Below are 144,179 nucleotides of genomic sequence, written 5' to 3' on the forward strand. Positions count from 1 at the left end.
ATACTTTTTTTGTAGGTACTTGATAGAAATTCTGAATAAATATAAAATACTGAAATGTCATTTTGTCATTTCATATTGATTTCCATAGTAACGCACTTATATATTAATAATTTAGTTTCTAGGACCCCCTTAGCAACCAATAATAGTGTTTTACTTTATACGAATTTTTTCCGAAATAACTTTCCATTCAAAACAGAATTAACTGAAAATGAATTCAATTCTGCTTAAAAATGGCTAAAAGTATTAAAAGAATGCATTTTCATCGTGTTCTGATATATTCTAAAAGTTTCAAATGTCTATCTAGTCGGGAAGTTTTGATGGATGGATTATTCAGATTATTGCAAGATTTGTATTGGACTAACAAGAAAAAAAATATACTGGACAAATAAAAATACGAGGTAATAAAAACGTGGTAATAAAAATCACAGAACAGGAACCGTAGTCACCAAAAAGAATTACATGCAATGACAGGAAATGTAGAAACAATTATTTATCTACGGCCATTTCGTCATTTCGTCAGAAAGTAATAATATGCGTATTTTTGAAATTCTCAGAATCTACATCTCTATTTCAACTATTCACACTGTGTCGCTTAGTTTACTTAACTTTAAAAAAGATGTTGTCGAAACGGAATGTATATACCTACACTATATCGCGGTAATTATTGTTGTATTATAATATCGTGTTTATAATATCATATCACTTGCTTCAAAATTACTATATTGCTTACAAAGTATTGTATATATATATATATATATTATGTATTCGTACCTATGCAAATTAATGAAAATATTTCATTTATTACATTAATGACATTTTACAGATTTTGGATATTTAGGTAAGATAGCAACGATAACTAGAGGTGAGGTACGGTCGCACTAGCGTTGCAATGTGAGTAATACTTATATAATACCTATATAATATACAGCCTTGTCATAGGTTTCAATGCTCAATGTGTAGAAGATACTAACTAGATGAGTTGATGAATTTAGGATTAAGAAAGAAAGACATCAGTTGTTATAATATAGGTACCTTCTTCTTTTTTCACATAGGTAACGCACGAGAAATAAATATATATATATTTTAAATAACTATTATAAATCGATAGAATTATTTTTAATAATACATTAATACATAAAGTGCTGACAGTGCTGAAAGTTTGTACCATTTGTCTGCAATACCGATTTTTATTTTACACGTGTGTGTGGAGAAAATTTACAAATTCGTACCAGGACTTTGGATTCAAACTTATGTGCATTTTTATTGCGCAGGTGGCGCCATCTGTTACCCGTGTACACGTGAACTAGCAGAGGTACGAACCAAGGGTTGCGTCTCCGCTAAATATAAAAGAACTTTGTAGGGTTTTCACATTTTCCCTATACGCCACACGTATGAAGATAGTACTATTGCATATTTTCAGGTCGGGTAAACTCAAGATTAATTTTATATTAATTAATAGTATAAAAACAATATTAATTTGAATCACTAAATGAATATGTGGGAATTTTAATATTCATGGTTCATTTAGTCAGTATGAGTAGAGCGAAATTTTGAGACCCCCCACATCAAAAACTAAACAAAATTATAAATTCCAACTCCCGAAGTACAAACTAAAAATATAAATGTATAAACATGTTCTGTGTACATATTTTGTAATCAGATTATTTTAATTAAAATAATTATGTATTATTTAAGATAACGGTGACAGTATGTAGGTACATAGTTAATTTGTTGTGTGTAAGTGCGTATATTTGTTTGTGTGTTTATAATTAAAATTATAACATATTATTATCAGCTGATGTTAGCTGTTGCAGGGGAATGCTTTGAGTAATTTGTATACTCAATTCGTAAACAAATACGCTCGTTGTTGGTATCATTTAAAAATTGTATGACTGGTTTGAACTGTTTCGAGGCCCCCGTTGAAATTTCCTGACGAAGCGATTACGTTGCTGCACTCAGTATTTTACATAAATCTGTTTGTATCTAATTTCAATTGTACGCAGTGACGACTTCCTTAGACAGAATGCCTCCCCTAGGCAATGTTAAAATGCTGCCACATTCTTTTATACAGTACTTTTTATCATCCTTTCATGGCTTCAATATCTAAGAATAATGGGATACATTACCAATACCAACATATATAATACAACATATATAATTTAATATATCACTAATTAATATAATATTATTATGTTAATTAATGATATATTAAATTATATTATTATTAAATGATATCTCTGCCATATTGCGAGTCTACTGTTTCAGATAGGTACATTTAAACATACACCTGACAACTTCCAAAACTCGCGGGTGACTGGCAAACATATTTGGATAAATATTAAATTAGGTAAGTAAGTACCTACCTACCTATATTTTTTTCAAATATATTTGCAAATCTCCACGTATCATTGCTGTTCACCAAGAAAGTGACGTCCAACAACAACGAAAGTGAACTAGACATCGCGAGCCAGACAAAAAGTCCTGTTAAAACTTTTATAGTAGGTACCTAATAAATACATCTTGTTTCCTACCATTTCCGTTATTACTAAGTTTGTGTACTTATTTCTATATACCTAATGATTCTCCTCAATTTGCCGCCTTTTGGGTAACTGCCGCCCCCAAGCGATGCTCAATCTGCCTACCCCCACGGGACGTCACTGATTGTATGTATTCTTATAAATCTAATTGATATAAATATTGTGTCAATTTGACATATTATGAATGTTATATACCCAAATGTCTCTAAAACAACTTAAAGCAACGAGGAGCCTGCGAAGATAGGTTGTAGCTATAATTATGTAATGCGCCGATGCATTGTTGACTCGAATGATAATTCACAGTTGAATCGATAAGAAGTAGAAAGGACCTGACCATCGTTCAATTCAACTTACAAGTTGATTAACTTTATTAAAGTGTGTTCCTACTGATCAATTTAGTTTCAACTGTCAATCAACAGACAGTAAAGTCAGTGACGTCACGTGGGGGTAGGCAGATTGAGCGTCGCTTGGGGGCGGCAAATCAAGGAGTATCATTAAGTATATGTAGAAATAGCTACCTAAACTTAGTATGTAATAACGGAAATATCTTTCCATTAAAAAAATCAGCTCACTGGTTGGAAACAAAATGTATTAATTGACATAAAAGGTTTAACAGGACTGTAAATTTATCCGGGTTTGCGATGTCTGGCTTACTTCCGTTTACTTTACTTCTTTTTGTATCCAAAAATATTTTTGCCAGTCACTTGCAAGTTTTGAAGGTGAAGGTGTATTTTTAAATGCATCGTGGACTCGCAATATTGTCTATTGAAGCAGAGACGCCATTTAAATAAAAATAAATTTAGTGGTAATTATATTTTGTTAGCAAATATCCATACAACAAATTTCTTAGATATTGGAGTTATGAAACAATAAAATTATATAAAACACTGTATAAAAAATGGGGTGGATTTTGGCCCTGCCTGGGGGCGGCATTTTTTCTAGGAACGTCACTGAGTAAATTTGATTGACATTGTTGACACATGGGAAGTCAAACTTAAAAAATAGAAATGGCGGCAATGCAATTTTTAGTTAATATATATGTTTAGTGTTGGAGAAACCTGGTTTTATAGAGTGCGTGGTCGTGGAGTCGCCCTCCGACACCTTACAAAACGTGACGTGTGTTACTCCGCCAAGAGTTGGAGCGAGGGGCGAATCAAACGTGGAGATTTTTTTTAGTATTTGATGTCACAACTTACCTATGTAGGGTACATTAGATATTTCAGAATAAGCTTTAGAATGTATTTGTTTTAATATATCATTGGTTATTAATGTACCAAAACCAACATATCTTAAATTCATAAATAAATTGAACATTTACAGTGAATTTACTGTATTCATTGGATCCATAAATTAGATATCCATTATCGCGTTTTATATTAATTGACAACGGATTTCTAAACACGTGTATTAGTATTAAATAGTATCCAGTTGCTTCGATATTTTTATCTCTCGATTATCGTTGTGAATGAAGTGTAGGCAGGTACATATCTGTCGAAACATTAAAACATGTGGTAATTGGGTGGGGGAGGGTGGAATTAGTATATATGTAAAAACCAGTAACTTAGCATTACATATAAGTTATATCTAGTAATTATAAAGAAAACTATCTATGACTGTTTGACTTAACAAACTTAGGGTAGCTCGTCGCACAATGACGCCTTTCTTCCGTTTAGTGCACATTATTACAGTTGGAAAAATCCTCTCTTAAAATTGAAAAAAGCTCGGAGAACAAAAAAGCGCAGGCCATAAAAACAATTGCAGGAGACTTGTTAGGCAGTGCAGGGGTGTTTAACTCTTCCAGTTAGTGGGGAGGGGTCCCGCGGAGGAACCGGAGCACGGCTGATGAACATTTGCGAAAGGCGGTTCGTGAAAGAATGTTAACTAAATATGCATTAACACCGTTCTAACTGAAACATTAAAACTGGAAGGGTGATTTTAGGTAGTAAAATGAGCAACGTATCTAGAAATAATTCATTTCTGTTTATTAATATTGTCATTAGGTACACATTCCCAAAATTCTTTGGACTGACCGGGTGACAAATGTTGACGTTCTCAATAGAATGGGAAAGAACCGAGATGTTCTGCGTAGTATCAAAACCAGAAAACTATACTACCACATTAGGAGAGGACAAAAGTATAGTACATATTCCACAACTTGTCATCCACGAAAAGATTAATGATTAGTGTAGAACAGACGACGACACTTCATTTCATGACTTAAGAACCTCTGTGATTGGTGCAAGTGTAGTACTGTTCCGAGTAGCAGATGATAAAGCTAAGATCGCCCTGATGGTGGCCGACTTCCGTTAGGGAAGGTCACAATATGAAGAAGAACTATAGATATATATTTTTGTTTTGACCAAGACTTTCCATCCTTCTCGATCTTCCGCTTCTCTCAGGGCAGAATGGATGGTGCCCCCAGTCAGCTCTTTCACTTTTCTTACACAGCTTTGCCTTCCCTGGAGGCCACCCAAAACTACCAGTCTCTCCAGGTTGTCCGGTCCGCACCTGATAGTATGTCCAAAAAACTGCGGAATTCTTCTCAGGCATATTGTCGAGAGCCGTTCCTTTATCTTCAGTCTCTGGATGATTCACTGGTTTGTCCTGGGCTCCGTCCAAGAAATACGAAGCATTCGTCGCCAACACCACATCTCAAAGGCATTAATTGCCTTCCGTTCCCTTGCCTTCAGGGTCCACGACTCGACTCCGTATAGAAATATCGAGAACACTAATGTTTGCACAAGCATCATTTTTGTGGCAATCAAAATTCCCCGATCCTTCCATATAGTGGTAAGGCGTGCCATCGCATTTTTTGCAATCTGTGTGCGCCTTCTTATTTCCGCTTCGCATCCGCCCTTTCCACCGATGGTCGATCCCAGATATACAAACTCGTCGACTGTTTCGAGGTTTTTTCGAGGTAATATGTATAATTTTACTTACAATCTCAATGATTTTATTAAAATTATACAAATGAATGCCGATTATTTTTCGTAAACTTTTAGTTTGTGTGTATTTATTGATTACACGGTTTGTTGGAAATACAATGGAAAAGAATAATCCAAGTAAAACAAATCATTTAAGCTTGAAACACAAAAACTTCATTATATAAAAATTAAAGGTAAACTTAGCGGTTGTTGAAAATATACCTATGCCACATTTAGTCATTCTATACTTTGGTGGATTAAATTTTACGGTGCGATTGGTAAAATCATTTTTTTTTAAATTCCTACAAAAGTATACTTACTTCGCCATAAATAAACAAAAAACTTTTGAATTGCTATTACAATATTTACGATAAAAACATATTGTTTTTGATTGTTACACTTTATTTTTACAAGTTAATTAATTTTAATCCCGCCTGCACTGCAACCAAAGGGAATAGTTAAAATGCAGAATAATATGCAGATAGGTATAAGTGTATAAGTGAACCCGCCACCCCTCCCCATTATAAATCTCAACCCCTGCACTGAACTGTGGGTAGAATAGGTAAATGTGGTTGAGACATATCCATAATGTATTCTGAACATACTTGTGTACTCTGTCGCACTTAGAAGTAAGTTAAGACTTGTCATTTTATTAATGATACATTGAATATAATTCAAAGTAGAACTATCAGCGGCGATTTTATTTGACGCAAATTACGCAAGATATTTGTCACACAATTTAAAAACGGTCCTCGAAACTGTTCAAACCGGTCATTAAATTATACAAAATCATTAAAATAATGCATATTTTAGATACACAAGTTGAATATAAAATATTACATAAGGCATAATAAAATCCTTGCAACTAACATCAAATGGGCCCATAACATAACCACACAAACACATACGTATCTACTTGTAAACACTAATTAATAATAGTACGTGTGATAATTATTGACATTTTTATTAGAATGTGGTTCTAGGAAAGAGATACATTGGTGTTTTTACTAGATAGTTGTAGTTGACATTGGTAGTGGTAATTAATGGTTTTTATTTTTTCATTATCACGGTGGGGGGGGGGGGTTAGTATCAGTCAGTGCTTCAGGCCTCCAAGTCTCTCAACCATCCACTGTGAACTATCTACAATAAAGTCTATTTCGGAGATACTGAAGGAACACATTTTTTATTTCAGTATTTAGTAGGTAATTCATTATCATATAAAAATACATTATTTTGAAAATTTTTAAAAACATATCGGATCAGTTGAGATGTTCTCATCTTTTAAGTTATCGATCCGTCTACGAGTCGGTAAATTACTCTAACTATTACAAAGGCGACCAGCTTTGTAATAATTTAAACAAGGTAGTATAATAATCAATAGCTTGGGTTATAAATGGTGTACGCTCCTAACTGCGACATGTATAATATTATTATAGGCATGGCCACCACATCCTGAAGCGGGCACCCAGATTAGGGTGATTGGCGACCCCCCCTACCTATCTCTAAGGGTAAAGTCAGTGTGACGCGCTGCAATAGCGTTATCCAAATATTTTATTTCTAGCGATTTTTTTATATTTTTAATATGTACGAGTACATCCATATTTTGAATTATGGGGTTGTCAAGTATCGGCAGACAGTAAAAAATTGCATCGTATAATCACATAGTATTATTATTAATATCATTCAAGTAAAATAACGCTGCAGGCGACTTTTTATTACTATTAGAGCACATTTGTGATCTGTGTTTATCTCACTTATCAGGTTGGCTCGTCACACCGGGCCCTTTCTGAGCCCGGGCCCCCGGGCTAAAGCCCTGTCAGCTCCCCCCTTGTGGGGGCCATGATTATAGGTATCTGTAGAAAGTTGATAAATTATATTATTTTCTAAAATTACATTATGATATTGGTCACTTACGAAACGAAAATATTATGAAGCTTTGATTCAATGTTATAGGTACTCTGATGTTGTAGATATCATTTTTTTTCATCTGTAAAAAGATACTCGTATGATAAATTTAATAACACGATATTGTAGAAATCAGAAAAAGATATGAGGATAAAACATTTCATAAAAATCTTTCAAATAACATGTCGTTTTTACAATACACCAAAAAAATACATCATTTCGAAAAACTACAAAATGAATTCCAATAAAGTATGGAATATATTGAAAGCATATTTCGTTTGAAGAGAACGCGAAAAAAACTATATCTACTACGTACAGCCTTCGGATTTTTTCCGGAGCTTCGATTGTGTTTCTCATGATGGTTTTTTGTGCAAAAAAATTATAAACCATTTTCGTTTTTCGTTTTATCATATTATAATAAGTATATTATATAATTTATTTCAGGAAAACAAACAGTATCATTGATTATATTCTATAAAAATAGAAGTATAATAGAAGATATTGTAACCAGTAAAGTTTTAATACATAAATTATATCTAATAAGTATAGTAAAGACTAACAAGATAGAAAAAAAACATAAAGTAGTAAGGAAGTAGACAAAATAATTACAAGATAAAAAGAACTTTTTAAATACAACGTTTTTAAATTTTCCGTTGAATTATTATGCTCAATATGCCCAAAATTGTACTTGATATGAAGTAAATAAAAAACAAACAAACAAACAAATGTAGAATACTGAAATAATGTCATTTTGATTTCCATAGTAACGCACGTATATATTAATAATTTAGTTGCTAGAACCACCCCCTTAGTAACTAATAATAGTCTTTAGGATTTTTCTGAAATAACTTTCCATACAAAACAGAATTAACTGAAAATGAATTCAATTCTGCTTAAAGATGGCTAAAAGTATTAAAAGAATGCATTGGCATCGTGTTCTGATATATTCTAAAAGTTTCAAATGTCTAGCTAGTCGGGAAGTTAGTTAAAAATTGATTGCAAGATTTGTACTGGACAGACAACCACCGGACAAACAAGAATGCGAGCTAATAAAAACGTTGTAAAATAGAAAATGAATACAGAATAATCATAAACAAAAGGATAATATAGATATTATATCGGTGGTAGGTATTATTGATTTTAAAAATGCCAGTGTAAGAGATAACAGAGAAAAGAAAAAAGAAATAATAAGGGAAAAAATATATATATATAATATATATTATATACACCTATATTATGATGTATTATCACTTCCGGAGGAAAGGGAGAGAGCTTTATGTACTCCCTCTCTCCTTGTTTGCTGTTACGTTAAATGAATGGTGTTGTCTGTTTTTGTAAATTTCAGATAATAATAAAAACAAGGATGAAACGGCGATATTTAATTTGGACATAGATTATGAATTTTTACAGTGATAGATATTATATAAAGGGTACAAAAGTGATGGTGCGGTAACAGTGCCATTTGAATTGATCTTCCGAAGCGATGCAATAATCTAAAAATAGAACAGAGCGTCTTACGCCAATGAGCAACGAGTCAGATCATGTGACATATTATCTGCTCCGTCTTAACATATTGCGCATACGAAACAAACTTTAATATTATTATTAACAATGATAATCTCATAATAAGTCTCGTAGTCAACGATGCTCATATGTTTATGAGTTTGCACTATAATGATTCCGGCCTCTTCAGGGTTCCTTGGAATTTTATTCTTCGGGGATGACATCTTTTGGTGGTGTTAATATATATATTACAAAAACGTTTTTAAAAATCAAAATAATATGGTACTAAGCTGCAAACCACGGAACAGATTAATTAGATACAAAGGTATACAAAAGCCGTCTAGTGTCGAGCTCAAATATTACCAATATTGAATGCGCGATTTGTTTAAGTCCCTAGATTTACTAAAATTTTGATATAGCCTCACCCAGAAGGTAATCCACTTGTCTAATTTTTGTGTCGTTGAAATCCACTTTTGAAAGAAACTTTCTATATATTCAAAACTAGAATTAGCATTATTGTAATATCTTTTTCAATAATAAATTAGGGTTTTCTCGTAAAAATAATTTAAAATAAAGGGAGTTTTAAATTTTTTTAAAAAAAATAATAGCTCGCGTCGAATACAATATAGTTTATGTACACTTGGAATCAAATAACCACACATTATAAGTAGGTTAATAAATGGTATATACATACATACCTACAGCGTTAAAAGAAGCTTTTCAGTGATGTTTTTTCCCCGAAAAAAACGATCATGAGAAATGAACCCTCGAATATATTCGCATTTTAAAAAGTCAGATATTGAAAATAATGAAATTTATTCATCTCAAGCCATCAGTGGCACCTGTTACGAGACAGGGAGGGAGATAGGCCTCCGAACACGCGCCAGAAAGAGAGAGAAGACGAATTCAAAGTTCGTGATGGGAAGTCGTGATAGGTTATAAGTTTGCTTCAGTAAAACCTGTGTATTATAGTACATGTAGATATTACCTCCACATATATATGTTGTATTTTCTTATACATACATAATAATGTATTATGTTTGATACATTATGTATTTCTACATATATAATTAATAGTTGTCTTCAGGTACCTTCAGTTGAAAGTTTTCCTAATTTCCAATAGACAATAAGTAAACACAGATATTTTCAAAAGAATATTTTTATGCATTATACCTACATAAGCAGCGGTGATTTTCTTTGACGCAGATGACGTAATCGATTTGTCAGAAGTTTTAAAAGCGGACCTCGAAATAGTTCAAACCAGTCATACAATTATTAAAAATACACTATTAAAGAATGCGTATTTCTCAAAAATTGACTAAACAAAAATATTAGTCAAAGCATCCCGTCACTGTACGTAGATACATATTTGTTCACTGTTTATTGTCATATTTTGCATGTTTTGAATGTCTTGAGTAATGGTACAATCAAAGCAGAGGTCTGAAACGCAGAGCTCGCGAGTGATCGCGAGAGGAATCCCTATATTGCCAACGGTTTGTGCTGATTTTAAAATATATTTTTATTAATCAATTAATTATTGTTTATTGGTTTCCAGTGTCGCCTAGTTTATTAGTTCTTGATTGTTTCTAAGTTAAAAATAACAACGACATAGTTTTTTTATTCACGTGACTCAAAATTATTACATGCAACATAATATTGATGAAACCTGTCTGGGGAAGTGCCGGAGCATCGTATCCCACTACACCACCGGTGTAAAAGGCTGTCATACTTGCAAATAATCACAATCACGAGTGATAAGGTCCCGTCGAAGAAGAAGAAGAGGTAATGGATATTATTCTAGTACCTAACACACGACATGTGTAGAATACTATAAAACTGAAAAATTAAACTAAGACTAACAACGATTATTGCAGAAAGTGTTGGTTAATTTTTAAAATTGAAATAAACCCTGCGTCACCAAGCCTTCATAAATAATAGTCAAAAATATTTTTGAATTTATAAAATATCTAAAATTATAGCATAATTTTAGATATTTAATAAATAGAAGAATAATTTTAATCTATTGTTGTTTGGTTTAGGCAGGGCTTAATGAATTTAATAACAACTAACTAACAAAGTGTGAACTATTTTTGTCGGATCGCCCTTAGCACTATTATGGTTTGATACAGAATTTTTAAAAACTAATCAGCACCATCTGCAGTTTGTATTCTTAGTTCAATGAAAACAAATTAGTATTACTGACAGACTTTAGTGTGCACTATTTATGTCGGATCTTAACAACATACTTCCACTCTTCATCACTGGTACATAATTCGCTACATTAGCTACATAATTCGGACAAAAGGCCAATGTTTGTATGGCAGAGAATTAATTACATTAAAATCATTAAGTTCGTTGGACGTCTACATCACTAAACTTGCCAATGCTAGTGGATAAGGCTTTCAGGCTTCCAAATCATCACGATCACGAGAGATGAGATCCGAAGAGAAGGAAATGGATTTGCTTTTAGTAACATAATAAAGTCTAAATCACTAATTAATAATTACAAGATAAAAATAACTTTTTATATACCACGTTTTTAAATTTTCTGTTGAATCATATAAATTAGACAATTCTATGTATTAATAATTTAGGACAAATAAGACAACTGTCAACAAATCATTTTTTTGCTATTTTGCAACAAACGAACAAAATAAATATAGAATAGTGAAATGTCATTTTGATTTCCATAGTAACGCACGTATATATTAATAATTTAGTTGCTAAAACCACCCCCTTAGCAACCAATAATAGTGGATTGTATTACGGATTTATTCCGAAATAACTTTTCATACAAAACAGAATTAACTGAAAATTAATTCAATTCTACTGAAAGATGGCTAAAAGTATTAAAAGAATGCATTGGCATCGTGTTCTGATATTTTCTAAAAGTTTCAAATGTCTAGCTAGTCGGGAAGTTAGTTAAAAATCGATTGCAAGATTTGTACTGGATAAACAACCACCGGACAATCAAGACTACGAGCCTTTTTCTTAGCGTGGTAAAAATAAATTACAGTATGGTGTTTAGATCATTTCAATTATTCGTCTCTACAAGTTCAACGTAGAGATTGCAATACCGAATGAAAATACCAATACCGGTATTCCGGTATTACCCATTGAATACCAGTATTCGTAAAATAATTGAAAAAAATAACAAGAGTTTTTAAGTACCAATAAAATAATATGTGATAAACAAATAAACATAATACATTTAAAATATTAATATTTTATAGAATGTGTCATTGCTGGTCACCAATGAAGGGCCGTGGAAGTAAACTAGACATTGCGTAACCCGACAAAAATACAATCTTGTTAAGCCTTTTATGTTAATTGAAACATTTTGTTTACACTTTCGATATCGAATATATCAGTATTGGCTGATTTTTACAACCGGTATTCCAGTATTTTTCGATTTCAATCCCTAGTTCATCGTTCATCTGAATATACTGTTTTACGCACAGCCAAATAATATAATATAAAAGTTTTTCTTTTCTAATTTCGTCTTAAAACTTTTCGCGCTGCTCCATTCCGGTATCCGGAATTCGACTGCCATCTATCCGGAGTTTTTTTCCCTCCCGCCCCTCTTCGTGTAGCGTTATAGGCAGGCGTGTAGCCAGTGCTGGAAAAGCAAATAATCAAACGGAACGGAGGAGATCGCGGCCATTTATTTTCGCGAACTTGTTCACCATAATTTACTTTTATTTTTCTCCCCGTTCCTCTTTTAAACTAATACTTTTCGTTCTTGCTTTCGTTTTGTCCCTGTAATCGTTGCGGTTTTTTTCGCCATTTGCTCGCAGTGATGCCTATCTGTAATTAAATTATATTATTAAAATACAGTTAATACTGTAATAATACAATGCAAATCCACCATGAATTGGCAATTAACACTATAAAAGAATGTACGAATGATGTGTGTGACGAAAATATGCAATATAGGTGTAATTTTGTATTTTGCACACCACTCTCGGACATATCTATTATTAGTACCACCACCACCCATAGTAGGTATTCATTAATAGTGTGTTAATGCGATTGGGATTATTATTGAAAAAAACATATTTAAGGGGGACAGGCACGCCAGCAGAGAACCTAGCGGAAAAATTCGAAGCTTGCAATTTGAGATTTTTTTTGTTGATAATTTACAATTTTAACTGTATTAATTAATTAATATGTATCTGAAAACATTAAAAAGGTTTTTAATTTAAAGATAAACTTACAATTGTAATAAAATGTGAATTCGTTGCAGAGACACATCTTTATATTACATTATAGTTTATCGCCATAAAATATATATAAATAAAAAGTATTTCAAGTTATACACATTTATATTTTTATAAAAATCGATGTTTTTTAAAATATATATAAAAAATATTAAAACGATGAATTAGTCACAAATCTAAACGAAAAAAATCTAAAACTTAATTAACTAAATTTTAATAATAAATATGGCCATAAAATATAATGTAATAATAAGATTTGACCCTGCAACGAATTCACGTTTTATTACATTTTTTTACAATTGCCAGTTTATCTTTAAATTAAAAAAAAAAAATAAAAAATCTTTTTAGTGTTTTCAGATACATATTTATTAATTACTACAGTTGAAATTGTAAATTATCAAAAAAAAATCTCAAATTGCAAGCTTCGTATTTTTCCGTTAGGTGCCTCTTTTCGCCTCTGATAGTATAAGCATCCCCCTTAAGGCGATGTCTTTACCTACCAGAGGCATCTAGCGGAAAAATACGAAACTTACAATTGGAGACATTTTTTGATAATTTACAATTTAAATTGTATTAATTAATAAATATGTAGCTGAAAACATTAAAAAGAAACATATTTTTATTTTATGGTCACATTATTATTAAAATTTAGTTTACTAAAACTCATTCCGTACGTCCAACGCAACAGGTGTGTTGCCAATTAGTTGGCCATTATATACTATTAGCATGTTAATTTAATGTGGTAATTAAATAGTAAGTGAATGAGTTAAGTTTTCTATGTTGTAGGTACCTAAGAGATTTTTCACTTCTGAAACGTGTCTGAAATTCTTCATGTGTACTTATAACTTGAAATCCTTTTTATTTGTTATAGGCCTTCAAATTACGTAATCTGCCTTAAAGAAAATTGTCGCTGAATGTAGTGACCAAATGAAGGAAACACCGGAAAAGATAAGACAATTAATTTTATTGTATACTATAAAGAAAGTTGGAAAAACCTGATCTATAATTCTGCAGTAACTTTTCCAGAATGCCCATGATTCTCAGTCGTGAAAGTGGTGACGAGGAAGAATTGATAAAAAAAATATTGCACCGACTATCAAATAACTAGAAAATATAGGTTCGCATTCGTTTCAATCAAGAATGCGGCAATACCGCGAAACCGTTTCCCGTATTTAATTTACTCAAAAAATACTCTCCCCTAACACCCAGCGGCTCCTCACACCCCCTGCCCCGCGACGAGGCGGCGCTGTCCTAATTTCAATTTCAAAATACCCGCGCGGGTAAATATCCCGATCCCCTTCTCAAATTCACAGTCGCTCCCTCCCTCCGCCCCGCAACATGCAAAGAATCGAAGTTCCGACCATTTCCGGTATTCGGGGCCCGCGAGGGAAGGCTTCCGGTTGAGAAAAGCTGAAAATGGCGCTGATTTTTAGGCGGGAAATGTGACGCTGCGGAAACGGCCCGCGGCTGATATCACGTTGTTGTTACCATCACGTGACTGTGCTTATGAAACTTTCCCCAATCTCACTCATAAATATTGGTCATCGATACGTGTGTGATGTTTTCAATATTTGGACTGCGTTATGCATCTGTAGTAACTATAGAACTGTTGTGTAGATTTTTTCTCCATTTTTTTGTCATTGGTTTGACGACTTTTTATTATCGGTCACGTTGTCAGTCTAATGAATATTTAGAGTATGTCAATACCAGTCGTTAAAAACCCTTTTACGCCACGCCTGGTTTTATATTTTTTGTGCGACATAATAATTATATATCTTAGTATCTATCTCTATTATTTTTTTAGCTGCTTTAATTCTCATATTTTTGCACGTAATAATAACCATTAAAATAATAACCGAGGCAAAGAATTTTGACTATAACTAGAAGGTTCCAGAACATGTTTAGATTGGGTGAAAGAGTAGTCATAGAAAAAATAGTTACATGTCAATTGTACCTATGCAGTGTCCGTATCTTAGTTCACCATAACCTGTTGTGTCTGGAACAGATGACTGTATAGCATTTAGATCGCGTTGTTATTTATACTAAGTAACAAATGTACAGAATAAAATTATTTGTTGTAGAATACGTTTAAACACAGAAGTTTTAAAAAAGTAAAAAACACTAAACGTCCACAGAGACACCCTACAACCCGCTGGATAAACAAACTCATACAATTTCGGTAGATGTACGTGGCAGCAAAAAAATAGGATCCAAGAAGAGTGGAGGGAGCTAGAGCAGGTCTCATCTGATTATGATGATGATGACTACCAATATTGAATGAGCGTTTCGGTTACTATTGAACATAAGATATTCTCTAACGCGTGTTTAAGTTTATCGCATATTTCTTCAAACTCAAGAAATAAACCTTCTGATTGCCACATCCAAAAAATATCCCATTACTTATGTACTCCCTGGATGAAACTAAGCCACGGAGAAGTCTGCCTTCAGAAGGCCTTCATCCAACAGTGGATCGACTTCGGCTGATGAATATGTAGACACCCAGTATACGCCGCAAAAATCTGTTTTTTTACCACACTCAAAATATTCAAAATTCGATGTTGTCAAATTACGAATACGGTTGCAATGTACAAACATTTTTTTTTCAATCAATTTGTTGGCTACATCTGCTATAGAGGAATACAACTTACTGATCAATTATAGCAGTGGCGAAGGGTGACTTTTGGAAAGAGGTAGGCTGTGGAGATCTGATAAAAAGAGCACACTTGTCAGGTATACTTACGAGAATAGTACGATATTTACTACGAATGAATAGGTACCATAGACTATAGATACATCTAGACGCCACCCGTTGCATTGCTAAATGAAGCTACGTGCCGTGCGTTTGGTTTGTGGGCGAGCGTACGCATTCGCCTACAAATGTTCGAGACCATATACCATTTCGCTAGTGCTCGCCCAAAGTGCTCGCACTAGACGCTCAGAATTAAAATATAATTTTCAATTTTTTTACGTAATATAGTATTTTTAAGCGGTCAAAATGCAACCATTAGGTAAAGATATCCATAATTTAAGTTATTTTAAAGAAACACTAGGTCACTGATATTAAAATAAATAATAATATACAAATAAATTGTCACGAACATGTATCAACTTACCTATGAAACGTAATACCATCTTCTTGCTTATTAGTACGGCTACCATATTTTAATACAACACGAAGAACTACCTTTCCTACTTAATTAACTAAAAATATATACCACTGACTTTATGTTTAATACAAAAAATAGCAAATTTAGCAACACGAACTCGCAGATTATCGATGCTACATGAAGCGATTCACCACGATTTGCCAACGATACTTTTGGAAACTGACTCAAAAATATGTAGACCTTTTATCTTACTCTAGCGCGTGTCGCAGAGATTATAAGGGTGCCGAATACTTTCTCACTCGCACTCATGCATCGTTTTTGTTCAGGCCTTGATAGGTACAGACTAGTAAATGACAACGACACACTAATTCAATGAAACTTCAAAAACTCATTGACGACATAAAAATGAGCGATGTGTTTAAAAACCGTATCTTTCAAAACATGCATACCCATCAAAAATCATTGGATAAAATTTATTTTTATTTATAAAAACAATCTCTACTTACTTATTTATCAATATTAGATTAAACGCCAGTGAAATTATTTTTTTAATTATCTAATTATTAATGATTTTGGACAAAGTGCGCAGTCGTGACAACGTTATTATGCGCGAATTTTTTAGGCTCTGCGATAGGAGCTTACCTTATTTCGTACAAATCAGCAGACTTGCTGAGGTTACGAGACGTAAACTCCATACGAAAAAAATCAGAATTATTTCACACATAATCGGAGATTTATTTACGTCGAAACGTCGCGGCGTTTATTATTTATTTACGGCGCGCTGTGGTATATTTTTTAATTACTTTGCAGTTGTTTTGTAAACTGTGTAATACTGTAATACTTTCCTACATATTATACGACATCTCTCGTTGGCAAAATAAATTATTTTTATATAAAATAAAATAATGAAGTTATTAAGTATATAAATATGTCAATATGCAATTAAAAATATTTTTCTTAAGTAGGTAGGCTTTAAATAATCGCCTAGTATGGAGTCTTCGCCACTGAATTATAGTTATTGCGTGTTTTAATTTATGTTATGTATTTAATTAGAAAAAACATCTGCAAGCAGTTTCAATTCATAACTCATTCAACTTGATATGTATATTTTCGTTATAACTTATTTTTCATGACCACGTCATGTTAGACTATCCCATGCCTATAAAATATCGAAAGAAACTCTTACCTCGCGGAAAATTTGGCCGCGATATCGTATCGGAACTTTTTGATTATACCGGTACACTATTTGGAAATTTCCCATTTTTGGCGGCAGAACAAGATTTAAATACATATAAGGAAACTCATCAGCAATGTAGAGCTGGAAATTGAAACGGAATCAGACCCCTTAATTATTTAAAAATAGGAATTTCCTAAAAATGCAGGACTTTCACAAATAGCATTGTTTCTTTATTTAATATTTTAATTAAATATAATTTAGTCATTGTCACAATATTAAAGCTAGGTTTGATATAAAAATAAAATGATTTCAATTAGTTTCAAGTTATACACATTAATTGTAGCTTTTTTAATGATCAATTTTGAATAAAATATAAAATACATTAACACTATTATAAATTATTAAAAATAATTCTAAGAGAAACTTAATAAATTATAGTTTAATGATAAATATAACTATAAAATAATTTGTAGGTATTAATATCTAAGATTAAATCCGTTAACAGATTGACGTTTATAAAGTTTTTTTTTTTTTAAATTGAAAGTTTATCTTTGATTTAAAAAATATTCATATTTATTTTTAATGTTTCCAGATATTTTTGTATAATTATTAAAATACTCTAAAATGTTAATGATCAATTAATATTATAATATAATTGCATACTCCTAATGTAGTTGCTTTAGAGACGACTGTTTTGTTTCATTCCCACGTGTCGATTTTTATTAGCTCGTATTCTTGTTTGTCCGGTGGTTGTTTGTCCAGTACAAATCGATTTATAACTAACTTTCCGACTAGCTAGACATTTGAAACTTTTAGAATGTATCAGAACACGATGCAAATGCATTCTTTTAATACTTTTAGCAATCTTTAAGCAGAATTGAATCCATTTTCAGTTAATTCTGTTTTGTATGGAAAGTTATTTCAGAAAAATCCGTAAAAAGTAAAATACTATTATTGGTTGCTCCCCTGGTGGTCCTTGTAACTAAATTATTAATATATACGTGCATTACTATGGAAATCACAATGAAATGTCAAAATGACATTTCAGTATTCTGTATTTGTTTTTTTTTATTTACTTCATATCAAGTACAAGTTTGAGCATATTGAACATAATAATTCAACATAAAATTTAAAAAAGTTGTATATAAAAAGTTCTTTTTATCTTGTAATTATTTGTAGATTAACTGACTGAATTAAATTGACAAGTAGAAATCATAATTCAGCAATTTTGAAGTTGCATTGAATAAGGTTGATGTCTTTCTTTCTTGTCAAAGATGTTATAAATAGTACTATCGTATACCACAGAGTGCCCTTGTTTTAGTTTTTGAATTGAGTATCACATCTCTATCCAGAAAAAAGTTTTAAAGTGGTCAGACAAAATGATGTTAACGATCTAACAAATTTATTCCGTACTATTTTAACAACGACTATAAATTTTATTATGGAAACGTTTCTATCAATTTCTTATTCAACATTTAACAGCTAATTGATCAATAAAAATAGACATATTGTGGGAACACGGCATTTGGGCTTTCTGACACAATCTGTGAGATATTGTTATTGTTTTTTTGATTGACAACATGTATTTATTTATATAAATTTACAAAATTATTAAATCTAGCGTCTTTGGAACCCCTATAAACGGAATAAGATAAGTTCTTACTAACTAACTGCACAATCTATTGTAAGGGAGAGACTATGTACCTAGCTATACAGAATGTCAAGAAGGTAATATATTTTAATATTAAGTACATTTTTATTGATACTTAAAAGTTAATTTAAAACGTATGTATATTTTAATTTAAATGGAAAACTTAGGAATACTTTTCAAGAATAATTACAACGAACTGGTATTACTATATTAGCTACCTAGTACCTTCTTTATAGAACTTACACATAGTAATTGTTTATACTTAGATGTTTTAACTTATTATAATTTGATATCATAACATTCTCTAAATAAGAGCAACGGCGATTAGTCAGAAAATTTTAAAACGGGCTTTGAAACAGTTGAAACTATTCATACAATTATTAAATTATGCCAAAATCTTAAATGTTATTTTAATGTGCGCCGGGCCTCTACGTCACTAAACGCGTCGCTGAATGATGACCAAATGGCGGGATTTGACTCGCGCGTAACAATAGTTGTGCGTTTTCTAGGTAAATGTGACCTCATTGAGCAGTCCACATACATTCACAAGCAGACAAGCGCAAGCGAATGCGGCACTCTGGAGAACGCGGCGTTTACAGCCATTCCAACATGAATTACGACCGACTCACGCTCGAACGCGACATTCTTTATGGCTAGTTACCTACTCCAAAATAAATTACGTCACCTAACTTGAAAAGTGCCAAGAATACATATTGCAAGTGCGGTAGAAACCGAATATCACAATAGATTCGGTGGTTTTTCTTCTTGCATTCGAGTTTGTTTTTAATGCCGATCAAAAATGAATTACGTCACCTAGTTTGTTCACTGCCACATGAAACGCGTTATATGGGCGGAGCACATTTTTGGTACTCGGGCGTAAAGCGCGATGGGACACTCTATTAAAACTTTATAATGTGACGCAGTGGTTGTCATTATTCTCGCTCGGTCTTTCAATGCTGCCTCACTTACTAAGCTATAATTTAATTAAGATATCAATCATTTTCAATATTAAATTTATGCCACGGCAAAATATCATAAGAATATATACACTGATAATATTGACAGATAACTGAAATAAATGTAACATAATACCCTTACGTTTTAGGGAGGGCTGTACAATTAATGTACTTACACAGCATGCGTCGCGACGCTCTCGCACCCCGCTGAGTGTATGCGTAGCGTCTGGAATGCGTCAACAGATCACACCTACCCCTAAGTAGCCACAAAATATGTCTTCGTTTGCTTACACCAACACCGTATTCGCTGTCATGTAATATTATAAATGGTTTGGTCTGGTTTGCAAATCTAGACAACCTACTTACTCGTCGTATCAATTGTATGGTTACATGTAAATTGTTCGTAAAACATTCCACCGTGGCACAGATCGCCGTGAGCTTTCTATCGGAAAGAGATGACCGTATAGCTACTAAATGGTATCCAATTTTATAAACATTAATTCAATTTTCATGGCTGTTTTTAGCAAAATTCATGAATTAAAGAATGAAATCCTAAGCTAACAAATAATCCAGTATATCGACTATTTTTAAAATCTGTTTGCTGCTGGCTTCTTGTAAAGTATAAACCGTCAAGAACCGTGTTTAATTTAGACATGAATTTTATGTCAGTACTATAATACGACCCAAAGAGGTTGGAGGGTCTTTAATATACGGCCATATATTTCCGATACAACATTTCACGATGAATTGTGATACGGTGAACTGCATACGTACAAGTTTCCGGATACGCAATTTTATCGTTTCAACAATATTTGCTCATTGATTTGTTAATATTATTGCGCAATATTTTCAGTCGTTTGAACGTAACTGCAATATATTGTAATAATCAAAAGTTTGTCGTAATATTTTCGATAGAAATTTGCGATAGATATATTAATATAAACATTCCACATGAGTTTGAAGCTCGATAGTTTTGACAGAAAATGTGATTCGTGCACAGCAGAAGAAATCGCAATCTGCGCAATTTCATGGACTTTTACTCATGAATACTTTTGTGATTAGTTCTCAATAAATTAAATTAAAAATCTCTTATTTATTTAGGCGCGTACTTAGGTACCTACTCTTAGAGTTGAGTTTCGGGAATTTCCCGATGGAAATTTTCGAGATTTTCCATCCCGAATCTCGAGAATAGATATTTTTAACATTTCGGTAAATCCCAGATCTCGAGAATCTTTTCTCGGGATTTCTCTATTATCAAATATAACATAATATATAATATAACATAAAAAGTTCAAATACTGATCGGGTCATTTAACACAATTAAGCCAACGTCGACTCAAAATGAGCGCAATTTTTGAAACATCAGGGCATTTTGCTTTTCAAAGGCGTACGCGATTGTCAGACGCAGCGATTGACGGTCTGTGTTTTTTTAAATTCTATTTCAATAAGTATTGTTTTGAATTATTTTTGTTTTCCTACTTCTATTTTGTTTGTCTTCTTACATAAATAAAAAAAATCATATTTTTTGGAATTTGTCTGTTTTTACACAGATTTTAGGATTTTTACATGTTTTTATAAATTTCCCGATTTCTCGGAATTCTTTTCTGGAAATCCTGAATCTCGAGAATTCAAAATTTCATCATTTCGGGAAATCCCGAATCTCGAGATTGAAATTTTCTCGGGAAATATCCAACTGGTAGAGTTGGGTATATATTATCTCTATATTAGAAAATTGCAGACAGTTTGGCGTTTCGCAACTTATACTCTACAGAGTGATAAACTTAATAAGTAGTAGTAAATAATTACTAGTTTGACCGGTTTTAGGTGGTGAGTAAACAAAGAATTCGCGGTTGTCGTTTTATGCCCAAATATTGCAGACGCCAAGGGACAGAGAGCAGGGGGTGGACATTTGATCACTAATCACCAACAACGCAGCCATGCAACACGTGTTTAAGTAGAATTGAATTAATTTTTAGTTAATTCTGTTTTGTATTACAAGTTATTTTGACACCATTATTTGTTGCTAAGGGGTCTGGGGTCCTAGCAACAAAATTAATAATATATACGTGCGTTACTATGGAAATCCACATGACATGACAACCACAAATTTTTTGACCGTTTAAGATAGTTTAAGTCAAGTTTATATGATTCAACAAAAAATTTAAAATGCTAATGTTATTTATCTACATATTCATATCGTCATCATCATCATCAATCGACTGCTGGATGAAGGGTTCCGCAACGTGATCCTACTACTATCGGTTGAACGAATTTGTGATATTATACCTATTTCTATTATCCTTATCATTATCGACCTGAACCAATCCGCTGCTGGACAAAGACCTCCCTAGCCTGATTCTATTCCTTTCTGCCATTCGAATTGCTGTATTTATCAAAATCTGTGATATTATATTTATCTACATATTTATATAGTCATCATCATCAACCAGGATCAATCCACTGCTGGATGAACGGTTTCACAACCTGATTCTACTACTAGCGGTTAAACAAATTTGTGATATTATACCTACATATTTCTATCATCCTCATCATCATCGACCTGAACAATTCCACTGCTGGATAAAGGCCTCCCATGCTTGATTCTATTTCTTTCTGTCATTTGAATTGCTGTATTTATCAAAATCTGTGATAGTATATTTATTTACATATTCATATAGTCATCATCATTAACCAGGATCAATCCACTGCTGGATGAAGGGTTCCACAACCTGATTCTACTACTAGCGGTTAAACAAATTTGTGATATTATACCTATTTCTATCATTCTCATCATCATCGACCTGAGCCAATCCACTGCTGGATAAAGGTCTCCCTAGCCTGATTCTACTCTTTTCTGTCATTTGAATTGCTGTATTTATCAAAATCGGTGATATTATATTTATCTACATAATTCATATCGTCATTATCATCATCATCATCAACCAGGATCAATCCATTGCTAGATGAAGGGTTCCGCAATCTGATTCTTGACAGTATTGAATTTCTATATTTATTAAAAATGCTAATGTTATTTATCTACATATTCATATCGTCATCATAATCGTCATCATCATCAACCAGGATCAATCCACTGCTGGATGAAGGGTTCCGCAACTTGATTCTACTACTAGCGGTTAAACGATTGCTATATTTATCAAAATTGTTGATATTATATTTACCCATTCATAATATCGTTTTTATCATCATCAACCAGGATCAATCCACTGCTGGATGAAGTTTATCCCAACCTAATTCTACTCTACTTGGTCAAATAAATTGCTATATTTTTTTTAATTTGTGATTTTATATACCTACCTATTTATAGTATTTATAATACCCAAACCCTACCCAAAATAAATTTTGTTTCGATATGAATGTCCCGCACCCAGTTCTGAAATGGTTCAGTGGCAAAACACTTTATCTCAGTAAGTGAGCAAGTAGTCTGTTACATTTGACGATTAATTAATTAATTAATCGTCAAATTATCGTAAAATATATTAATTAATAAATATGGAACTGAAAACATGAAAAAGAAAAATATTTTTTTATTTTAAGTCAAAGATAAACTTACAATTATTATTGTAAAAAATGTAATAAAATGTTAATTTGTTGAATCGGACCGCATCTTATTATTACATATACTTTATGATCATATTTATTATTAAAATTTAGTTTATTAAGTTTTCTAAGCATCGCTTAAGAGATTTTTGACAAAGTCATAGTGTTTCAATATTTTTTATATCAATTTAAAAAAACATCGATTTTTATAAAAATATAAATGTGTATAACTTTAAATCCTTTTTATTTATATCAAATCGAGCTTCATATTGGGACCATAACTAAATAAAATTTGATACCTATAAATAAAAATTATTTCAAGTTATACAGATTTATATTTTTTTAAATGTCTCAAATCGCAAGCTTCGTATTTTTCCGCTAGGTGGCTCTTTTCGAAAGGCTGAGTAAAGGCTTCACCTTAATTGATTGCTTTACCTGTGTCAAAGAAAATCATTTTTTGGGTCGAAGTAGTAAATGTAAAAAAAATATTTATTACTCTTACTTAAGTACTGCGATTTTTTTCTTATCGAATGTCCTATTAACTTAAATATTTTTTATATGACAGGAACTGGAAAATTAACTTGTAGTTTTAACTTTGTTGACAATGTATGTAATTATTATAACATTATGATTTAGATATTAATATTAATTTAGTTATCTTGTGAATTTATTACTTAATAGTTTTAACATCGTTGTCACTGTTTCCATACAAATACTAAACGAAAACTTCTAAAATCAACCGACATTAATTCAAGACTTTTATCTTCACGGCGTACTAAGCCTGCGAGAATATGGTTGCATAAATAATAAGATAGTGTATTGAGTATATGAACACATCAACCGCTACGGTGGTCTACGGCGTAGCATGGAAATTAAACCAGCGATGTCGTCTACGGGCGTTGGGGAGGAGGGGGGTGGGCGCCGTGTGACGTCACACGTTTTAAAGATGTGTCATTTATGTCATCACCGAGAAGATAGCGCCGGCTTAAGTACCCTCCGGTGGCGCCCGTTACCGCAGTCGAACCTTGTAACGGCCCCAGCTAGCTTCCGTTACCTGCCGTTATTGATAACGAATACGCACGTAACGAATTGAATTACGCCGTCGTAAAATCGGAAAAACTCATTTGGTTTTTTTTCCCGCCAAAGATGGAAGAAGTCCCGCGCGTTTTTTTTATTTTTAAGCGGCTGCGAATTTTAGAGATACGATAAATACCGCAATATAAACGCGAACGTTCGATTTTTAAATATCAAGTATACATACGTATATACTGACAATGTGAAATAAACAGAGAAATATATTTATGTGGTTGAGTATTTTTTTTATCTTGATCTGGCATCCCCGCATAGGTATTTTTTGCATTCCTAAAATGCCGTACACAAGATACAGGGTTATTACTACGAAGAAGATTAAATAATAAATGCCTTGCAGTGTAGAAATTATCCAATAGTTTATCTAGGTCAGATAGGCAGAAGATTTAGTAGGTACTATATAGAGTCAAGATACAAATTGATAAATTCAAAAGTACCTCGTAGGAGGGTGGAATTCAGCGCATATGACTGGTCACCTGGAGGATTGGAAAATACTGAATGACGGAAGTCTGGTCGCCTCATAGATAATTTAAATCAACAAGTAGACGAGCAGAATGAATATAAAATATCTACCTACAACAAAGCAAAGCTTATAATCATTGCCAGTGGCGAAGGGTGGAGGTAGACTGTAAAGTCCGACCTAAATAGTGCACATTAAACTTTATCAGTCATACGTATTTGCTTTCACTGAACTAAGACTACAGTTTGCAGATGTCCATGTGTAGACCAAACCATAATAGTTTTGGTATGCTATGGGCGATCAGACAAAAATAGTGCACACTTTTTCAGTCATACTTATTTGTTTTCTATTACATAATATGGTGTTGGTAATTTTTTTAAATTCAATTAAATCCTGCCTAAACTAAACCATAATAGATACAAAAATATCCTCTATATAAAATATTAAAAATGATATATGATTTAATTTCGTAATTAAAAGTATTTTTTAGATAGACGAATATTTGTTGACTATTATCTATTATGGCTTGGTTTATGGAAGATTTAATTGAATTTTAAAAACTACCCAACACCATCAGTAATTTGTGGTTTTAGTTCAATGAAAACAGTTACGTATGACTGACAAAGTTTAGTATGCACTATGAATGTTTATCAGATCTTAAGAGCCTACTTATATCATTCATTACTGCGAACATACATTATGGATTGTGTACGTTTACATTTCAATATTGCACTGTAACGCATTTCAATAAATCAAAGTATATTGAATATATTAGAGATTAGATCCCTTACTTCTCCATCTTCGTCAGGACCTCATAATTGAGGATTATAGCCCGAATGATTTAACTGTTGGACAGCTTTTTTAATGGATTTTCCCCACTCCTTTCGGTAAGATACGACACCCAAGGCGTATGTCAGTGGAAGACCCGTAGCACGTATGAATTGGCACAACCATCTGGGACATTCATTTTTTGCTTTTATATTCTGACGCGGCATGTCTAAAAGATAAGTTACGATCTTCAGCCATGAAGGAATGACCGAGAAAAGATCGAGAGAGAAATGTTCTAGAAAAATAACTGATTCTATAAGCATCGTTTTCTTTTGGTGGGGACACGCTGGTTGATGTGCCGCTTTCTTTAATAAATTCCTCTGTTTTATATTAAATTGCCAACAAGGAATCTCGTTCGCCATATAACTATTTTTTAGTAGAGAGATACCGTACCATACTTTGTTCCATTTAACCATACTTTCCCCGCGAATTTTTTTTGGAGAATCTACGACAGGTGATTGCTGGATGTAATATTAATGTACTTATATTTTATAGAATTTGAAAAATAAAGAATTCAATGGCAATCTCGTTTGGACATATATACAGACACATTGGTTATGCACTTTCGTAGAGTTATCAAAATTAGAAAAATGCTTACAGGTGTATTTCTTTCTATCATACCTGTGAAACTAGTTAATAATCCAACAAGGCATGGAGGGAGACATTATCCAAACAATCTTATAGTAATCTACCATATGTTTTGGGTGGATATATTATACAATACACGGGTTTGTTTTAACTGTATTTTATATAAATGTCGAGATCTAAAATTATGAGTAGGTACTTAGTGAAACGTGACATGGAAAGGTTTATAGGTATTGGCCATAACGAAAAAAAACCACGTAAGAAATAAAAGTACGCGATGCGATAGGGGTCGCCAATCAGATTAAATAGCAATGGGCTGGACATATCGCTCGAAAAAGGGACAAAAATTGACAACTGTCGTCATACAGTGGTACCCAAAGGACACTTGATTTTCATTACACCACCCGCCACGTTTACACACCCATTATACAGGTTATACGTACGTTAGGCGCACTTAAAATTTCTGCTGATAGTATCCCAGGAGCAACTCTCCAAGACTTTGATTGGCATGCACTAGAGTGTGCGTGATTCCTGCTTTGATATTGTAAATTACGGCCCCTTCTCGCTCGCCGTAAAATGTCGTAAACTTTTTGAAAACTGAGAAATTTTCCCGCGTAGATACCAAGTCACAATACACTGACAAAGACAAGAAAAGAGTCGGACCGACTTCATAAGCTTTATCTTTTCAACCGACATATAGGGAAATTTCCAGATGATGTACCTACCCAAGAGAAATTACACGACCACAAGGATGCCTTAAAACACGTCGGATAGATAAGCTCATAAAGTTTGGTGGATGTACGTGGCAACGAAGAACAAAGGACCGAGAAGAGTGTAAGAAGCCTGGTGGGTCTTTATCTAGTTTTGGATCGACCCTGGCTGATGATGATACAGATATATGTAGAATCTTGTAAACGCGACACGACAGGAACGGTTACACGTAAACTGCACGTATTACATCTCGCCGTATGACAGTTAAGCGTGAAATGTTGTACAGGAAAGAGACGGCCGCATAGCATTGATAGACAGTAATGTTCCAATGTTTCTAGATTCAACAAGAACATTAATTTCATATTATTTGGCATAAAATATCTGATAATAACGCTGTCATTATTATCTTATGTCTATATTTATTTATATTCTGGTTCGGCGGAGGATAGGTATTGCAGATGAAAAACGGTAGTAGTTGTTCGTGATGATGGAGGAGGCGAGAATTTATTTACTGTTTCAAATAACTACAAGGGTACATCGATGCAGTATAATAAATATAACGCTAATTCGGTGCGATGTGTCTTTAACGGAAACTTGTAATCGAGTGAGATGTCCAATTGGTTCTGACCTGAAATTTATTGACTGGCGCACTATGAAATAATAAGTTGAAATTATTATGAAATAATATGAACTCGTAATGTTATGACATTGCAGATCTGCTACCTCATAACATTATGAAAACATATATTTTTATAGGTAGGTACTGACTAGTTGTACGCGAAAAATTAATATTTAATAAATAATATTATAATTGAGATCTGGGTTACAGGACTCCAATGACAGCCACAGATATTTGATAACTTGATACTTACAAACACTTACATGCATGCAATTCCATGAATTTAAGTATTTAATGCTTATTTTGGCAATATCCGCAGATATAATCATGTACGTATTTAACTAATTGGCTGAATGTGAAATTATAATCGAATATCCTTGTAGAAGTAAGAAGTTATCTTAAAATATACTGCAATGCTAGATCACCTAATTTAATAAGTAAACCAGCTGGTCTATTCTATACTTATCGACTGCTAAAGTGATAAAGTGATAAGTATTATCAAACTTAGGGTAGATTTGTATCAAAGTATTAGCACTTATTGTATCAATTACAATACGATGTTTCTAATTGTTGCAATACGTGCTAAATTTTAACAGCAGCAAGAGAGGTGCTGTTAAAATATAGCATGTATTGCAACAATTACAAACATCTTATTGTAATTGTTACTTCTTTCTTTCGACCATGTCCGATCCTAATAGGATCATATGGGCCTCCACAGAGTGGAGGTTTGTATTGACAGATTTTTGTTTTTTTTACGAGAAATGGATGTCAGCCACTTGCTCAACCTATTAGGTCCATACTCTGACTCATACACAAATTGAAAAACAATATGTGTACTAGCCAGACCCAGGATTCGAACCTGGGACCCTCGACTCTATAGGCTGGCATTTAAGCCACTCGGCCATCGTGGGTTCTAATACCTTGGTATAAACCTACCCTGAGTTTGATAATATTTATCACTTTAGCGGTCGATAAAAGTATAGAATAGACCCACAGAAGTCTTTTTGCTTAATGCTTCATACATTTAGGTACACACAAACAATTATATCTTTGATAATAAGTTGGTAATTTTATATATTTTTTCCATTGGCGGTGCAACACTCATCTTAGTGAAAACCGCGACAATATTCTCCGACATTTCCTCAACCAAACGTTCATCATTAATCACGTGACGCGAAATGTTCCAGGGGCGTACAAAAAGTAGTCTGCGGGGAGGGTGGCTGAGGAAGTGGCGTCAAACGTGAAAACGAAAGGAAAACTGCGATGAAAAAAATAACACAACCCCCCTCCGTCAACTGTTTAGCCACGACGTAGCGGAGGGTGACAGTTGGTTTTTGATCAATTTGGTTTGCTCGTTGACATAGGTACCGTCATGTCATTATTATTATCATGTGTTTTAGAAAATCAAGATTCGAAATATTGAACCACATCGCTTGTATGAACTGAAAATATAACTGAGGGGTTGATTGAGAAAATCGACTATCCAAATGCATGGATGACTAAATTGTTTAAAGTAACACCTCAGAATACCTTTTTTAAATTAGTATTTAGCAGGACATAAGCCTGCATCTATAAATTTATTCCTATATTAGTGCAATACTATTCAAAACGAAATACACTCAATTTTAAATGCACAGCCATTATCATGTCAAATAATAGTATTATATTGTTTTTTAATTAATACAAACTCTATAAATAGCGTAAGTAAAGATATTAAAGGTGTGTAGCTGTCAGTATATTATTGACCAAATATCTATTTTTAGTGTATCAAATTATTCGACCGCAATAATAAATTCCCAGGGACTCATTGCCGGTAAATTACCTGTATCAGCAGATTGATTGGCGATATTAAATACGGTGTCGCAATGGAAAATTAGTCTAATATCCATTCCCATAGTATCATATTATATTATGACTGAAATAATATATAAAATTCACAGCTACTCGTATTTAAACCGTTGACTCATTCAATATAATTATGTACTGGAATATAATGTTTAGGTATTACTTTTGACTGTATAAATAACATTATAAAAATATCACTCGAATATACGTTTCCAGTCTGTTACCATCGCAGTCTCTATATCGCTTCGCCCAACATCTGATTGTACCGAGATGCGGACCTCGGATCCGTACCTATCATATGTTTAGTATTGTAACATAACTGCTGTAACATACTATTGTACCAACCGTTACGCTCAATAAAACTCGCTCCTGCATACATCTTCGACTTCCTTATCATCATCCTCAACACCATAACCTACGACACATCGACTACTCCCAAAGTGGTAACTCACACATCGAACACCACAGTTGTGACTCCGGCGTGATCTTCTACCGACAAGGTCAACACTACAGGTACATATTGGGCATAACGCGGAAATATCACAAAATAAAATAAAAAATGTAGTGAAACAGACAAGAGTACGCAATGTGATAGAGGTCGTTAAGGAGAGAGTGGATAAATGCCATCATACAGTGGTATCCAGACACATTAAATGTCCTGCTGGATAGACGAACTCATAAAGTTCTGCGGATTAATCGTAAAGTGTTCAATCAATGTGTGCTACTAACACTCACGTATGCGTGTGATACATGGACTCTTAATAATGTAAGATAAATACAAAACTTACGAATAGCGTAACGTGGAAATGGCAAGGTGCGTGTTGGGTTTAACGCGAGAAGGTCACACAAGAAATCAATGAATAACAACCCCTGGACAAATGCCATCATACCGAAGGAGCACTAAACGACCACAGAGATGCCCTAAATCCAGCTGGATAGACGAACTCATAAAGTTTGGTAGATGTACGTGGCAGCAATAACTAGGGACTGAGAATAGTGGAGGGAGCTAGGGGAGGCCCTCAACTAGCAGTGGATCGACCCTGGCTGATGATGATGGTGATATAAATCGTGATATACGTACAGGCATTAAGTTTCGGCATATGTAGCTATATCAGACTTCAGAAAAAAAAACCATGGGTGTCAATTACCTACTGTACTTCACTTGCTAGCATATAATTTGTTCGTCATTGCAACTAATAAAAATATCAACGATGTAATATTTTAAACTCACACGCTTTTTTACTTGTAATAATCTGGATAGGTACTTAGTAGGAAAGATGTGTATGTCATTATGTCCTATCTATTCTTATTCTAGAGTTTTTCTTTTAATAAGATATGTTTAATCACGAGAATGTACCCGATGAGTTAGGCAAATAGGTTACATGTAAGTTGTACGTATGCAGTTCATCGTGTGACACTTATACGTGCGCCGCAGTACGTGAAACATGAGTTCGAATAACGTTTTATCAAATAACGAGTTATTCGTTTAACATTTCACCGTGGAATACATTTGTACGTATCTTACAAAATGCGGCGATAGTTTGCAAATAGTACTGTTCCAATTAGATTAACCCTAACCTAACCTAGTAAAGACATGCGGCTCTCGTGGTGGAGTGGGTAAGGCGCTGGCCTTCCACTCGAGAGTTCTGGGTTCGATTCCCGGTCATGACAAAAACATTTATGTGTTTTTCTCAAAGCCTGGGTGTTTCTGATTGTTCAAAATTATTAACAACCACCTTGTACGAAAAAGCAAGGACATGGTTATTAATAATTCTTAAAAAAAAAAAAAAAAAACTAGTAAAGACATCTTCACATGTTGTAGCATACGTACAAATATACTCCACGGTGAAATGTTCAACGAAGAACTTACTCGTCATTTGATTAAATGTTACACGAACTCATGTTTCACGTACTGCGGCGCACGAATAAGTGTCCTGCGGTGAACTGTTTACGTACAAATTTCCGGATACGATGCAAATGACTATGAAAAATTCCTCGCAATAATACTGTACAGGCTCATTGTACTCTATTTAAGATCGAAATTTATAATGTCGGTACTTTTATTCATACATACATACATTATAGTGTACAATGGATAGGTTTAACAGTTAGTAGTTACATATAATTTGCAATGGGCGCCATCATAATTAGCATCACAACCCAATATGGATACTGTATGTGCACTGATATTATCCCAGGGACGCTGTGTATTTTTCTACATTGTTAAAACACCGCAGTATAAGTCACACAAACCATTTGGGCGGTTGCGATATGGCTTGCCAAATGAAATCGCTATGCTTTCACGTATGCAACGACACAGTAATCCAGCGATTTACAAACTGGGAGGCGCGAAGTGTTGCAAAGGGAGACGTGAAAAGTTTAACCCAAATGTAGCTACAGGTTTGCAGTTGGCAAATGCAAATGCATAGTTTATAAAGATCCTGGGGCCCGGGAATACCAGACATCACAAATTTAATCCAATAGTTTAAAAAAAGTCACTTTGTTTCAAGACTGTTAAATATTTTGAATATGTAGTTGTGTATTGCAATTTGATGTGATACCTATATGATGATTGCTATAGGTAAGTACTTAAATGATAATTCCCGTGTATAATTTAGGAAACACTACTTTAGAGCACCACACTGCTCTTAACCTCAGCGATAGGTAGGTGGGCCCGCCAAAGATTTTGGCCTAGGGGCCCGCTTCAGGATGTGGGGCCCATAATAGAATTCATTTGTCAATAAACGATGATGAATTTGGATTGACTAATATTGAAAAGGAAAACATTGATTGAATTATCATGCGATATTTCATTGAAACAAAAACCCTAGTTCAATTTTGATTAAATAGAAGTGAAGAAATAATATAATACTTTGTCAAGAAAAACAATGTAAGTACCATTCGTAACATCATATTTGGATGCGAAACGGGATTTTCTGCGTTAGCTGCAATGAAATCCAAAAATCGACCCGTTTAGTAGAAAAATAGCACTTTGTGCTGAGAAACAAGCACATCCATCGCATGAAAAACAAATTGATTTAAAAATGAATATAATAAAAATACGTAGTAAAATCTTGTTTATTTTTATATTTAATTAAGTTTTTTTTCTTTGTTGTATTAAGTAGTAGGTACATTTTTGGCTATTTAAAAAGGTGCCAAGATTTTTGGAAACCACTGCAGTAATCAATGCAAGTATATAAAGGTTGTTTGTGGTTTTAATTTCTTCGTCATCATATCGCTCATCGTCGTCGTAATCTGGTGACCACGATCATTCCAGAATAGGTAGGTATTATAAATTTCTGGATCAGCCTTCTCGTTAGTGTACCCATCATTTACGAGTCAAATGATGGATAATAACGGTTTTCCAATAAATTTCTTCACCAGGTGATTTAATTTAATTTCTTTTAACTGTTTGAGTCTTTCTGGGTCTCAACAAACAGTATGTCTAAAGAATAGTTAAAAATAAAGTAGGTAAACAGAAGACAGTCTCTCGCTGACACGCAGCTCGTGGAGTTCCTATCGACTCGGAAGCTCGGAGAGCGGAATGCAGAATCCAAGCTTAAGGATAAGTTGCCGAAAAGGATGACTTAACTATAGACTATACTGACTATAGAGTTAAGGAATCCTTAACCATAAACTACTTTTGTTATGAGCACGCCCCCTTCTGTATTACCATTTACCACTGACAGCTGCTGTCAAAATAAATTCGCGTGTCTATAAAACAGTCCATACACTCAAATTCATTTAACAATTTATCTCAATATGAATATTGATAGTGTGAATTCGTTTAGCATGTAGGTACTTGCAGAATATTATTTTACTTTTTATACGCCAGCTCATAGAAATACAAGATGCCAAACAGAATGACACTTGACGCTAGTGTTACCATGTTAAAAAAAATATCTTGCGGTGCCTGTGGAATCACGTATATTGACTCTGATAACGGAAACATAAGAGTATTATAATTAAATATTAATATGTATTTATAGTTATTGCATTTATAAAGTGCAGTTGTTATATTTTTGTCATCGTTTAACAATTATAAAATAATTTACCTAAACTATTGGAAAGAGAATTTTTAAATATGGTATTATTTTCAATATAAAAAACGAATGAAGCTTTAAGACGAGGTGAACCATAAACAACACGATCTTAACTAAGGACAATGTTTCTGCATAGTGTTTTCTGCTAAAGAAAGTTTAGTTATGACAAATGTTTTTGTATTCCGCTCTGAGCTATTAATTCTGTGTTACGTCCTGGCTACCCTCAGCTGTCGTCATCAGAACCACAAATCACGAAAACGTCAACAATTTTTGAAAGCGGTCTTTCCAGTCAACTTGGAATCCGTATGTGTATGGTGAGGTCTGCATTCAGCCAACTAAGAGTCGCATAGAGGTCAAGAGTGTATTTTTTGTTCAACGCATGTGTTTTACTTGTGCTTTTATATGGCTGTGAGACTTTGAGAATTGATGTCTCTCAGCTGGATCGAAGGGGTACATTAGTACGACAGAGTTACATATTCGAGCTCGTGAGCGGACACGGCAGCTCTTAGTGATTGAAGTAGTTAGAATGGTACATGATTGGTACATGTGTTCCGGATCCCCACTTTCCTCCCTCACCCTGCAGTGGTGCTATAAAAGCGATCTACATAGTGCGGGTCTTACGTGGCATGAGGCGCGAGTTGTGGCAATAGGCCGATGGAACTGGCGCGACCTTATGTTTGATAGGTATATACCCCAATGCTAGGGCGTAACAGCCTGAAGTAATAGTTTGTTTCTAAAACTCGATATGTCTAGGATTCTATTTCCATACACGAAAATTGAAAACACTAAAACTAACTTTTTTTATTGTGGAAATGTTACAACCTCTCTATATAAGTGTCAGTCAGGTCATCTCGCAGAACTTCTTTTCATTATCTTTATTTGACGCTGAATGGATAGGTGCCATCCGTTGCTCACCTGCTTCATGTAAAACTGACATAAATCATCTTCTAGTTTTGATTTTCAGTGTACCTATGTAATATCTTCTTCTTCCACCCTGTCACGTCCCAACATTGGGGCATAGGGCAAGCACAAGTTGGCGCCACTTCCCTCGGTCCATCGCCAAATCTTGTGCCTCCCGCCATGTCAGACCTGCAGCACGTAAGTCGCTCTTGTAGCACCGCTGCAGGGTGAGGGAAGGCCGGCCACGGCGACGGAACCTTTGAGGCACAGCCGCAGCCACAGTACGAAGTGCCGCACTCTTTGGCGGCATCCGGAATACGTGTCCCAGCCACGTAAAGCGTCTCTTTGTGATAACTTCAATCACCGAAGGCTGTTGTGTCTGCTCACGAACTCGGGTGTTTGTAACGCGGTCGTACCAATGTACCCATAAGATTCGATTCTCAAAGCTCAAAGCCGAGACTCTTGAAGCTTAGTAAGATGCCATGTCTCACAGCCATACAGGAGCACAGGTAGCACGCACGCGTTAAAAAAACGACATTTGGTCCTCACAGAATACAGCCTTGACCTCCATGCGACTCCAAGTTGGTTGAACGCAGAGCCCGTCACACTCATGCGGATTCCAAGCTCACTAGAAATACCACCATCATCACCTATGTAATATAGATACCTATAATGTTTATATTTTTCAAATTTGCACGTAATTTTATTTTATTGTATAAGACATAAGTAAATGGATAAGTATATTACGTATAATAAGTGATGTATTGGACAGTTTTAAATGTGAGAGACGGCATGGTGATGTGATGGTTTCGATGATACGATTCGTGGGAGGATCGACTGTGAGCAAAAAAGAATTGTCATCACGAAGAGCGTTTCTTGGGCCGGTGAAGGCAGGATCGGAATGAATATATTAATTGCCCAAAATTTATATTTTTTTGTTCATGGTCGTTCCTTATTTGAAATATATGAGTGATACGAAAATGATAAACACTATTGTAAAGGCTTTGTCGTTAGGAACACCTTGTTTATTTTGTAGGGTAGGTAAATAATACATAATCAATAATAATATTTTAAAATAATTACAAGATAAAAATAACTATAACTATAACTTGACTTGACTAGCTTAAACGATCAAAAAAATTGTATTTGATAGAAATAATACTGAAATGTCATTTTGACAATCATATTGATTTCCATAGTAACGCACTTATATATTAATAATTTAGTTGTTAGGACCCTAGCAACCAATAATAGTGGATTGGATTACGGATTTCTTCCGAAATAACTTTTCATACAAAACAGAATTAACTGAAAATTAATTTAATTCTACTTAAAAATGGCTAAAAGTATTAAAAAATGCATTGGCATCGTGTTCTGATATATTCTAAAAGTTTCAAATATCTAGCTAGTCGGGAAGTTAGCTAAAAATCGATTGCAAGATTTGTACCGGACAAACAACCACCGGACAAATATGAATACGACCTAATAAAAACGTTGTAAAATGAGGGAAAAAATAATAATTACTTTTAAAACATAAAAATATAAGTGAATGAAGTTCTTAATGACTTCGATGATTTTGTAAATACAAATTGTAATGAGAGTTTATCGCACAGGAAAAATAGTCACAAGGTTGCTTCCAGACCTGTCAGTGATACCTATAGACTTTCACCTACCTGACGACACCACTGTTTGAAAGTAGGTTTCGTGGAAATGTTATACTTTTTTAAAATAGAGGATGTGTATATCAATCAAAAGATCTTTAGTTTATTTATCTGTTTGAGATAGGCGAAAATAAATAATAACATTGTTAAGTACGTACCTAACAAATTTGCAAACAATTCGCGAACTAAAAATGAATGGGGATGGCATTCTAAATGGAGCTTTTATGGTATTTTCAAAGCATAACCCTGGATATTCCTTAAACGTTGTAGATAATCTATTTATATAATTTTGAAGCCTTATTATCCTTAATGTTTATTTTAAACATTTCATGACTGCATAAAGTATTTTTATTACATAAAATAGTATTAATTTAAACCTCTGGCTTTAATGTTTTAGAATATAGTCATATTTCAGTACATCCATGTGCAGTGGTGTTAAGATTTTTAATTTTTATTAATTTTTAAACGCATTTACAAAATAATTAGTAAAATTAATGTTAACATTATATACTTAATGACATATTTATGATAAAAAAATATATTTTATAATCTTTTTGATCCCAAATTTGACAAGAATTAGGCATTTTATTATTAAAAAATGGGCACGATTAACACATTTGAAGATAATTCTAAAGATACGGATTATAAGCTATGTATTTGACCATTTAAATGTGATATACATCCTACGAATAATGTTTGTTTTGTAATAATTATTGACCTAAGAATAAGGTAGTATTTTTTTGAAATACGCCATTTCTATTGGCATTTCCCAGTAGCTAAGCTACAACATACGACCGTAGCCATAAATTAACAATTGATAAATGAAGTAGGGAGTAAGATCATGGTAACACGCCTGTTTGAACATGTACCGTTTAAAAAAAAAATCGGTTAGGTATGGATTGTAAATAAAATGCTATGTGTGCTGAATGATTTCTACAAAAGTGAATATTGAAAACTTTTTGAAGGTGGGTAGGTACCTACTATAAAAAATATTGCATATCATAGTATAGTCATAAATATAAATTATTTAATTATTCATGAAAAGAGTTTGGCTCTGTATTTTTGAGAACGTGAATGTATTCTGTTTGCGTGAGAAGAAACCGGGAATCGGCCGGAAAGACGATCGTCCGAATGGAAAAAGGAAGATTCACTATTCGTTATTCTCAGAAAACGTCACATCTTACATTTTTCTCATATTAAATATATTTTTTATAAATTTTAAAATTCAGCAATTCTAATAATAAATAAACTGGGATAAATTGTATCAAAATCTTAATTATATGATCAACAAACAACTTCCATCGGAAAACTGAAAACAATTCGATATATTCGGGAAAACAATTCTCATTTTCCAATGAATACAATAACATATCCATCAGAATCATCACTTTGCACTACATTTTTTTTCAGGGTTTTTGAAAGGTGATTTCATAGGCTCTAGCCAACTTCAAATTACAAATTCTCGATGCGAGTATATGAATTATGATTGTTTTCAATTAGGCACTTTCGTCACTCAGTACAGTTTTACTTTAATTTAGCATCAAGTAAACAGAGTAGTTTCTGTACCAAAGTTTTAATAATTAAGTTTAATAAAGGCACACAGAAAAAAATACATATTACATATAAAACTGATTATCACTGACGTACCATAGATGCCATGGATGCACAGCAAGCCCAGAAATATTCTAAAAATAGATAAAATAAAATAATAATATTTACATACTAAGTTAAAGGTTTTATATTATTTACACATTGCTCCAGATTTTCACGGTTAGTTATTATTATTTACGTTATATATTATGAATATTACATAAATGTGTTCAGAATACAGCAGAGTTACTACTTCAAAATATCACGCAAACAGAACAGATTAATCAATAGAATTCCGATAGGCTATACCCCAATTTAAATTCTGTTACGGATTTCCGTATTGAAGTGTGATCTATTTTTCTTCATTTTGTTTTTTGACTATTTTAATTATATTTTTCCTGAAACAATATCATGGCGTATTAAAAATTAATAATTATTTGAATACCTACATAATATTATGCATTCTCATTTATCAAAGTATTTAAGCAGCCTTTCTTTTGACCACAAACGTTTCAGTTCCCATTTATTTTGAGTTCCCTGCTCTGAACTATGGCATTATATTATGACATACCGGTACCTCATTTAGACACTTACTGATATAATTGAATCCATTTTTTTTTGTTAAAGCGAGTTTTAAATAATCGTCAGTCATTTCTTCGCGACTCGCTAATCCTGAAGATACAACCGTTGTCTATATCATTGATTTGTAAAATAATAATAGGTGGTTGAATTACATTAAAATTGAATCAATATATTTGTTCAACGTGTTTGTCTAGCTTGTTTATGTTTTTGTTTTGTCACGTTATGGATGAAGTTGTAGATTATTGATTTTCAACATTTTGATATTATGCAATAAATTATACCTAACATATTAAATGAATTTAAACTAAGTATTCAAAAACGCGGTTTGCTTCTAAAAAATCCATTGTCAATTATTAATTTTTATCTCCTTAAGGAAAACAGGATGAAATTAATACTAAAATAACCATTTAACTCGCTAATATTCAATTATTTACTCAATCCTAAATAGATAATAATAATATGTAATCACATATTTTTCTTTCAACAACATCTCTAAAAAAAATCACCGCACGCCCCTGCATATTATACATGTACCTTGTTTATAATATGATGTTATATCGTTTTACTGTTATTAGATATTATGTATTTTCAATTATTTTTGTCATAACGAATCATGCTGTAAAATTTTATAAAAAAAACTAGAAGAACTCAAAAAAATCTAGCCAGTAACAAAAAAAATGAAGTTGCCGCTTTCCATTCTAACTGCGTCGCAGCTTTCCCCGGTCAACTCGAACAGTTCTTCATACTCGGTTCTTTTTTCTCGTAAATCCATCAGCACAATTGGATCTGTAAAAGGATGGATGGGCATAAGCAAGAACGAAGGAGAAAAACCAAATCTCGGATTTCAGTTGAAAGGGATGCGAGACAGAATTGGAAAAGATTTTTTGCAAATCATTGTGTTTGATAACCTGAATGAGATATTGCGATTTCGAGCTTTTCTATGGGAAAATACTTACAATGACGTGTTTACAAACTTTCACAAGCAGGGTGCAGATATACACTAAAATAATAAAGGTATATATTGGGAAAATTATTGCTCATTAATAAATACGATACCTACGATATTTTGACAACCACGGTGGCCGCGCGGCTTAAGCGTTGGACTATAACGCTGTGGGTCCCAGGTTCGAATCCTGGGTCTGGCAAGTACACATATTGTTTTTCAATTTGTGTCTCTCAGGGTATGGACCTAATAGGTTGCGCAAGTGGCTGACATCCATTTTTCGTAAAAAAACAAAAATCTGTTAACACAAACCTATTAGGATCGGACATGGTCGAAAGAAAAAGAAGAATTTTGACCAAAGTTTGTACTCATTTCACACAAAAACACCACATTCGTTGATTGTCTAACATATTTATTTCAATGTATTCTCATTTACGAGAGCTTTTGATTGATAAGCATATATTTTAAAAATAGATTGATACCACAGAACAGATAATAAATAGAATACCGATAGGCTATATTCAATACGCCGCATGTTGATGCAGTGTTTTGAATGTGTGAGTGTCCTACGAAAAATGAAGCACGCATTATACACGTGCAATAGTATGTGTAATACACCAACATTAAATGAGCGTAAATGCATATACCGAGAGCATTTTTCAGTATTCGACCTAAAACTATTCTTGACACGTGTGAAAGTTTAGCCCGGATTCTTCCTTACTCGAGTCGGTTACCTACTATCGCCTTACCCGTTTTGTATTTCCCATTATGTCTGTGTTCCCTGATTGATACATAGGAACAAAGATATCGTAAGTATATAAGTAAATAAGATAAGTTAAGATTATACTATAAAACCATCGTAAATGTGTCACCGTAATAATTATGGTACAATTTTGTGGTCAATTTTGAATCATCAATTTTATTAGTATGCATTGTCACCGTATTTTACCTATGTGTATCAAATTTCATCTATATAGGTAAACGGGAAATAGAATAGTTAAGTAGCCTAGAGTCATAACTCACATATTCCAAAAATTGAGTTATCACAAAAAACCGTTTTTTGTAATTACAAGAGAGGCATTGAACTCCCTTGAATATTAAGACAATACATCAGTGAAACAGCAAATAATTTTCAACTATAGGCGCGACGAAATTTTGGACTCGCTGGCATTCGGAGAGAGAACGTCGAGCTAGGAACACGTCAATTTATTTCGTGATGGCGACGGGGGTATTAATTCTTAAATCGTGTAAAGATGACTAAAAACGTTACCCATTTACTTGAAAAAGAAAACGTGTCAATGAATATATTATTATTGTTACTAATAGAACAATAAACAGAACATTAAATGGACACATGTTGGATTTATATGACAAATTTTATTTCGTTCGGCATACGTCATTTGCACCCGCAATCCGCGAGACCGCGCATAGCCTAGCCACGATCTTTTTAAACCGTGCCTCAACTGAGGTATAGCCTTAATGAAAGAGTGAGTCAATATACATTATTTAATAAAAATATATAAGTATACTAGCTGACCCGGCAAACGTTGTTCTGCCATATAAATTATTTCTAGTGAATATTTTGGTTGTTAAATAAAAAATAACGAATGTATCGTAAGTGTGTGGGGATAGGATATATGACAGAAAGAGGAATAGAGCGCTGTAGACGATGACCGCCGATAAAAACAAAAAAACATCAACCATTCATTTTCTCAATTCAAAATGAGTAATGATGTTCATAATGAATGAATTACCTGTGACAGGATCTCGTTGTTTAATGTTTATGCAATATCCGTCTTGTCCCTTCCAGAAAATTAGCGGATATTGGAGAGCGTCGTATGAACGGTGTGTGTCAGCGATGAACTCCAGATTATTGTTTCTTCTTCGAATCACGATTTCTCGCGTCGATGTGCGGTCGCCAACCATGATTCCAGCAATGTCGTCAACAACAGGCGCATTGAATCGACGCACGTGCTCTCCAGCTGGTGTTTTATCAGGATTCATGACAATAAAGTGATTGTCACTTTGCAATTCGTGCATGTGTGCTTTGAAGAATTTCAATAATTCATTGTGCTCATTCAATAGGGCGTCCAGTTTGCCGACGATGCACCTGGCATTAGGCGAATTGAGGTTATTGTAGCCGCAACGTGCATCCACACGATTGATGTCCTCACCGTCCATTAAGTAGATTTGTAAAAAATTATGTGGTTCGTTTGGCATTGGCAGCAATGAGCCTACTTTGTGGTATACTTGGCCTTTGTTTTTGAACGTAGAATAGAATTGTTGACCATTTGCCGCAGTATTGTGAACTATTTCTGTTGCTCCGAACGAAGTCATTTGGAAGTATGAATTGAATGTGCGAATGGACTTCAGGAACAGGTTTGAATCTGGAACCGTGCCGATGAGCAAGCCGTTCAATGGTTCTGGTGGTATCTCAATTTCTGGTAGTTGCACTTTTCCTGATGCGCAACACATCCCGGCTGACTCATGTTTGAATTTGAGAGCATGACAATGGGGACATTCTTTGTCCATAGCACCAATCAGCACTTTCGGATGAGCGGAATATTCAATATCTGGCTCGTACTCGAATGCGAGACGAAGGAACGAAGCGGATGTAAATGCTCGATGTACTTGTTGGCATTGTCGGTCATTCGCTCTGCATGTGTTAACTACGAACCGGCGCGCTTGGCTCCGTTACAATTGTCGTTGTTGACTTCGTTCAGCTCGTGCCTCTTGTGATTGAGATGCACTCAATTGCGACATGCTCACACGCAAGTTTTTGTTATCTTGTTGGATTTGTTCGTCTGTTCTTTCTGCTCTACTATTTCGCATGTTTGTTGCTTTATTCGTTCGACGGCCCAAATGGCCCCCCTTGCGTCTTGCTGGCATTGTGCACTGTAATACACGCACACAAAAATAGATAAATTAAAATAAATCATACAAAATTTTGCACGCACTGCGTTGTGATATGCCGAATGAAATGTCAAAATGACGCGACGCTTCTCTTGAATTCTTCTCGGACGTAGCGCCATCTGTCATTCAACAACATAAATAATTTCGTTCTGTTTGAAATACGAACGACGGTTAAATTTGTTCATACAAAAATAATAAAATCGCGATTAAAAAATGGGAGGGTAGGGGTAGGAGGATGAAAATTTGGGGCTATAAGTATTTTTTGATGCAAAATAATAAAAAAAATACAAAAATAAATTTTCAAAAAAATAAAAGAAAAAATTTTCTGGATAGAGATACCCTAATCACCTAGCGGTATGAAATATACTTGTTGACCTATTCTCATACCTAAAAAATATACATAAAAAATTTCATAAAAATCGGTCGAGCCATTTCGGAGGAGTTCGACCACAAACATCGTGACACGAGATTTTTATATATATAGAGATAATACCTACTCCTAAGGCTGCAGGCACATAGCACACTGAGAAATTGAGCTTTCTGATTGGTTAGAAAGGCTTTGGTGACAGAACTCACATTATTCACTGAAAAATATGAATTATGAAACGAACAGTCAACTTAGTCAGCGATTTTTACATGGTTTAAAGTGACCTTTGATACCCAACTATTTTTCGTTATATAGTTTTAGAATCACTTTAACTAAAAAATTACAAAATTGTAAAATGTGAGTTATGACTCTAGGCGACCAATTTATCTGTTGGCAATTTAATGGTGTTACTTATATTGTAATATTATATTATATAAACTAAAAGCTATCTTAATTAATGGCACTCAGATTAAGTGGGTCAACAACTACGTCTAACTCGGTCAACAAATGTTATTTTACGGTGGTATGTATGACGAGATTGCTTGTAGAACTAAATTGGCATGACCAACTATTGTGCATTATGCGTAAAATGGCCAGAAATGTGTAGGTACTACCAGTGGTGATATGAAACGTGGATCCTAATGAAATACAACAATTTTAAGTTGTGTAACGCGGCGTGGAAACGTGCATGTTGTGCATAACGCGGAAAGATCACAACATAAATTAATGGATAAGAAAGCAGGCAAGAGTATGCGATGTGATAGTGGTCTCCAAGAAAGTGAAATGGCAGTAGGCTGGACATGTCTCTCAGCAAATGGACAACCGCTGGATAAATGCCGTCATACAGTGTTACCTACCCAAGTGGCAGTAAACGACTAAAGGGTTGCTCTAAAATACGTTGTATCAAAGAACTTATAAAGTTATGTGAATGTACGTGGCAGCGAAGAAGTATTGACCGAGAAGAGTGGCGGAAACTAGGGAATATCTTCATCCAGCAGTGGATGGACCCCAGATGATGATCGTGATTATGATATTACATAATAGAAAGTCATTGTGACATTAGTAATATAAGGTTATTACGAGCATTGGTTGTCAGCATGGTTTGATGAAAGCACTTAACATATTAGAAGCCATGAACCAATACAAGTTAGATAGATTTTTTTTTTCAAATTTGAATGCATTAAAATGAAAAATCATTTATACTTGAAATTTAATATAAAAATTATGCAATTCTTTGAAACCCTTTCGACATAAATATTTGGCCTAAGCTTAGCGTGCCAGCGCGCCACTGCAAGGGGGCCATGTTACGAATACCAATATAATAATATTTCTTGAGATTTTATAAGGGTTTTATTGTAATTGAAGTCCATTATGTTGGTATGATAATCGGAAACCGAGATATAAAGGGTCCTTTGCGGGCTTTGTTACGCCGACGTCGTTTGGCATTTTTCACTCGGAGGTGATCTTCGAGAAATTTCTCTCCAACACGTTTTGTATTTATAAGATGATAATGCAGGGGATAAAAGGAAAATTTCGATATTAAAAGAAAATCTGGAGAATAAGAGGTGTTATATTATTATATAAAAGACGTCTTCGTTTATAATATTTTGCTGACGATTGAAGAATCGTGCTTTGAGAACATTAAAGGAATTATGAAGAAAATAATATAATCCTAAGTATTATTTTGGTGAAAATCAAATTTCATTATCATAGGTAAGTACATAATATCTACCTGCTACAACTCAATATGACTCTTGTCTGTATCTATTATTTTCTGTTGCGTCGGTTTAAGTATGACTGTACTAGCACTTTCTCATCATCTCCTTAAGACGATACTTCAGTGAAACGGCAAATAATTTTCAACTATATTCGCGACGAAATTTTGGACTCGCTGGCAATCGGAGAGCGAACGTCGAGGTGTGAATATGTCAATATGTTTCGTGATGGCGACGGAGGTATTAATTCTTAAATCGTGTATAGATGACTAAAAACGTCACCCATTTACTTGAAAAAGAAAACATGTCAATAAATAAACTAGTCAAGTCAAGTTTATATGATTCAACAGAAAATTTAAAAACGTTGTATATAAAAAGTTCTTTTTATCTTGTAATTATTATTGTTAATGTCGTGAATCGCGACAATACGTATTGATAGAAGTAAAGCCACGCGTATTTAAATCGACTATAAGAAGTATTCAATACTGAATTAGAGTTATTAAACACCTTCACGCATAATATGACGCTGAGCAATAATATATACATAAACATTGATAAAAACTGTTAAGAAATCTACATTTTTTATATTAAATTTATTACACAAGACTGCCATCAATAAAATGCTTTAAAAATAATGGTAATTAATCTTCTTTTTAATAAAAATCCTAAATGAGGCGTCTAAAGGAATGCGGCATGTATTTCGACTACTTATATGAGATAACATCATAATAAAATCGTATAGTATAATAGAATCACCTTCGTAGCGAACTGGTAACATAATAATTTCTGTATGAATAGGGTCTTTAGAAAATCACAAAGGTGAATGCTGCCTATTCTACGGTAAATTAAAGACATTGATTTACGAATAAAGGCGAGGCAAATATGTATGATGACTAGACATCGGGTACTTGGGTACTGTAATCTGAATAGTTTAGAAGAAGGTTCTCAAACTTGTGTATGTAATATTTACTTTTAAAAATACTCTGAGTAAGCGTAAACAAACTTTTAATAATATATCCAGTCTGATGCAATATATTCAACTGATTTTTACAACAAAGTGTGTATTACACTAGCATCTGTCGTACAACTAATAAATTTCGTTGAAATCGTGATTGGTGGCAATTTTATAAACGCCCATCCTACAGAATTCCACAATATATTTTTAATGAAAATTACATTATTATAATATATTTGTTTTGGTTTACCTATCTTTACTGCATGTAAAGCAGACGAAAAAAAATCATATTCGAAATTTTGCTGGACACAGCGAAACAAAGAGAAGAAGTTACAAAAGGTGTAAGGTGAGAGAAAACACACGTCAATGTGTGTTAAGATTAAAATTAGTAAATCAAATGATGGGGAACGTAAACGTATTAAGAAATCTTAATTGAATAGACAAAATATATTATGTAAATGTGTGAGATAGAGCGAGATAGGGTTTTTCAGTAATAACGTCTTAATGTGATTTTCATCAAAATATTTTCTGTTGCGGAAATCCACATTTAAAAATGTTGACAGGTGGCACAACCACCCAGTAATTTTATAGTTTAGATTGATAGAATAATATATTTTCAATTCGTTCTACAGTCCGGTGTGGGTCTTGGCCGCCTCACAAAGTTTTTTTTAATCCAAACAGTTTTATATTATTTTTTTTTTACGAAAAATGGATGTTTATCACTTGACCAACCTATTATATCCATGCTCTGGATCTAAATACACGTAAGATATTAGTTTGTACATTAGCATAAGATCTGTTGTGTTGTATAAGAATATACTGTATTTAAAAACCCTTGAATGTGTTGAATTTTTGCATCAAACTATATAAACCAATTGCAATCGCCTACGATTTTGTCCGTGTGGAATAAGAAAAGAAAAGTAGGTGGGTACACATATTATAATATGCACGATTAAGAAATTTATTGCTTTGTATTACCTATTGGTTGTTTGATTTCTAGACGGGCGGTTCTCTACTTGCGTCACACCTTATAATATCTTATATTGTTGAAAGTGGGTTATTTTCGGCCAAGTTTCTTTTGAGATATCGAGAATCGACATGAAAGGTTACTAAAAATCTACTAAGTTGGTACCAATACTGTCTGTAAGCTGTGCAAATTTCATCAATATCACAAAAGTGTTTGTTGTAGATACCTATTACCTACTTGAACGACATAATTCAAAATTTTCAAACTAAAAATATATTACATATTATTATAAAACGATTTATTATATTCCATCATGCGTGTAGATAATACTTATAACGTGTTTTTTCTTCTCTTCCGTATGTATCATAATATATTATAAGAAGATGTAGATTGTAGGATAGCATTTTTTATAAACCGCATTTTAGCATTAAAAATATTTGAGAAACTGTTGTTCGTGTAACAATATTCATCTAAAATTTTACGCCTAATGTATTTCATGGAACTTGAATCATTGAAAATCAAAATAATTATTCTCCATAGACTTCCTTCGTAGATGACATTATTAAAACGTAACTACAGAAATCTTCTTATTGTGTTTAATTAATTAGATAACCTCGCATTGCAGACCATTCAAGTCCGTGACCATGCAATTTTACCACGTTTTTCTTAGCTCGTATTCTTGTTTGTCCGGTAGTTGTTTATCCAGAACAAATCTTGCAATCGATTTTTAACTAACTTCCCGACTAGCTAGACATACACATAGAATATATCAGAACACGATGCCAATGCATTATTTTAATACTTTTAGCCATCTTTAAGTATAATTGAATTCATTTTCAGTTAATTCTGTTTTATATGAAAAGTTATTTCGGAATAAATCCGTAATCCAATCCACTATTATTGGTTGCTAAGGGGGTGGTCCTAGAAACTAAATTATTAATATATACGTGCGTTACAATGGAAATCAAAATGACATTTCAGTATTCTATATTTGTTTGTTTGTTGCAAAATAGCAAAAAAATGATTTGTTGACAATTGCCTTATTTGTCCTAAATTATTAAAACATGGAATTATCAAGTTTATATGATTCAACAGAAAATTTAAAAACGTGGTATATAAAAAGTTCTTTTTATCTTGTAATTATTAGTCTTAGTTCAATGAAAATAAATACGTATGCCCAGCGCTCGAAATGAATCGGAACGCAGCTTATGTTTGTGAAATCCCCGAGATTATCGCTGTCTCGTGGAAAAAATAAATATTGTATTACCGTTTGTGAATCATTAATAAGTACTAAAATACAAAAATTATCGGAATCATAGTAAAAAAAGTAATACTTATGACGCTTTTTGTCAGTGTCACAACATTATGACCAAATCTTGCATGCCACTGGACTAGACACCACAAGACAGTTACTTTATTTGACGGCCTGAGCTCGGCAGTTCTATATAATACATAGGTACTTAAATATGTAAATATTTTTGGAAAATTATCGAGCGCTCCGGTTCGTAAAATCTTCCATTTCGAGCGCTGGTGTGCCTGACAAAATTTAGTGTGCACCATGTAGCCTATCTTCACCTTTCGCCACTCTAGTCTATATTACATACCCAATATTAATGTATTAGTATTATGAACGAAATATCAGCTCGCGAGAATTAAATAAATAAATTTTAGCATTGAATGATAGCACCTTTTCTAAAATTCACTTAAAATTCTATGCTTCGGTTTGAATAAAAAAATATATTAAAAAACCTGTTATACCTCTACAGGAAGATAGATATTGTAAAATATTCCCTTCTATGATGTGACGATTTATTTTTAAATTACTGTTTAGTACGGCCGCTGGTGGATTGTGAAGGAAAGACATTTGTCCGAAGACCTCAAAGTGCTTATTAAAGCTTGACGTTCGATTTGTCTACTTTGTAAGGGGCGGGCAGTTTGCTTCGCGCCGTGCACCTTTGCAGCGTACCTTTGTGATTGGGCATGTTAATAAAAAAAATGTTCACAACAAGTATTCCTAAAAAAATCTACGAATATATATATTTTGAATTTATGATTAAGAGTGTGGTTTTTGAATAATCTGATTTCGTTGATTTCAAAATATTTATAATTGCTGTTTTAGCTAGAACTTTACTTGCCTACGGCGTAATAGTAATGCCCATTGGTACTAGATTTAAAAAATACGCAGAAAAATAAATCAAATTAAATTAGCTATTTTTTATAAGTAGCTAAAAAATAAGTTGAATAAATTCGTATCCGGAAATTTGTACGTAAACAGTTCACCGCAGGACACTTATTCATGCGCCGCAGTACGTGAAACATGAGTTCGTGTAACATTTAATCAAATGACGAGTTCTTCGTTGAACATTTCACCGTGTATGCTACAACATGTGGCAAATTTTATGAGATGTCTTTACTAGGTTGGGTTAGATTAAATTATGTTAAGTGAGGTTAGGTTAGGTTAGGTTAGGTTAGGGTTAATCTAATTGGAACAGTACTATTTGCAAACTATCACCGCATTTTGTAAGATACGTACAAATGTATTCCACGGTGAAATGTTCAACGAAGAACACGTCATTTCATAAAATGTTATACGAACTCATGTTTCACGTACTGCGGCACACGAATAAGTGTCCTACGATGAACTGCATGCGTACAACTTACATGTTACCGAATGAATTAATCTTCTTTTATAAAAATGGAATCTAAATATATAACATTGAGGACTTTTGGGACGAAATCTCTACTGTTCGTTTCTTGTATCCTACTCAAATGTCACTTACGTCAATCTGGAAGATGTTTCAGAGATTTTTATAGGGAAACTATAGGCTCAATGTGAAAGAATATTCAACACATTTGATACCTACTCATAAAATACAGTGTGGATTAATTACTGTATTATTCATGATATGAATTTTTAAAACCATGTCAGATCCGAAGAAGATCCTCCGTAATGGGGATATTTAATAACCGATTTTTGTTTTTACGAAAAATACATTTTGGTCACTTGCTCAACCTATTAGATACATACTCTGGTCCAAACACATATTGGAAAACAACATGTGATTTTGCCAGACCTGGGATTTGAACCCGGGACCGACGATATTATAAGCCGACGTGGTAACCGCTCGGTCATCGTGGGCGTTACGACTTATTAAGGTACAAATATAACGAATTCAAAGAAATTGACCGTAAACGAAATTTATATTATAATATTTAAAACCGTTTATTTGTTTACTCAATGGTTGCTGCATTACACAGAAAGTAAATGGATTATAAAACATTTAGTCTACCTTAATACAAATGATAAAGAAAACTTTCTCTCTATGGACTGGAAAAAATACATGAAAATGAAGTAGAATAAAAGACTACTAAATCTAATGATTAAATTAGACGCAAGACATTTTGCATTGTAGATTAATACGCAGAAAAGTTCAAACTATCATAACCTGGATCTGTTTAAAACCACAAGCACCCATAGACACTTAAAAATTAATTCAGTGAGTCAATTCCATACACTTTACTGTGTTGATTTATAAAAAGGTAGGTATATTGACCATTTTGAATACGTCTCACGTTCGACTTGTACCGGACCCAAAGCATGGATATTTTGTGTTCTTCCACATAGCATAATTTTGTTAAAGAAAAGATTATCGCCAATTATTGTTGCACATTTTATACATGCAGTCAAAAATGACAGACTATCTTTATTTAGAATATTTAGATGAATACTCACAAAAAATGCCAAGAACACATTTTATCATAAGTACATAAAATTATTGCTACCGATAGATTAAATTATGTTGGTACAGATTTGGCACTACGTTGACTCAATGCGCCAATTGGGGATTGCAATACCGAATGAAAATGTCAATACCGGTTTTTCGGTATTTCTTATTAAATACTGGTATTAATACCGATATTTCTTAAACATTAAAAAAAACAGAAGTAGGTGCTTATCAATAAATATAGCTATAAAAATCTTTTAAAAATATTATTTTATAGCAAAAACCTACATTCTTGCATTTACGAGTATCATAATTACATATAAAAATATGTATTGATCATAATTTTAGAAGTAGTGATTTTTGACAAATAATTTGAATATATTGATAATTTTAACTAAAGCCCCGACTGCAGGAAAAGCTTCTTAAATTCAACGCTTGTACAGTCATCAATAATTAAAGAATAATTGAACATTTTTGTCCGGCTGTCTTCTATTTCGAAATAATACTATGATAATTCATTGCGACGATTACTTATATAAATATATTTGATGATTTTTTTGTATTGTTTTTTTACCTCTGTTGGATTCACTCAATATATTTGGTTTCTTTTATTTTGTTAACTGTCAATTCATGGTGTAACTGCATTGTATTGTTGTTTTTATTTAATAAAACGCAATTTTTTGTAGTACTTATTCCACTTTTAATCAAGAGATTAGGACCGGTTTCGTCCGCCTCAGAGGTACTACATAAGTACTACAAAAAAATGCGTTTTATTAAATAAAAACAACAAAAGGTACAATATATTTGGATTTTAGCAGCACATAACTTATAATTCATTTTCAAGAATGTAAACGAGTGTGCTTTCTTAATACCGAAAATTCCAGTATTTTGGATTTATAAAACCGGTATTTCGGTATTAATAAATACTAGAATACCAGTTTTGAAATACCGGTATTACAATCCCTAGCATCAATGTAATAGTGTATGATTAAAATTATTAACACTTTCCAGTATGACCTCTTCTCTCCTCAAGCATGCAGGACGGCTTGACCGGTCATGTCTCCGATATGTACAGTCTCGATCGGAGAAATTCCGCCTACTTCCTAATATATCTTCGAAATATCCACCGTAGTCGAATGCGATGGGCGGCGGTCGATGCAGGGCGGACAGGTTTAGTACCGCCCGTATCCATCAAACATAACGTGTGAGAGAAAACAGGATATAATTTATTATTACTACCTACCTGCAATAGTGGGTAATAGTATATTATATTCGAATATTTTATTGGATATACTCATGTGTGTAACTTTCATAGCTTTCGTAGGTTCATAAATAATAATACGTATATCTGCAAGATATTAAAATATTTATCCGCTAAATAAATCAAGTAAATTTTATAGTAAATAATTACAAGATAAAAAGAACTTTTTATATACCACGTTTTTAAATTTTCTGTTGAATCATATAAACTTGACAATTCTATGTATTAATAAAAACTTTTTATTGTACTTGATAGAAATACTGAATAAATATAGAATACAGAAATGTTATTTTGACATTTCATATTGGTTTCCATAGTAACGCATGTATATATTAATAATTAAGTTGCTAGGACCCCCTTAGCAACCAACAATAATAACCAGTTGTTATGTTCAAAATGAACATAACCAACATTTATACCGCTGGCAACCCCGACGATGATCTATGGTAACGTCGATGGAGCAACGCGATTAATAACAGATGTCGCTGTTGGAATTTCCGTAATGATGAACTAACGTAAGCTCCGATCGCAGAGCCTAAAACTAAATAATTTATAATTTAAAAAAATAATTTCTATGGTGTTTAATCGAATATTAATAAATATAGACTGTTTTTTTAAATTAAAAGAACTTTTATCTAATGATTTTTGATACGTATCTATAAATGTTTTAAAAAAATATGTAAGTACTTAATTTAATCTGATCGCTTAATTTTATGTCGTCAGTGAGTTTTTGAAGTTTCATTAAATTAGTGTGTCGTTGTCATTAGTGTGTACCTATTTATTAGTAGTAATATCGTGCTATCTTCTTATTTCTCGTAAGTATACCTGACAAGTGTGTTCTTTTTATCAGATCTCCACAGCCTACCTCTTTCCAAAAGTCACCCTTCGCCACTGATAATAACTTTCCATACAAAACGGAATTAACTGAAAATTAATTCAATTCTGCTTAAAAATGGCTAAAAGTGGTAAAAGAATGCATTGTCGTCGTGTTCTGATTTATTCTAAAAGTTTCAAATGTCTAGCTAGTCGGGAAGTTAGTTTAAAAAATCTTCAATCGTCCAATAAAAATCTTGGACAAACAAAAAAAAATGATGTACTGGACCAATGACATTAATATGGACGAAGCATCTAGAAAATAAAATGACACTCACTTTGTGTCGGGTCTGCCGGATGGCGAAATTCATATTTTAATATCGGTATCCTACGCTCAAATGAACATTCTGCTTGCAAGCGGTCTGGCGACACCACTGGGTCTGCCCATACAAAATTTCTGACTGTCAGGTTTCGACTCTACCGTTATTATTGTGTTACAAAATGCCAATGTGCCTAGTTAAAAATTGTAAAAAAAAACTACTAAACACTCCAAGAAAGATGGGATATCACTTTTCATGTGTTAGCATTATTTATTATTTATAAAATGCCATTTTAAGATAATGTTTATTCAATGCAATTGAATGACAGAAACCATTGGACAGTCGCCTGTGATGCGCTGGCTCACTTGCGTCTAATATCCGAGAAGTCGTAAGTAACCGAGAATCTGTTTCTAACGCAATGAGTCATGACACTAATACGCTATTACAATAAAGGTTATATTACTATAAATTCTCGAAGCTTGTATCGCATAATGGAAATGGATACGTCATATGGTCACGTGACATCTACCATACATCTGTGAATGACTTTCATGCACAATTTCTCGTGCGCGCCGGTATGAAGTGAGTTGTCCATTTAATATGTCATTGTACTGGACACACAAGAAAAAATTAGTACTGCACAAACATGAATACTAGCTAATAAAAACGTGGTAAAAATGAAACATATCTTTAGCAATCAAGACCTAGATCTGGGCCGTAGGTACTGGTCTACAGAGTCAAAGCCTGGATGTTAAAATAACATACCATAATAATACTGGAGACTGTAATGGCGTACCATAAAGATATCCAGGGTTGATCACATTATAAATGGTGACTAACAGACAACACAAACATATAAGTAACCCTCCAATCGAGTGTATCACGTAAGTTTGAAGGATTAGCAGTTTTTTTACATCTCGCAATGTCCAATTCGCAATGTCCAAGATACCCAAGACTGAGATCACCACACATTCAAATTTGCGTTGACTAAGTTAACAAAGACTTTCTAATGAAATGTGCCCATAGGACAGAGGAACACGGTGCGTTTATAAAAATAAAAGATTCTAATTAATAAATATATAATTCAAAAAAGTCAAAATAATACACGGATATCAAAATATGTGAAGATGAAGATGTCCGCAATAAGACGCCGTATATTTTTAAACGCAACAAAATTGGCCTTTGTGGCGTCCAACGACTTGAGGATCTATTCATCCTCATAGAATATTCTCGGACTATGTGGTTCTGCTACATGGACATGTTGGTCGTGTAACAAGTACCGTTAAATAAACAGACCATAAGAATACTGGAGGCTGTATCGACATATCATGAAGATATTATTGGTTGATCACATTACTAATTATGACAAACGGACAGGCACGCACATATTAAAAAAGTCTGGGGGGAGGGTCCATTTCGAAAAATTACGTATAATAATTTTTAAGGCGGCGAGAGGAGGCAGAGTTAACAAAATCTAACAGATGTCACCACATTTACCTCGCGGAACCTCGCACTTTTTCGGGCGTATACCATATACCCAGACATTCCGCACATTGAGTCTAGCGATGAACACCTGGCTTGCATTTTTTTTTATTTATTTAGACGTGACGAAAAAACATTGGATATACATCTGACGATTGCAGTAACTCATGGGTCTTCCACTGTCACGGGTCTTGTATACCGTAGAATGCCAAGAGGGATGGAGCCAACCCTTTGAGAAGGCTGTTCGTCAGCCAAATCGTCCAGTTAACATTCCTCAGTTATGTCACTTAAATAAGTCTATTATTATTCGATTTGCATAATGTGTATCTAACTTATGTTCATTATTGTTAGTAATGTGAAATTATACAGTGTTTTAAAACCCATGTGTATTTCGGGCTTAAATTTTCATAACTATAAAATAATTATTTATACTAATAATTTTTTCTTTCCGTATTTCATGTGGATGAAATCGTGTGTGATCATTGGCTTTAATATTTATAACATTATATTATGGATATTTTTTCCAAAATGTTGGTACCTCATCCCCATTCAAATTTATCTGTGCGCGCACCTATATTAACCAATACCTCGCTAAAAAGATTTAAAAACAATCTAAACTAGGCATATTCAAAGTAAGATAACTTTAAACAAAACATAATCCCTGGGTACGTCATGATTGATTATTAATCGTCGTAGGACGTAGAGAGTATAAAAAATAAATTTCAAAATGTAAAAAAAGCTCGGCATTATATTATAAAATACCACACCACGCCACTTTGTATCTAGGAACGCCCTCTATGTCGAACTAGCTACAAATACTAAGAATAGATGAATGGTCAGTAATGTAAAACCATTCGCCCAGAATAACTTACGAATTATGATATGTAATTTTTTTTTAAATAATAAGTTAATTTTTAGTACCTATTCCTTAATTAAGGTTAACTGTGTGGAAATACCATCCAAGGACGTGCGAAAAAATATCTAGTCTTGTTAAAATATTAAGAACATGTCTAATTTACAATAATATAAAAAATGCCTTAAAGGCTTTTTAAAGTTGATACTTAATACCATTATCATTTTTTACCACTGCCAAGGAAAATATATGTGAAAGCATTATTTTAAAATTAATTACCTATTAATAACGTAATCCAAACAAAGCTATCCCCATTGTTTTAAGGAACTACCACAATATAATATGATATGCACGTATAATAATTAACATTTCCTTTACGATGTTAATAAATTCCGTCTGTTCCGGTGATGTAACCTTGGGTTACCGTCAGTGCTCGAAATGGAAAATTTCACGAACAGGAACGCTCGACAATTTTCCAAAAATGTGTGATATTAGATATAATAATATCTGTAACATAAAAATATCTTTTAGTTTTACATGATTTACTTTTTTCATCATCATCTTCTCCCAATACGCTATCGGCTATAACAATTAGTGGTAACATACAAATATAGTCATTTTAGTTTACGAAATCGTTTTCTAAAAAATACATTAATAATTATACAAATATAAATAACTAAACGTATATGAATCTAATTGGAGTGGGAAACATTATTAAAATACATGAAATAATAGACAAACTAATCACAATTTCCCATTGGTTTCTTTAGCAGTTTGAATAAAAATATGCAACTAAGAGTGGATAGAAATATGAGTGAAGATACTTCGGCTTAAACAAAATACATGCCGCTTTTTTCAAAGCTCTGATTTTTCGTAAATTCGAAATATTTTGATTAAGGTAAACTATTTTTTAATCAAATTAAAATCCATCGTATACAAAAAAGCAAGGGCACGGTTTTTAATAAATTAATTTAAAAAATATCTAATACGCAAGTTTTACAAATGTAGCATTCTTTATTAAATATGAATCATTTTAAACAACCTCAGAAGTGTAGGTACATATTATTAGAAAAAAAAATATTTACATCATGTGGAAATGTAGGATAATTTATTCTAATAGGTTTCCAATGTTATAGAAATTGTTATATACAGGGAAATTTTTCATATATTTATCCCGTTGGATTCTGATTGATTTATTTAAATATTTTTATTTCGTATTGTACCTTAAACAATACAGAAAAATTTTACATGCATACGATGTTCACGAATTTTTATCTATATTAATTAAGGAATTATTTGATTTCAGTTATTAAATGTATTATTTTGTTAGTTTAAGCATCAAAAACATAGTTCATTCAACCCGAAAAATATCCATATAAAATTAAAACAATAAAAATATATGAGGAAATGATATTTTTTTTGTCACTCAATGTAAAATATTATAATAGATTAGGATAAATAATTATTATCTGGCGATTCCGTAACGTTGAGTAGGTAGATAAAACAGCAAATACGTATGTTCTGGTCACAAGGAAAAGCATGACTGTATTTACTATTTATTATGAAATATTTTACCCCCTTAGAAATTATTAAACAACAATTTAAGCTATTAGGTACCTACAAAGAGTTTTTAAACGATGTCAGAGCACAAGTTTTTCGGAAATTTAAAAATTTAGCAAAGCAGCTCCAATAGTTAGGTTTTTTCATGTATGCAATAATAATTATTTAGAACCCAACCCATCAACCTCGGTCGATTTAGTGCTGGATGAAGGCCTCCCTTATTTTATTCCATCTCTCTCGGTACCTACTTAGTTTTTCACTGCAAAGTATTTCCGCTGAACTTCATCAATTCATCAATAATGTAAGAAATATAAAAAATAAATTAGTGTAGAGCAGCAAAGCATGGGGGTTAGGTAATGGGAAACCAAAAAAACACAACTTAAAATGATTAAATTTGTAAAAATAAGGAGTCTAATTTTGTCGCTTCCTCTGATGAAAACGCTTATCATTGGCTGCATACAACTTAACCCAATGTTTACGGGCCGCACAAAATTGTGTTTTTGCTAATTACTTTTCAAATGCAAATTAACACGTTAATTACAAAATTAATCAAAAGGGCCCGTAAGCATTGGGTTAAATATTGATAAAAGACCAATGAACGACCCCGATTGCATTATGAAATACAAAAACTATGAACGCGTCAAACCCATGTAAATTTCGCTAACATAATAATATGATAAATGGACAATTCGGTCAATTATGGTTGTCTCGATACAAAATTTTAAGTTTCATTACAAAAAACAATTGGCTACCATAAACGTGCTCAAGAATTTCAACCCTCGGTAGGACAGATATAGTATACCTACCTATCTCGGTAGATACTTAGGTAGGGCACGTAGTTTTATTCACACTATTTTTACTATGTTATTTTTGTGCAATATTTAACAAATTAATTAAGTCATTTATAGAGTAAAGATAATACATGTATTTATTGTGTTTCATTTAAAAATTTTAAAGTTCCAGTGTGCATTATAACTATTACGTTATTAACTCACTATATTTAGGCATGTACTTTAACCTTAACTGTATTAAAATAATATGTATGAACTTGCAAAAAAATAAATGTCTCGTTTTATAAATTAATACTACAGTAAATCTACATTCCAATGTAAAAAAGCTTCCAACATTTCCTTACAATCATAAAAACATTTTTTTTTCAAAATAATTATTGTCCCATAACGTGCGACAATGCAATAAATCTTACCCAGTGCATTTCTTTGTATACAATTTTATTGTTTTATCACCATTGACGCAAAAGGGTATGTCTATTAGTGCATTCAATGCCAAATTCGTTGAAAACAGTATTGTCTTGAAAAAGGTTAGTTCTCAAATACGTTGTCTTACATTTACTCTATCACTATTTCAAAAAAACTTAAGTACATTATATACGGGTCATAGAAAATTCAGTGGTTCTAAACCAGTAAAATTATTTTTTAATAAAAAAAATATTTATGTTTTTGTACCTATCAGTTCATTTTCGTAAATTTTAAATCTAACCCGGAACGTAATAATATTAAGTATGACGCTTGAGGATTTTACTAGACGACTCGCTGTCCGTCGGATATTTTACGAACCGGTACGCCATTTTCGAGGTTTTAACGAACAGGAACGCCATCCTTGGAAATCCCACGAACAGGAACGGCGCTCCGGGGCGTTCCGCTCCATTCCAAGCGCTGGTTACCGTACGATATTGACAATATTACAGTGGGTAAAAGGGCAACTTGATAAATATAATAAAGTTTCATCATTATTATTTGCTATTTGTTTTATCTATAAAATGATCAAAGCATCGTAACTTAATTAATTATAATCATAAGAGTATTTCTATACATTATTACAGCCTACAAGTCATTATACTATCTTGATCTCACCCCCTACTTTAATATCTTTTTCACAGAATTGAATAGATATGTCTTTCTAATTCGCATATAGGTAGGTACTTTTACATAATTATATCTATTTTGTTCGTAATGGAATGCGACACTCTGTTTTCAATGTGCATTTATAATTTATGTCATGTAAATGAAATCTGACGGATATCTGTCAATTATATGTATTTACTGGATAATTCTATCGAATTTGAAAATAATAACATTTTAATAAGATATAGGTAGATATTATTAATGATTTTAGGTATAGCCAAAATATTAACAAAACTATTTGCAGTTTATTGGGCTGGGTAACCTAAGGTGACATTACAGTAGACAGATTAGATGTAGTAGATTACAGGTGACATAATGTCATCTTAGGTAATAACTATTTTTCAGTGCATAATGAAAATGATAGCCGTTCATTTGTTTTGTTCATCCGTCATCAACTTCAAAATAATGTTTTTAAAAAGAAATAATTATTCAGAAGATCCAAGCTTATTTTTTTTTGGAAATTGTAAAATTATATAAGCAGTAAATAATTTAATCATTTTTTGTTTTTTTTATAACTACCACGCCTTGCAAAAATCTATGGTTGAGTATGTATTCTATAAGCTGGCGTTCACGTCACGTCGTTCGTGGATGATGAGTATTATGCCATCGCATTCCACTGTTGCAAGTATTCAATGGGAGGAAACGAGAGGGAACGCAGTGCTGAATGCTGAAGCGGGGAAGGGGAACCGCACGCCAGCTTATAGAAGACAGACTCTAAATATCTACCTACTGTTGTGACTGTTTTTCTGTCTTGTCAACTGAAGAGTTTTTGAAATAGTGGGTTATTACTCGAAAAGACTGAGATACTTGTTAGAAACTTGATTTTTTGTAATAAAAAAATCCCAATATTGGATAGAGACTGTGGCTTTTAACTCATTTAATCAACACATTTAATTCATGACAGAGTTGCAAAATGTCATTTTTTAATTATATCTTAAATATATATTCTATAATTTTTTTTTTTAACAATATCTAAGTACATATCCAGTTATCAGTACAGTTTCTTTATCATTTTTAAATGCCACGTCATGATGTTCGTAATATACCTAATATAATTATCGTATTTATTTCTTACCAAGGCACGTTTTTAATTATTTTAAAAGTTAATATTCACGCAAGGAAGCGACCAGAACGTCCTACATTTACTCCTAGATTGTCAAATTTTTATCAAGGAGCGTCACAGCCTGAACTTTTTATTACAGATGGCAGATGCGGACCATGGCAAACGAGGCCGGAAGAGGTGCACTTTTTAATTTCTGTATTGATGTTATAAAAAGAATCAAAATAATAAATGGTGACATGTAATGATGATTCATGCCTTTCAGATCCCGTGACTGCAGTCATATAAGATAGGATAATAGTATATGCTCAGAATATCAGTCATATGTGACATTTCTTTTACCACGGGAAAAACTCGGCTACAAATCGCAGTCCTCAGTTCCCAATGAATACGATAAAATATTTATCAGTATCACTACCGCCTTGCACAACAAATAATTTTCCATGGTTTTTGCAATGCGGTTTCATAGGCCCTGGCCGAATTTAGATTAGCAATACCCGATGCGGGTAGAAGAATAGTTTTCAATAATGCATATTCTCTCAGCCGGCACAATTTTCATTTGACTAGCATCAAGTAGAGTAGTTTGCGTGCCAAATTCCTTAAAGCAACTTTGATAGCAAATGCGAGGTATCCATAAAGGCATCTAGAAAAATAAAATATTCACGCATGAAATGGTTGCGCTTGACTGATATAGATGGTTATCTAATTTAGGCTAATTTTTCAAAATGAAACCCATCAAACGAAATATCGGGATTGGCGCCTTGGTTATTACGAGTTAATAACCCCAAAATGTCTGACAATGGATAGATAGCAATAATAGTGTCTACACAATACATTATTCCTTATATCGACAATAATAGTAAAAATACAGTAGGTATGGGCTTCATATAGAATTATATTAATAGTGTGTAAATTTAGTTACTATTAGTAAAAATAAACTTAATAAACCACTAGTTAGCGGGTTAGATGCCAGATGGTAGGCACTTATCTACACCAGTGTTGGCATAATCATTTTCCGAGACATTATGACAGTTTTGGAGGCTTCGTCGAAAATTAGTAATAAGTCGCCACTGGGTATTAGAAATATACTAATATAATATATCTGTTGCTAGAAGTTTTATATTAAATATGTGCTTTTCGAATATTACGAATAGTAAACGAGCACCTTCTCTGCTTGCCTTTTCCAGCCTTTTCTTCAGTCATATCCATTGCCTCATTACTGAGGATGATGACCATTGAAATTATAGGCCTTGTCAAAATCTACTTCCATCTAGAATAATCCTGCAATGATCTTGTAGATTGAGTCTCCTTCTTGATAGTATCGTTCCATCTCAAAGGCGCACGTCCTCGGGACCTCTTGCATACGTCGCCACCAGAGATCGGTTACAATATGTAAATTGCACGTAAAAAATTTCACCGTGGCACAGTTCGCCGTGAGATTTCTTATCGGAAAGAGATGAACGTATACTATACGGTCTTCATTTTTTTTAGATTCAATATGAACATTAATTAAATTTTCATAGCTGATGTTAGCAAAATTCATGAATAAAATTCAAGAATGAAAACCTAACCTAACCTAACAAATAATCCGGTATATCGGCTATTTTCAAAATTTGTTTTCTGCCGGCTTCCTGTAAAGTGTAAACCAACATGAACCGTGTTTTATTATTTAGTCATTAATTTTATGCCAGTAGGTAGTATACGACCCAAAGCGTTTGGACGGTCTTTAATATACGGCCATATATTTCCGATACAACATTTCACGGTGAAGTGTGATACAGCGAACTGCATACGTACAAGTTTCCAGACACGCCAGAGATCACTTGTCTTTCCAGGCTGCTTACATTTTTTTCTTTCCATGTCACATAGGAATTATTGGAGAACGCGTGTAATATATATTTGTCAAAGGAAATTATTAACATTGTTTGTCTTACGAGGCGACATTGCGTCGCTATAGGATTGGTTTCCCGAATATCCGTTTTTGTCGAAATCGACCTTTTAATGCAGAATGTTTTTTTGTATCTAATTGGACTAGAACCATCCCTTTCTTTAAATTACTTTGTAATGGTAATGAACACATCATTCATATGCTGTAAAAATAACAATTTAAATATCTCCATGTATTTAAATATAGGATTATGAAATTTGTTTTCGTCTCCTGAACATTTGGTCTATTCGGGAAACCAATTCTACAGCGACGACTGGATAAACCTTCAATTAAGTAATATTTACAATTTATACACACCAACCTTTTATAAGGTTTGGCCTTAATAAAATGCAATAGCTAAGTAGTTACGCAATTCTGACAAAAGCGTTCGCCCAAAACAATGACGTATTGATCGACAATAATAGTTCAATGAACGGAAGCGGATTTGATTAGTTAGTTGGATTATTCTTGCGTGATATGTCATTGAAAATTATCTGATACATTCGTAACTTGACTGCTATGAATACCTAGTATTGCTTCAGAGAGACCAAAACGTTAGGGTGCAGTCATTTTAACTTGAAAATACAACAAAAACTAGTGTACTGTACATAGTAGGAAGGTAAATAGAATTTATATGTATCTATTTAGTAAAGGTAATATTATACAAGAGTTGTGATTGAGAATTCTCGAGAAATATTCGAAATATACAAATCTCGAATGCAGGGAAATAAATTTTTCGAAATTTCAATTACATTTTCATTTCTCCATAAATCATCAATGAGGCTCTCGAGAAATCGAGACATTATCACAACTGAATTTCTCTAATTCACTGGTTAAAAAACGATCGACAGAATTATAAAAAAGCTCTCGAAAATCGACAAGAAGTAATTTCGTGATAAAGACGATTTCCTGAGAATCTCGAGGATTATGAGGAAACAAAAAATAAATATTGATTTATCGAGAAAATAAATATAAGTACTTGATTCACAGAATTCTCGAATCTCGAGAAATTAAAAAGCCAAGAAATCAAAAGCTCCTGTATATACCTACTTTTTTCCGACCATGTCCGATCCTAATAGAATCATAATATGGGCCTCCACAAAGTAGAGGTTTGTATTAACAGATTTTGGTTTTACGAACAATGTCATCCACTTGCTCAACCAATTAGGTCCATTCCCTGACTCACACAAATTGAAAAACAATATGTGTACTTGCCAGACCCAGGATTCGAACTTGGGACCCACGGCATGATAGTCCAACGCTTAAGCCGCGCGGCCACCTACTAATTTAAATAAAATACTGTGGCATTATCTAATGTTTGACTGTCACATTTTTCAATCTCGAAGTTTTGAAAATATGAGAAAATGTTAATTTTCTACGTGGTCGTAATCATGACCTCTTCTGGATTAAAACAGTTTTCTCGTATCAGACTCATCAACGCATGCATGATGAAGGCTACGAGGTTGATAAAAGTCATGTTATGATCGACGTTGTGTGTTTGCAATGTCTATAATATGTTTTAAGATTTTTAATGAATATAATAAAGCCATAAATTGACAAACGATAAATGAAGTAGGGAGTAAAATCATGTTAACGCGCGTGTTTGAACATGTACCTAACCGATTTATTTTTTATTTTTTAAAACGGTACATGTTCAAATACGCGTGTTACCATGATCTTACTCCCTACTTCATTTATCGTTTGTCAATTTATGGCTACGGCTGTATGTTGTAGCTTAACTACTGGGAAATGCCAATAGAAATGGCTTATTTCAAAAAAATACTACCTTATTCTTAGGTCAATAATTAGTATAAAGCAATCATTATTCGTAGGGCGTTTATCACATTTGAATGGTCAAAGACATAGCTTATAATCAGTATCTTTAGAATTATCTTCAAATGTGTTAATCGTGCTCATTTTTTTAATAATAAAATGCCTAATTCTTGTAAAATTTGGGATCACAAAGATTATAAAATATAATTTTTTATCGTAAATATGTCACTATATAATGTTAACATTAATTTTACTAATGGTTTTGTAAATATAAAAAATCTAAACACCACTGCACATGGATGTACTGAAATATGACTATATTCTATAACATTAGAGCGAGAGGTTTATAAGAATACTATTTTATGTAATAAAAATACTTTATGCAGTCATCAAATGTTTATAATAAATATAAAGGATAATAAGGCTTCAGAATTATATAAATAGATTATCTACAACGTTTAAGGAATGTCCAGGGTTATGCACTGAAAATACCATAAAAGCTCCATTTTGACCCACGCTGAGCATGTGAGCCCTTAACAAAAAATGTCAATTCAAAAAGCTTACACGACGGATGGGGGACGTGCGGTCAGCTATGAAGTGGGGGTTTTTAATAGATAAATAAATACCACCTTTTTAAGTAAGCACATAGAAGATCAATATTTTTAAGTGCATATATTATAATACGGTCGCTTTCAGTGACGTCCTGTTTGGGTTGGCAGGTCATACGTTGCATAGGGCTGTACATTATAAAGGGCGGCGAATGAAGGAACGAATAAAAATATTGAAAGTTTTGAAAGCAGTTGCGATTTTCCAAGAAATAGATGATGCGGTCGCTTCATCAGTGACATAGGCGGATGCCGTAGTCTTTTCTTCCGGGGGATCCGGGTTCGATCCCAGTGAAGTTATTATTGTGATTATTTTAATTATATTACCTACTACTTACACTTCCGTCAGTGGACCTCGTGGCCTGTTGTAGTGCTAAAAAGAACACATATTATATATATATATATAGGTATTTAATATTAAAAAATAAAAAACATCGAGATTTAAGTTTAAAAAATAATCAAAGTAGAAAATCCTCACAGCATAAACTGTCGCAGGATGTATATATTAATTGTAATGGCAATTTATCGCACAGGAAATTTTTCACAAGGGTGCTTCCAAACTTATCAGCGCCAAAGACCTCCACATACCTAAAACCACCACTGTTTGAGAGCAGATTTTTTGGAAATGCTTTAATTCTCTTAAAATGTTTGTCAATTTGAAGATTTTTTGGTGTATTTTTCGATTTAAGACTGCCAAAAATAAATAATAAAATACTTAATTACGTACCTAATAAATTTGCTGACAAGCTTAAACTGAAAATGAAAGGTAGCGATATTCTAGGCTTGCTTAAGGGAGTCACTTTGCCGCGGGACAGCACTGGGTCTTCCAATATGTCAATATTCCTCACCCCTGATTAAAACTAACATAGTATTATGATTTGTGTATATTACAACGCTTGATTGTTTCATAGTTTATATGAAACTTGATGCAAGCTTGCTTATACCAAGTTTTCCTCTAAAACTATTGCTTATACGAATTATTATAAATGTAATGATATACTAAATATGAAATTAATAACCTAGAACTCACCCCGCTTATTAATGGTTTGAAATATTTGTGAGGTTTATTATATTGAAAAGAATTTAACAAAAGGTATTATTTCAATTTAGTTATAGATTACAATAATTGTTATGGTATCAAAGCATTGGAGAAGTTTTGAATGCCAGGGCGTCAGAATAGAAGACGAGATGTTTCGAACTTGGAACGACAGGAAGTAAGCCAGTATGTTGGCTCAGAAGGGCGACCCCGCCACCAAATTTTCCACCCTACCATTTCCTCTGCCCCCCTGCCACCGTATCAAGATGCCGAAGGATATGCCGACATGGCTTGAGGCTTGTTAAGCAGCCAATGAGAGCCAATCAACGTCTTGTCAACCGGATGAAAGGCTTACGCGCCGGCACGGTGTGCGTGATTGCGGTATGCTTTTGGAAACAAATTTAATAAATAAGTACCTACACTAAAAAATAATAAAATATATAACGTAACTTAATTTATTATCTTTCGTTATTAAATTTATATTATATGTAATTGGTAATATCCATTAGCTAAATATAATCATCATCATCATCGTCTTGGCCTCCTCCAACAGCTCCCTCCACCTGCACCTATCCAGTGTGGCCGCTTTCCAATTCGGTACCCCCAGAAGACGGCAGTCACTGGGAGCTCCATCTAACCAGCGAATCTTTGGCATACCTCTTCTATGCCGTATTGGATTGCTGGATATCAGTCTCTATGCCGGTTCATTGTCATTCATAAGGTGCACATGACCTAGCCATCGCAGTCTCCCAATCTTAATTGATTGAAATGCGCTGCAATCTTCGTACAGCCCGTAGAGCTCAGCATTATCTTCTCCTCCAATTGGTGCCGTCCCTGATCGGTCCATATATACGGCGGAGAATTTTTCTTTCAAAAATGTTCAGGGCTCGTTCATTTCGCAGAGTTAATGTCCAGGTATCCGATGCGTATGTGAGCACTGGCTTTACAAGTGTCTTGTAAAGAGTGCTTTTAGTTCGACGAGATAGTAAGCGGGACTTAAAATGTCTTAACAGGCCAAAGTAGGATTTATTCGCAGACATGATTCTCTTGTTGATTTCTTCTATAATATCATTATGTCGAGTTACAAGAGAACCAAGATATATGAAACTGTCGACTGTCATATGAGGTCTTAGATAGGAGGCTCGTAGTTTAATTTGTAATAGTATGTTGGTGAGATACCAGTGGATATACGGGTTCAAATCCTATTGAGCATAGTATTTTTTTTAAGAATGATTTTATAGTGTTTTCTGAGATGTTTTAAAGTTATGTTTGTTCGATATATGGAATGTTACATTCTCAAATCTTGTGAATTATTCGTTGAATAAATGAAATGGCTTATTAAAATTGTTAGCAAGTTCAAGTAGACGTTATAAGTTAATATTTGGCGAGAGCCGGACGTCGGTTAGTAATTAAGGTAGTTAATATTCCTTGATTTAAAATACAAAAACCGAAAGTCAATAATAACGCAATTTGATAAGCATTTCATTTAGGAAATTGTCGCAATTAGATAGAATGCTCGTAGCTTAATTGGTTAAAGCATATTGGCACGATATCAATGGATATATAAAATCCCGTCAAGCATTGTATTTTTTCAAATGTGATTTTTTCTAATAGGAATATGTCTGAGGTATTTTCAAGTTATGTATGTTCAATAAAATAATATTTTGATTCGATCCAGATGCGGGATTTAACTCAGACCGCTGATTTAGACGCAAGATTTTTTTCTCTTCACTAATTTACTCCAAGCAGATAGATACTAGTGAACATTATTCATTAATTAATATTATATGTTATCGTGAAAGCATACCTCAGTCTCGTTGCTAACTTCTCCCAATATGTGTTTGTTCCCTTGTAGTATGGCGCTCTCTCGCCTTCCATTGTGATAAATTGCTTTGGTTTCCGACAAACATTCTCGCACATATTATTATCTATGTAAGCCCCCATCCCCCCTCGTCCTGCTGACGCCGTCTCCTTTTCATAAACACCCTAACAACCCCCTACCCCCTTTACTTCTACATATTATTATCCACTGTTTTCGACATGACTAGCTAACTTTGGTTAACTACACCAAGTCAAGAGATTTGATATAATATTTGCAACTCTAGGAATATTTTATATTTTATACTTTATAACACTTCCGCCTGTTTTATCATGCGGTTTGCACATCATGTTTTTTTAACTTTTATGATCGATGTCTTCGCTAAATCTTAGGAGTACACTGGTACAACCGCATTAGAAACATATTTCCGACGTGTAATTAAGATAATATTAATATTATAATTATATTTAACTTCGTGGCAGAATGAGAATGTGCACACTACAGTGAAAAAAGGAACCCGATATTCAGTCTTTCCACTTTCCACCCCTCTCGATCCTATGTAGATTGAAGGCTGCCCCCATTCAGCTCCTTCACTTGATTAATCCAGATTTCTCTGGTGGTTACCGAAAACTACTAGTCTCTTCAGGTTATCAGGCCGAACAATATGTTCAAAAAACTGTAGAATGCGTTTCAAATATAATAATATTGTCGAGAACCGTTCCTTTACCTGTCGACTCTGGATGATGGACTGGTTCGTCCTGTGCTCTGTTCAAGAAATACGAAACGTTCGACGACAGTCCTACATTTCAAAGGCATCAATATTCAGTAAATAAGATAATAAATAATTACTGGTCCTGATGAAGACAGGTGTAGCTTGCTATCATGTTGTAGTCTGAGGATTACGAAGCATTTCCAAATACAAATTTGTATGATACACAGTGGTGTAGTGGATTTTAAATGCATCTTGATTAGTTAAAACACTAGTAATATATGTTGATTATTAAGATGTTGGCGATACTAGTACATATCATTAAATTATCACTTCACTCACACTGCCTTAAAATGTGTTCATAGCCTCATAGCCCAGTGCATAAGGCGCAGGCTTTTCATCTTGGGGCTTCAGGTACGATTCCCGATCAGGTCACTCTATATTTGTGTTTGTTTCACTACTGTCATTATGCCTAATCATGGCATGTTATCCTAGTGTTAGAAAGAATATACATTAAAATATTAATTTATATACTTAATATAATATATACTTACCTTCCAATGTAGAAAAATAAATTCGTTAAAACCGTAAATTTTGAAAGTAAAGAATTATCGAAATAAACTGTAGATATACATATTTTGGCAAAGAATAACTTTTTTTCTAAAACATGCACTTAGGTGAATAATTTATGTATCGCGTTTCAAGATGCTATGATAGGACCTACCTACTTCACTTGTTAGAGAAGCTTAGTGGGTGAGATTGGCGAATTTCACTCGTGCTTTATGTATAGTTAATGGAATGAACAGTATTTCAGAGGGTTGTTTGATAAAAAATGAAATGAAACCCCCCTCTACGACACCCCTCCACTGACTAATATTTGACAAAGACATCTTTAACAGTGGTAAATAACTACACCACTGTTGAAATTAAATATGTTTTTAACTATTACTAGCTGCATGGGGGCAAAGTGGCGTGGTGTAAATTTGCTATTTGGTAGTCAAAAATAAAATTAGTATATACATAATTTTGAAACCACTTCTGGAAAAAATATATTATAACCAATAGAATTTTTTTTTTTTTGAAAAAAGTAAGCCCCGGCAGGAAATCGAACCCTGCGTCTTCTGGGTTATTTAATGCATTATACTCTATGCTACAAGAATAAAAATTTAATTGAATAAAAGAAATAGTTAATTAAAAATTAGTATAGTAGAAATTTCATAAGTAGGTATATTATTATAAATAAAATATTTTTTTCAGTGTTTTGCCTAGCATAGATCTAAGAATTGCCATCTTACAAAATTACGTGTGCGTTAGGTACCTACATATTTATATAAGTATATTTTTAGCATAAACATAATATATGAAAAATGGTCTATTAAATTAATAGCAAGTGCAAGTACATTTAACTTAACATTATGAGAGATCCGGGCGTCGGTTAGTAATTAAACCGATAGTCAACATTAACGCAATTTGATAAGCATTTCATGTAAGAATAGTCGACAACAGCGCCTTCCTTCACGTAGCCAAGAAGATGTTGTAGTAGAATAGTTAAATTCGTCTTAATTCAGTAGGATGCCCGAAGCTTAATTGGTTAAAGCATATTTGGGCGAATCCAGTCCCATCGGGCGTCGTATTTTTCAAAAAAGAATTTTCCTAAAAGGTATATTAAATACTATATAATTAAGGTGTTTTCAAATTATAATTATTAGATATATTATTCCACTTTTATACAATATTTAAACGAAAATTTGAAGTTTATACCAATTATATTTTTCACTACCATATAGCAAATCTCATACCACATCAAATGTGCTCCCATATGTAGTAGTTCCAGGCAGATAGAATTTAGTGAAAATTTTAAATTTTAATATATACTCGTGGACGTCTATCATGGTTCCGTGACATTGCCGCATATGAACCAATGCGTATTTTTACATAAGATTCACGCTCTAAATGTTTCAAAATGTTAAGAGTGACTGCCTTACAGATTGTAAAGCCTCGGATATGCGACGTCTTCGCTCGACCGGAAATGTGATGATGCGACGTCACTCGTTTTAATACTTTTGTGTCGCATGTTTCAGAGCCTCTTAAACATTTTTTTAATGATACACCACTGTTTTAAAACACTAAGAAATCGTTTAAAGTTTTATTTAATATATCAACCAATGAACCAAAATTGAAACAAATTAATGAATTTAATGTCATCTTCAAACCGAGTCAATCCACTGCTGGATTTATATATAAATATATAGGTACGATATGATTTAATTCCTTATTTACTTATCTGCCTATTTTCAGCTGTCTTTCCCTTGTATTCCGGTGATTTTACAACGTTTTTCTTAGATCGTATTCTTATTTGTCCGGTAGTTGTTTGTCCGGTACAAATCTTGCAATCGATTTTTAACTAACTTCCCGACTAGCTAGACATTTGAAACTTTTAAAATGTATCAGAACACGATGCCAATGCATTCTTTTAATAATTTTAGCCATCTTTAAGTAGAATTGAATTAATTTTTAGTTAATTCTGTTTTGTATGAAAAGTTATTTCGATACCATTATTGGTTGCTAGGGGTTCTAGCAACTAAATTATTAAATAATATATACGTGCGTTACTATGGAAATCAATATGAAATGACATTTTATTATTCAGTATTTCTATCAAGTACAATTTTTTTTGATCGTTTAAGCTAGTCAAGTCAAGTTTATATGATTCAACAGAAAAATTAAAAATGTTGTATATAAAAAGTTCTTTTTATCTTGTAATTATTTATGACGTATTTTTAAAGTGTTTTATTTAGACATCAATTTGATCTCAATAATATACGGCCATCAATTTTCGATATAACAGCACACGGTGTACTTTGATATAATTTTTTGGATAAGCTTGATAGCTATAAGTTCTATTGGCTTATTGGCTTGTCTTCGTACCCCATCATTATCGAAATTTATTATCGAAATTTTCCTATGGCAATGTTTCTAAACAGTTTTTGTTCAATGTTTATTTTTTCAAGTAGGTACCGTTGTATTCTGATCCAGTGTATGTTACAGCTGCAGACTAGTTACTTATCGCCACAATCGAAGTACGGAGTGTCTGTACATGGGGAATGTACGCAAGATAATGTGCGGTTCCTCGGAAAACATGATAGAGTCTCCAGCTACAAGCACTAGCTATGTGTATTTTGTACTCCGTATAGTATAGAATCTCGCCGATGTACGCTATGCGTCGTGTCTGGACGTGCCATACAAACAGTTTTGGGAATATAACCACCGGTGACTGTTGTTAATGACTGTGTCTATGCGTACTCTAAACAGGTAATGGATTAAGATTATAATTAGGGGTCTACAAAAAATAGCAATAATGACATGAAACCCTTTTATATACCTACATATTAGAATCCTATTAAAAATGGATCGAATGGGATTCAAACCCACACCTTTCACTGTCCAAGTGAGTGCTCTTATCTTTTGAACTATCGTTCCGTCTATGAGCGATGCTAATTGATTTTAATATTCTTTCGTATTTGAAAGTATTTGAAATTTCGCTTAAAGGGGGAACCAGATTTGATATTAGGTACTAACATGATTAAATTTATAGAACTGTTCAGGCGTTAGCCAAATTTATTTCTTGCAAATCGAGGTACTTTTATTAACGGCCCACATGCTCGTCGTAGGTCAAAATTGAATTTTTATCGTTTTTTCAAACCATGATCCTGGACACTCCTTAAACGTTGTAGATAATCTATTTATATAATTTTGAAGCCTTATTATCCTTTATAGTTATTTTAAACATTTGATGACTGCATAAAGTATTTTTGTTACATAAAATAGTATTCTTTTAAACCTCTCGCTCTAATGTTTTAGAATATAGTCACATTTCGGTACATAACTGTGCAGTGGTGTTAACATTTTTTACATTTATTATTTTTTAAACGCATTTATAAAACCATTAGTATAATTTATTACGAGATAATTTTTGTAAAATATTCACGATAAAAAATTATAATGATAATCTCTGTGATCCCAAATTTGACAAGAATTAGGCATTTTATTATTCAAAAAATCGGCAAGATCAACACATTTGAAGATAATTCTAAAGATACTTATTATAAGCTATGTCTTTGACCATTCAAGTGTGATAAACATGTTATGAATAATGATTGCTTTATAATAATTATTGACCTAAGAATAAGGTAGTGTTTTTTTGAAATACGCCATTTCTTTTGTCATTCTCCAGTGGTTAAGCTACAACATACGGCCGTAGCCATAAATTGACAAACTATAATTAAAGTAGGGAGTAAAATTATGTTAACGCGCATGTTTGAACATGTACCTAACCGAATTTTTTTTAATTTATTTTTTTAACGGTACATGTTCAAACACGCGCGTTAATATCATTTTACTCCCTACTTCAATTATAGTTTGTCAATTTATGGCTACGGCCGTATGTTGTAGCTTAACCACTGGGGAATGCCAAAAGAAATGGCGTATTTAAAAAAAACACTACCTTATTCTTAGGTCAATAATTATTATAAAGCAATCATTATTCATAAGATGTTTATCACACTTGAATGGCCAAAGACATAGCTTATGATAAGTATCTTTAGAATTATCTTCAAATGTGTTGATCTTGCCGATTTTTTGAATAATAAAATGCCTAATTCTTGTCAAATTTGGGATCACAGAGATTATCATTATAATTTTTTATCGTGAATATTTTACAAAAATTATCTCGTAATAAATTATACTAATGGTTTTATAAATGCGTTTAAAAATTAATAAATGTAAAAAATCTTAACACCACTGCACAGTTATGTACCGAAATATGACTATATTCTAAAACATTAGAGAGAGAGGTTTAAAAGAAAACTATTTTATGTAACAAAAATACTTTATGCAGTCATCAAATGCTTAAAATAACTATAAAGGATAATAAGGCTTCAAAATTATGTAAATAGATTATCTATAACGTTTAAGGAGTGTCCAGGATCATGGTTTGAAAATACAATAAAAACTAAATTTTGACCTTCGACAAGCATGTCCCCCCTTAAATACTATTCTGTTTTACCCACCGTTAAAGAGACACTGGAGTAATGATTTCCACGGTTGTCGCGTATCGTGTTTTACATTACATATTATCCACCTTGAGCATAAAAATATTATGTATCATTTTACACTACTATGTAGATACAATGTAGATAAATGCTAACATACATACGAACAATCTTCCGTCCATTTTATATGAATGGTATGTCGCAGTGACGAGGAGTGCCTGTTGAAGGAAGGTAAACTATAAGTAAGTGAAAAGATTGATAAATTGAAAATATCCATCGCGATGACAGTCTAGCGTTGTCAACTTACCGTTTTCTCTTCAGATGTAACATTTTTGAGTAGGCATATAGCATTGCTAAATTCGCATCTGGCGAATGGCGTTAAATCTAGCGTAGTAAAAGAACAAGAATATAAATCAGATTTACTTGAAAATCATCATGCTGTCTTTTTGAATATTATATCTTACAAATAACATAAATTTTATATACAATATTTAACTGATAACCAATTTTTGTTCATGCATTAATTTTGAGGTTTGTGACATATTTATTAGTTGCGATATTTTGTTATACAATAAATCTTCCTTAATCTAATTTTGAGAAAGTCTAGCATTTCTTTCTACAACTAAATTTTTTTACTCTATTTGGCATATTTTTGTAAATGATAGTTGGAAAAATTGGTTGACACAGGCTCTACAAACAATCCAAAGTTGATCTTGGTCGCCTGAACGAAGAAGTTTTGTTATATTTTGTTTTGTTTCACGAGATAATGCTCTGGGTCCAAACCAAATGTGATTTGGACAGACCCGGGATTAGAAGCCGTGACGCACGACTTCATAAGCTAACATGATACCGTTAGGGCATCTATATTTTTTTCTATAAAAGAGTATTATGACATTACAGCTATTGGCCAACGCGCCATAATGCATAATATAATACAAATTAAGTACCTATAAAATTATAAACAGTACCAATGAAATAGATTAAAAAAACACTTTCCTTTTGTTTATGGTACCTATCTAGTATTTTTATTGATTTTAATTTTCCAAATCTAGTGAAACTGTTTCAAAAACCAGTGGTTCTGAATAATAAATTGTCACTGATTCTCAAGATCAAAAAAGTGTTATTTCAAAAAAACACATTCAACGAAAATTCAGTTTAGCGCACAAACCCTGGTTGTGCCTAGGTGTCAACCAGTCTTGACCGCCTCTTGTTTTGATACTGCCAGGAAGCACTAACTAAACGGTTACAGGTTCGCCAACTTGGTGGATCAACCAATCGTGACAGCAAATATCTAAAGAATACTAGTAAGTCTTCGTCAAGCAGTCAACAGATCTTTGATGATAGACGAGTTGATAACAAAAAGGGCATTTGTTAATTTTTATAGAAATTGTTATAATATTTTTCTACTATTTTATTTGTTTGGTCTTTATTTAATTGGTGTTTAAAATTTAAAATTTATATTTTACTCTAAGAGCCAAGAGCTTTATTTTTAATTATTCATAGTTTTTCCGACCATGTCCGATCCTAATAGGATCATATGGGCCTCCACCGAGTAGAGGTTTGTGTTAACAGATTTTGTTTTTTACGAGAAATGGATGTCAGCCACTTGCTCAACCTATTAGGTCCATACCCTGACTCACACACAAATTGAAAAACAATATGTGTACTTGCCAGTCCCAGGACTCGAACCTGGGACTCACGGCGTGATATTCCAACGCTTAAACCGCGCGGCCACCGTGGGTGTTAAATAAAATACCTTTTTAAACTAAAAATGATTGATTTTTCAGCTGTTTTCCTACAAAAATGTCATAAGTCAAGGAGTTGCTATTTTTAGTATCTTTTTTCTCACACTTCTAGATGTTATTTTAAAATGTTTTTTCTTTAAACCATGTCTCATAAAGGTACTTCACTAATAAAATATTTTTTTTAAATATTTTGTTTTTTATTATTACCCAAGATGGACAGTTATTTCTCTCTTCTGAAAAATCGTGTTTTTTGACAAAAGCCTTTTATGTAATAGACTCGTCGATTGTGATGTGATGTGATGTGATGATAGCTGAAGCTCTAATGCAGGTGTCGTCAACATTTAGATATTGGGGTAAACATTAATATGTCGGTCCTGCAACGTTATTTTTTTCTTCTTATTTCCCCGTATCCCCGTCGTGGGAAAAACGTTAAAAAAGAAACGGCGGCCGTGTCCGTTTTTATTCCAGCGGCGACATGCTGCGGGCGCGTCCGGACGTGCCGCTCTAAGCTAATTGCGAAAGAATAGCCCGCGGAAAAAATCGGACGGCGCTATTTCCCCTCGCCCCTTTTGTGGCTCCACTGACAACCTGTTCGCGACATTTGCATATGGCCTCCGTGCCGAATTCATTAATGAAGATATTAGACCACGGAAAACCTGTGTTTTCTTTATTTTGTGTATATGTCTGTCTGTCAAATATATATGTACATTCATAGATAATAATAAAATACAGTTTAACTGTTTTTAGTTGCAATTATAGTGTGGTCGCTCACATTAAATAAAATATGTAACAGTTAGTTAAGTTATTGATAGAACTCGTACAAATAGTCTTGAATCATCGGCTATGTTCGACAATCTTCGGCTTTGGCGAGTAAACCGAAATTATGTGAGTGGAAAGGAAATATTCATACTTACAAAATAAAACGTATGAATGTAGTCACATGCAGTATAAAATAAAATACAATAATTAATTAGATAGGTACCTACAGTACATAATATGATATCACAATGTATCATTAAATAATACATAATAATATATTAAAACTGTGTATATCGGTATTTCTTGAACACAAAACCATAAAAGATTAAATTTCATAATATATTTCATTTGCACAATGATTAACGGCGTAGAAAAAACTTTGTAAGTGTATCTTTGACTTAAAAAAAAAAATTTTTAATGTTTTCTGATACATATTTATTATTTCATACAGTTGAAATTGTAAATTATCAAAATAATGTATCAAATTGCAAGTTTCGTATTTTCCCGTAAGGTGCCTCTGCTAGTATTTTGCTGGTATAAGCATCGCCCTTAATACAGTTGAAATTGTGAATTATCAAAAAAGGTCTCAAAATGCAAGCTTCGTATTTTTCCGCTAGGTGCCTCTGCTGGCATGCCCCTCCCTCTTAATAAATGCTATATGTCAATCATTCATTTTTAACTCCTTAAGAAAAACAGGATAAATTAATACTAAAATAACCATTATGATGTGATTTAAAGCTGATAGTTTGTACTTGTCTAATTCTCCTGGCAATTTACACGTGCTTTTATTTAATCTCACAAAATAACAATCTGTTAAAAAAAATCATTATGGTCGAGCCAACGGTAGTTGTTTCGCCGTCTGTCTCATTACGAAATTTCACGTAGGTAACTGCGGTTGGAATATATTATAATAATGTATGTATTAGGTATAATATATGTTTACAGAGGTATATGGTACTATTCTTGAGCCGGAAAAGTGTATACAATTAAATGTTTTATGAGAGATTCTTTTAAGGGCCAATATGTTGTGTGTTGGTAAAAAAAAAATGGGATATCATTGCGAGCTTGGCCTAATTAATATGTAGACTTTGCATACCATCTGAATACCTACATATTTTTTTTTACGAATTTAGTCGATTTTGTAAGAACAGTCAATCATAGCGCTTGGAATGAGGTGGTTATGGTGTCAAATCCCATTCAGTGTAAAAATACACATGTGTTAATGTATATGTGCATGGAAAATAATTGTCTTTTAAATTTTCAATATGTAATTCTAATAATTAGTACCTACTTATATTACTCTTCTCGCGGAGGTCGGTCACCATCAGGGCGATCCAGGAAACTCAGAAATAATGGGAACTGAAATACCTAACGGGTAAGGCGATAGCAGATAACCGATTCGAGTAAGGAAGAATCCGGGTTAAACTTACACACGTGTCAAGAATACGTTGTACGTCGAATAACTAACGAAAACTGCTCTCGGTTTATGGATTTACGCTCATTTAATGTTGGTGTATTACACACACTATTGCACGTGCATAATGCGTGCTTCATTTTCGTAGGACACTCACACATTCAAAAACCCTGCATCAACATGCGGCGTACTGAATATAGTTTATCGGTATTCTATTTATTATCTGTTCTGTGGGGCGATCTTAGCCTTATCAACTGATACCCTAAAGGCGGCTCTCGTGGTGCAGTGTGTAAGACACTGGACTTCTTTCCGGGAGCTCTGGGTTCGATTCCCCGTGAGTACACAATATGTATATTATTTTCTCAAAGCCTGGGTGATTGTGATTGTTAAAAATTACTTACAACGACCTTGTACGAAAAGGCAGGAACATGGTTATTAAATAATTTAAAAAAAATTGTTACCCGAAACAGTTCAATAGAGTTGCACTCGTACCCATCACGGAGGTTCTTAAGCCACGGAATGCGGCGTCGTCCTCTGCTACGCTTACTAATATATTATTATTACTTTGAACTAAAAACTGAACTATATTATATAATTAAAAAAATAATAGTCTAATATGATCGGTTGTCCTCTCTATAATATATCGCAATACGGTGTGAAGGCAAGGATATTCAAGGAATGAGCAAGAAAACAGATGAACGCTATTGAAATGTAGTGATTGATGAAGATGATCTTAATTTATAAGAAAACCATGCACACCAACGTTTGTTGTCATCAGTTGAAAATTTCTCTCTGGGGTGGACAAAACCGGTATAATTATTTAATATAAAAAAGTGGATTCAGTACAAAAATATGTTTTATTAAAATTATTAATACAGCAACGTTTTACGCCGTGTCATGACAAAATTCTTTTATGGTGTTACTCTCAATTCGTGGTGGATATGTTTTGTATTAAATAGAATAAAACACAATATATTATACCTAGTAGGCAATGTTCCCTGTAAGGTGTGCGCGCGCACACCTACCAAAATGTGTCCGCACACATGTTTTCATCGCCCGCACAAAAATATTGCAAAAGAAAGTTTCCTTTGCCAGATTTTAGTTTTGCTCGAATGCAAAATATAAAAAATGCTCAGATGCGTTGATGATCCGCACACACAATAGAAAAATTAGAGGGAACGTTGCTAGTAGGTTGGTACTAATTGCACTTAAAAAGGTCTCAAAAAATCTGCTTTATAAAAGTAGTGGGCTGGAGGAGGGGGGTGGGATGATGATATTTAAAAATTGCGACCCGGCGCTTTTTCATCTAGTTTGTTTACTTCCATTACGAAGTCTGACGCGGTGCAAACATGATTTAAAAAATAGAATAATCTGTTAGTTTGTGGTGATCTTCATATTATATTTGTATGCCACTCTTAATGCGGCCATTTAAAACAGGTACAGTGCTACCACTTCTGTTTTATGTTTCCCTAATTAGTTGTAAGCCTTCCGCCGTACAGGTAGTCGCCATGTAAACTGGATAACATGTCACAAGCATGTAACGTATGAGAGAAATGAACAGAGAACATTATACCTTATCAAGTGTAATATTTTGCTTTCACAGTGATTCTCAAACATTTTTAATCGTTGATAAATTTTGCTATAAACAAAACTCAAACTAATGATGTCAACTTCGACTTCAGTACAAACAGAACATTTAAAAATAATCAACGACGCTGAATCTTCTCGCAGATAGAAGCGTTTGTGATTTCCCTGTAACAATACTATTGTTAAAGTAATTTCCAGATTGATACAACTACCTACTTACTACTTTGGTACCTATGCAAAAAACAAGATGTACCTTAGACTATGTTACTAGGTTGTATGAAAATTAGAGCTCCCAGACGTCCTTTTTCCGTATTTCAAAATTTTAGGCCCATCTACACACAAGAAGAATTTTTCAACTTATTTAAAATGCTTGATTTTTGTAGGTGAATATTAGTTACAATAATTATTAAGGCTAGTTAGTATCAATCAGTAGCTTAGCGTGGAGGCAGGCTTTTATTATCCGATATAATTAGTGCACACTGAGTTAAGACAGTTAACTTATTGTAAACATCATTAGATAAATAATTACAAGATAAAAATAACTTTTTATATACAACGTTTTTGTATGCTCAATATGCTCAAACTTGTACTTGATATGAAGTAAATAAAAAACAAACAAACATAGAATACTGAAATGTCATTTTGATTTCCATAGTAACGCACGTATATATTAATAATTTAGTTGATAGGACCACCCCCTTAGCAATCAATAACAGTCTTTTACTTTTTACGGATTGTTCTGAAATAACTTTCCATACAAAATAGAATTAACTGAAAATGAATTCAATTATGCTTGAAGATGGCTAAAAGTATTAAAAGAATGCATTAGCATCGTGTTATGATATATTCTAAAAGTTTCAAATGTCTAGCTAGTCGGGAAGTTAGTTAAAAATCGATTGCAAGATTTTTACTGGACAAACAACCACCGGACAAACAAGAATACGAGCTAATAAAAACGTTGTAATATGGTAAACCACCGTTGATAGCCGTCGATAGCCGCCTTATGTATAGAATAGCTTCGCAGATTATACAATAATAGGTCTTAGTTTTGACTCATTCTGCAAAAGTATTTACTTTAATGTTTTTATTTTATAGAGATTTTTCATTTGGAGTAGGTACTGTATCGTGTATAACAATAATTTAAATATGTATTGAATTTTTTACGTGAGTCAAGGGTTTACTATCGCTGATCTATTTATATGTATGCAGATGTAATATGTTAACGGAAGAGTAGTAGATAACACATCGAAATTTGAGGGTCACAGATTCAAATCCCGCAAATTACTCAAACCAGTACATTGGTTTTTACAAAATCGTCATGATGTGTTTGAAATGCTACAGCACTTCTTTACTAAGGGTCGTATGCATGAGATTCCCAAATACTTTATGGGCTAAATACTGCTCATTTGTATGCATAAGTGCAAATGTAATCTGTTGGTTGGCAATGTTACGATGTGACGTCATAATGTGTCATGGCGTCCATATAATGGAAAACTTATAAAATTTCATTCCCCGATCATTAATTTAAAATTTTGAAATTATAAATGTGTCTGAAAGTGTGCGAACGGTAACATATAAATTTAATAATCATAAATGAATAATTATTATAAACTTTAAATATTTTATCAGTTATTTTATCACATTTATTTTATAATTCTACTGTACGAAAGGATAAAGTATTCCCGGTAAACATTTCCATTTGATGGCAATACATAGTTATATTATGACTAACTTCACTTCAATCACTTAAAATATTATGAGATGTCAAAACGGAATAAGAAATGAGAGACATTAAAATGGATTTAGTTTAGAATGTAATGTAATGATCTCTGTATAATATTATACAGATACAGCAGTAGGTACCTATCTTTGCGGTCGTTTAGCGTAGGTATTTTATCGTTATCTTACGTAAATCTATCTTATCCTACTATCTATCTATCTACCATCCTACTATCTAGATTATAGATTATGGATCAAAATTATACGTATTTTGTAAACAGTACGACTATGAACTGTTTTTATAGTTCGCAAATGTTTTACAGAGTCTACAAAATGAACGAGGGCCTCAAGCAAACGTTTGTTGTAATGAATGCATTATTAAAATGACATTTGAAAGTGACAGATGAAGCAGCCATTTTGAATGACGTGTGACGTCAGATTGCTTACGTCACAAACAGTGATATACGCTATATGGTGGAAAATCGGTTACATAGCTTATAAAGAATTTGGGAATCTCATACATACGGCCCTAAGTGCATCAGATGAGAAAACCTAGAATCTAGATTGTTTGGTAGGCGACGATCAGACGTATGATTTTTTGAAGTATTTTGCCTAAAATGGGCATTTATATGTGACGTATGTTTGCAATGCGTGTAGTCTGGACGAAATAAACATTTAAGTTAATTTCTTTGTTACGAAAATTGAAATCTCTACTACGTTGACAAACGCGTGTGTGACACGCCATTTTCGAAAAATAAGGTCGTTTTTAACATTTATAATAAAAACCAATTTAAAATAGCATCTGGGAACATTACTCTTTTTTGTGATTAGCTATAAATTATACGTCTGGGAAAATATATTTTGTAAACTGCCGTAGACGGCAAAACAAAAATTATAATTCAGTCAACCTTCTTATCACAGAATTTAAATCTCTTCATACTTTTTGTTGAAGCTTTAATATAATTATAAATATGGATGATGAATTTAATATTTATTTTTTAGTTTATGGCAGTGGCGAACAATGACTTTTGGAAAGAGGTAGGCTATGAATATTTGAAAAGAACTTGTCAGGTGTACTTACGGAAAATAAAATTATCATACGATATTACTACTATGAATAGGTAGGTACCTACATACATTGACACACTAATTTGATGAAATTTTAATAGCTTACTGACGACAGAAAATTAAGCGATGAGTTTCAATTACGTATTTTCTTTTCTTATTTATACACATCAAAAATCATTTGAAAAAAATATTTTTTACAACGTTTTTATTAGCTCGTATTCTTATTTGTCGTGTGGTTGTTTATCCAGTAAAAATCTTGCAATCGATTTTTAACTAACTTCCCGACTAGCTAGACATTTGAAACTTTTAGAATTTATCAGAACACGATGCCAATGCATTCTTTTAATACTTTTAGCTATCTTAAAGCAGAATTGAATTCATCTTCAGTTAATTCTGTTTCGTATGAAAAGTTATTTCGGAAGAAATCCGTAAAAAGTAAAGCTATTATTGGTTGCTAAATGGGTCCTAGCAACTAAATTATTAATATTAATATATACGTACGTTACTATGGAAATCAATATGACATTATTTCTATCAAATACATTTTTTTTATCGTTTAAGCTAGTCAAGTCAAGTTTATATGATTCAACAGAAAATTTAAAAACGTTGTATATAAAAAGTTCTTTTTATCTTGTAATTATTATATTTAAATGTGATGATGTAAATGCCATATAAATTATTTGTATAAATTATCTTATTATTAATTATGAATTTTGGATAAAGCTGCATTCATAATATTTTGCACAAAGGTTTTAGACTTGGCGATCGGAGCCTACCATATTGCATACAATGCAATAGACAGACTGAGATTACGAGACGTAAAGTTAATACAAAAATACATCACTATTCCTCGACGAATAATCCGAAAAATACGTTAAAGACACATGGCGCGCTTTAGTATATTTTTTAAACCTTTGACATATTGTTCTGTAATCTATTTTATTTATAATATATTAAGTGACATCCCTAGGCAAAATGCCGCCCCTGGGCAGCGCCAGAAAGCCGCCCCATTTTTTATACAGTATTTTTATCACCCTTTCATGACTCCAGTATAATAGAAATAAAAAGCGAATAAATATAATTAAGTTAGACACTTACCCAAATCATCAAAGTCTGATGTCGTATTTGGTTGATATTTCTGATTCATTTGGTTTGTACCATTTAGCAATATACAGATTTGTTATTTACACACCATTTTTACAAAGCTATTATTGTAGGTAGGTACAACATGTAAACAAAATATTTTTAGCTATTTCTATAAGTACCTATACCAAATCTCGATTTACCGCCACGGGACGTCACTGTAGATATACGACAGATGTAGGTAAATTAAATTATTTTTATAGAATATAAAATAATCAAGTGATATAAAGTCAATATGAAATTAAAAATATTTTTCTTAAGAAGGTAGGTTTTAAATAATCGCCTAGTATGGAGTCTTCGGCACTAGTGTATGGTAGTGTAAGTATCTGGCTTAATCGAATAAGACCAACAATTTACTTCATTATCTAGTTTATTTGTGTAGTTACTTAGGTGCCACTTAAGTGAAGTTAGTCGTTTAGTTAACACGGATAATGCAATGATTAGGTTCTGGTATGTAAAGCAGTGGTGTCTCTAGGCAAAGTGCCGCCCCTAGGCTGACTTAGAATGCCACCCTATTTCATTTTTAGTCTCCAAATTGAATGCATTTTCTTTGGGTACGTACCGATCTATTTTGTAAGTCGTCATGTACCTACTGTGGATTTAGAGTATTTCAACTAAACATAATATTCTCAAACAGCGGCGAGGCACTGACAGGTTAGGAAGCCTTCTCGTTATTTTTTCCCCTATGCAATAAACCGCCATTGTGTATTAATTACAATTTATTTTTTAATAATTTCGCTGTTTTTTTTTAAATTAACGGTGAGTTTATCTAAGACATGCCCGACGCATCGACCGAGGGATGGATTTTGGTCGATCGCACCATATCGTCGCTATAGGATTGGTTTCCCGAATATCCGTTTTTGTCGAAATCAACCTCTTAATGCAGAATGTTTTTTTGTATCTAATTGGACGAGAACCATCCCATTCTTTAAATTACTTTGTAATGGTAATGAATATATCAATCATATGCTGTAAAAATAACAATTTAAATATCTCCATGTATTTAAATATAGGATTATGAAATTTGTTTTTCGTCTCCTGAACATTTGGTCTATTCGGGAAACCAATTCTACAGCGACGATATGTCCATAAAAATTGAGTGTTCGAAAATCTGGACTTACACAATTGACCGTATAGTATTGAGATCAAAATAATGTCAAAATAAAGCCAATATACTTTAAATCACCATAAAAGTGTAATGCATATTTACATATGTGTGGTTAATTTATAACTAATAATATTAATTTATAACTAATATCTACATCATCCAGCACGCCTGAGCGACGTGTTCGGAATTTTGTACGTATGCAGTTGTCCGTATCCGTCCGTAACTGCATCCCTAAAATTTTCCAGACATGTGGCTTATGATCGTAGAAGGATGAATTAGGTACACGATTAGGAGATAGTCATCACACTTTTATACTAATTTAAATTACGTTGGTTTTATTTAGAGATGATTTAGATCTCTGTAGGTACTATACGGCCAACTATTTCCGGTCAATTCTACGCGTTGGACATGTACGAACCAGTAGCGTAGGGTGGAGGTAGGCTGTTAAGATCCACCATGAATAGTGCAAATTAAAGTTTGTTGGTTATACGTATTTGTTTTTATTGAACTAAGACTACAATTTACAGATGGCATTGGTTAGTTTTTAAAAACAAATAAACCCTGAATCAACCAAACCATAATAGTTTTGGTATACTTTAGACGATACGACAAAATTGTGCACACTTTTTCATTCTTTCACACATTTGTTTTCGTTGGATTAAGAATAAGGACATAAGTATTACACAATATATTGTTGATATATTTATTTTTAATTTATTAGGCCCTGCCTAAACTAAACTATAATTTATACAAAATATTATTCTATCTATAAAATATTCAATATTATATATGAGTTAATTGTATAATTTAAGATATTTTTTGACTATTATTTTTTTGGTCAAATTATTGTAGTCTTATTTCAATGAAAACAAATAGGTACAACTGACGAAGTTTAGTGTGCACTATTTATGGCTGATCTTAACAGCCTACCTTTACCCTTCGCCACTGAGATAAACACACCGTTAATAATAAAAAAATACAGAAAATTCATTAAAAAAAATTAATAGAACTATTAGGTATGAAATACAAACAAAAAATAAGTAGACGTGGTTTGTCTACTGACAGTAGTAATTGAAAGCGTATACAGAAACAAAAGATGATTTATTGATTATTTTGAACGCTAAATGTCTCGGCGTAACAGTTTCTACTTTGTCATGAAAAATCAATCACCGTGTTCACCATTAATTTGACAAATGTATTATTTAAAATTTCAAATACTGCTTCGGGCTACAGAGAAATTTTCGTTAACCATTAAAAGACTCCATCGAAATACAAACTCCATCAAATAATCTAGTAGATTGTATCAATATTAAAATACTAGAAAAAATACCACGTAGCAGTGGCACTTTGCCACTTGTCAACATTATTGTCTATTATATTCTACTATTTTTTGATATCATTACCAAAGCAATATAGGGTCACAATCAATATTCATAGCTAAAGAACGCATCGATTTTAATACAACACACAATACCTAAACCATGTTCGATCCTGAGAGGATCATATGGGCCTCCACAAAGTTGAGGTTGTATTAACAGATTTTTTTACGAGAAATGGATGTTAGCCACTTGCTCAACCTATTAGGTCCATACTCTGACTCAAACACAAATTGAAAAACATTATGTGTAGGTATTTGCCAGACCCAGGATTCGAACCTGGGACCCACGACGTTTGGCCATCGTGGGCGCATATAGTGTCTGTTCTGTTTATGCGATCGCACAACAAATACGCAAATTTTTTCGCATGAAAATTTACGTTTATCAGAGAGGGACAGCTTATCGTTAGACGAGCATATCTTTAGCAGGCAGAAAGCGATTGTGCGTGTGTATATATTTATATTATATATGATAGGTTGCGTTACAGCCAGAGTGACAAATACATATATGATGTAATCATTTTCGAAGTGTTAATATCACCATCTGCGTCTTTCAATGTTGTGCTCTAAGATTGTCCCAAAAGAAATTTCCCAAGACCTTGATTCCTATTTTCATGAAAAATACCTATACTACGTTCAATCCTCGATTCTTGTCGCTCGCGGTAAAATGACCGCAAACTTTTTGAAAGCTGAGAAATTTACCAAGTTGCAATGGCCGACCGGCCCAACAGACCAATCAGACGCAGACCAATCAGACCAACTTTAACCGACATATCGTAGAGTTATTTACTGCTTACAGCAGGGCTCGAAATGGACCGGAGCGCACCGGAGCTCCGTTCCGGTTCGTAAAATCGGTAAAATTATCGCTCCGTCTCGTAGAAAAAAATATTTGACCATCTGAGCTAGATAAGCCATATAATAGAAAATCTAACACACCTCTTTTTATAAAATTCACACAGTGCTTGATAACTTTCTAAATATCTTCAGAAACTTGTCGAGCGCTCCGGTTCGTAAACTTTTCCATTTCGAACGCTGGCTTACAGTAATTGGTAGAGATGAAAGTTTGACATTTTTGGTTTGGCATTTGCCCTCTAAAATCTGGCAAATGCTAATTTCTTTATGCTTTTGATGCGTGTTCTAGATATATCGGATGACTTGATTTTTTTCTAGTACCTATACATATTTATATATAGATACATAACTGGATAACTCTTAATACTTAAATTATCGACTTACCAACTTTTGGCTGCAACCCTACGATATGGCGAGTTTTAAATAAGAATATATTAATAATTTTATATATTCGGGGAAATGTCTGGAAAAGTACCGAAACGCGCTTGTCCTGGAAAAAAGTCAAGGGACGCCGATTTGACTCACTCTGACCACTACTATTGAATGTTTTTAAATAGTTTGTTTTATTTTTGGTACAGATTAAAAAAATATTTGCCGTTCGAAGGATGCATAAACTATTATAAAAATCTTACTCAAAGCAAATAATTATATAAATGGCATTTTAAAGGTTAAATTCATCATACAAGACATAAACGAGCATGAATGTAGTCGGTAGGTAGGTATATTATGTAAATTCAATAGGTATGTGGTTGCTATGGCAAGACACGAAAATATTTCAATAGGTTTTTTTAAGTTGCACGTTAATTTGTTTTTTCTCCAGCTACCGTCGAACCGACATACTATGAATATGTGGTTGGTAAAAACAAAAGTATTAAATAATTGTATTATTATGCCGCGTATAAAATATTGTGTCTATCAATATACGTCACGGCACGTCAGTCGCGGCACATTTAATTGGATTCCTTTCGTATTCAATTCAATCCAACATAGGTATAATGTATTACATATATTTAAAAGTAGATATACTTATACTGTTAAGGTTTCGACAGTGAACGGGTTAAGTTTATAATATATTATGTAGTTTTAGAAAATTTCAGGCGCGCACACAAGGGGAGATATTTCAGGCCCAGATCCCCCCAGGAACGAGAAAAATACAAATCATTATGATAATAGAATATTAGTTCTTCTTCTCTTTCGTCAGGAGTTCATGATTGAGGACCTTGTGTCCTGGATAATTTGGCTGTCGAACAGCTTTACCAACGGGTTGGCCCTCCTCCTCTGTGCATTATATGATACGCAAGGGTCAGTGGAAAAGTGGCACTATTGAATAGGTGCAACCACCTGGGGCATCATATTATGTTTGTTTTAATATTCCTACACGTCAATCTAAAAGATAAGAGAGGCGAACGATACAAACGGACACTAATGATCCTAATAATTATGACTTCTAAGCCACGAGCATTCGATAACCACTTGTGGTTATCAAATTGTATCACACATTGCTATATAGATGAGCATCCTAGTTTATAGTTAGAAGCCAGGTGATCATCGCAAGAATAAAAAAATCGGAGTGTCTGGGTATGTTGAATGTACCCAGAAAACTGCGAGGAAGGTGGTAGAGTTGGTGGAGTAAATTCCGAAGTGAATGGCACCTGCTATATTTTGTTAATCTCACCCCCTTCTGCCGCATTAAAAAATCAAAAATAAATTATTATGGATATGTTGTCAAAATGGACCCCCTCCACATCCTGGCCTGGAGACCCGCTTCAGGATGTGGGGGCCATGATTAAAACCTTTGAAAGCAGTAGCTGTTAGTTGAAAGTACTAGCATGGGCCGCATAAGTGTTTAAAAAATAATATGGGGCCATCCAAACTAGTCAGAGCTCAGACCTCCATATAACTATAACCACTAGTGTTTGAGAGTAGATTTCGTAGAAATTTTCTAATCCTCAGTAGATGATAATATATATTATGCTCATAACAATTTTGCATACAATTTGAGATACAAAAATAAAGGAGACAGCATTCACAAGTCTGCATAAGGGTGGCACTTTGGCTAGGGACATCACTGAGTGTATGAGGTAGAATCTTTGTATTACATCAATGACTGTAGCCAATAGTTAGTGTATTATTAATTATTGTCAATTAATAACTCGCTAATTATCAAGTGGGTAGGTATTACGAAAATGTATACGCGTGTCAATATCACGAAATTGGTAGCTAGGTATCTGCCACAATAATGATTAGATTTTTTAAATATAAAATTGCTAGTCTTCGCACTATGGCCAAGGTGATTTTTTCTAAAAATTTTAATTAAGTTTTTTTTATGAAAGATAGTGTTTAATTAATGAAGGTCATTAATTTGTGTAATAACACTGCCAGTTAGGAATATTTGACGCGAGATGAATGTTGAATGTATAGGTATCTATATATTATAACAGTGAAGGGGGACCTTTTTCTATATGACGTGTGTGACAAAGTAAATGGCAAATTTTTAAAACAAAAATTTTCAAATCCAAATTTTATTTTTACACAATGAATATAAATAACATTTTACCTAACCTCATCTAAAAAGACTAGGTATCGACTATTTTTTTGAAAATTTATTTATACAATACACACAATTTTTTATTTCTTTTTTACGGTTTAGTGCGTGATTTACGTAAATGGCATTAATTTATTTATTTGCGGTTTTAAATGGAGACGTTTAATTATTAACAGTCAAATGATTATCAAGACAATTTTTTACTTTAGATTCGATATGATCCATCGACGAAAATATTTGTTTATAAAAATCTCCAACATAAATGTCACGGATAGTTGAAGCTTTCGAAATATGGCTGTAGAGTGTATAGACGACCAGGTGACAAATGTTGAAGTTGAATGGGAAATGTAAGAGAAGTTTTGCGTAGTATCAAAACCAAGAAACTACAGTCTCGGCCACTTTATAAGAGGATTTAAGTACAGCATTGTACAACTTGTCATCCAAGAAAAGATCAACGGTAGACGTAGCATAGAACGACGCCGCATTTTTAGGCTTAAGAACCCCTGTAATTGGTACGAGTGCAGCTCCACTCAATTGTTCCGGATAGCAGAAGACAAAGCTAAGATCGTCCTGATGGTGGCACAATAAGAAGAAGAAACGTGTTATAAAAATATTATAAAAACGTAAAAAAAGTATAATTAAATGTGCCTATAATAGTATAAGTACGAGTACCTATAGTAAATAGTTCAATTCTTTTAAAAGTATGTCGGTACATTATACAATAATATTATTTCACCGTGTTACTCGACATTTCTAAAAATGAGAGAACTATTTTACAGCTCGACTGACTCCATTTTTAAGTTAATACAATTTAATATTGGTAATATAAGATCTTAAATTAGCGGTGATTGGAGGTTAAATTGGTAACTGGAAGGTATTTACTATTTTTGTTTCTCATTGAAATCTTTGGACGAATATTTAATATTTTCTTGTGTTTGTCAAAAACGGTTTACGGCTCATGGGTTTGCCATACCTGTGGTAAAATATATAAAACCCAGGTAGTGAAATTTTAATTTTACATTAATTCTACGTTAAATAAAGTTACAGAGTTAATTATTAAATATATATTACACTAAAGCTTAAATAACGAATATTAATACTAAGGAATAGATGTTTGGAATATATACGCAAGTAGATAATATATATAAATCTATAGGTACTATAATTTGAAGAATATATTTGGATGTTTGTATGTTTATACCGTCAATAATTTCTCTTTATAAAAATCCACACGCGCAGTCAGATTTCGACAAAATTTGAATAGTAGAAGGAGGCCGATGAGCCTGAGTGCGTGGTCGGGGTCTCGAATTTCATATTTAACCCGTTGCACCTCGTGGACAGTTTTACGGTTTTTGTGGAATAGGCCGCCGCGTACATGGCCTTAAAATGCGGAATTTAATGCTGCAATCCTCATTTTTATTAAAAATGTCGCTAGAATGTGTACATTTAAAAAATATTTGTGCTTATTTCAGCTCGATCGGAGGTCAAATGGCAATGTTAGATGCAAATAATTGTGTTATTACACGGACAATTAACCGTATATAGCGGCATCAAAAGTGGGGAGTAGTAAAAATCTATATATTATGGCACCAAATGGAAAAGCCACAAATATTGTATATCGAAAAACCCTGGAATGGTGGATTGGATATTTATATTATATAAAAAAGTCTTAAAATAATAAATTGAATATATAGATACTACTTTTTAATATATTTAAATGCAATAAAAATCTCTAATATTATACTTTTTTTTTACTTTTTTTAAATTCAATCCTTTGCACTATACGTATTAAATTTAGAATTTTTATTTTCAAATATTAAACCATTTCACTCCCGGACACCGCCGGGTGATACTGCTAGTTGTTTATATGCAAGTCTCCCTCACTATTCTGGAAAACTAAAATGAAACCTCATTTTAAAATGTCCTATTTGGCCCTAGGCTTTCCACCGATCCTTGCATTCCAACGTCCGCAATATATCGTCGCTATAGGATTTGTTTCCCGAATATCCATTTTAGTCGAAATCGACATTTTAATGCAGTTCGATTTCTTTTACCGAACTCTACCGAAATCATTTATAAAAACAATATATTTTTATCTAGAAATAGAGATATTTAAAAAAAAAAACCCGAATAGGCCATATTAAGCAACAATTATTCCGTGCTTTTCTCCCGAACGTCCAACTATCCGTTCCTGAATATCCAAGTTAATTTGTGTCAAAATATACCGCTGGCTGAGTTTTTATTTCCCGAATATCACTTAAGCCAATCAAACCGCGCTGATCTCGTGCATCTCGCTCCCACATTCACGCTGTCTAGCTCTAAAACAATCACGCCCGCAATCATACTTTTTGGCCCTCCGGATTCATCTTTCAAAGTTCGAGCTGTTAAGTATTGTTTTTAAAGTTACCATTGTTTTAATAGTGAGTTCAACAAATTTGAAGAGATAAATCATGGCTGATACGTCACCAGTTCGCCCTGAACTTACAACAGAGTTATGGAAGTGAGTATTTTAACCTAAATAACTGTATTTTGTATCGATGAATAGCGACAAAACCCAACGGTCATATGAATTATACAGCATTTCTACAGTGTGACCCGGTAACTACCGTAACGTAAAGAATTAATTATTATTTCTTCATCAAACATGGTTTGTCTTTATTTTACTTTTAACGTAGGTACCTATTTCTGTGAAAATAAAGACGGTGATATTATTTATTTTAGAATGCGTTAATAGTTAATTTAATTTATTATTTACGTTACCTAGTAATATTTTATTTAGTTAATATTATACACTTACGATATAATATGTACTAATCTAATATTATCAGCTAATGGTTAATAATTTATACATGCTCACATAGTTCTTATTCCTTACAATAATAAATATATAATATTTATTTGGTGGTTTGTAATAAAACTAACAAGTTCGATTGAAGACCATAATGACGCATTATTTTTCTGTCAATAAGAATATCATATAAAAATGTTACAATATGGAAAGAAAATATAGAAATTGATTGTATTAAAACTTAAATTTTACTTTGGTCCTAATCTCGAATTGTTTAATGAAATTTTGACTACGTCATTTTTAGGGTTTGTATTATATGAAAACAGCTTCCTTTTATTTAATTTGCTTATTTTATTTTGTGTTTTATTTAAATTTACCTTTTTCCAGTACCTTCAGAGACTGTATCTAGAAGCCCCGTCACCAAACCAAACCCAAGGCGAAGAGAATGAGATGTCCATAATATGTTCCTCTTCTCAAAATTCCTGTGGCGTTAAAAGAAAAATTAATCCAACGGAGTGGACACGAAATGTCCGGAAAAATAAAAGGGAACATGGCGAAGAATACGTCGATATTATGAAGAAAACACATCCAGCAAAAATTGTGAAAAGCACATGTTTCCCAACATGTCATCTAAAATGTATGAGTAAATTTACGGAAGACGAAAGAAAAATTATCCACTCTCAATTTTATAAGTTAAGTGATGATAAAAAAACCATTATTACAGCAAATATACAACGAGGTCAATACCAACAAGAAAACGGACAAAGAAAGAAACAAGTCGGAAACGCTTCTCATATACTTATTATTTTGAACTGCTTGCCGAAAAAATTAAGGTGTGCCAAAAATTTTTTTGCAGCACTTTAGACATCTGTGATAGTAGAGTGTATTATTTTCACGAGAAGGTGCAAAATAGTGTGACAAATGTGCCTAGAACCCCGACAAAAGGGAAATATGTGAAGAGGTGTACAAGCACTACTGATTTAGATATTGTCCGGTCTCACATTCAATCGTTTCCGGCTGTTGAATCGCACTACTGTCGGAAGAGCACAACCATGAAATATCTTGAAGCATCATTGAACGTACAGAAAATGTACGACTTGTATTTTTCACAAACGGAAAACCCGGTCAAAATAAACATTTACCGTGAAGTATTTAAACGAGATTTTAGCCTGGCATTTCAACATCCAAAAAAAGATCGGTGTGATTCGTGTGAAAAATTTAAATACCTGAAAAATCCAACTGCTGACGAAATTATGGACAACGACAAACATATCCAAAGAAAAGTTGAAGGCGCTGAAGAAAGAACCAAAGACAGAGGTATTATAATTAATACCAATGTTAATAATGTTACTCTTGTTTCTGCTGTGGTAACATTTGATTTACAAAATGTTTTTAGTTTGCCCAAAGCTAATGTTTCCAATTTTTATTATAGAAGCAAAATTAATATGTATAATTTAACCGGTCATTGCAATAGTCATATATATAACGCAATTTGGCACGAAGGATATAGTGGTCGCTCAGGTAACGATATTGCAAGTGCGCTTATTAAAATATTAAAAGCTATCGCTTCGGACAATCCGGATGTCCAACATTTAATATTATGGTCGGATAGTTGCGTCCCACAAAATAAAAACTCTTTCATGAGCACCGCCATAAAAAACTTTTTATTGAATCAGGAGATAAAAACAATTAAAGTCGTAGAGCAAAAATTTTCTGAGCCAGGTCATGGAAACATTCAAGAGATCGATTCAGCACACAGTGTCATAGAAAAATCATTAAGAAACATCGAAATATATAGCCCATTGGGATTAGTTCGCCAATTTTTAAAAATTCGTAGCGTTAAAAATAAATTTGTCGTATTACAAATGATGGCAGGTGATAGTCTTGATTATGGGAATGCAGCGGTAAAACTATTGTACGCACAAATTCCGTACACAAAAATTAAACATATTCGTTATAACCTCGACCAAATTGATTTAGTAGAATATAAAATATCATTTGCCTCAGATTTCATAACAGTTAATATTTATAAGAAAGTTAACCGTACACCGTCTAACAAGGAAATAAGTTTTCCTACAATTCGAAGGATGTCCACTAATATCACGAAATTGACCGAGAAAAAAGTGAAAGATTTGATAGCAATGTTTCCATACATGCCAGACATTGATGTCACATATTATAAAGCTATTTTAGGATTAAGCGATAAAGGACTTTTTCCTAATTCGATTTAGACAAATGTTTTTAGACCTAAGATTAGCATAGATCAACGTTACCAGGCGACATTTTTAATGATCCCGTCTATTAACCAAATACTCATTCACTTATTTTTATTAATTATGTACCGATATGTCTTTGTAAAATTTTATGCTTTTTGTAAAAAATGCTAAATGTAATCCTAGTGCATAAACTAAACGTTTTAAAACATGTTTATGACTACATTTTCTATGTGACTCCACTTGACCATAGTCTTTTTTTTTGTAATTTATTATAAGTAGACTTATTTGTATAAGTGTATTGCAATATTATAATGGGTAAAAAATGATTAATTTTAAATGATTTAAAAAATTTTGATTATTGTTTATGATTCAAATCTGTCAACGAATTTATTATAGGCACAAATTGTCCAAAACCGTTTACTTGTCGAAGTAAAAACTTTTATTTCTATGGATTGAGAACCTCTGAGTCGTGCGTAAATAATTTTTATCCATTGCATGTAATTTGCACTCATGTTTATGTGACATATTTATGTGGCGACTCAAGAGTCTAGACTCGGTATCAATGACTAATTCTGGCAAATATAACAAAAGATCATTGTTTAAATGTGGGTATTTGAAACAAGGTGTTAAGTTTCATGGTTAGTTTGAACCATATTTATTTTTCTATTTATATAATTATTATAATCTAAAATGTGTACTGTTAGTTTTCTTATTTTTTGTATGAATACTTATTTGACAAAGATTGGGGTGATCAAAATAAATTATCAACTAACTGTATGAAAATCGTATGTACGAGGGTGGGTCAATAAGTCCTTAGAAAAGCCGACAGGTGGCGCGACTAGTACTGTAAGCGGTTTGTTTTCATGCAGCGGCACTACCGATTCAGTATGCTGCGAAGTTTCAATCAGATTGGTCGGGTTGTTGTGTGTTTCTCGTACATTTAAAAAAAAAAAATTGCTTGTGGAAAATGGAAAAATGGAAAATGGAGAAAATTGAGTTTAGAGCTGTTATTAAACATTTTAATATAAAAGGGTTAACAGCAAAGGAAATAAAAAATGAGTTGGATTTAGTTCACGGCATATCTGCTCCTTCACTTGCAACTATTTATAACTGGTTAAATGAATTTAAACGTGGTCGTACATCAACAAAGGATGAACCACGCTCAGGACGTCCTGTAGAGGTGACTACACCAGAAATGGTCAATAAAATCCACGATATGGTGTTAAGTGACCGAAGATTAAAGTTGAGTGAGATAATTTAGGTTACAGGGATCTCAAAAGGTAGCGTCATTTCTATTTTACATGACAAATTGGGCATGAAAAATATTTTTGCAAGATGGGTGCCGCGTTTGCTCACAGTCGACAATAAACGCAATAGGGTGGTGGCCTCTAAAGCCCTGTTGTCGCTCATGCAACGCAATCCGGATGAATTTTTTCGTCGCTTTGTGACTGTAGATGAAACATGGATACACCATTATACTCCCGAGACGAAAGAACAGTCAAAGCAGTGGATTGCGAAGGCAAACCATGTCCAAAGAAGGCGAAAACCGTAAAATCAGCTGGTAAGGTTATGGCTACTGTATTTTGGGATGCACGTAAAATTATTTTCGTTGACTATTTGGAAAAAGGAAAAACAATAACAGGGGATTATTATGCATCTTTATTGGACCAGCTAAAAAACAAAATTGAAGAAAAACGGCCTCATTTAAACAGGAAAAAAATCTTCTTTCATCAGGACAATGCCCGTGTTCACACATGTTTACGATCAATGGCTAAAATTGAAGAATTGAAGTTCGAATTGGTTGACCACCCACCGTATTCGCCAGATTTAGCCCCCAGTGACTTTTTCCTTTTCCCAAACTTAAAAAAATGGCTAAGTGGACAACGTTTTTTTTCAAATGAAGAAGTCATCGATCGGACAAATGCTTATTTTGAGGACCTTCCGAAAACTTATTTTTCTGACGGTTTAAAAAAAATTGAGAAACGTCTAACCAAGTGTATTGAGCTCCAAGGAGATTATGTTGAGAAATAAAAAAAAAATACAAAAATAAAAACTGTTTTAATGCTTTTTTCTAAGGAATTATTGACCCACCCTCGTACCTACTCTTCGGAAACTATAAACCATAGTTTGAAAAACATTAAATCATTAATAAATACAAATATTTATTTAATTATCGATACATTTTTGACGAATCCTGAAAATTCCATGTCAATATGTCGACGCATTAAAGAGATATTGCGATTTTAATAAAAACGTCGATATTTTTCGCGACTGCAAAAAAGGTACCTACCAATTTATTGTTTTACCTAATCACGTAAGGTAAATAAAGTATTATAATTATATGTTGTATACGTACATAGATATATCTTGTTGTTTAAATAAACTATATTTTTATTGAAGAAATTTATTCGCTATCAATAAAAATGTTGTCTGAAGGTACATCAATTTCCTTTACACGTTTTGTCGCGACAGCTAATCGGTTTACACGATCTGGTTTCGGTGTAGCATGTTTTTTTTTAATATTTTAATCACTCAGGTACCTACGTGATAATATTGGAATATTATTTATATCATTGTGAAAAATTCTTCTGTCTAGAACCAATGATTTTTAATGCGCACTATGCGCTCGTCGAGAGTTTCAAAAACTATGAATGAAGTACAATGCACTTCAATTATCTTTGTTGGTTTCACTATTTTGCTATATTTTTTTCTGTTCACTTGTTTAACTATTTACTTTACTTATACATATTATTATTTTTGTTTACTGAACCCTCTCTATTTTATTCTGTATTGAATTTCTATTTCTCTATATCTGTAAGTATTAATTGTCGTATTTGTATTACATAATTGAAGAGGCCTTGTGCTTTCCAGTGTAAAGTAAATAATGTTGTTTAATAAAAAAAGGACTAAATACTTGTTTTTTTTATTTATACAAGAATTATGAAGTTTCAAAACTATGGCCCGCGCGACGAACGTAAGTTGCCACGCGGTTTTTCCCCTCTGTTTTCGATCGAGCAAGCGCAAGTGCCTAGCAGTTAGGGTTGCCAACTTTTCCTGTGACGATTACGGGACAAATATCTCAAAACTGAACATCACCATCAGTCAGCCATTACCTAATTTTCTGAGGAAACTTTTTATGTGCAACTTAATTACATATACCTATACAGAGCTTTTTTTAAACAAAGGTGCCGGAACTCACTTCTTGCCAAACTTCTTACCTTCTAAAGAAAATTACATTCAAATATAATTTAAAGCAACCTTTTCTATGCCAGGAAGCGCATAAAAAATTAAACAAACAAACAAATAGGTACACATAAACAACTAAAGTTGTAAAAAATAATATTGTAAAAACATATATTTGAATAAAAGTATGTGGTGCTTTCCATAGTCCCCATATCCTGAAGCGGGCCCCCAGTCCAGGATCTTTGGCGGACCCTTACCTATACACACATATTACACTAAGATTAAAGGCAGTGTGACCCTCTATAGTAGCGTTTTTCAAATGGTGTTCGAGGTAAAATTAAGGGTATTCAGTGTATCATAAACATTAACCAAAAAATGCAATTCCACAACATTTATTTTAAAATGTAAATACGCCTGAAGGAAAGAAGCTCCGCAAGCGATTTTTTTACGTTTAGAGCAAATTTGTGATGTGCGTTTATCTCACTTATCTGGGCGATCCCCCAGGCTAGAGCCCTGTCAGCCCTCTCGTTTTGGGGGCCATGGTATTTTCAAAGTTCAGTCCAATTCTCGTCTGGCAAATCGTCTCGATTCCTTTTCTTAGCGTTACGAGTCTATGGCCGAATGTCTTACACTGAGTAACCACCGATCAACGTATTTTGAAGGATCGAGAAGTGTCAAAGATGGTCAGGCGAGTTTGATAAACAAAACTGCCGAACCTTTTTTGGTCTTCAATAAAACTCTTATTGGGGTAAAAATTAGATTCATTTTCGAAAATTCACTTTCACGTTCACTTGAAGACATGGTAATATAACTCAAGGCATATATTAAACGCGATGGTTTTCCAGGATATATCTTTTCCTATGAGATGATGCAGGAAAATTAGCTTGTAGTATGTACCTAAGCGCGAACATTGTTTCACCTAATTGCTTTTGAAACATTAAAAATACCGTAAAAAATGTGCCTATAACGCATCGATGACAATTTTGATTTGTAATATATTTGGGAAAACGGATAATTGCTCCCATGTCAATTCAGAAAATTCTTTATTTTTCTTTAAAGAAAGACATTTTATTTTGTTAAAAATATTACTTTCGTTAAATAAATAATTTTCTTTCAAATATGTGATACATCTCGTAAGAAAACAATTAGCATCAGATATGAAATCATTCTTCTCGTTTTTTAGCAATTTATAAATTTCCGGGACAATTGAGTATTCATCCGGGATCTGGGACAGCGATTCCGATTCCGGGAAATTTCGGCCAATCCGGGATGGTTGGCAACCCTACTTGCAGTCCGGTAGTCCATGGGGCTCAAACCTTAGGCAAAATCCGCATGCGACGCCCTTTTGGGTAAGGCAATTATTATTTTTCATTTTTCAACGGCTCTTGGTTTTTTTAGTAAGTACTAATCACCGCTCATGGTTCTAATAAATATGCGATACAAAGATTGTCAGTGTTGCTCAACGATTATATTGCTCAAAATACTTGAAAGAAGATAGCATTTGCTGTAAACATAATGGTTGTGGTACTGAGAAGTAGGTGGGGAGCGGAATAAACGATAGACTCGTATGGTAGGTAATAGATAGGCAGATAATTATCAGCAGGTAATACGTCATTGCAAAACTAGGTAGGTAATAAATAATAAATTCAATATTTGCGGTAATGAGAGTAATAGCTAGGAAAATAATTTCACTAAACTATTATAATATAGCGAAATAGGGGTAATGCTGTGGTACCTATGCATCCCGGTGAAAAGCCTAAAACAATTGAAAATATACATTTTTAGTCGATGGATTATTTTATAACTAAGTATTTAATTATTTATTCCGAAATAAACCGAACATAGCGAATACCTTCATATAACATAATTAGGTATTTATATAAGTAGTAAAAGTAATTATTAACATTTATCGTGTAAATAAATATAACATTTGAGGTTCGTATTTTTTGACCACTCAGTACTCCGTCGGTCGTGCCGCATTACGCTACGGTCTTAAATCCCGAATATCCATGTTTTGTCCCGAATATCCGCTATTCTGAGAGAGCGCTAAAAATTTCCCGAATATCCAGAGTGAGTACTTGTAAATAAAACGCATTTTCTGTGAATTTAATGATTTATACCAGTATATTATTCTTGGAATCTATTTTTAGATAATGTCGCAATCATATAGTGTAGAAAGAATGATTGATACATCTACTGATATTAAAATATACGACAATGAAGTTTGTTTTTCGTCTCCTGTAAAATTGACATTTGGTCTATTCGGGAAACAAAACCTATAGCGACGATATGGCTGAATGTATTGAGAGCGTACGGTAGAGTAATAAAGAAAATTATATAAAATATACACAAATGAGTATAAAATACATAAACGTATAAATATTATACAATTAAATAAAAAAATATGATACTTAAATATATAAAAGATACAAATTATCATTAAATCTGACACAACAAAAACTACATTAAAATCAGCGTAGGTATAATGAAAAATAAGTTGAGTAGGGGTACAAAGAAAAAGCAGTGTTTGGTGCCTGAGTGGATATATTGAACATGGTAATAGAATAACTATTCGAAAGAGAAAGCAATCTTTAGCACTTAAAATACGTACCTGCTCATTATATCTGTAAGAATAGAGGGACACTTAGTGGTGTAAGGGCTTGCGCAGACAGAGCGCGGTCAGGCGGTCTGCGTTCCGCGTTCGGAGCTCGGCGTTCTTTGTACTGTATGGACTTCATACTGTATGGGTACACAGCCGGCGGTCAGACCGCGCCGGTCAATTGGAACGGTAGAGTTCTGGAGTTCTATGCCCGGAATTACAAAGAACGCCGTACCTCCCGTCCAGTCCCGTCATAGGAATTTGAGCAGTCACACAACATAGAGCGAAACCACACGGGGGAGTGAGTACGCAACAGCGGTGCTTTCTCACTTCCACTCGCAGTCGGAATATAGCGGTCTCGCATTATGCAGCGCTTGTGTCAGTACAACGTTTGTAAACAAATGGAACGCTTATTGTTGACCGCCACCTGTCTGCTGTCCCTGAACGTTAGCGGTCAACGGTCGGTTGAACGCAGAACTCCGACCGCTCTCTGTCTGCGCAAGCCCTAAAGACCCGGCGCACTAACTAATTTTAAAGCTACCTGCCTCCTACGATAAAAAAAATGTAATCGAATTTTTATTTTTCTAAAAAATCTTTATTAAAAATTTTCAAAAAAAAAAATATTTTAACTTCTATTAATGAAACAAGCTGTGACTTTAGCGTAGGAAAAAAAATATCACGTTCACGAAATCGACTATCAAATAATATGTAGGTATGTACCTATATAATATTTTTAAATTTCTGCCTTAATTTGCCACCTCTTAGCATTGTATGACCGGCCTACTCCCACTAATTTTAACATTATTGAATGATTCTGGTAAATTTAAATATATATTATTAAAAATAATATAATTTTGTGAGATATACGCATCTTCTTTTAAATTTTCATATGTATTACTATTACATTTTCTTTGAATAAAATAATTAACAACACAGAAATTTAATATAAAGCATAGTATAACTTAATTACCGTTACTGTATTGTCTCCACAATTCGATATACTATTTCGTTCCTTGTAGACAATATATATACGTGTAAACCTAAAGGAATACAGTGGAAAACCTACCCAAACACACACCCATAAACCTGTACAGAACCACACAAGTAAGCCAATATATGTATATAGTCAGTATACAGTGAACCACATAGATGAGTAATTATATTTTTGATACCGTCTGTCAGATAAGGTCATCTAATAAAACATTAGAAGAACCGCTCTTGTGTTTCGTAAAATACGGTGGAAGAAAAATAATAATAAGTTGCGACTCAATCATTGGTTCTTAAGCTCTGAGGAAAATGTTTGTCTTGATTAAATAGTTTTCCATTGTGGATACTCGAATCGGGTTTTGGAATAAGGGACATTTATTTTTCCGGATTGTTGATATCAGGTGCATAGGCCCCACATCCTGAAGCGGGCCCCCAGGCTAGGATCTTTTGCGGCCCCACTACCTATCGCTAAGAATAAAGACAGTGTGACACTCTACAGTAGTGTTTTTTTAATGGTGTACGCGGTAAAATTAATGTATACCTATATTCAGTGTTTTTTTGTATATTTTAATACATCCATTTGAATTATGGAGTTGTCGAGCATCGATACACAATTAAAATTGTATCGTACAACCACATAAATTTTAATAATAACATCATCGAAGGAGAATAGCGCCGCAGGCGACTTTTTTGCTATTAAATCAAATTTGTGGTGTGTGTTTATCTCACTTATCTGGTTGACTCGCCACGCCGGGCCCCCAGGCTAGAGCCCTGTCAGCCCCTCCCTTGTGGGGCCATGATCAGGTGTATTATAAAACATACTCTGCCACTTAATTAATAACAATATATAAATAATGTATAAGGACCTCATACGCTGTTTCTATGGCATTTCAAATTATTTAGCAAGCGCGTGATTTCAATTAAAATTATTTATTTGACATAATATAATGAACATGACAAATTATAAATTCTAAGCGTTCTTGACGTGACATAATTATTAACATTGGTCAAATAAAAATACAGGGTAATATCAGTAAATAATAAAAATTAAAGTACACGGAAGCATATCGAGTAAACTACTACTTATAAAACAACGTCTACCTCAACTCACTCTCAAGTAAGTGGAATATATCCATATCCGAAGCAATTTCATCGAACATAGTTATTGTCCTCCCGATTGGTATTACTAATGGCAGGTTAGTTCTGCACCTTGGGAGAAATAACAACGGATGCTCCCGATTTCAAAGATAATAAGAGCCACACAAGTCAATACTACCAAAAAAGTTTTACGATAAGTCGGAAAAAAATATGTAAGTAAGTAATAATTAAATATAAAGATCTCTTCCAAATTTTAAGTTGATAAACTACACAAATATGGGCATTGCTCAGTTGTCATTCCGATGTTTTTATTCACGCAACATGGTGGCTACTTTTTATGTTCATTATGATTTCGGGTGCAGATATAAATGGTTTTATACAAATGTTGTACGATTTTTAATTTGAACAATACTGCCGAAGTGTATTATTACTGACTTATTATTAACTCATCGTGACTTATTGTCTTTTTAAACGCCTTAAAAATTGGCAAATAAATGTCATAGCAGTAGTAAAAAGTTATCTGCAGATAAACCTGCAATGAAAAATCACTTGAAGCTATTTGGACTGCTCCAGTTTTATACTATATAAGTAGTTTTTACCATATATCTGTTTTTAGCTCTTTTTTATGAATAATATATTTCTTAGAAAAGCTTTATGTTCTTGAATAATTGGTTTCAATCTTCTCCCGAATTTTACAATTCTTCTGCAAAAGGTTCTGGCGATTTATATGCCTTACAATCAAATTAAAAACCAACTTTTTTTTTGGAGTTTCAGTGTGTTCTTTGACATTGCATATATTTGACTTGGGCTTTAGTCAGACAGCAAGAAATTGGCGGTAATAGGAAGTCGCTGTAGTTGCATATAGTAGACTTATCAGTGATGTACCTGTCATGGCGGTAACACGCGCACGGCAGGCGTAATTAAATAATATATCGCCTCTATTTTTAGATGTGTCTCCTTTTCTTCTTTTCAATAAACCAAAAGTTCACTGATAATAATTATAACATCACTCCTGATCGTTTTAGACATATTTTTATTATAATAAACTTCAAATTACATAAATTGATAGATCCGTACACCACGAAATGATACATTAGTAATGTCATTTGAAGACGTAAGTGCGATTAGCTGGACTGGAGGGGATTGTTAGTTCACAGTTTTAAAACATGGCTAAGAAGTTTTTGTTCGACAATACTTTGGGCGCGAGGCAATCCACTCAATCGCCATACGACAGGCACTGTAGAGCACCTCCACCAGGCTGTCAACAAAACAAATGATAACAAAATAAAATTAATTAAACAATGTTTTTTTTTGACAACCACTGTAAATTAAATACAGGTAGGCCAACACAATGGCCGGAGTTAGACGTGACGTGTTTGAAAAAAAAATGAAAAAAATCGACCATTCGTAAAATGATGTCACCGAGGTTGGCCTCTGCCGACTATTATGTGAATGGAGATATTGTTTTTGTATGGGGAAAAACGTTTTTCGGCTCCGTACAAAGATCACTGTCGAATTGTTGTGGTTTCTAGTTTTTTTGTTCTTGATAATAGTGCTATTAACAAAAGTCAAGTAAATATTCAGAATTCTGGCAATTGAAAATTGAAACGGATGTTTGACGTTAATAATGATATTATTATTCAATTTATTTTTTATAATAGTCACTTGTTAGAATAATTTAGCATATAAATGCTTCGGCTTGTCATCAAGTTTTTGAATGGTGGAAAAATATCAAAAAAATGTAAACGTACAGTACACAATCTGAAATCCCTCTCCTGGAAAATTTATAGGAGTCTTGAGAGCTTTAACGTTACCGTTTAAAAAAAATCGGTTAGGTTCATGTTCAAACACGCGCGTCAACATGGTCTTACTCCTTACTTCATTTATCGTTTGTCAATTTATGGCTACGGCCGTATGTTGTAGCTTAGCCACTGGGAAATGCCAATAGAAATGGCGTATTTCAAAAATATACTACCTTATTCTTAGGTCAATAATTATTATAAAGCAATCATTATTCGTAGGATGTTTATCACATTTGAATGGTCAAAAACATAGCTTATAATCAGAATCTTTAGAATTATCTTTAAATGTGTTAATCGTGCCCATTTTGAATAATAAAATGCCTAATTCTTGTCAAATTTGGGATCACAAAGATTATAAAATATATTTTTTTATCGTAAATATGTCACTATATAATGTTAACATTAAGTTTACAAATGGTTTTGTAAATGCTTTTAAAAATTAATAAATTTAATCTAAAAATCTTAACACCACTGCACATGGATGTACTGAAATATGACTATATTCTAAAACATTAGAGCGAGAGGTTTAAAAGAATACTATTTTATGCAATAAAAATACTTAATGCAGTCATCAAATATTTAAAATAAATATAAAGGATAATAAGGCTTCAAAATTATATAAATAGATTATCTACAACGTATAAGGAATGTTCAGGGTTATGCTCTGAAAATTCCATTGAGGCTCCATTTTGACCTACGCTGAGCATGTGGGCCGTTAATAAGTAGTAAAAAAAGTCGCCTGCGTTGCGATTATACTTATGGCCATTAACATTTTCAATTATATAATGATGATGCGATGTTATTTTTGCATTATTATGTGTCGATAATCGACACCTCATTAACAGATGACACCTAATTAATTAAAGTAGGTGTATTAAAAATACGAAAATTGCTAGTAATACATTGAATACGTACCCTTAATTTGACCTAAAACACAATTTGAAAAACGCTAATTTGGTGCGTCACACTGCCTTTAACCTTAGCGATAGGTAGGGGGTCCGCTAAAGACCCTAGCCTGAGGGTCCGCTTTAGGATGTGGGGGCCATGCTGTGACCACAAGAGAAATAAATAATTAACTTAACTTAATGCAAAGCAAGTGAAGCATATAGACCAGGCCTGGGTAAACTTTTTGGATAAAGGGCCACATTAGGAATATAAAATGAACGGCGGGCCGCAAGTAAAATATTATTTTTAGACATACCTGCATTACTTATTATCACGATAAAGGAATTTCAACATAAAAAATAAATAATACTCTAATAGTAATCATCGACAAGAATGAAACAGTTTTACATTTTTCTTTTAATTTCAGGTGTTAATTTTGTAATTATTATTGAGATTCTTAAAACTTCTTGTAAATGTTCACCGGTGATGCTTGATCTTGAAGAGTTTTTATTGATATTCATAAATGAAAATGTTTATTCACATAATAATATTATGTGAAGAATAATTCCTAGACGAATTCCTAGATTCAATAGACGCATCCTCAAAATTCCTTGGACTGACCGGGTGACAAATTTTGAAGTTCTCAATCGAACGGGGAAGGACCGAGAAGTTCTACGTAGTATCAAAACCAGAAAACTACAATACCTCGGCCACATTATGAGAGGAAAAAAATTCAGCATTCCCCAACTTGTCATTCAAGGAAAGATCAATGGGAAGCGTAGCAGAGGACGGCGCCGCATTTCGTGGCTTAAGAACCTTCGTGATTGGTACGAGTGCAGCTCCACCGAACTGTTCCGGGTAGCAGACGACAAAGATAAGATCGCCTTGATGGTGGCCGACCTCCGCTAAGGATGGCACAATAAGAAGAAGAAGAATAATAATACATATTATTATGTAGGTTGATCCAAAAGTAATCAATATTTTTCGAACAGTATCTTTAAGAGCGTACATAAGTGAAACGGCAAATAATTTTCAACAGTATGTGGGACGTAATTTCGGCCGCGTTGCCAGTCGGATAGCGATAGTCGACCTGTTCGCACGTCAATTTGTTTTGTGATAGCGTCGGAGGAATATATTCTTAAATCGTGTAAAGATGACTAAAAAGCGTTCCGCATGTACTTGAAAAAGAACACATGTCAATGAATATACTATTATTATTACGAATATAATAATAAACATAACATTAAAAGGACGCATGTTGAATTTTTATGACAAATTATATTTCGTTCGGCTCGCGTCATTTGCACAATCCGCGCATCGCCTAGTCACGATCTTTTTAGACCATGCCTCAGCTGAGTTAAGTTGTTCGATTTTTTCCCAATAAAGAGTGTTGTAATACGACTTGATACTTACGAACGCCTACTTACTATACTACTTTTGAATTATCAGGAGGATCATACTCGTATTCAAATTTCATTAGATTCAATAAGAACAATATTAATTAGATATTTATTGATATCAAACATCTTATTTATTAGAAACTTATATATGATAGGAACGACTTACGACTTACAATTGCCTACCAGAATTCTAAATTGTATTTTGAATTTACTACCCAGGTAGCTATTTTCCTCTGACTTTCCTTTGTCGTCCGGTGCTTTTTATTAAGTACGCATTTTTAAGGTTATATTTAAACATGAATTTGATATCAGTGCTATACGGTCATCTGTTATTGAAGGCTTCTAATTCCAAAAAGCGATAAGTCTACATTTTGGTCAAAATCGAGAAAAAATACGCCCGTATTCTTTGTGTAATTTTACACAATATGTATTGATCTATAAATTCCAAACGCGACAAAACCCTACGAAAAAAAATATTTTAACTCTCGATTTATTACAAAAAGCGCCACGTCCGTGTTTCATATTATTTAAAGCTTGTTTGATTTCGCGCGTGTCAACCAATAAGGGAACGTTCAATATTAAAAATGGCGTCTTCCATGATGTAGCATCCGGTAAATTCATGACAGTGCCACGGAAATATGTGCCTTATCCGAACAAAATTATAAAGTGAGGTACAAGTAGCGCTATGTCCAATTTTATTTTGCCTATATTTATTACATTTAAGAGTTTATCGGCTGAAACAAATTTCCATCTGGTTCTAATTTCGACATAGAATGCAACGGTAAAAATAAACAAACGTTAAAACAAATAATTGAAGCTTGAAACATTAAAACGTTGTTTCCCACAAATATCTAATGGTGGACATGTCGCTTTTTGTAATTAGACGCCTCTGATACAACATCATTTTCTTCGCACAACACATTGGCCCTCAATCAAGAATTCAAGACAATCAAGGTAGAAATATCTGGAATGTTTTCTGTGACGCCAAAGTGTTGTGTAAAAGACGATGCTTTCCAACAATTACTTATTTAACAGTTAATTCATAATATTATTTGTTACTAAAATAATTAATATTCCATCATTGTAATTCAATCACGATGTCAATGCGATGTTCCCATCGAATTGCTTTTAGGTTATGTTTTATTCTGCAGCTGTCTCTATGCTATGATATTAAAAAAATAAAAAATGTAATCGTTGCCTACTATAATCATAGTGCTTGGACATGTTAGCCAACTCATAAAAACTTATGTGATATCAGATCGAAACATCGACAGTTTTTCACCGCGAAAATATTTTAAATAATCCAGTTCATTCTTTGTTGCGAAACGAAAAATTAATCTAAGGTTATTTTTTATTTACGTATCAGTTATAATAATAATAACGTTTAGACTCTAGATAACTACATACATAGGTGTCAACTAACTACCTACTTTATGAATATGTTTATGAAATCCTTCGAAATGGAAAATTTTACGAAAATATTTAATTACATTTGATTGTTTTTTTTTTTTTACATGAATACCTTGAACTTATAATTTATTAATGCAAGTATAAGCCTTTAAATCTCTGACATTAATTCTGAACGTATTTTTTTTGGATCTCGAACTCTAAGAACTGGCTTAGTATCAATGAACTTGTTAAAATGATTGCTAAGAATTTCGTCTTTTTTCTTAATATTCTTACCTTTCTTACTCTAACTTATCTATTATATAGGTAGATTCAATCATCCTTATATCGAGTATTGATTTGTTACTTATAATATTTACTTACATTGCACGTTTTTGACACACTGTAGGTATATTATGATATTGGCTACAAAAAACATGATATCAATTTAGTCCAGCCAAAAGGATTATAATTTACAACCCTAGGCTTAAGAAAACGCGATATTTAAAATTAGATTGCAACACGTGACCTCACTCTTAGTCTGATCGCACATACAAACTTGTCTCGACTGGGATATGATCAAAAATCATTACTGCCGCCAATGTTACAATAGTATATTTTGTGCGCATTCATAGGCGATTGTACATACTGGATAGTGACGTCACCCGGCTAACCAAAACGACTGAAAAGCTTAAAATAGTTTCTGCACACGCACCGATGCAACATTTTGATAATCTACCTGCGGCTCATATCGAGTGAAATTTGTTACAGGTGACAAACAGATGTTTTTTTTCTACCAAAATGTCGCACCGAAGCTATATGCGTCAGTAGGCATTAAGTTACATGTGTTTTTTGAATGACAACAAATTCGACGTGTTGCAGTCGACGAGTTTATACATAATATGCGCGATCGACCTTACGGCACTCGTTGTCTACACACCATAATATGACGTGTTCTGCAATAAAAATCTATAGATAGTAAACGAGTTTACAGAATTGGACTATAGTATAGTATAAACATTAAAGAATATTTGTGAAATAGACCCTTGTTAACACGCAAGCTAGATTTCATTAATTGTCATTTTCACTATTTCCATAATAATGCTTGAGTATGTATACGTTTAGGAAACAATAACATTTGTATAAGCGGACTCAGCAAGACTCATACCTAATTGTATAGAGTATGACCGATACAAGAAGCTTTTAAGTTGTCATAAATTCAATTTTAATGGTATCTATATGAATCTAATACTAGCTTTTCCTAAATTTCTTTGTTTTCCCATTAAAATCGTCAACCTATTATCCGGCGTAGAACTGTTAGTGTCGGCATACTTTCAGGCGTACCAATGTCCATTGCAAACGTATTGATGGCAACGACACTGCGACATTGAATAAATAACACGATTTTTGAATTACAGCGCCATTTTAAGGCCCCTTATGTTTACTTAAATCGAAAACATGTACGAATTGGTAAATGTTTGTTCCGGGAGTACATACTTGAAAATAAATAGAGCTTTCACGAAGTAGTCAACTTATGTGTGATAGGTAGGTAGGCAATAGAAATATTTGTAGATACTTATCATGAATGATTTTTTTTAAATATTTATTAGTTAGTACCTAACTAGGCAAGGAGACCTTTGACAAATATGTCACGGCGTAAAAATATGAGTGTATTGCTTATTAAGACACAGAGGCATAGTAATGTGTTTCAGTGCTCGGGGCATTAACAAAAAATTCGCCCACTACGCAATACCTACAAAACTTAAGCGTATGCAGACCTATACCTTATATCATGGCCCCCACAAGGGGGTGGCTGATAGAGCCCTAGCCTGGGGGCCCGGGCTCAGGAGGGGCCCGGCGAGGCGAGTCGACCAGATAAGTGAGATAAGCACACATCACAAATTTGCTTCACTAATTAAAAAAAGTCGCTATTTTCCTACAATACTGTTATTATTAAAAACTATGCGGTTCTACAATACAATTTTCCATTACTCCATAATTCAAATGGATGTACCTATTAATCTATACAAAAAAACAATAAATACATAATAATATGTACTTTAATTTTACCGCGTACACAATTTGAAAAACGCTACTGTAGATCGTCACACTGCCTATGTCCTTAGCGATAGGTAGGAGGGCCTCCAAAGATCCAAGCCTGGGGGCCCACTTCAGGATGATGTGGGGGCTATGTCTTATATTATGTTCTATGGCTCCATAATTGGTGAGTATTTAATTAAAGTCTACTTTCTAAGAAAAAAAGAAAAGGCTAAAGACATTATAAAGTTAAAAAATAAACATAACCATCCGCCATCAGAATATTCTAGTATTGAATTAAGGATTCGTATCAAAGGTAAAAAATGCGACAGTGTAATCTGTTTTCTACTATTGTATTTATACGATTATTTTGTTAGGAATTCAAATTAATTTTGTATGGCCGTCGGGTTACGTGACCTCAGCCCCGACTACCGAAATGTATGTAATAAGGTAGGCTCTAAAGGCGAAGCCTTTCCGCATAATATTATTGTATATTATGACTGCAGCTTTGTCCAAAATAATTAAAAATAAGAATATAGAAGAAGAAAGAACATAGGTACATACATGCTCGATGTATCTATATTTATTTTTGTAATTCCACTTCTGCTCCTAGGCGCTAGGAACTGACCATAGAGGGCCTTGATACTATAAGAGAATTTGAATTTGCCTAGCTTAATAATTCAACCTGTCGGGTTCGAGTATTAGCGTACAGAGCAATCACAACGTTCATCCATCCCAGCACCACAACCGTGTCTCTTGCTGGATCAGATCTGCAGTGCGTAGATCGTTCTTGTGGTATCGTTGGATGAGTATATTAATGCATTATATATGTATAAAATATCGCTATAATATAATCGAATGTAGGTAGGTACCTACAATTTGTTGCTTAACTCAATTAAATCCCTCTAACCTGGATATAGGTTTATAAACAATTTAAAATACGCAGTGACTTTTAACCTAGAAATATAATTGGCACCTAGTCGATAAAAATATTGACCGTGTAGAAGGCTTTTAATCTACTAAATTCAAATATGGAATTCTTTCATTCCATTTTCAAAATCTCCAATAAAAATATCAAAGTGTATTTATTTACACACACACACAAGGTAATATTTAATCCACGCATACATTCAAGTTATCTACCTTGTATTTTCCATCGTCTGTGGCACGTTCAAATTTGGAACACGAATAGCAGCCAAACAAACGGATAGAAAATTCTTTGAAGGTTATCGCTAGATATTACTATAACATAAAAATATATTTTTACAGAAAAATAAATGCATAATAACTGCTTATCTGTTATCATTCTGCCTACGAAGCGGTTTGTGGAAAAAATTAGGGAGGTATTATGTGGCGTATTTTGATTCAGGACTGGGGCAAAAGTGCTTAAGAAAATTTTTGGAAACTAATTCACACGAAAAAAAATCTATACTTACCTACTTATGAGTAAGGTTACAATAGCGAAGTTCAATTCTATATACCTAACTAAAAATGTATTCAAGTTAAATGTAGGTAGACATTAGCTTCTAAGTATTTTTTTTCTTGTTTATTTAAATATAAAATACATATTGTTACTATGAATTGGTCCAAAATTGATTGAAAATGATCTCAAAAAGAACTAATTAATAAATTACATTGTAATGATAAAAATAAACATAAAATACGATGTAATAATAAGAATTGGCTTATTAACAATATTTTTAGCGGCACTTTCCTATATTTATATTTGAATTCAAAAATAATTATTTTTCTTTTTATTATTTCTAGATATTTTTTCAGAAATTAAAAAACTCACTAATTAAAAATTGTTTACGCAATACCTAACACTGGCAAAATTGTTTAAGTTCACTTGATTGCACAAGTTGTTCTTCAAAATCTTATCTGTAATAATTAAGTATATTGTCAAAATATTTAATCCACATCCAGTTTTGTTACTAATAAAATTAAAATACCAAATATGAACCCTTCGAGTTGTACCTTGTACCTACCTAAATACTCCACTGTCGGAAAAAGAAAGAAGTCGTAGGAAAAAGAAATTACTAATAAATCTATTAATATCCATTGAATACTTTAATCCATATTATGGTACATACAATGTATTACAATGGTAAATATCCACCGTAATTCGAATGTATTATGTGATAAAAATATTATTTGCCTACCGTATAGTGTATTCATTGATTTCGTTTAGTTTCTTCACTTTTGCATACAAAATTTGTACCAAGTTTAAGTTTAACACTTTTTTATGATAGAGTGAGCACTCACTAGCCGTAAACTGTCATATAGATGGAATAAAGAATGTTCGATATTTGAATTTGAATAGTGGCTCCTCCCACCAGTCACGCAACTCGTTTTTATTTTAATAAAAATACTTCGTATGTATGTGTTTTTGTATATACACATAATATACAGTGGCTTACTGAGCGGAAAATCATAGGGTACTTGCAACGGCTACTTCCTTCTATTGGAATTTGATCAAATTAAGTTTAAAAAAGAATAATAGACAACATTTTTAGTTGTCGATACACCGACATTATTTTAATTTGGTAACCAAATTGTTGTGAATCGGTTTTGTTACTTATTCACAAGATAAAAGAACGCCTATTATGTTAATATCTCGACATTGTCTAACTGTACCTTTTTAAATTAAATACCACCAAAATGAGTGTAACAATACCAACTACTGCTAGTGTGTTCATTTATATGCCTGTCTGTGGGTCTATTCTATACATATCGACCGCCAAAGTGATAAATATTATCAAACTAAGGGTAGGTTTGTATCAAAGTATTAGCACTTATTGTAACAATTACAATACGTTGGTTGTATTGTTGCAATGAATATTATATTTTAACAGCAGTAAGAGAGGTGCTGTTAAAATATGGCACTTATTGCAACAATACAATCAACGTATTGTAATTGTTACTATAAGTGCTAATACTTTGATACAAACCTACCCTAAGTTTGATAATATTCATCACTTTATCACGTTAGCAGTCGATAAGTATAGAATAGACCCACTGAGATATCTTGTATGTGTAGGTATATTCTGTATTATAATGTATTATTGACTAAAGGACGGCATAACACTTAGCGTTTATAGCCATTACCTAATTTGAAACAAGCTTGAAGGGGTCTTCATTCAGTATTGGATAGATGAAGGCTGATAATGATGATATATAATTTAATATTGTACCTACTTGCGGCAAATGAAACAAACCTTTTCTGTTGAATATATTGGATTATCAAAATACTGTTGTTACCATCTACTGGGCAATAATCAAAACACACCGCAGTTGAATAACCCAAGTTATTCAATCATTCAACTCCAGAAGTATGACTATGCTTAACATAAAATAAATGTGTAGTTTTTTCCAGTAATGTAGAATGTTTAATTTTTTCAATTCAATTAACGTGTTACCGTTTATTTAAATATGAAACAATCATGATATTTATATGAGAAATTACTAGCACTACGATCGAAATTTACAGTTTCGTGTCGGATCCTGGCTGTGGTTGGCCTTGTTTGCGCTGATAGGCCAGTGCTTAAGGCGCTGCTCTTTCATTCGGGTACTCCCGGGTTTGACCCGGTGAGGTCATAATTATAAATTTATTATGTGATTTTCTCAAAGCTTGAATGTTTGTGATTGTTTCACTTCTTATACTAACTAGGTACACTACTATATTATATATATCGATACACTAGTTCGATAGGAAAATAGGGAAACAACTAAAAATTTCAAGGTTTTGAGTATTACCTAATGCCATTCGATGTCAAAAAAGAATAGTTAACAATTATTACTTCAACGAGTGATAAAAACAAAAAAATAAATAAAATAACAAAAAAACAAGCTCTCTGGGATTAGTCATTAATTCGATTTTAAGAAAAATATCAAGACTTTCTAATTAAACTGAGAATTGATGCTCCATTATTTTAGAAATATTGTTTTTTTAGTTGTATCTTGGACTAAGGTATCAATATTATTTCAGTAATTGGCTTGTTATGATAACAAAAAAAAATAATCAAAATATTGGTAGATTAGATGAATTGTCAGTAAGAAAACTCCTAAAATGTAATTTTTTATATTTTTGTAGGTGAAAAAGATTCTAATGAACTCTTCTAAATTCTAGTGAACTAGCAAATATCACAAAATAAATAGACATCCTCTGACATGATTACCAAAATAAATGTCACATAGTAGAATTAATTTACAGTATATTATATACAAAAGTAATTTAAGTATAGTATCTACCTACGTAATAAAATTTGAGACGACGCCACTGATGATTATTAATATTTCAAAAATATAGGATGGATACAAGTTATTGTTTATGAATTTATGAATAATTAAATTTTCAATAGTGATGTTACTTTGGGTAATGATGGGACTTAATACATGACAGGTAATTATGTTCAAGATATTTACCTGTGCCCCCCCCCCCCCACCGCAGATAAACAATATTCCAGACTACAATGGAACAACAAAATCAAGGCAAGTAGGTATTTAAAATTCGCATATTTAAATTTGTTTCCTCAGTCATCGTGGCTTTATCAATTAGGCATATTTGATTTATAAAACAATTATTTTTTGAAGAAGGCATCATTTTGAATTACTTAAGCATCTGTAATTAATAAGATTTAAGTGATCATATTATTCAGAACTAAGCATACCATCACTAGCTGTAAAGTAATAGCCCACTCCTTTAAATTCATATTTTACAAATAAGTAGCAAACATTACAAACTTCAAAGACGTTCACAGCAGTGCATAGGTAATAAGAAGAGCAAATAATAGATAAGTTATGAATTACAAAAAGCATTTGAAAGTACAGCAAGTGAGATACGTAGACCCTATTATAAGATGACTCTACAGGACCTTGAATCTTCACAGTGATCGAGTGGATTTTTTTGTTCTCTTGCCTCTTTCAAATTAAGTTATTCCAAAATCTATGACTAACTGCATTTAGAGGACTGCTTTTTTATTGTATTTTTCTTTTCATAAATATTAGCTGTCATAATTATCTATATATTTTTTTCAGTTTCTTTCCTCTATTTTTCTGTTAATGATTTCTATTAATGTATTTTCTTTTTTAAACATTTTCAATAACTCTTTAATTGTATTCATTACAGCTGTACTTATTATTTGATTTATTTTAATTAAATTTATTATGCTTTTTTGTGTCCGCCTGTTATTAGAATCATCACATATTATTTTATTCCATATTATAATTATACTTATTCTCTGTGATTGGTCCTGTTGGTTGGCCTAAATAAATTAAGGATTTATAAAACACTATCTACCTAAACTCGTCTCGCGCAAGAGCAATACCTATACTCGTCATTGGCGAAAGGTGGAGGTAGGCTGTGGAGATTCGACATAAATAGTGCACACTAAATTTTATTAGTCATACCTACTTATTTGTTTTTATTGAACTAAGAATACAAAATAAAGATGGTATCTATTGGTTAGTTTTTTTTTTTTTACTTAATTCAATTAAACTCGGCTTAAAAATGCGGCTGTCGTGGTGCAGTGCGTTAGGCGCTTGCCTTCCACCCGAGATTCTGGGTTTGATTCCCGGTCAGGACACAATATTTATGTGTTTTTCTCAAAGCCTGGGTGTTTGTGATTGATCAAAATTACTAACAACCACCTTATACGAAAAAACAAGGACATGGTTTTAATAATCCAAAAAAAAAACTCGGCCTAAAGTTAACCAAAAATACGACAATATACATTTTACAATAAAAACAAAAAAAAAATGTATTGGTACTATAATATTATATTTAGTAGAGCTCTGCCACTCCTATTACGTGACGTGTTGACAGAGCGTTAGACTCTGTAGCTGTGGGTGCCATTTCAAATTTTGCATGTATCAATGACTTTAGCGAATGACTAACAACTATTCCTCTCGGAGGCTCATATTATGTTTCGCTCACGAACGCAGGATGACGTGTTTTATTTCACCACAAATAGGGGGAATGGTATTACACATTTATGCTTATAGGTATAAAGTAGGTTGGTACCTACTTGACTTGTTTTAAAAATCATTAGGTATGTAGGTAAATTGAGCTATAATTTTTAAATTCCCTATAGATTTTTTGATTTGACAGTTTTTGTAGTAATACGGTGGAAAGAGTAGGTATATTTTCGGTCACGAATCAGTGACTTTCAACATGGTTTACATGTGCCCTTTATTTATCGCATGTAACTACTGAAGTAGGTATCTACTTTTGTAAGTTGGTAAGTTGGTAACTAATTGAACGAGCAAATATTTGGATTCAAATCTTAGAATAAAAAATAAAACTTTCTATTAATTATAGGTAATAGTTGTAATGATGGTTTATGAAAAAAAACAAAATTTCTTATATCAGAAGTGGCAAACTTATAGGACGCGGAAATTTTCTGTTTACCTATGAATGAATTGTAGAACCATGTAAAACCTCTGCCACTGGCGTGCAAAACATCTCAGCTAACTAGTATCAAGGTAAATAAAGCGGCAATTTTGTCTGAGTGTTTTTTTAAGAAGAAGAACTAGAAAAAGCTCTCGACTGGTCTGCTCTGAAAAACTCTGAATTTCAGTTGAGCATAATAAGTTTGTCAACCCTATCATATCATATAGGTAAATTATTATTCAGTGGTATCATATAAATACGGCAAAAGCGGGTTGCAGCTTTGGTGTTACTGTTTGCTAGCATTGTAACAGGCATTTATTTAAACAACTCCAATATACTTGCGAATCGCCTATGGTGACAATGTAGAGTGATTTACCTATCAGCTTCTAAATAATAGAAAGTCCGTCGTAAAAGGTCCTAGTTATGACCTTATAGTCAACCGATTTGCCATACTAAACTTATGATTTCTGTGCATGAAACCATATTTTCACTAAGTATATTATAAGCACCTGATCGTATCCGTTTATATACATTTACAATTACAAACTTAGTTAAAATATATTTTCATGAACAGAAATCATAAGTTTTGTATGGCACACGGTTCTAAACTCCATACGGTTTCAGTCTATGGATGGCCTTAGTGTGCTCATACCAATGTCATTCTTTCGTAAACAAATAATACAGATAAAATAATGGTGCTTGAAAATGAATTATATTTTACATTGCAATAGAAGTGTTTCTTGTAAAGTCATGTTCATGCAGTGACGTCCCGTGAGAGTAGGCAGATTGAGCGTCGCTTGGGGGCGGCAGCTACTCCAATGGCGGCAAATCGAGGAGAATCATTTAGTATATATAGAAATAACTACCTTAACTCATTATATCGATTATTGATTAAATAACGCTTAAATCTTTGCGATCTCAGGCTAAAAATACCATTACAAATGTTGCAAAAGTTTTGTGAAGATGAAAAACGACACGGATTACCCTTAATCCTTCAAGATAGAGCAAATTAATGTATCGCAAAAATGACATGCAATAAACCACTGTATTACCAACGTCAAAAAATTCCCCACTTTTGATGAAAAATTGATAGTAATGTATCAATATAACACATTTCTTAGATGCTGAAGTCATGAAAGGATGATAAAAAATAGTGTATTAAAAAGTGGGGCGGCATTTTGGCGCTGCCATAGGGGCGGCATGTTGTCTAGGGACGTCACTGCGTTCATGGTCCAACCGCATTTTTATCATATTCTGCTAAACTATCCATAGACGACCGCACATTGTTTTTTTTAAATATACCTTTAGGTAGGTACCTATTGTATTTCGGCACCTAGGTATAATCTACATTTCAATTGTAAGTTTCTATTTATGTTAACATACGTATTCTACAAGTACGTATTTTAATATGAGGGAGTGTCCTGGTATATGTGTGTCCCTGTTACAAATCGGGAGCATCAGCAGTTTGTTCTCACAAGGTGCAGAACTACCCTGCCAACGGTGAAACCTATTGGGCAGGGAAAAAATTATGTTCAACCAAATCTTTTCGGACATTGATAGGTAGGTAGATTCTACATACGCGATGATAAGTTTAGGAGGTACAGTTCGGTTATGAGGAATAAAGCGGCAAACACATTTTGAAAATAGCCTATATACTGGATTATTTGTTAGGTTAACCTAACCTAACCTAACCCAACCTAACCTAACCTAAACTAACCCAAGCTAACAAATAATCCAGTATATCGGGTATTTTCAAAATGTGTTTTCCGCTGTATTCGTCATAACCGAACTTATGTAGTTATTCCCTTTCTTAAATGTTTATAACAGATTAATTTAATAATAATGAACACTTCAGTTATATAAAAGAATTTTTTAAACTAAATTATCTGATATAATATCTCATTGCGTTATACTACAACAGGCTTAAGAATAAAACCCTGTCCTGCTCACGTGGGAAACCGGCTTATAGATGTTATCTGGGATGGAGGTAGGTGGTTTTGGGCGGAATTGAAGTGGGCGTAGGCGGATTGCTATGCTCGGCCAATACAAAGAGGCACGCCATCAAAAAAACAATGTCATGGGATCAGATATGTTTTATTTTTCATTTTATTTTGAAAGCCCGTGAAATTATTATTCGTGGCTTCACAATGGATGGAAGAAATAGGTAGGTTAATATACTTCATGAAGTAGGTCTACAATCTACAATCTAGAAGGTTAAGAGTTTCTCACACAGTGTAGATACACAAAAATATTCATTTAAAATAATATTATGTTTCAGGTAGGTACCTACTTACATATATATTGTGTATTATTATTATTTATATTAGGTATAGAGTGTATTATATTATTTATATTATAGAGGGGGGTAAGTATGGTACCTACCTACTAACCAATTGTAGAAATATAGTACCTAATATGTGAATATTTAAAGGAACTGTACCAAATACTGGATACCTACAGTTTAAATTAAAATAATTAAAATGGTAATAGATGTTATTTAACATTGAGTTTTGGTATAGGTAGAAATGTTATCTTTTAGTTGGTAGGTATCTACAATTTATATTAATCGAAACGAAAACATGATGTTTAGTTTTTTGTAAATTTTAGGGGCCCATGTGCAGTGTACCTACAGGTGAAAATAAAGAATTTAGGGTATGTGTATGAGCTAAACTTGAATGATTTGTAGACTTTTTAGGATCGATGTAGGTACCTATATGTCATAATGTTTCCTTGTCCTTTTCTCATATTTTTATATACATTCTATAATTTTTATGGTCACATTAAATACATTGACGCTACAAAAGAGTATTTTTGTATTTTTTTTAATTCAAAACTGAATATTCGCAAGGTTAATAATATTGTTGGATTATATATTATATGAAAATATCTACACAATTTAGAAAAATCTGAGAAACATACTTTTTAATAAAAAAAATCATATTTTCGTATAATTATTTTTATAACATAAATTTATGCCAATCAGGAAGCAATATGCTTTAGAACAAATTTAATTTAATTAAAAACATTACAAACTTAATCGTATCGTAATCGAATATTAAAAAAATGTGAGTTCGTTTCTCATCCAGTGCAACTCTGTTCCATTTTTTTTCAAAATTTTGTTACTTCTTTAATAAAGATTTCAGAACAGATTAATAAAAAAGAATGTAAAAGCCATCGTCATGGACCGAGAAAATTGCAAAGTAAGATAAGGTTAGGTTAAGGGCGGACGTGCTCAGCGTTGGTGAAAATGGAGCTTTTATTGCATTTTTCAAAGCATGATCCTGGAAATTCCTTAAACGTTGTAGATAATCTTTTTATATATTTTTGAAGCCTTATTATCCTTTATATTTAATAAATATTTGATGACTGCATAAAGTATTTTTATTACATAAAATAGTATTCTTTTAAACCTCTCGCTCTAATGTTTTAGAATATAGTCATATTTCAGTACATACATGTGCAGTGGTGTTAAGATTGTTTACGTTTATTAATTTTTAAACGCATTTACAAAACCATTAGTATAATTTATGTCGACATTATTATAGTGAAATATTTACGATAAAAAATTATATTGATAATCACTGTGATCCCAAATTTGACAAGAATTAGGCATTTTATTATTCAAAAAATGGGCAAGATTAACACATTTGAAGATAATTCTAAAGATGCTAATTATAAGCTATATCTTTGACCATTCAAGTGTGATAAGTATCCTACGAATAATGATTGCTTTATAATAATTATTGACCTAAGAATAAGGTAGTGTTTTTTTGAAATACGACATTTCTTTTGGCATTCCCCAGTAGTTAAGCTACAACATACGGCCGTAACCATAAATTGACAAACTATAATTGAAGTAGGGAGTAAAATGATGTTAACGCGCGTGTTTGACAGTAGTAAAACCAAACCATGGTACCTACGCCAATAAATTGATTGATAAGGAAATAATTGTAACAATTCATCGCTGCTGAGCTGATCACTGCAATATCGCAATATCGCAACATCTCCAGCTTGCTTAGGTACCTACAACAACAAAGTGATCTTAAATGTCAACGCGGAAATGACGTGAAGATACAAATCACTTTGCTTAGCTCTGATGGTCAAAGATAAAGGTTTCTTGAATGTCAAAATTATCAATTACCACTTAGTCTTGAGTTGTTAATAGTTCAGCCAAACATCAAAGCGTTTTTGTGTATCTAAATATTTTTTATAGAATGTAACTTGCAAGTTTAATTTATAATACCACATGATTGAAGTTATGAATACATATTATAAATGGCATGTACCTACCTATATATTTTTAATACAATAATTAGGTACTGTTCGGTTATCAAGAATACAGCGGAAAACACATTTTGAAAATAGCCGATAAACTGGACAGTACCAATAATTATTTCACAATCTGGAATTTAATAATTGAGTAACAACCGGTTCGGTTTTAGGTGACATTATTATCAACTATATCAACCACTTCGCTGCGCCGGTGTAAAAACATATGCACCACCATATATTTTATCAAACTGTACAATGTACAACACTACCATTTCATAGAAGTATACAATGTATAACATAAGTAGTAGGTATGTACCTATATACTATTTCCAGAAAATAATAACAGCAGACTGGTTGGTTGGTTGCATGACTTCGCCATAGGAAAACAACTGCCTTGGCTCTGAAAGGGCTGTTTTAAAAGAAAACCCCATACCTAATATTATTACATTGAATAAAGTTTTCGAATTATTACACACGATAGCAATTTCATGGCGTGTGTTACATTTACATGCCATGTTTATAGATACTCAGAGAGTTCGTCGCCAGATTTACAGTATTTAATAGTTGTCCAAATTAAATGCAATACCTATGGTCGTCAATATTAATAGGATTTAGAAAAAAAACACCTAAAACGCACAGATACGTGACTAGAGGTCATTAATAATTTAATTGGTAAAGCACATCGCCCGTATTATGATAGTTGTGGAAGTCCAATTCCATTCCTAATTCAATTGCTAAAGGCAGTGTAATATTCTAGAGTTGTGTTTCCAAAATTCTACACGGAAATTAAAATTTTAGTATAACAATCACACTTTCACATTAAATTGCAATGCACAACCACATTTTTTAAATATTTAATAGTCTTGAAGTGAAGTAGCGTAGTAGTAAGTAAATTTGTGATGTGTTAATTTCATTTAACTGGTCGACCCGCCACGACGGGCCCTTCTTATGCCCGGGCTCCTATACTAGAGGCATATCACTCCACTTTCCCTTATGGGGCCAAGCTAATATTACATCATCATGTTCGATCCTAAGAAGATCATATTTGTCTGGACAGAATGGAGGTTTATTAGTCGTTAGCCACGTGCTCAAGCTATTAGGTCGATACACACCAATCACAAAATCCAAACACACATTGAAAAATAACACGTGGATTTGCCAGATCCGCTTCTAACTTACTAGTCACGAATAGCAGGAATATTTACGAAAGCTAAAATTTCAAAAAAGGTCCGTAGGTATATCTGTAACGCAGCACAGCACACATACACGCAATCTCTTTCTGCACCAAGTCCAATTCTTGAATGAAGCAGTATTGCCGGTAGCACAACCTAAGCGCAAACCTACTACAACGAAGTATATTAAATGTCAACCGGTGGTGTCGGGTACAGTATGCAATTTAGTATACACGCTTTGCCGGTAGAGGCGCTAGTAACTATCTGTTTGACTTTGACATATTATTAAACGTCAAAAATTTGTACGTAGTGAGCAGGCTGTTATTCTATTTTTTCTATTACCGCTGAAAGTATTATTTTGAGTTTAAATTCTCACTTAAATATTTATTGTGATTTTGTAATACAGAAACACACATGTTTGTTTGCAAAATACAACGGAAATTCCGTGTTGTAATATTGTTATATTGTAGACGTAACTAGCCTGTTTAAAAATTAATTGGCTACGTACTTCAACAATGAATGATTTAATCATGCAACGTTAACAGTACCGTAAAACCCCCTAACTTCGCCAAGTGTCCCTAACTTCACCTAAATCAATTAAACACTAAAAACTCATGTTTTTACTATTGCACCACTTTAAGTCACTGAGGCGATTTTAAAGATAATATTCGTCCTGTCACCACACAATTTTCAAACCGCCATTCTTTTCGCCGTGTTTGTGTTAGTACCGTTTTTTCGAGTCCGGTTTGAAGAGATTTTTTCGGAATACCTCTGAACTTTTGCTGATTTCTACGAATCTTGTAAAGGTAGGTTCTTCATATTTTTAATATAATATAGTGATATAGTCTGCTTGCCAAATGTAACGTGCGATTTCCGATATTTATAATAAAACATCAATTATTTGAGTATGCAATGTCAGGCTATGTTTTTTGAACTACTTGTTCCTACACTTCCCCTGGCTTTAGGGTTGTCACAAAAAAACGATTTTCTTGAAATAAATGTGTTTTTTTTATTTTTATTGTTTTTAGACTAAAAACTATTCATCACTTTGAATCACCAGTTAACGATTTTTCTCATATTTCCTTTATTAAAAATTTACTATGTAAATCAACACATAAAAATGATACTATAATGCTTTGGGTTTTGGCAGCCCTAGCGTAAATTGGTAGGTTGTATGAAACAGTCATTGAAGTGATTCCTATCTTCGCCAACGTAGATATTTCTTTAAAATATGTCAAATTGTCTCTAGCATAAGACTTGAATTTGCTTAAGGCTATTTTTTATTATAGATTTCGTGAGTATCCATAGACAATATTTTTTTATTGTACCTACTAAAACACATTAGGCGAAGTTAGGGAATCGTGCCGTAACTTCGTCTATATAAAAAATAGTGATTTATTGTATTATTTAGTATGAAAAGGGTATTACTTCAATATAAATAAAATTAAACACTATCATTGTGCATTACATAAGATCTATAAGACTTCATATTGGTGGATATTTTGGTGGCAAAACGACTTTCTGTTAAAAAACCGGGCGAAGTTAGGGGGTTTTACGGTAAGTACTGATTAAATATGAAGTCATTGCCAAAATGGATAAAAATGTTATTTAATTTCTATGACATTCACAAACGATCCGTTTTGGCATGTTTACTTTCTATCTTACTCTAACGCATGGACATGAGGTATAAGCATGCTGAATGCTTTCTCACTCGAACGTATTGATGTCGTTCGAAGCTCTACACACTCAATATCTCCTATAAAACTAAAAATTTTACATGCTTCAGTTAAGCGGTGTTTTTTACTGCTTCGTTCGTGAATTGCCCTTCAGAGCAGTCGCATTACACTGCATAGTAATAATCATAACACAATCGGGCCCGCGTGGTAGCTCTTTCATAATACTGTCACTCTGGATAAAGCTCGAAATAGATGCCTACCAACCTATAGTCTTATTCAAGTCGACATGTTCTTTAGCAATGAAATATTTTTTGTGGAGGTGCACTTATACCAATCACAGACGTTCTTAAACCATAAAATGTGGCATCATCCGTTGCTTTATTTATCGTTGATTTGGACAAAAAGCTGTGCTTTCATCTTTTTTCATAGTGTGGCCATGGTAAATACTGTAGTTATCTGGTTTTGATACTATGCAGAACTATTCGGTCATGTCCTAATCGTTTGGGGACGTCAAAACTTGACACTTTGTCTTTGTCAGCCCAAGACATGTTGAGTATGCATCTATACAACTACATCTGAAAAGCCTCAACTATCTGTGACATCTGGTGCCATCCTTACATCCATTCCATAGAATATGATAGGGAGAGTATTAGAGCAAATAGTCTATCTGTCTCCAGTCTCAGATCTAGGCTTAATGTCATTGCCTAGGCTAAACTTAAGCTTGTCGATAAAGCTTTTCATTTTCAGAAAGACACTCCTTGCTATCTCAATTCCAGGGAACTCGGACAAAAAAGGGAACTGAAATACCTAATGATTAAGGAGAAGCAGGCAACCGATCTAGAGTAAGGAAGAATACGAGATAAATTTAAACACGTGTCAAGAATACGTCATACATCGAATACTGACAACTGCTCTCGATTTATACTCGATATTGACGCTCATTTAATATTGGTGTATTACACACACTATTGCACGTCTGTTTTGCGTGGTTCATTTTCGTAGAACACTCACACATTTAAAACCCTGCGTCAAAATTTACTATAATGGTATATAGCCTATCGGAATCTTATCTGTTCTGTGCTCAATTCTTATTTTTATTTCATGAAACTGGTCTCATTTATCATTGACCCATGTTCCTATATATATGATATAGTGGGTCACACGACTCACACGTTCAATTGGTTTACTGATATGTTTAAGTATGTAGGTAATAAATGTGATATCGTTCGAATTGTCAGGGAACCGATGAATTCCAGTGCCGGCACAAGTCTATGGTTGGTATACAGGGGCCCGCCGGTGCCTTGCTCTGACGACTCTGTCATTATGTGTTATTATTGAAATCGCAACGGGCGGCGTCAACACATTAAAACTTCCTACCATACTTACCTACCTACCCAACATACCCACCTACCACCTTTTACCTACCACACCTACCTATCGACATACCTAATATACCTACCTGAGAGATGAGTCTTTTTTAAAACGAAAAAGTCGTATGAGTCAATCGTGTCACCTCTATTCCATTTTCAAAAAAAATGAATTAGTCAAGCTATTATAATTTTATATCGAAATCCAACCGTTCTTCGAATTGCAATTTACTTATTATTTTTATTCAAAACTATTTTTATAGGTAGGTACGTAACTACCTATATACACTGACAGTACCAAGGCCTACTATTATATTCAAACCGCGAAACTGTGAATTTCGATTGTAGTGCTATTTATTGCTTATACCTACTTCGAATGCAATAAGTATGGTAAACTATTAGTAGAAAACGTTCATTATTTCATATTGAAAAAAATATGGCAGTACGATTAATAATGAATGAAATATGCAATCAAAAATCTACGCAATAATTAACACTACAATCGGAACTCACCGTTAAGTGCTGTAGTTTGACTATAGGTGACATTGGTCAGTGCACTCCATAAAATTGTCTGTTTTTAAGTAGGTATCTGGAAACCAGCATCTTCCAAAATGAACCTGAAACCCACCAGCCGATAAAAGAGTGGAAATGCAGAGTTCTTTGCACCAAAGGTCTATTCAGAATCACCATCACATCAAAGCATGACAAATTTCAGGGTAAACAAAATGATCGTGAACCAATCGCTCTGTATGAGTATGAAATCTGGAGCCTAACGAAGAAACAAGAGAATGCTATATAAGTATTCGAAAACCAAAATTTCCAAAAAATATCTGAACCGGTTGAAGAAAACAAAAGGTGACGCATCCGTATCTGCGAACAATAATTTAGGACCAATGTAGTCAATTCCTTGAAGGCGCAAAGACCCTGGAGGGCTGATAACGTCGTTAGATCCGATAGATCTACGACTGTTCATAAAATTTATGAAGGAACCCATGTAAGTATTTGATACCTACCTTGGCCGTCCCCAAAGTAGATGTGTGGCTAATATGCGGAGGGACGCTGAGAGGCTGAGTGTGATCGATTGAAGTTGTGAAGTCGGCCATGAACCTGAATGGTCTGTACCATGTAACACTTGATAGAAAACTGACACTAGAAAAGCTGGATTGCAAAGTCAATCCAATACAAGATGCAGGGGAGTGTAGTTGAAATTAAAGATATTGGGCGTCAAAATCTTGTGAGAATCAGCTTTGGATAGACCTGGATATAGGCGGATGCTGGAGAATGGTAACACACATAGGATTATAGCGTCAGGAAGAGGAAGAATGTACAATTAGTAGCGAAGACATGACAATATGTAAGCAGTTTTGAAGTTATACTTCTTTAGGCGCGTTTGGAAAATGAGTGTTTTTTGGCGTGACATGTAATACATAATTTATTTTTTCACACAAAAATAAAAGCACTCGACTGGATTCGAACCACTGATTGTTAGATCAGCCGAACGCGCTACCTTTACGCCACAGTATGATACTCCAATCGTGACGATTATACAGTATATTATAGTTTAGAATTGTTCCGTTATCTAGGCAGCGAATTTATTATTGTCGGCCATTTGCAATTCCTTACGTAAACAAACTATTAAACGTCATAGTGGCAGTTGTTACTTTAAAAATAAAAACAACGATAAATAATTATATAATTTAGTAATATATAAACCAACGGCGTTCCAATAAACGGTCCTTTTTCTTGAGTGTGTAATTTAACAAGATAATTAAGAACTAGTCGAAGAATCTAGGTTATCACAAGTTTTGTTTTTGTTTTGTTACGCCGAAGAAGTATAACTTCTAACGCGCGTACATAAGTACACACACCGTTTTTTTTTAAATTTAGGTAAGTGGCTAACATTCATCTGAGTATCGTAAAATCAAAAATCTGTTAATACAACATCTACTCTGCGGTGGCCCTTATGATCTACTACTTTAAACATCGTAAAAAAAGAATATACAAATTTTCTAAACGTATGTAATAATATTTACATGTACATAGGTACTTACATGAAAATTGACACATATACCTAACGACAAATCATTAATTGTTCACTATTTGATCCATAATTAATAAATTAATGATGATAAGCACTGCCTATAGTTTTGAAATTATTCGGTCTGCAATCGTAATATTTGTATGAATAAAGAGTTGGTGCCGAATTTTGCAGATCTAGAAGGATTCAATTTATATGGAAAAATAACATTAATTGAAAAATTCTGAATTTATCCAGTTTGTTTTGATTTTTTCAAGGTTGCTTGGCGTTAGAATGCGTTAATACTGAAGACATATTATAACGCATTGATCAGTGCTTTGATGAGTGCGTATTGTACTGAGGAGGAAACGTCGAAGGACGCAGAGGTCGCGGATGGATACCTTCGTCTACCTACCTGCGGAGTGTAGGATGGAATGGCGGGAATTGTCAAAGTTAACTAAACTGTTTGGGTAAGTGTAGGTCGAGATCCTCATTACCTAATATTTTGTGCAGAGATTTTGTTCCCATGATGTTGAATTTTCTTCCAGGTTAAACCTTTTGTGGTTTCTCCATAAAACTGCTAAAACATGTTCGAGTTTGACCTAGCACAGTTCAATCTCAATATAACACCTTTGGCTTCTTGTGTTTTTTTTTATTTTTTACAACGTTTTTATTAGCTCGTATTCTTGTTTGTCCGGTGGTTGTTTGTCCAGTACAAATCTTGCAATCGATTTTTAACTAACTTCCCGACTAGCTAGACATATGAAACTTTTAAAATATATCAGAACACGACGCCAATACATTCTTTTAATACTTTTAGCCATCTTTAAGCAGAATTGAATTCATTTTCAGTTAATTCTGTTTTGTATGGAAAGTCATTTCAGAAAAATCCGTAAAAAGTAAAAGACTATTATTGGTTGCTAAGGAGGTGGTCCTAGCAACTAAATTATTAATATACACGTGCGTTACTATGGAAATCAAAATGAAATGTCAAAATGACATTTCAGTATTCTATACCTATATGTTAGTTTGTTTGTTTTTTATTTAGTTCATATCAAGTACAAGTTTGAGCATATTGAGGATAATAATTCAACAGAAAATTTAAAAACACTGTATATGAAAAGTTCTTTTTATCTTGTAATTATTTTTATTTAAATCTTATATTTAAAATTAATGTTGAACAGTTACTATATCTTGAAAAAAAATGAATTTTTGAGGTTTATAAGATAGTACGATAAAATTTTTAATATTGTTTTTAATGACGGAAGGAATAGGTACCTATTTACCTCCGTACCTATATTTGTATATAGGTATGACAATGTTATATAATGCTTCCGCTGTGATGAAATTTTCGGTGAAATTAAAAATACCAGGTAACACAAAACAATTGTAAAAATTAGAATACTTAGGTAGGTACAATAATTATAAAATGTTTTGATTTTAGAACGTCATTGTAATTCTTTTGTCGGTTGAGTGATGTAAATGTGCAAATCGTGCGTCATTTTTTTTGTTGACAAGATTTATTTTTATTTCTTCAGCCGCTTCTTTCATCTTCAATAATTCACAAAGGCAAATGGAGATGTATTAGGGCACACAAGTGTAAGAGGAGATAGTAAGCTAACCGAAATTCAAAACGTTGAGCGGCAAACAAATAACATCGTGAAAACTGCAGTGTGTATTTCGCGAAAATCCACTGAGAAAAATATTATAATAGTGTGAAAGTACGGCGCATTAATGAATCGATTAGGTTTTTTTTAAAGGCAGAAAACACCATATTACAACATCCCTAAATCAATCATTAGAATATTTTTTCACTGTACAACCATTTTTAAGGTCGTTAACACAATAAAATTAATATAAAAAAATGAGATATAATTTAACTTATAAATAAAAGGGTTTTTAATTAATCAATAAGTTTATTTGAAAACATTTTTTTAATTAATTAAAAGACAAACTTAAATTACATATTAAATGGAAAAAAAAACTGTAATGAAATGTGGGTCCATTAAAGGCTTCCATATTATTATAAAGCGTCTTTTATTATGATTTTTTTATTATTGAAATATAGTGAGACAAGTCTCTTAAATAAGTTAATGTGATGGTTTTTTTTTAATTTATTTAAAGAACATCGAAGTTTTAGAAAAATAAAATATGTTTATCGTGAAATACTTTTTCTTTATATCAAAACATATTGACGTATTTCAATTTACCTTAGACTTCAGGAATAAATGAATAAATATAAATGAGAACTCTGCCATTCTAGGTAGTGTTGACTTATGTGTGTCCCTGATAACTATCTTAGAAATAGGGAGCATCAGTTGTTTATTTTCCCAAGCGGCAGAACCAAGCTGCCATTGGCAATGCCAATTGGGAGGGCGATAACTATGTTCAACCAAATTGCTTCGGGTATTGATGTATTCCACTTGCGTGAGAGTGAGTTTAGGTGGACGATATTTTGTAAATTCTTGAAATAGGGTCTCCTTAGCAAACTTGGTATACTTCTTTGAACTTCTATAATATGTATAATCGTATTTTCACTGTTTTTGTATGTTTATATTATGTTCTCTTTTTTATCCCTTTTATTACTTTACTTTTTCTTTCTTCTTTATAATAATTTTTCATGTCTTAAACTTATAATTTGTAATGTGTAAATATGTTTAAAGAAAAAAAAGAAGAAAAAATTGAAAAATATAATTCATACTACTCGTATATTGTAAGTCATAGGAATATTATACAGTGGGTAAGTAGGCGCCTACTAATATTATGTTTTATTATTAATAATATGATTGTGTCGAAATAAGCCTCATCTAGTCTTGAATCTGGAACGCCTTAACCAGACTTCTCCATTATATTTGTCTTCTGCTTCTCATCTCCAGTTATCGATCCCCAGTGCTTGCAAGTTTTTCTGGATAGCGCCGAGCCACCGAAGTTATGGTCTTCCGCGAAAATGATTTCACCGCTCAACTATTTCGTTTCATTTTCCTTATCAAATAGATATGTCGGTAAGGTAGGTAACTGTTTTATTCAATGAGCTACTTTTGTAAAGATACCTACGTAGATTGTGACGTCTCACAAAAATGTGACATAAAAATAAACATCTATTCTCGTACGTAGGTCCTACGTATAAGTTGTTTAAATTTAGATATTTCTATTTGTTTTTTTTTGTTTACTGTTTTTTTATAAATGAATTGATACTAAATATAATCGGTTCCCTTGAAGTTTTAATTTATTTAAACAAAATATTTCATTTAAGAATTCTTAGACAATAATCCGTAAATAATATAATTAACAGAAACATTCATGGAATGTACCTAATTTCTAGGTAGATACTTCCATTAATTTGGCGTAGGTAGACTGTTAACTCCAGTTATTCACCGCTAGAGTACTTCCTGTGTTTGACTGTTGACGTGGCATCCGACAAAATCTCAAGGGTCTTGGATTTTACATTATTACAACGTTTTTCTTAGGTCGTATTCTTATTTGTCCGGTGGTTGTTTGTCCGGTACAAATCTTGCAATCGATTTTTAACTAACTTCCCGACTAGCTAGGACATTTGAAACTTTTAGAATATATCAGAACACGATGCCAATGCATTTTTAGCCATCTTTAAGTAGAATTAAATTCATTTTTAGTTAATTCTGTTTTGTATGAAAAGTTATTTCGATACCATTATTGGTTGCTACGGGGTCCTAGCAACTAAATTATTATAAATAATATATACCTACGTGCGTTACTATGGAAATCAATATGGAACGACATTTCATTATTCAGTATTTCTATCAAGTACAATTTTTTTTTGATCGTTTAAGCTAGTCAAGTCAAGTTTATATGATTCAACAGAAAATTTAAAAACGTTGTATATTAAAAGTTATTTTTATCTTGTAATTATTAAGTATTGAGAATCAATGATCCCGCTGATACTTTGAGGTGCACTGCTAAAACCGCGTCACGAACGCTCGAGTTGTGTGTAGATTCGTCAGATGTTGGTAACGAAGGTGATGAGGGGGGAAACTAAGGAAGGCTTTCATCGCGCAATGGATCAAACTCAATTATTAATGTCTGATGGTGACTGTGAGGAGACATGTATTAGGAGACACGCACATAGAAAATAGTATGGGGGGGGGGGGTTCATTTCTAAAAAAACATTCAAAATAATTTATTATTGATTTTTTAATGCGGGGTGGGATTGATTTCACAAAATCTAGCAGTTGCTATTGATTTCCGCATTTACCCCATCTACTAGATACGTATAGTTTCTCGCCACTAAACCGCGTATTCCCGCATTTTTTCAGGTACATTCCTCATACCTTCTAAGACACTCCTCACTTCGGGTATAGCGATACCTACCTGGTTTGCTACTATAACTACGAATACACTAATTCCACGGTTTCTTCCGCTGACGTAGAATGCCGAGAGAAGAGGTGGCAACTGGTTGAGAAGACTATTCGATAGTCAAATCATCTAGGTCATCATCGTCAGTCATGAGGAATAAGTAATAAGAAGAATAATATTCCAGTCACTTAAATATTTTGTATTTTTTTTTTCATTTCTAAGAGGGGTCCGGACCCAAAAACCCCTCTTGTATGCGCGGCTGGTATCTAAGTACCTAAATAAAGTTTAATAGAATTTCAATAAAAAAAAAACTATGGAGGCTTGCAAAATGTAAGGTGAGTGTGCCTCGGGTGTATAAATTGACTATGTAATCAAAATACCAAACAGGTTTTTCTTTGATCACGATTGGATAAATCATCGGCTATAAATCAATGAAGCTTTATCTAAAACTTTATCGATCTCTCATTCCATTGGTTGTAATATGACCAATCAGGTGCTTTCGATAAAAGGCCGGCTGCATACGAGCCGAATGTCGGCATCGGTAAAAAAAACAAGTAAATTTAATCCCAGTCGATTTTTTATGCCTGAATTCTCCCATAAATAATACTCCATAATGACAATAATCATGTGTAATTTCTTTTTTCTTCGATATTTCCATGAGATCGCCTCCGTCCTTTTCCCCTTGCGCGCTTGCGAGGCGGAGGGCGAGGGCAGGGGCTGTCAAAAGATAAACCAGAATTATCCAATTTCGTTTTCTTATGGACATTATAAATTACTAAGTAATTTTAGACGCTCAAAGAATAAAATTTATAGAAAAGAAATTTTGTATTAAATACCGACTCTTGAACTACAACAGTAGGTACATACCTAAGTTAAGTTCGTATTAAGTATTTGGACTGTAGGTACATAATTTAAGAAACATCCCTTAGAACTTTAGCATTCTCTAGAATTAGAAGAAAAAAATGGAGAAAAAAATACTAAATTATATTTTTTTATTCAATACTGAATATTATATCTATATAAGATTTAAAAATGTTACATTCTGTATTATTAATTTAAATAAAACGTAATTTTATAGAAGGTAGAGTATACGCATACATACATACATTTTTTGCACTTTTTACTACACTGATACACCTCTTTCCCTGATTACCTCGCATAAAATTAGATCAATAAATGATATTCACTTGTAGTTATAAATAAATACATAGATAATACTTATATTATGAGGAATAAATATTTTTAGAATATATTATAAAGTGCGGAATGCAAAGTTATGAAGTGTAGATACCTATACTGTACTAATTCCACTAGTAATTGACAACGGCGGACACAACCGGCCGAAAAAAATCGTTTTATTTAAATTAATAATAAAATCCATTTCCACCATTAATTGATCTTCTTATTCTTCTTTCACTCTGTCACGACCCAGCATTAGGGCATAAGGCAAGCGCAAGTTTGCGATCCATCGCCATCGCCAACTCTTGCGCCTCCCGCCATCCTAGACCAGCAGCGCGTATATGGCTTTTGTAGTACCGCTGCAGGGTGATGGAGGGCCGGCCATGGCAACGAAACCCTTCAGTTGCGCCACAAGGGCACGAAGTGTCGCACTCTCTGGCGGTATCCGGAACACAGCCACGTAAAGCGTCTCTTCGTGATTACCTCAGTCACCGAAGGCTACTGTGTCTGCTCACGAACTCGAGTGTTTGTAACGTGGTCGTACCAATGTACCCCTAAGATTCTGTGGAGCATCGATTTTCAAAGCTAAAAAGCCGAGATCTTTGAAGCTGTGGTAAACTATTTATGGCTGTGAGACATGGCATCTTACCATGAATTATTGATAGTTTAAAAAAAGTTAAAAGTTTTTTGTAATCTAGAAAAAAATGGACTGAGTGCTCTTATCCTTTGAGCTATCGATCCGCGTATGTCTGCATGATTATCACTTGATGTTATATTAGTGGATGTACCTACACTACGTAGTGTAGGTTTTATTTCCATACTTATAATTATTAACCCCTGCCGCAGGTACAAACCCGCGTCTACAATTGTTTCGACCGAGTTCAATAAAGAAAATTGGTAACTATGTAGTTGTTATTTTTATCTTGAAAACAAGTGAGGATGCTTCAGATGTTTAATTAAGTACTTGTGCAGAGGAATCTATTTATTACACGTACAACTTTACCTCTTCACCCTTCAAAGTTTATATTTTCTTGTAGGTAGGTACCTAAGTACTTACATATAAATTATGGTTGTGATACACCCTGGAAAACTTCTTGTTCAATTTTACATGGATATGATTATTTTACAGAACGGTTTTGAGATTAGATAGGATACTTAAACACTTCTAGTTAACAAATTTAATAAAAAAAGAAATCATGAATTTTGTGGGATTGAAAATGAAACGATAAAAAAATAATCGGCCATTTTGATTCAAATTTGAATTCAGAACCTCTGAAAGCGGCCATGCATTATAAAGTCTCTTATAAAATATGCCCGGTTCGAAACATACGTCGACAAGAAACAAACCTGTTCCGTGCCTATAAAAAGCATCAAGTATCGTATTATTTCGTCCACGCCTTGCTCCAACCAAACTCGATTCGTGATTCACGAATCGCCGATCCGAGTGTTCCAAACCTATACTTATGATAAATTGGTACCGCCAAGGCGATGTTCCTTTCTACTACTTAGGTATAGGTAGGTAGGTAATTTTATTTTATTTTACATCGCGTAGAGCTGGCTCGATAATAAAGTATTAAAATACTCGGTGGGACGGTTATGTAGGATGGTAAAGGTGTTCTCAAAATATGTCAACAATGAGTTACTTTACAAATATTTTTTTATTTAGATACAATCGAATTTCAATTGATTGGGTAAAAATAATATGTACTTATCTTGTTAGTAAAATAATCGATAAACTGGACAATATGGTAGGTACCTATACAATATTATACTTTCCTAATAAATGTATGTCATTGCTCAGCGGTGATTTTAGATACGTGGAGGCCCGAAGCTCTGGCAGCAATAGTTGTGTTACCATGATATTGTTACACTTGAGACTAGAGTTACAACTGAGATTTTGAGACATACCTACTCATATTTTTAAGATGTTAATATTTATATTAAATGTTTTTTTTTTCTGAGTCAAATGAAATATCAATAGTTTGCGTGTAAATATCGATTAGGTGAGAGAGATAATGATACGTTTGTAGATATATATTTATAACTTAATACCTAAAATATTATTATACTATTATGACATTATACTAAGTACTTATTTATATTTTCGAGTCCGGAACCCCTCCTTAGAAATGAAAAAAAATACATATTATTTAGTAGAATGTATTACTACTTTATCTTCGTTTTTGTCAGGGCCTCATATTGACTGTTAAACAGCTTTCTCAAATGGTTGCCTCCTTTCCTATAATGCATTCTACGATAACCAAGGCCTGTATCAGTTTGTGTTACATGGCACTCGTGAATTGGTGTAACCGTATGAGATATTCAAAGCATGGATGATACAAACGGACACCAACGATACTAACGAATATGACACTTATGATATAATCCCTTTGAACGGTCCGCAAACTTTCAATAGATCGTAAGTAAGCACTCGTAATTAAAGCTGCAGGCCAGGTATTCATCGTTATTCATAGTCAACGTGTGGAGTGTCTGGGTATGGGTAAAGTACGTTGAAAGTGTTTTGGTAAAGTACGTTGAAAGGGGGTCTGTGGTTTAAGAGACGAGAAGCTTTATGTAGTAGGCAGAAAAAATGCGGAAATTATTGGCACCTTCTAGATTTATAACTCTACCCCCTCTCGCCGTAAAAAAAATGATAATAAATTATTATGGATATTAAATTAGATAATATTTTAAAGTATTTTGGAGAAGAGTTTTTTGAAATAGTCTACTTTAGTTAACTATGTATTATTGATATAGATATGCACCATTTTTTTCATCAATAATCCTATTAAAATATGACACATAGATACCTACATTTTTTATCCATAAAAATAATAAATAACGTCAGTAAGTTGTTTCAAAAAACTCTCTCCTCAAAATTTCAAATGTAAGTTAGAATAGTTCTGCATTCAGCTGACATTTTTTTTCAAAATTGAACACTATTTTTATGAGTTCGCGTTTGATGTCAACAGAAGTTTAACTGGCGTAATAACATGATGGGGGTTACTTTCCATAAACCGTTCAAGAATCATAGACAAAGATAATGTTTAATAGGCCGGGCCAGTTATTATTCGTGGGCAGACCTCAGGAAAATAATATTATACAAAACATCCCCGGGCTTAGACTGCTTCGATTATTATTTCTCATCGAAGAATAATATTGTAATCATGAATAGATTTTTTATGATTATAAATTGTTATTAACATTTCGGTTTGATCGCCGCAAAAGGAACAAAACGTGACGTCTCTTCGTGGATCGGGCCGGCCTACCCAAAATGGCGGTCGTTTTATTATTATAATAATAAAAATGAAACAATGAGGCATCTAATACAATCATGGGAGAATACGACATGATAGGTTCGGAGAGATAATTTTTATACACACCTATTCTCTATTCATGTTGCTTTTGGCGTTTTTTAAAGATAATATCATACCAACCTACTAAGAGGAGGAAAAATCTAATGTTATGCCTATTCCAAATCAAATCAAATCAAATTTATTTATTTTACATATAATGAACATAACAAATTATAAATTCAAATCGTTCACGACATGGCATAAAATAAGTGTTAATAATTTTTAAAAATAAAAATACAGGATATAATATAATACAAGTAGTGTGCGTTAATAATACAATAAGTAATAAAATAAGAAAAGAAATAAAATAAGTAAATAACAAAATTACAAAATAAAAGTAGATGGAATCACACAGAGTGAACTTTGATAGACCCTATCTTAAAAACTTATAAAACAACGTCCACCCAAATTCACCCTCACGTAAGTGGACTATATCAATATCCGAAGCGATTTCATTAAACATGGTTATTGCCCTCCCAATTGGCATTACTAATGGCAAGTTAGTTCTGCACCGTGGGAGAACAAACAACGGATATCCTCGATTCCTAAGGTAATTATCAGAGACACACAAGCCAACACCACCAAGAATGGCAGAGTTCACATTTACGCCGCGTACAAGTCTGAAAAAATATTTAGCTAAATAAAGATCCCTTCTAAATTTTAAGCTACAGTATGTAAGCATCCCCAAGAGAAAATCAGTCGGATAGAGCCACGGATAAGTGAGAGTCTTAAAAATTTCTTTTGGACTCTCTCCACCATAAGGCCCTACTTCAACTGATGCAGCGCCCAAACGATAGACCCACTCTCAATTCTGCTTCTAACTAAGAAATTATAGAGAATTTTTAGTACTGTAACATCCGAAAAGACCCGGGAAGTACGCAAGTACCCAACACCTTTAGCGCCTTTTTACAGATGTGGTATCTATATGACCACTAAACGTCAGTTTACTGTCAAACGTAATTCCAAGTAAAACTTAAAATAGAGCCTTTATACATAGATGCCTATTTAATAAACATATGAAAAAGACTAGGTACTAATGACAAACACACAGCACTTGATTGCATGTGTATTCTGTTTGAATCTCAAATTTGATTTTTGTTTATCCAACTAGAGATTCTGATGGGATGCATTTGGAATCAAGACCTGCGTCGATGCACTGAAACTGCAGTGCTGTATGTCTGAGTTATAAGGCTGATGGTTAAGTTGGACAATATTTCGAATTGAGGATCCATTCGTGAAAGGTTAATACTCTAATCTTTTTCTGTAATATTTAATTGTTAATTCACACTAACATAAAACGCCCTTGAGCTAGTGTCACAAGTCTATTATAAGTTTTTCAATTCGCCATAATTATTTAGATAAACGATCACATATAATAGTAGAGTCAGTAGATACTTACGTAAATAATATAATCATGACTTCAACAGCACGCCAAATATTTATCATTTGGACTTACAAAATAATGCGTTCATTTCTGCAAATAGAAAGAATACCTAATATAGGTATTTAACATCTTTGAGAGAATATAATTTTTAATACAGTTACCATTCTTTTATCGACATTTATTTTAATCGGAACTACGCATAAGAATCGAGCATATATTGTCAGGGTTATTTTTTTGGAAAATGTAATATTATCTCTACTTACTATAAAAAACAAAATTTGTCGGGAATAGGCTCCGAAGAAGCAGTGTCCAGAATGCTTTTTTTTTACTGGAGATTCTTTGGTTAAAATTTGGATCAATAATTCATTATTTTGAAGTGTTTGTGTAATTTAATTCGCGAGATACCTATAAACATTTAAAGTTTCCTACATATTGTAAAAAATTGAATTTACGTTCCTTTAATAATCGGTAACCTTGGTAACGGAACAACAAAATTATCGGTTCTTGTCTGTTTATTGAAAGCCAGCGGCAAATTTTTTTTTGAAAATAACCGATAATACTGGATTACTTGTTAGGTTAGGTTAGATTATCATTCTTGAATTAATAAATTTTGTCGAAATCGATTATAAAAATCCGCTGTTCCTGCCTGGCTCCAAGTAAAGAGACTTCTACTAAATTATCTAATGCCATTAGTCAAAAAAACATGTATTGATTTGAATTCAGCATTCACCGATAGTATGTATCTACAATTTTACAATCATATAATGAAGGATGTAGATATTTTTGAAATTGAATTCTAAGAATAAAGAAACTAGAAATTTTGATCATTGTGAGACGATTTTCTGGTATAGAGAAAGTGATAATAATATTTATTAATAATATAATTTATTATGTTCGGCCCCATTGTAAACCGTGCTGATGATTTTCTTCACAATATCGTCATTCATTCTCAAGAAGTAACGTCATTGACAAGTTGAAAACCCAAAAAGGAAGTTAGGTAGAAGCACTAGTAGATACATTTATTATTACATAAGATACCGAATATTATACTCCTACCCTTATCAGCAAATCTAATGTTATTTATAGTGAAAAAGTGGTTAATGCAGATTTATATTATCTCATAGTAATGATCATTATTTTCTTTAATAGTAAGAGCGGAATGCAGAAACATTTGTCATAACTAAAATTTCCTTAGCAGAAAACACTATGCAGAAACATTGTCCTTAGTTAAGATCATTTCTATTGAAAATAGTACCATATTTAAAAATTATCTTTCCTATAGTTTGGGTAAATTATTTTATAATTGTTAAACGATGATAAAAATATGACAACTGCATTTTATAAATGCAATAACTATAAATACATATTAATATTTAATTATAATACTCTTATGTTTCCGTTATAAGTCATTATACGTGATTCCACAGGCACCGCAAGATATTTTTTTAACATGGTAACACTAGCGTCAAGTGTCATTCTATCATCTGGCATCTTGTATTTCTGCGGGCTGGCGTATAAAAGTAAAATAATATTCTGCAACTACATGCCAAATGAATTAACACTATCAATATCCATATTGAGATACATTGTTAAAAGAATTTGAGTGTATGGACTGTTTTATAGACATGCGAATTTATTTTGACAGCAGCTGTCAGTGGTAAATGGTAATACAGAAGGGGGCGTGTTCATGACAAAATTAGTATATGGTTAAGGATTCTTTAACTCTATACTCAGGATTGTCTATAGTTAAGTCATGTTTTTCGGCGACTTATCCTTAGGATCGAAATCTTAGATTGTGTATGCCGCTCTAAGTATACAGAGTTGGTAATATGTTTTTAAACAGTTTTATAAACCTACGAAAATATCCGGGTTACCTAATTCTGAATATATTGTGTCGAATCAAAGCAAAATTATTTATATATTTATTTTTTATAACATGATAAAAAATTGGCACTACAATTAAAATACACGTTATTGTATAATAGTACATATATATACCTACTTATAACAAAAAGTAAACGGCGATTTTCACCAAAAAATCTCTCATAGAAAAAAATGAAAGTATTAGGGCAACATAACGCATTACAGATATAAACTCGCATACAATTTTATATAATATAAAGAAGTACTGTAAGCACGTCGAGGATAAATTCATAAAGGTTAGTTCGTTCCCCCGGCCGTCCAAAGCCACAACAGGTGAGCCATTATTTCCACATCATCCCACCAGGAGCAGGCATCCGCGAGGCTTTGTGCTAGGGAAAAAAATACCTCCTATAAATGGATGTGCGCCTGATACAATATACAGGTTTGTTTACCTTTCAAAACACACTTTTAACGTCGGACAAAAGATTCGCGAGAATAATTAATGGAGTTTTATACAACGGAAAAAATAATGTTGTAATTTTTTCGACGTCTAAAGGTTTTTTTTTAATAATCTGTGGTAACAAATACAATGTTGTCTTTTTAACTACAACTATCTCTTAGGTTTTATAATTATAAAGGGTACGTTTGGGATAGACGCGTAGGTAGCATCACCAAATGAAGACGTCAGGTCGCTGCGACAAAATTTTAATTTTAGTCATTTTGGATAGTAAAATTTAGTATACGTACCTATAATAAGTTATTGTTTAGAAAAAGGTACATATCTAGTGACGTGTTATCTTCATTAATCATAATCTTCCATCTTTGTCTCTCCAGAGGACTGACAGACTCTGTGTGTCTCTTTTTTGGAAATTCGGACATCCCTTGTTCCTTGTTTCAGACTTCGATGTCTGTCCGCGGAGGTACCTAAATCATGTGTTGTTAGTACCTACATACCTAACCTAGTTATCTCATTATTTGGTAATATTCTATAACGTCAAGGGATTTAATAAATTAAGGCGGCGCTACTAGATATCGTATTTTCACTTTACAATAACCCGTACCTGCAAAACGTTTGCCAATTGCCTCGGTAGAGAGGTAACGCCACTCGACCCGCTCTGGTGTGGGAGGTATCAGTACATATGAAATCTATGTTGAATACAATCTATTTTGATGACTTGTTATTAAGTATTATTCCATGGTAGTGTTAACCTAGTTCGCGTTAGTTTTGCAAATAATTTTATTAAATCGTCATACTTTACCCTATACCAGACTCCCATGGCACACCAATTATTGAAAAAGTGATAATTAAACATGTTCCTCCCTATCAACAAAGTACGACGCATAGGTATTAGGCTTAGACTAGACATTTCATGTAAGCCAAACAAAATATGAGTTGATATTCTCCAACCGGACATAGGCAGGGTTTAATTGAATTTAAAGAAATAACCAATACCACCAATAATTTGTATCCTTAGTTGAATGAAAACAATAAATATTAGTATGGCTAACAAAGTTTACTGTGGGTTATTTGAGTTGCCTAGAGTCATAACTCACATATTCCAAAAATCGAGTTTTGAGATAATCGCAAAAAACCACAAGACCACTGTTTTTTGTAATTAGAAGAAAAGTGTTGAACTCCCTTAAATATTAATAAATTAGTGAGACGATTTACATTTTTTTTTTAAATATATATATAATTTTCGTAAGGTTGCAGACACACAGCAAACTATGAGAAATATAGCTCCCTGATTGGTTAGAAAGGCTTTCATGACAGAACTCACATTATTCATTGAAAAATGTGAGTTATGACACAAATAGTCAACTTTGTCAACGATTTTCACATGGTTTAAAGTGACTTTTGATATCCAACTATGTTTGATTTATAATTTATAATCACTTGGTATATTTACCTAACTCAAAAAGAGCAAAATTGCGAAATGTAAGCTATGACTAAAGGCGACTCATTTATCTTAGATCTCCACAGCATACCTCCACCCTTCGCTACTGATATATTAATATATACCTACTATAACATCCTTCAAAATTTTAAAAAATACGCAATCGAGAAAAAAGTGTTGTAGTCAGTACCGATAACGCCCCTATTTCGTAATATAAACGTACCAAAACTAAAATTGGCTATTTAATATGCGCGTTGTTGAAATATGTTCGTTGTTATTGGGCAGAACATCTAGTAAGGAGGGCCCATAGAACAATGGATATGAATTATTAATACAGCGTTCGCGGAAAGGTTAACTTGTTTTGTATTGTTTTAGACATTGTTTATGGCATATCTTCGTGTATTTACGATGACCTTAAGGCTGATATTATTAGGTTATCGACTTTTTCAAGGGCCAATATACCTACATATAACATAGAATGATGGAGTGTGTTGTTAACTTAATCTATAGTTTACTTATAAAATACAAATAGGTAGGTAGACACAGCAAAAATTTATAAGACGGTTTTGTGTAGCATTTTGTTCTCAAAAATAATAGTTTAAGCTAAAAGATTATATACAATAAAATTTAATTAACATAACTGATAATACTAACTATTTATAACGGCCAATGGGTAGCCATATAAAGCAAATTCTATCGGAATTATTCATAGAATTTGTCGTAATTGAAAAATCTTAAGGGCCCACATGCCCAACGAAGGTCAAAATGGAGGTTTTATGGTATTTTCAAAGCATTAGCCTGAACATTCCTTAAACGTCGTAGATAATCTATTTATATAATTTTGAAGCATTATTATCCTTTATATTAAATTTATTTTAAACATTTGATGACTGCATAAAGTATTTTTTTTCTTAAGCGTTGGACTGTAACGCCATGTAACGCCATGGCAAGTGCACATATTGTTTTTCAATTTTTGTTTAAGTCAGGGTATGGACCTAATAGGTAGAGCAAGTGGCTGACATACATTTCTATTAAAAACAAAATCTGTTAATACAAACCTCCACTCTGTGGAGGCCCATAATGATCCTATTGGGATCGGACATGCTCGGGAAAAAAAAGTATTAAATTCACCTCTACCTACATTGTAAAGGCGTCGAAGAAAAACCTCTCTATCGGTTGCGTGGGGTGACTTTTTAAATAGTATATGCTCTTCAAAATAAGTGGTTTTAATATACCAGTCGGAAGCCGCGCCAATTTTCATGGCCGATTTTGGTAAAATTCATGAATTTATTAAAAAATGAAAACCTAACCTAACCTAACAAATAATCCAGTTCGGTTATCGGTTATTTTCAAAATATGTTTGCCGCGGGCTTCCTGTTAACCAACAAGAACCACTATTTTTTTATTCAATGAATACTTTAAAAAAAATTGAAAATACAACATTATTGAACATACACAATTTGAAAATACCTCAGAAAAATATATAACTACTAGAAAAAATGTTTTTGAAAAATACGGAACCTTTATTAAATCATTAGCAAGTGCAAGTACGTTATAACTAAAATTCGGAGAGATTCTGACAGGGATTAGTATTTAGGGCAATTGATACTTTGATTTAGATTTAGAATGTTATACAGGTACCGATTGTCAAAAATTAACACATTTTATGATGCACTCAATCATTTTTTTAAAACAATACACGTGTGCTTATAAAATGATTATAGGATGAACAATAAAGTCTTATGCCAAGTTTTTGCCGAAACTTCAAATAGTGGTTTTTGATTTTGTTAGTATAGATCTAGTGATATGTGAATATTATCGATAACAAAATCATAGTAAATTATCGATATATTAGTATGATAGAATCAAAACTAATAGCAGTGGCTAGACTAAAATAGCAGTGGCTAAGGATGGAGGTAAGTTGTTAAGATCCGCCACAAATAGTGCACACTAAATTTTGTCGGTCATACGTTTTTGTTTTAATTGAAATAAGACTACAATTATTTATAGATGGTGTTAGTTTAAGTAATTTCAGTAAAATTTAATTAAACCAAGCCATAATAGATAATAGTCTTAGCATCTGTATGTTTTTTCTCTTTTCCCGCCCTATATAGAGCATAGGTTAGCAGATGACAGTGGCGAAGGGTGGAAGTAGGCTGTTAAGATTCGCCATATATAGTGCACACTATTTTTACACACTATATACACGCTACACTTTATCGAACATACGTATTTGTTTTCATTGAAATAAGACAATTTATAAGTAATAGTAGTTTATTGGCTAATTTTTAAAATTCAATTAAACCAGGCAATAATAGATAATAGTCAACAAATACTCGTATATCTATAAAATATCTAAAATGATGCAATTAAATCATATATAACGTTGAATATTTTCTAGATATAATAATATGTTTTATCCATTATAGTTTGGTTTAAGCAGAGATAATTGAATTTAAAAAAATAAACCAACAATAGGTGTAATATATATTCTTAATCCAACGAAAACAATATAAACAAACGTATATGAAAAAGTTTGCACAATTTTGTCGTATCGCCAAAGTATACCAAAAAAAATATTATGGTTTCGTTTAGACAAGGTTTAATTGATTTTTAAAAACTAACCAACACCATCTGTAAATTATTGTAGTCTTAGTTCAATACAAACAAATACGTATGACTAACAAAGTTTAATATGCACTATTTATCGCAGATTTTAACTGTTCGAGGACTTAGTGTCAAACAACACTATCTACAAAAGTGCAACTTTACAGGAGAGCCAAAAATTGTTATTTTAGATTCTTGTAACTTAACAAGGGAAATGTTTATTTAAAACCTAATGTTAATATTTTATAATTTATTGTGTATTGTACATTTATCTTGCTTATGATGATGTTAAAATTCATAGGGATAGTTTAAAAAAAATGAAAACAAGGGTAACTTATGTAATTAGCGTTAAACTTTACTGACGATTTAATAAGAAATTAGAAAAGATTGACATAACGTTGTTTGACTATCATGTAGCCGTAAATGTAAAATAACGTTATCTCAAAAAAAAAAAAAAAAACACTTTTTTGTAGATAACGTTGTCTGACTTTAAGCACTCGAGTTTACCTCCACTCTTCGCTACTGACTAATAGTGTATCTATAGAGAATATTTGAAAACTGTTAAAATTTACGTTTGGTGTCATTGGTGATTTCGTGAAGATTTTTTTTAATATTGCGTGGTAGGTACCTATAACGTCTTTTGAATTAAGCTTTATTTACTGCACCAATATGTCGGTAGCTACCTACTCAAAAGTATTTTTGGGAATATTGAGAGGTCACTTTTGAATATTATAGGTATTCATAAGTAAAAATGAACTCCACTCTAGTTTTTATCTCCAGCCAGTCATAATGTTATTACTCTAATATTATATATAGGCCGATAAATAATTGTTTTGAAAGCCTTCATAATATAAAATAAATTCACCCACTCCCTATACGGATATAAAAAAAATCTTTTTTGATTTCGGGAAATTCTTCCTCGAGCGCGACATTTTCCCACATAAAAAAATATTTTTATTGACTGTCCTCCATAAAAATGCCATAAAATCCCGACACAGGGGCCATCACATTTTACTGTTCGACCCTTCCTGTTAACGCACGGGAAAATACACAAAGACAGACTCGGATTTAGTGAATAAATTGCCTACAATTTTAAAATCAATCATTGACACGTTTAATAACACTCGTTCGATCATTAACCAAAACCAAGTTGCGGCGCGTTTTTATGACTACAGATATAAAATAAAAAGATCATGGCCCCCACAAGGGCTCTAGCCTAGAGGCCCGGGCTCAGGGGGGGCGGCATGACGGGTCAATCAGATATTTAAGATAAACACATACCACAAATTTGCTCTAATAGTAGGTAAAAAAAGTCGCTATTTCACGAGAGAGAATTTTACATTTAAAAAATGATGTCGTTAGATGAATTTTTATTGTTTTGTGTTGATACTTGATAATTACATAATTCAAGTAGATGTATTAAAACTACAAAAATCCCTTAAAATAAACCGAAGGCCCTTACTTTTAACTCTATCACAATTTTGAAAACGCTTCTGTTGTGCGTGACACATGCCATTAAACTTAGCAATAGGTAGGGGTCCCGCCAAAGATCCTGGCCGGGGAGCCCGTTTTAGGATGTGGGGGCCATGAAAGAGATACTTTTTGCAAACTTATAATTGTCATTTCCATTCAAAAGCCATGGCATTCTTCAATATTAATATATATAACCACTGCTAAGTTGATTCCATTTCATTGCCACATAATTTTACAGAACTTAACGATGAAGGCAATCCGGTGGCCTTTGAGTCTGACATTCGGACGTTGTCTACACTTGATTATCACTGGATGACTAGATTTTCCCTTATTTGCCTAGTCCATTTTCATTGTCATCATGATCAAAGAAAATCACTATTGACTCCAGCCCTGTTTTGTCTATGTCAACCAAAAATATGTAACTATTATACTTACTACTAAAGATTTAAGAGTGTAGCATAAAATTTATAAAAATAATTTAGGGAAATCCTAGATTTTTTTCTGGTCAAATTGGCATTCGAATTTCGAACACAAAATCTTTCACTCTTACTTATAGATAGTACCTATAGAATGCATTTTGTTTTGATTCAAATTGAGTATTCCATTTTTAAATTCTCGCCACCCCCCTGTGCGATCTTCACAGTCTTGTGTAGGCTAAAAGTAAACTTGGGGTGAGTCCCACGGGACGGTCAATTGGACCGTTTATTGTGTCGGCCGACAGGGCTAGCGGGCCCTTATAACCTTTCGCCCTCTCTGGACATAAATCACATCGCTTCTCGTCTTGCATTTATACACACACTGATGTTTTTTGATTTTGCAATATGTATTTACTTAGGGACCTACTTATTTGTTTTAAAACAGTTTTTTTTTTATATAAATGTTACGCGTCTCTGGTTGATTTCCGGATTTTGGTATTACTTTTACCAATTCTTTCAATATTATTTCAATGAATTAATTATTTAACATGTATAATTTTAAATTACCTCAGTAAAGTTTCGTTAAATTACGCCGAGTGGGAATCAAATCTGCATCCATCGGACTCTAGCCAATGTACAATACAATATGACTGTATTTCTCATTTACTTACCAGCCTATTTTTCTGGTTTTTATTGTGTATTCTTAAGTGTTTTATTTAGACATGGATTTGATCTAAATTATGAATAGTATACAACCATCTATTTCCGATACAAAAGCTCACGATGTGATATGGCTAACTGCATACGTGCGAATTTCCGGACATGGTTATAAAAAGGGCTGTTTTGATTTTTC

The sequence above is a fragment of the Rhyacophila brunnea genome, unplaced genomic scaffold (assembly GCF_057557595.1).
Source record: "Rhyacophila brunnea isolate RB1 unplaced genomic scaffold, BYU_Rbru_1.0 scaffold_18, whole genome shotgun sequence".
NCBI classification, from domain to species: domain Eukaryota; kingdom Metazoa; phylum Arthropoda; class Insecta; order Trichoptera; family Rhyacophilidae; genus Rhyacophila; species Rhyacophila brunnea.